The 144,179-nt window shown below is 43.4% G+C and overlaps 4 protein-coding genes across 5 annotated transcripts; 2 read left to right on the top strand and 2 right to left on the bottom strand.

Moving 5' to 3' along the window:
- Positions 1 to 25,193: 25,193 nt before the first annotated feature.
- Ak3 (adenylate kinase 3) lies at positions 25,194 to 50,283 on the top strand. Its single transcript, XM_038344003.2, has 5 exons — positions 25,194 to 25,480; positions 34,278 to 34,397; positions 45,407 to 45,579; positions 46,601 to 46,719; positions 49,976 to 50,283. The coding sequence occupies exons 1-5, from the start codon at positions 25,330 to 25,332 to the stop codon at positions 50,094 to 50,096; spliced, it is 684 nt and encodes a 227-aa protein (XP_038199931.1). The 5' UTR covers positions 25,194 to 25,329; the 3' UTR covers positions 50,097 to 50,283.
- A 5,192-nt stretch (positions 50,284 to 55,475) lies between these two features.
- On the bottom strand, positions 55,476 to 86,452 carry Cdc37l1 (cell division cycle 37 like 1). Of its 2 annotated transcripts, XM_042055796.1 has the most exons (8): positions 86,138 to 86,452; positions 81,426 to 81,707; positions 72,881 to 72,971; positions 65,304 to 65,419; positions 64,613 to 64,735; positions 60,059 to 60,223; positions 59,128 to 59,250; positions 55,476 to 57,040 (listed from the first exon to the last, which is right to left on the bottom strand). In XM_042055796.1, exons 1-7 carry the CDS (start codon positions 86,267 to 86,269, stop codon positions 59,236 to 59,238), a joined length of 924 nt encoding a protein of 307 aa, XP_041911730.1. In that variant the 5' UTR covers positions 86,270 to 86,452; the 3' UTR covers positions 55,476 to 57,040; positions 59,128 to 59,235. The 2 variants fall into 2 exon arrangements, with proteins under 2 accessions (XP_041911730.1, XP_038199917.1); XM_038343989.1 differs by lacking the exon at positions 59,128 to 59,250 and having other exon boundaries at positions 86,138 to 86,449.
- Positions 86,453 to 97,298: 10,846 nt separating this feature from the next.
- On the top strand, positions 97,299 to 140,188 carry Spata6l (spermatogenesis associated 6 like). The gene is made up of 13 exons (XM_038330814.1): positions 97,299 to 97,378; positions 97,559 to 97,603; positions 101,641 to 101,778; positions 104,767 to 104,815; positions 111,195 to 111,236; positions 120,484 to 120,608; positions 123,007 to 123,084; positions 124,155 to 124,394; positions 127,267 to 127,369; positions 132,841 to 132,875; positions 133,757 to 133,944; positions 139,126 to 139,210; positions 140,099 to 140,188. The coding sequence occupies exons 2-13, from the start codon at positions 97,565 to 97,567 to the stop codon at positions 140,186 to 140,188; spliced, it is 1,212 nt and encodes a 403-aa protein (XP_038186742.1). The 5' UTR covers positions 97,299 to 97,378; positions 97,559 to 97,564.
- On the bottom strand, positions 98,365 to 101,399 carry Plpp6 (phospholipid phosphatase 6). Its single transcript, XM_038330825.2, has one exon. The coding sequence runs from the start codon at positions 101,327 to 101,329 to the stop codon at positions 100,457 to 100,459; it is 873 nt and encodes a 290-aa protein (XP_038186753.1). The 5' UTR covers positions 101,330 to 101,399; the 3' UTR covers positions 98,365 to 100,456.
- Positions 140,189 to 144,179: the final 3,991 nt, after the last annotated feature.

The raw sequence follows: 144,179 nt of genomic DNA, 5'->3' as shown, positions 1-144,179 counted from the left end.
CAAAAACAATGTAACACACCTTTACACAGTTAAAGTCATTAATATTCCACAGCATAAAAAATATAGCATGTCTTTGCATGGTTAAATATTTCACAACAAAGACCCACCATAAATCTGGGGTGGCAACATTCATACCTTCTGATCGCAATTTCCACGAAAGGACACAGATGAGGAAACCCTGACTTTACGCCTGCTTGCCCTCCCCATGCCGGCAAGTTCATCTGTGCTGCTGCTGAGGCATTCCTTTGCCGGTATTAGAACCTACTTTTAGGGATTCCAACCTATACTAAAGGCCAGTGGAGAATCTGGTCTTGTGGACTGGACAGGTATCACACTGCTTGACTCTCTGTCGGACAGCAGTCATGGTCGAATTAGCTGGACCACACCCTACAGGTCACCCTAACAAATCCCATTTTATTATATATAATTTTTCTCCATCAGTTCTGTTCTAAAGATCCTTGGCTAACTCAGTAACCACACATTGTTTTGACCTGTGAAATGTGAGCAGAAGTTTTCCCTGTCACTTGCAGGCAGAAAAACTTCCTTTTGGTCACAGTGATCGGTATTTTTCTGCCTAGAAGCTGTCCCATTAGCTTAGATCCTGGAGTAAAAACCACCACAGCGCAGCAACCAATTCACCACAGACATAGAGCCGGAGAGAGAAATGAATCTTGGCTGTTTCAGACTGCTGACATGTAGGGGTTGCAACACAGCACAGCTTAGCCCAATAGAGTCCTTGATGTAGCTCTGTAGTATAAGAGAGACCTGAGGTGTCAGTGTGGTTGAAGACACTGGAAGATTGCTAACTGTGAAGTAGCCAGGGGGCACAAACCAGGCCATCACTCTGTAACAGAAGAATGGCATGCAACTTGGAATCTCAGCCTTGAAGAGGCTGAGGCATGAGAATCAAGAATTCAAGGCCAACTTGGACTTCATAATAAGACCCTGTTTTAAAAAAAAAAATAAAGGAAAGAAGCTGAGGAAGGAGGGAGTGTTGCATCCCTGTGACCTGGGGCCCGAAACCCTGGCTAGGGTGGTGAAGGAATGAAGAAAAGACAGACACACAGACACACATTTAGTGAAGATGGGATCATGTGGAGTTCTTTAAGGTTACCGCTACAGCTGAACCTGGAACATTCTGGGTCTTTATTAGGTACAGCACAGGGGAGGGGCTAGCTAGTCTCTGTCAGAGGTCTCTGTAGGTGAGCTATAAACACCCAGGAAGCTGCAGCTGCTAGTCTTTGCACACACTGACCAGTCATTCATAAACTCATACTTGACCTCCTAAGGAAAGCTTTGCCATTCCTCAAGCCTTGCCCATATGGGCAATGGTTTTGCCAATTTCATGGGGCAATTGGCCTTGACGTTCTTAATAGGCCATGCCCGTCTCACCGTACACATTCCCTCAGGACTTCACCCTCTCGGGATCTCTTCCACTCCCTCCAGCATTGATACCAGTCTAGAGTTTTATTAATAATTATAAATGGAATCCCACTTACTCAGAATTGCAGATTTTAGGGTAGACTGATTTTCATATTCTATCCAACATTAAGCATCGCTGTGTACATCCCCACTATGGTCCTCCACGTTCCTCGCATAGCCTCAGTGGATAGGGAGCTCGTGTTAGAGAAGCCAGTGTGTTCCATCATTATATATCATGTAAATATGTGTGTTGCTTCATTATATATCAAGTTTACATATTCCCTGCTCTTATTACTACAGTAGGTATTTGGGTAAATTTAATCTCTCATTCTGCAAAATCCTGACCTGCCACCTTCTTTCCTAGGTGAAATATTTTCTATAATCCCTCAGAGAAAGTATTTCTAGACCACTCTCTTTCCCCAGGCATCCTCTCTGGTCCTCTAATAACCAAAAAGCTGGCATGAGGCATTCCTTATTCTCCACCACCTATTCCCAACTCCACTGCCTTCCAAGATGGGATTTGGTGGGAGGGAACCCCTGACAAAGTAATGCAGAGATTGTAAAAGGCATTTCGAGGTGACAGTCCTCCATGTCAAATGAGAACCCAGAAGAAAGAATAGTAGTTAAGCCTGGATCTGAAACAATAACCAAAGGAAAAATCACCAACATTTGCCTTTAGGGAGTATTAGAAAAATGGGCTGGTTTATTGTAAGATTTCCAGCTGGGTGATTTTGGAGCCAACCAAGACAGTCTGAAGGGCAAACAGCTGTAGTGAATTCCAGGAAATGTTAAAACACATGTTTGTTGGGGGGCTGTGTAAGGTTTCTGAGAACAGTGGTAATTTCTGTGCTTATATATGTTTACTGTATATAAAGCAACATATTTGTCCCAAAGGTATTCACTCAGAACTACACAACAAAATGAGTTTAGTTTTTGAAGTGTTCCAATGACGTATGGTATCATAGAAAATTACTTAGAATTGGTATGGTGTGGCACACCTGCAATCCTGACGCTCAAGAGGCTGGGGAATTACCACAAATTCAAGGATACTTTGAGGTATATAGCGAGTCCCAAGCTAACTAGAGTCACATAGCAAGAGCCTGTTTTAAAAACGTAAAAAGAACTGGGCAATGGTGCCGCACACCTTTAATCCCAGCCCTCAGGACGACACAAAGACAGGTGGATCTTTGTGAGTTCGAGGCCAGCCTGGTCTATAGTATGAATTCCAGGACAGCCAGGGCTATGCAGAGAAACCCTATCTTGGAAAAACTAAAAAGAAAAAGAGAAGCCTAAAAAGGGGAAAAGAAAAAAAAAAGAAAGAAAAGTAGTTGGGAAACACAAGCCAGAAGGATCTCTGTGAGTACAAGATCCCCCTGCTCCTGAAACAGAGACAGACCTGTTTCAAGGGGAAAAACAACAACATCCAACAACTTTTTGGGGAAAAAAAAAAACACATCTGTATGCATGGCCTTAAAGCGGTCCCTCTCTCCCCCACTTAGACTGTAAAACCTCACATGAAACTGTTTCTCTGTGGGGACACCCTTATCCCACCTGGCTCTGATGCTAAGACCAGACTCCCCCACAATGTATGCCTCCCTACGAATCAGTTTGGACAGTCACACTGGCTCCTGGCTGAACTGCCTGTCTTGCTTGACCCCTGCCTAACTACATCAGATTATTCAAGGGAGGAAAAGAGTAACTGCAGCTACTCTCCTGTTATTTAAAATTATTTATTTTTAAAATTAGCATACAAGGTAGTAGTCATTATGGATTTCTTTTTGTTTTTTTGTTTTTTTTGGGGGGGGGGTTTGTTCTTGTTTTGTTTTTTTTTTTTTAGACAGGGTTTCTCTGTGTAATAATCCTGGCATCCTGAAACTCACTTTGTAGACCAGGCTGGCTTCCAACTCACAGAGATCTGCCTGCTTCAGCCTCTTGAGTGCTGGGATTAAAGGCGTGCACCACCACCGCCCTATCATTACAGCATTTTTTTAAAAAAACAAAGTGTGTTTTAGTAGCTTCTTTTATCCCTTCCCTTCCCCTATCTTCCCCTCCCCTCCCCTTTCCTTTTTTCCTCTCCTCTCCCCCAACAAAATGCTAGTCCTGGTCCTCCCTTGTAAGTCCCTTACTAGTCTCTTCTAAACTCCCCTGTCCGTTTATTCCTGACCATCCCGAAGTTGATAGTTATTTCTGCCACTTGTGACCCATGAACTGTTGACCCCCTTGAACTGTGCCCTACGCTGGCTCTGTGCTTTAGACTCCTGGCTTCCACCTTAAAGTCATCGCTATTTCTGCCTTTGGCTTGGAGCCTGGGAAGACCGCAAGTGCCTCAGGATGGTTCCTCCTTCTGGGCCCGGGCTGAAGGTTTGCTTGCAGAAGAAAACGTTCAGCTGCGGCCATGGCCTTGCCTGATAGTCGGCTGTTGGCCCAGAGCGGCCCTATCAGTCCATTGCACGCAGATGCCCTTTGGGGGAAGGGAAGGAGGCGTTGGCTTGAGGCCCCAGCCCTTCACTCTGCGGTGACTTACAACATCTCCAAAGAGAGCGCTCAGCCAAGACAGGCCTTCAGAAGCTTTGTGACGAAAATGATTTTTTAAAGGGTAGTCAAATTTAACGCCCTTAAAAGAAACAGTAGATGACTAACAGAAATTACAGGCTAGCTGCCCTCTCTTGTTGAAATGGCAGATTCATTTGTGTCTTTGAGTAATTTCACAACAGGCAGTGTTTGCTCACAGACGATGGAAGCGGGGACAATTAGGAATGTCTGTCAGCCCCTTCCTTACCTGCTCAGGCCTCTCAGAAACCAATTTTATTCATACGAGTGAGAGTCGTATTCAAAATAAGTACGAAAAAAATAGAATTCTATCGTGCTGCGTTTGAGACTTAAATTCCAGCAAAGCGGTTCCTGGGAAAGCATTTACATCTACTCAGCGCCATCTGCCGGCCATCGGAATCCTAGCAACTGAATGTTCCTTGGCCTGGCGCCGCCACCAGGATGGGGTGGGGTGGGGTGGGGGCGGGGCAGCTCATTTCACCCATTCATTCTGAATGCGTTGATCAAGTGCCAGGCACTGTCCTCGGTGCCGTAGAAGAAATATCACTACCCTGTCTACTGCGGTACTTTTTAGACTCGGCACAAGTTGGGGCCATCTCGGGATGAAATTCAGACTTCCAGGCTCTGCTCTGCAAAGCCTGTAGTTAATGGATTAGAGTAGGGTCCTGGGAGCTAGGTGATTCCGGGAAACAGAAAGTCCACGAGGGACAGCTTGAGGGGGAAAGTAAAAGCGAAGAAAAGCAGGAAAAGCTGCAAAGGCGACGGGGACTGGGCCAGCATTGCATCTGCCGCTAGCGTGAGGACGCAGGGGTACCCACTCTCGAATTTTCTTGTCAGAAGACAGAGGGCCCGGAATACTAAGATACTAAGATTAGTACTCTGTCTCCAAAGCACCGGTGATCATAGAAACTTTTTTTTTTTTTTTTTTTTTTTTTGGTTTTTCGAGACAGGGTTTCCCTGTAGTTTCTAGAGCCTGTTCTGGAACTAGCTCTTGTAGACCAGGCTGGCCTCGAACTCAGAGATCCGCCTGCCTCTGCCTCCCGAGTGCTGGGATTAAAGGCGTGCGCCACCACCGCCCGGCCCATAGAAACTTTTTACACAAGAGAGTGACTTAACCAAGATTCCATGGGCAGCAAGGCTGACAGCAGATATCGGAGAAAGAAGGGTCAGAGTCCTGAGTGGAGTGAGGGCGACCTGTGAGAGAAGCAAGCAGAGCTGAGAGAAGGAGCCACTGACAGAAGTCAGTGATGGGTAAATGGGTCAGAGACAGGGACCTCGGCAGGGCTACAGGTGACCTGGCTTGTGCGGTTAGAGGACAGTGGGAGGGGACAGGACAGGAGGAGGAGGAACAAAAAGGAAAAGTGAAAGCCCATAATGCGTCTTTATAATTGCCACTGCTGTCCTGGGTCATTTACTGTGTGATCTGGATTTTTCCTTTCACCTGCTGTGTCTTGGTTATCATCAAATTGTAATATTATCCCCCTCACAGTATTGCTCTGAGAATTAAATGAGTTCATTTATTCCAAGTACGTTTTTAAAGAGCCTAGCACATAAATATTAGTTACCATTTCATTACTTCGTTATATTATTTACAATAAATTAGAAATATAAACTCTGAATAATTAGGCATAATGTAATGATTATATAACCGCACACTATATATTACATGATCTATAATTATAGGACCTACCATTATAATACATTATTTATAAAGCTATTAATTGACGTTTCTTTCATTAGCCATATATGTCACAATCCAACTCTTTCACCCCCTATGTGTTTTGGACTGTTGCTCCCACGGCCCTCTCCCAAGCCTTGCCCTAGTACAGCCAGAATACCTTCCTTAACATAGGAACAGTCCATGGCTGCTGTTGGCCAGTATCATGTTAGTGGAGGTGACGTGAAATGAGACCTTGAGCGTGCCAAGAAAGCTTGGCTAACTTGCTTTTGTGCGTGACGTTCATCAGTGATGCCCTTGTCTAGGCCTAGACTGAACAGGTCTGCAAAGCAAGCCTAGCTGGATGGACCTGCGGCCTGGGTGCAGAGAGGCCCCTCCGACGGCTAGGCTCGGCCGCCGGGGAAACAAACGTTCGGTTGTGTGCTGCTGAGATAAGGGTTCGGCTGCACTGCGCTCACGCCAATTGCTGGAGTCCGGTGTTCAGGCCCAGAAACACCAACGGGAGCCTAGCCCCAGGGCCAAACGAGGTGTTCTTATTAGGGCATCTAGGTGGGAGACACAGCCCTCCCCAAGTCAGGGAGTGGCTTCCTGAAGAACAGCAGCTAAAGCGCGAAGAGATCTCCAGAAGGTTCCCACTTAGGTCCTCTGTGCGCCCAGGGCAGTGGTTCTCTACCTCCCTCCTGAGCAGGGATTTGCTTTCTGCTGTTGGTTTGCTTTGTGTATTTGGGATAGGGTCTCACTTTGTAGCCTCGGCTCATTCAGAACTCTTTATGTACTCTAGGCTAGCCTGAAACTGGCCCCTCTTCTGTCTCATTTCATTCCGAACTCCCTATTTATTACTCCAAGTGTTCAGATTTTGCTGCTGGAGCTAATTAGACTAACCAACCCTACCAGGTTATCTCGAGGTGTTAATCTCTGAAAGTGCTGACAGAGAGTTCTCTAAATGATCACCTTCAACCCCTGATTCAAAGGTTGAGAGCGGGATGGAGGGCGGAGGGGGAAGAATTCTCAGTGGATTGCACCATTTGCCTAAGGTGACTATCCGTCTGAGCAGTCCCCCAGTCACAGAGCGGCAGAAGTGTGATGCGGCTGGACAGCCATGGTCTCTGACTTACTGTTGAGAGAAGGGAGGCGCAGATGTGGTCAGTGCTTGCCCCGCCGGACAAACAAGTTATTTATTGAACCAGGACTTGCCAGACTCAGCCTTTCCATTTTGCACTGTGTCTTTGCACCTCGTGTAGCTTGAGGGAATCTTGGATGCAGTGGAGGCTGGAGTTATGGGGCTTAAAAGAGTTGCTGGTATTTGAAATACCTGTCCACAGAGTTTATTTTCCATCTCACCTCCCATTTCCTTTTTCATAGCCCTTATTATTTCACTGAAGGAGAAAGAAGTAGGTAAGGAAAGGGAGGGAAGAGAAGGACTCCAGGAAATAGGACAGAAGGGATGCCTGGTATATGTTTAACATTTTACATATGAAATCTGTGCAAGTCCCCAATGGCCCCATCAGGCGTTACCCCACATCACTGCATAGACCTGAAGACTGAAGCTCAAAGAGCGGCATTGTCCTGCTCCAGGCCTCCCGGCTTGTTCTCAATGATCTAGGAACGAGAATTTCAGAGAACATTCCCTCAGAGGAATACATGGGATCCCCTCTTGGGAATCAGGACCTTGAGGTTATGTTTGGAACATTTTAAGATATAAAAAACTGTACGATTAACCAAACTAACTTAAAGATAAAAACACGGGGCTGGCAAGATGATTCCGTCAATCAGTGTAAAGACCCTAGTTCTATCCCCACAACCCATGTAAGAAATTGTCCATGGTGGTGTGTGGTTGCAATCCCAGTGCCAGTGCTGGGAAAGTGGAGATGGGTGGATCCCTGGGGTCTGCTGGCTGCCAACTTAGGGATTTCAGACCAGCGAGAGACCCTGCCCCTCCCTCCAAAACCTGGGTAGTTCCTGAAGAACACCTGAGGTTGTCTTCTGGCCTTCATGTAAACATACTCTTCCTCAGAAACACACACACACACATACACACGCACACGCATACGCACACATGCACGCACGCATGCATGCACACACACTCAGGCAAAGAGATCAAGGAAGTTAGGTTCAAACCTGTGTCTCATCTCCATTCTCTCCTCTCCTGTCCTAAGCCATGTTTCGGGGGTGACTTCTGTCATGGTCCAGCCACGACAGGTTCATACGTTCCAGGGTAGGAGCATGAGGATTAGAAACGTTAGTTAGGAGAAACAGAGACATGAAAGAAACGCAGAGACAAAGGATAGCACCAGGAGGGCAACTCAGTGTATACTGAATACTGAATTCACCTGTGTTTAATTTCCATACGCTTCTATACCCCAATACAAAAGGGGGTCAGAAGGCAAAAGGCTGCTTTAACGTGACACAAAGGACAATCAGAACAGTTCCTTGCTTCAGTACTTGAGACACCAAGCCATCGTTTCCTGAGTAAAGGTATTTGATGTTGGGGGTAGCAATATGCAGCGAACACACCCTAGACCAAGTGCCCTGTAGGCAGCCACTCCCTATGTCAAACCTATCTTAAAAGAAGGCGCAGGAATAGAGTGGATCCACCTCTGTGGCCATCTTAATGTCCAAATCACCAAGTCACCACACCCTAGGTCAGGGTTTCTAGTTTTAGCCACACCCCTATTGTCAGCAACTTCCAGAGAGCAAAAACAAGCTCAAAGTCTCTGACCTCCAGTCAAGGTGGAACAGGCTCACATCTGTGGGTCCCCACACTCTCCCAGGCAGCAAGCTCTAATTTTGTCCTATTTTTATTTTGAAAGATTTGTTTATTTTTATCTTATGTGTATAAGTGCTTTGCATGCATGTATGTCTGTATTCTACTTGTGTGCCCGGGGGCCAAAGACCCCTGGAACTGGAGTTACATTTGTCTTTGAGCCACCATTTGGGTGCTGGGAATTGAACCCAAGAGAGCAGCCGGTGCTCTCTGTTCTGTCCCCTATCTATCCAGCCCCTATTGCACTTTAATTTTTGGTTCCAGGGATTGAACCTAGGGCCTCACACATGCTAGGCATTTGCTCTGTTCTTGAGCTCTGTCCCCACCAGCTAGCCCTACTTTTAAAATGATAATTTACAGACGTTGAAGGGATAGCTCAGTTTATTAAGTGCTGCTGTTGGGGCATGAAGACCTGAGTTCACACCCAGAACCCACATTTTAAAAAGCAGGGTGTGGTGGCAAGCACTGTAATCCGAGCACCAGACAGGTTGAGCCCAGCCGACTAACCCTCCAGGTTAGCTCCAGGCCATTGAGAACCCTGTTTCAAAGAACAAAGTGGATGGATTCCAAAGAACCCTCGAGTAATTCTGGCCTCCACACACAAGTGCATGTGCTCCCTCTTGGACATGCACCATATGCACATCTCACACACACACACACACACACACACACACACCCACACCAAAACACAAAACAAACCAACAACCCCCAGATGTAGCTTATCTGCAGAGAGTTTCCCAGCCAAGCAGGCAGGCATACCTGCTCCACCCCACGTGATTCGTGCTTCACCCTGTTTCACCCACCTTGGGGACCAGATGTAAAGGATTTCAATAAAGTAGTCCCACACTAGCTCAGAATGGAGTATAATAAAGGGTTCTTTATTTAGGGGTAGACTCACAGATCAACAGTCCTCTACATGACCAGGGAACAGGAACAGAATCCAGCAGCCAAGAAAGGGTGCTCATGTTTCTACATCTGTTTTTATAGTACCCAAGACCACACCCAACGTGGTCCAGCATCTCAAAAGTCATTGGCTGAAGGAGTTCCCACAGCAACCCCCCACCCAAATAACCCAAAAACCACTTTCCTTTTTTGATACAAGGTCTCATTCTGTATTCCAGGATGACCTAAAATTCATAATGATGCTCCTTTCTCAGTTTCCCAAGTGCCAGGATCCTAGGAATATGATCCCATCCCTCTAAATATTCTTCTTTTTTTTTTCTGTTTTTGGTTTTTCGAGACAGGGTTTCTCTGTAGTTTCTTTAGAGCCTGTCCTGGAACTAGCTCTTGTAGACCAGGCTGGCCTCGAACCCTCTAAATATTCTTATAAAGTAATAGCAGATACCTAGGTTATGAAAATGCGTTAAAGTGTGATTGTGCACCTAATCATGTTTATAAATAAGCTAACTGCAATGAGAACCAAAGGGTAAACCCAAACGCAAATTATCCCAAACTTCTGTGCTACACGGAGCATCAATTCAAGCAATCGCTAACTGCTTTTAATACTTTTTAAAATTACATTTGCCTATTTACTTATTGGGGTGGAGAGTACCATAGCCTGTGTGTAGTCAGTTCTCTCCTACCAGTGGGTCCTGGGGATTGAGCCCAGGTCACCAGTGCTGGCCTCAAGCTCCTTAGTCCACTCGTCACGTCTCTGGCCCTCTAAGTCCTTTCCTTTTGTATTTGGTTTTGTACTGCTGGGAATGCACCTACACTAAGCAAGAGCTCTCCCACTGAGCCCCAGCCCCAGCCTTTCTTTGTGGGACCTTACTCTGCCCACATCTGATCTGGAATTGCTTTTCCTTCTGTGTGATGGTCTCCACAGATGTATGTCCCTGGCTACTGTTTGGGGTAATGAACAGACTTCTTCTGGATGTCCGCTGTTAGTTCCGAAGCAGCATGGAGAAACTTCCCTCCTCACGCTCCTGTTGTTATAAAACACAGTTCTTGTTACATACAGAATATATAGTTTATTCTGGAGCCAAATGGGAGTAACCACAGTCCAGGAACATGGGTCCAGGTTGCCCAGAAAGAAACATTGCGTTGCAAAGGGTTACATAAGATTCATTAGCTATGGAACAAAGTCATATGTTGAGACAATAGCCAAACACACTGGTGGGAACAACAGGTAGGCAGGCTACAGCAAAGCAGGGAAGCCTCTATTATAGGTCTCAGATGGGGTCTGATACAAAGTCTTAACTTCTGCATTAGTAGCAACTAGTGGTCCATTAAGTAGCACATACTGCAGTCAGACACAGGGGTGGGCAGGAAATGACTTTCAAAGGGACTAAAAATAGCCTAAGATATTTTGCTCTGGTCTGTAAAGTTCTCTGCGTGTGAGGATGTGTACATGGGTGTGCATGGATACATATGTGTGGGGCAGGCATGCGTGTATGTGTGCTTGGAGGCCAGCTGGGGATCTCAGGTATCTTCCTCTATTGCTCTCTGCCTTATTCTCTTGAGACAAAGGAACATGAACCTGAAACTCACTGGTTTTTACTAGGCTGGCTGAGCCTGTCTCCACACCCCACTCCCACCTCCTCAATGCTGGTGTTATAGGCACCTGTGGTCATGCCTGGCTTTTCACATGGGTGCTGGGGATCCGAACTCAGATCCTCATGTGTGGACATCAAGTGCTCTTACTCACTGAGACATCTCTCCCGTGCCTGGTCTTCAACAGTCTCACTCTCCAAAGTCATGGAGTTCAGTCAGTAGCCGTCTAGAATCTTTTTTCTTTTTCCTTATCTTTTTGTTGTTTTGTTTGGTTTTTGGTTTTTCAAGACAGGGTTTCCCTGTAGTTTGGAGGCTATCCTTGAACTCATTCTGTAGACCAGGCTGGCCTTGAACACACAGAGATCCACCTGTCTCTGCCTCCCGAGTGCTGGGATTAAAAGCGTACGTCACCACCACCCAGCTTTTTGGTTTTTGAGACAAGGGTTTCATTGTATAGTTCTAGGTGTCCTGACCCTTGCTTTGTAGACCAGGCTGTCCTCCTGCTCTTGTTTCCCAAACGAGGGGATTAAAGGTGCACCACCACCACCTAGCTGCCTTCTAGAATCCTTAACATAGGTATGGCCCTCAGTTTCTCTGGGAACTTCAGTTTCCCTACTTTAAATATATAAGATACACATAGCTGTGTACAGAGATGTTTCTCACTTTGTTTTCACAAGTGCATAATATTCCAGTCTATGAATGGACCATTCACAGCCATCGATGATGAAGAGATTTGGGGATTCCAAGTCTCCTATTATTTCAATCAATGTTCATTGAATGGCTTTAAGGATGCTTTGTGTGTGTGTGTGTGTTTTTGCCACGACTCTTCTTTTCCTTTGGAGACGGGGCTCTCTATGTAGCCCAGTGATGTGGGATTCCCCTGTGTATGCTGTGATTACCATTAATGAATAAAGAAACTGCTTTGGACCTATATAGCAGGGCAGAACTTAGTTAGGTGGGGAAAGCTAGGCTGAATGCTGGGAGAAAGAGGGCAGAGTGAGAGAGAGCCATGGAGCCGCAAGAGGAGAAAGACACAAGCTGCCAGTTGGAACCTCGCCGGTAGGCCACAAGCTTTGTGGTAAAATATAAAATAATGAAAATGGGTTAAATTAAAATGTAAGAGTTAGCCAATAAGAAGCTAGAGCTAATGGGCCAAGCAGTGATTTAAATAATATAGTTTCTGTGTGATTATTTCAGGTCTGAGCTGCCGGGCAGCCAGGAAACAAACAAGCAGCTCCTCTTACAACAGCCCAGGCTAGCCTTGATGTCTCAGTCTCCTTGCGTTAAGTCACCTAAGTGCTAGGATTACAAACCTGTACCAACATGCCCAGTGTGCTAGAATATCTTTGAGATGAGAGCCCTCAGAGGGGGGTTTGGGAATTAACAGGTTAAGAATCTATGAAATTTTGCTAAATATCATCAAATTTCTCTCTTGCCATATTGTACCATTTTTCATTTCTGTTAATAAAATATAAGTGCCTGTTCTCCAATGATGTCGCTGCACACAGTGTGCTTCACTTTCAGGTCTGTGCTGGCCTGACAGCTGAGACAGTAACTTAAGGTCCGCCGTGGCAGGTCTTAAACTGAGACACAGCACCACACTGCTACTTGTGGTGGCCTGAGCAACTGTTTTCAGGCCCCCCCCCCCCCGCCTTCCTCCCAGGTACAGCTGAGCTGTGACTTCGCTGCGGGGAACAATATCAGGATGAGCCTGTTCCTAAGAGCTGCCTGCGGTTTATTAAAAGAGCCTCCCCCGTCCAAGCATCCTGGAGAGTAAACCTCAGGCCTCACACATGCCAGGCGATCATTCCACTACTGACCTACATCCTCGGACCTAAAAGAGATTTTCAGTATAGATTAAAAATGTGCAGAGGGGCAACAGAGAAGAGCTCAGGGAAAGAAAGACCAAGAGTGTGGGTGTTCCCTTCTCAAAGGAGTCGTTGTCTTTGTAACAGCTATATATGTGTAGGAGTTTGATGATTAAAAAGTAAGTTACATTATTTATTGTGGGGGGTTGGCGTGGGCTGTATGTCACCACAGTATGTATGGAAAACAGGGTACAACTAGAATGATTCAGTTCTCTCCTTCCACCATGTGGATTTTTGGGGCTCAAACTGAACCCCTTCACCTGTAGAGTCATCTCACTAGCCAGGTTTGGGTGACTTTTAACGTTATTATATACTGAAAGTGTTGCAGGGAATTTGAATGTGATCACAGGGTGGGTCCCCAGATGCTCCAGTCAAGACTGCAGCTGTTAAGATAAAAGCCTGGATCAAAAGAGTTGCTTGGGAAGTTCACTGTAATGCAATGAATTGTCTTATTTGTGAGATTTCCAGAAAGCATGGGAAAGGATTAGGTCAGTTTTGCAGTTCACAAAGGCTCATACCCTACATGAGTTCATTACTATTTTAACAGTCTTATTTAAAAATACCTCTGTATACAAGGAATAGTCCATTTGCATGGCAGCCTTCACACAAATGTTAATGGTGCTGGAATTATTGATTCTTAGCTGGTAGGAGACTTCAACCAGACTCCACAATGGGGGGTTTATTTTTTCCCATGTCTCCTTCATTTCCCCTGTTTTTCTATCCGTATTCAGCCACAGTTTTTATTAGCATTTATTCCATTATGAACATAACTGAGCATCTTTTAAAAATACTACTACTATTTTTACTTACGCATGTATATGTGTATGTGCACAATGAGTGCAGGTACCCTTGGAGGCCAGAAGAGGGTATCATATCCCTTAAAGCTGGAATTGAGGCCATTAATGTATGTGCTAGGAAACAAACTCAGGCTCTCTGAAAGAGTAGCCAGTGCTCTTAACCACTGAACCATCTGTCCAGGTCCATATCTAAATCTACATATCTATATAAGTTTATTTTTAATATTCCCTTATTTTTTCTTTCCCTCCCTTCTTTCCTTCATTTCTTTCTTTCTTTGTAGTTGAAGATTATTGTTTACAGTTTTTCCTTTTTATTCCTATTTTATGTATATGGGTCTTTCGCCTGTGTACCTTCTGCTCGCAGTGCTGAGGAGCCCAGAAGAGGGATTGGGGTTCCCTGGGACTGGAATTAGATGGTTGTAAGCCACCATGTGGGTGCTGGGAACCTAGATCCTCTTTCTCTGGAAGAACAGGGAGTGCTCTTAACCACAGAGCCTTCCTCTTTCTAGCTGCAACCCTTGAATTTTTGACCCCCTTTACTTCCGTGTGCTACCATGTCCAGTTTTTATGTGGCACAGGGCATTGAACCCAGGGCTTCAGGTACACTAGGAAAGCACTGTGACAGTCGAGCTACAGCCTAGCCCCACAAACTCATTCTTTTACTCTTCCTTCTTCCTTCCTTCCTTCCCTCCTTCCTTCCTTCTTCCTTCCTTCCTTCCCTCCTTCCTTCCTTCTTCCTTCCTTCCTTCCTCCTTCCTTCCTTCCCTCCTTCCTTCCTCCTTCCTTCCTTCCTTCCTTCCCTCCTTCCTTCCTTGCTTCCCTCCTTCCTTCCTTCCCTCCTTCCTTCCCTCCTTCTTCCTTCCTTCCTTCCCTCCTTCCTTCCTTGCTTCCCTCCTTCCTTCCTTCCCTCCTTCCTTCCTTCCTTCCTTCCCTCCTTCCTTCCCTCCTTCCTTCCTTCTTCCTTCCTTCCCTCCTTCCTTCCTTGCTTCCCTCCTTCCTTCCTTCCCTCCCTCCTTCCTTCCTTCCCTCCTTCCTTCCCTCCTTCCTTCCTTCTTCCTTCCTTCCCTCCTTCCTTCCTTGCTTCCCTCCTTCCTTCCTTCCCTCCCTCCTTCCTTCCTTCCCTCCTTCCTTCCCTCCTTCCTTCCTTCTTCCTTCCTTCCCTCCCTCCTTCCTTCCTTCCTTCCTTCCTTCCTTCCCTCCTTCCTTCCTTCCCTCCTTCCCTCCTTCCTTCCTTCCTTCTTCCTTCCTTCCCTCCTTCCTTCCTTCCTTCCTTCCTTCCCTCCCTCCTTCCTTCCTTCCTTCCCTCCTTCCTTCCTTCCTTCTTCCTTCCTTCCCTCCTTCCTTCCTTCCTTCCTTCCTTCCTTTCTTCCCTCCTTCCTTCCTTCCTTCCTTCTTCCTTCCTTTCTTCCTTCCCTCCCTCCCTCCCTCCTTCCCTCCCTCCTTCTTCCTTCCTTCCTTCCTTCCTTCCTTCCTTCCTTCCCCTTCTCCTCCCCCATTCTCTTCCTCCCCACTTCACCTCCTCCTCCTTTTCTTCTTCTAGACTGTGAACTCCGCATCTCTGGCCTGTGTCCACAGCTGCTTTCCCTTCTCTTTTGGTCTTAAAGGCCCTCTTTCAGAGACATTAGCAGCAGCCTGATGAACCTGCCCCTGTCAGCGCACAGGGGCTGCTTATTACCTTTTCAGTAATTTTACTCTTGCTCATACAGTGCCGATATCTCGGTGGAAACCTCCAATTGCCGAGCACCGTGTCCTCCACCCCCACCCCCGTGTCTGTGCTCTGTGCGCTGGCACCCAGTTCACGAGCTTCGGGGCTGGAGGTTAAAATACACAGACACACACAGACAGAGAGACAGAGACACGGGTCATCCTTGAATTCCCCAAGAATGTCCCCTTTATTGTGTTCAGGGGCAGATTATGTAGAGATAGCCACGCCCCAGCCAAACCCACCAGAAACCACTCTGCCATCAGGAACTCCTGAAGGTCTCCTGCTCAGAGCAGCTGTTGGCACTCAGATCAGGGGATTACAAGAAATTCAGGATCTGGGGTCTCACTGCTCCCAACAATACAGCACTAGTGTAGTTATGCCATTACGGTTGGCTGCGGGAGAACTATTTCCTCCACAGAAGTTGGGAAGCTATGAACTGCCCTTACCAGGAACTCATGACTGGATATTTAACACCCCCCCCCACACACACTATCTATCTATCTATCTATCTATCTATCTATCTATCTATCTATCTATCTATTGCTTTGTATTTTGAGGCAGGGTTTCTCTGTGTAACAGTTAGTTGTCCTGGAATTAAGTCTTATAGACCAGGCTGGCCTGGAACTCACAGAGATCTACCTGCCTCTGCCACCCGAGTGCTGTGATTAAAGGCGTGCACCACCACCATCCACCTAACCCCTTTTCTACAACAGAAACTGGAAAAGTCGCCTCCAATTTTTGTTTGTTTATGGTGTGCTTTGCTATACAGAACTATATTGTTCTGTTGGGTTTCATACTTCAAATTTTGACTTTTTCCCCATTTCCCCCCATCCCTTACAAATTTCTTTGGAATTTTATCCCATTTTCTTCTATTACTTATGTAATTTCATTTCTTAAAAAAAATTTTAAGGGGCCTCAGGATATGGCTCAGTTAGCAAACACACTCATTGTGCGAGCTTCAGGACGTGAGTTCTAATTTCTGGCGCACACATAAAGAACGGGGCACACGGAAAGGAGCAGCAGCCCCAGAGCCGGAGTGGCTGGAGATGACTGTTGTCAGAGCACGGAGGGGGCCAGCCTAGCTCCAAGTCCAGTGAGTGATCCTTGCCCAGAGGAACATGTAAAAGTATAGAGCATGACACCCCATGTTCCCCTCCTTACACATTCCTGTGCACAGCACATTCACACACACACACACACACACACACGGCTAAGGAACAGAGGATTTAACTCAGCAGTAGAGCACTTACCTAATGTGCAAATGCCTGGGTCCCACCAGGTACACAGATACACACCCCACCCAACTCTCCAACCACATCAATTAAGAGATTCCAGAATCGGATGTTGGCCAAGCATGTAAACAGCACTGGGTTTGGTACCCAGCACAGCAAACCGACAAACGGAAGAAAGAAAGAACGAATGTGTGGTGTTTGATTCATTGGGTCCCAGCACTCTGAATTGAGGCCAGCCTGGTCTATAAAGCAAATTCTGGGACAGCTAGGGCTACACAGTGAAACCCTGTCTGGAAAACACCTTCCTCCCCTCAAAATAAGATTGCTCTTTCTCTGTTAGCTACCCCTTCACACTGAGGATCTTTATTAAGGCCTTTTATCCTATTGATATGAGATGTCACCACTGTTATTACGTTTTAAATTTCTAGATTAAATTAAGTTTACTTTATTTAAAAAGATTTTCCTATGCTTTTAAACATGTGCTTTGAATGTTTGGCCTAGAAAAAAAAACTCTATGTGAACATTTTCTTTTTGTTTGACAGTCTCTCTACATAGTCCTAGCTGTCCTGGAACTTACTCTGTAGACCAGGCTGACCTTGAACTCACAGAGATCCATCTGCCTCTGCCTCTACCTCCTGAGTATTGGGATTAAACTTATAATTATCTTTATTTAATTTTATTTTGAGGCAGAGTCTTGCCACGTAGCACAGGCTGCCCTGTGATCATCCTACATCAGCCCCTCTGTGCTAAGATTAGACTTTGGGAAAGGAGACATCTGGCAAGCTGCTGAGCCTTGGACATTCGGCCCTCCCTCCTGGGTGGCCTTACAGCCTGTTTGAGTGCCGGGGGAGGGGGCTGTGTTCTCTCCTCTCCCTTTGCACAGCACAGCTTCTACCTTGTCCCTCTGCTATCTGTAATATCACTATGTCTACTTTGATCTTGGATTTTGCTGCCCCTCTAATACTGGGATTAAAGGTGTGTACCACCATCACCCTACCGAACTTATCTTCTAGAAAGAGACAGGCCATAAAGATGTGGAAAACCACCAGCCTAGTCAAATGAAGAATGGAAAAGGAAGCTGAAGAACAAAGAGGGGCTGGCTGAAGTATGTTGTGCGATATTCACCAGTGACGACGATGGCACGGACACAGGTGTAAGCCAATAGAAAGGTTTTGTTAGTCAGCTGGCAACTACACCAGGTGCCTGGGACCCCACTGTAGCCCCAAGCCTTTTTCAGGATGAGCTTTTAAGCACCAAACCCATGTTCTGAGTTGACATACACCAATGAACAAGAACAGTTAGCCAGAAAGGGAGCTACAGAATCTAAAAGGTAAGGGTAGCCCATTAGAAACTTTCCCAGAATGATATGGACTTTGATGGATTAGGCGTTTGTTTTAGTTTTGGCAGGTGGTGCTGTCTACATGCTGAGTTTTACAGCCTACATGGCAGTTCCATCATGGAGTCAGTTGTGCTAAGGTCCAAGGGCCTACTAAAATCTGGGGCCCTGTTACAAGGGTGACCGAGAGCTCTACCAAGGCTAGAAGGAAGCCGGGTACTATGCCCCATGCACTGGGAGAATTGACACCTCCAACACGCACACAGTATCTGAGAGATGATCAGCGCCCTATCTTCACTGTGCCCAAGCTCTTGAGGGCAGAATGACCAGTTCTCAGCAGAAGGCAGTGCCAGGATTCTGCTCTGGGTCTCCTGGATCAGCTGGGCTCATGTAGCCCTAGCCACAACTGAGGAAGGTGCACATGACAAACTTCTGTGGCCACTTGGCGCCACTCCTGCAAACTCACAGGTTTCAAAAGCTGTGAAGGCTTTCTCCCATTTCCCACAGCAGAGGTTCAAGAGTGGAACTTGTTTCTCGCCTTCCACCACGTGGGTCTCAGGGACTGAACTCAGCTTGTCAACCTTGGCAGTAAGAACCTTTACCTGCTGAGCCACCTTGCTGCCCGACCTCCCCCCCCCCCAAAAAAAGAAGAATTTCAAAATGAGTCAGCATGAAGCAGAGTTGGATTTCTTAAGCAATGATCGTATACCCTTTAAAGTATCGGGATTTAGTGAGAAACGTCTAGGTGTCTTAACAAGTATGTGTATGTATAGTGTATGTATAGATGCACATGAATATGATCTTGTGGCTCTTGAAGTGACATTGCTCAAAGGATGCAATTTATAAACAGTTTACAACAAGGTTCAAAGATTTAGCTGTATTGAAATTTAGTGCAGCTTTAAAATTAAGGTAGGAAATGAACTGGCTTATGCATTTCTTTTATTTTTAAAGAATCCCTCATTTACATACACTCCTAAGGTGATTTACGGGGTGAACTCTCAGGTTTAAGGATCAGAGAGGAGTGCTGATAAAGTTAAACTTCAAGGTCACAGACAGTCTAGGCTTTAGACAATGATGAGGCGTTTGTTTTTCTGACCGGTCTTGGAGATTTCGCTGAGAAAAAGCCTGGATGTCTCTGTAGGCAATCTTCCCTGATTTTGTCAGCTGTGTGGATGTTCTTGACTCTTAGCCCGTGAGAAAAGTAGATCAGATTCTAGAAGGAGGCGCTTTGGATCCTTCTCATAGCCCCAAAATTCCTTTTTTGTTTTTCCTTCTTGCCTCAGCTTCTTTGACTGGAGCCTCGATTAGGAGAACTCTTAGTGGGATCATGGAATTAGACTACCTCGGAGACCCCAGAACTACAGAACCACCAACGGGCAAGGACTGCTTAAAAGAGTCAAATCGGGACTCCATCTGTTTGAGGTGAGCTGTACCCCAAACAGCACTGTCCCATGGTGGGACAGTGGGCCTAGAGTCAAAGTTTATTCTTAGGCTTTGAGATCTCATGTGGCTTGCCCTGGGGGGCTTTGGGTTTGCTTGGGACCTGTTACCCCTTTCTTGTTTTCTGTTTTTTCTTCTGAAATGAGAATATCTAACTCACCCCCGTCTCAACACATCACTTTGAAAGCATGTAACTTGTCTGATTTCACAGGTTTGACGATGGAGGAAAGTCAAAGTGGAAATGAATTAAGACTTTTGAAGCTACTTAGGTGGGATGAATGTGTTTTGCATTTAAGAAAGACAGGAATTTTCAAAAGGGCGCAGGGGCAGAGTTCTACGGTTTGAACGGTTCTCCCAAACTCATGTTGAAATTTAATTTCCACTGTGATGGTGCTGGGAATTGATTCGGCTGTGGGACTCCCCTCTCTAGGCGAATTTAAAGCCTTACAAAAGAGCAGGTGGTGTGTGGGCCAGCAGTCCTCTACCAGAGCAAGGCATAAAAGGAAGGCACTTGCCAGACGCTAACAGCCTGCTTTTAAAGCTCCCAAACTTCAGAACTGTGAGACAACAACACCTTCTCATTATAAACAACCTAGTTTCAAGCAGTATGTTATAGCAGCACAAAATGGAGCCAGATGTGTCAATATTGCCTCATTTTATAGAATTTCTAATGTTCATAACTCCCTTTTACATTTTTATAGTTTAGGATTGCCTATATATTTTTCCTTATTTATCCGTGTTCCCTTCCTACTTTTATGTCTTCTTTAAAAAAACAAAATAACCTAATAAGTCTCATCAGTGCTGCCAAAATGTACCTGGGTGTTGGGTCATCCACTAGAGTATAGACAACCTACTAGAATACCCTTCACCCTTGCCCAGTACACTCCTCCTTCCCTCAGATGCCACTAACTTTCCATAGCTTCTTAGTTGTGTTGGAGATTTATGATCCCTCCTCCCAGCTCATGCTCATTGACTGGCTTATTCTTGCGTAGGTCTTGTGCAAATCACCATAGCTTCTATGAGTTCTTGAATACAGTGGTCATTTCATGTCCAGAGGACACTTCATAGCACCCCTCCCCATCCTCCAGCTTGATATTTTTTCTTCCCCCTCTTCCACCATGTTTCTTGAGACTTGGGGAGGCTGGTAGAGACGTCCCATTTAGAGCTGAACACACGACTCACCTTTCCTCAAGCACTGTTAAGTAGTTGTGAGTCTCAGCATGAACTGTTGCTCACGGCACAAAGAAGCCTCTTTGATCAAGGTCGAGAGCACCATTGATCTGTGAGGGCAAACATACTTAGAAGGCAGTTTGAGGACATGTCCATTTATCAGCACAACAGCAGTAGCTTCCTCTCCAATAGGGCCTATAACCTCCCCAGCCAGAGGCTTTTCACTGGGTTTATAGTACCATGCATGAATCACTTCTTTTTTTTTTGTTTTTTTTTTGTTTTTTTTTTTTGTTGTTGTTGTTGTTTTTTTCGAGACAGGGTTTCTCTGCAGCTTTTTTAGAGCCTGTCCTGGAACTAGCTCTTGTAGACCAGGCTGGCCTCGAACTCACAGAGATCCGCCTGCCTCTGCCTCCCGAGTGCTGGGATTAAAGGCGTGTGCCACCACCGCCCGGCTGCATGAATCACTTCTTATGGAGTTGGTCTCAAACCCAAGCAGGAAGTAGTTGGTTACTCCCATAACAATCATTCCATTATTGTCCCATGAGTGCATCTTGTCTGGCAGGATCTCATTGTGTAGTCCTGGCTGGGCTGGAACTCACAGAGATCTGCCAGCCTCTGTCTCCCAACAACTGGGATTAAAGGCATGTGCCACAGCTGCCCAGCCCTGTTCTCTTTATATAGCAGCTGCAGCTCTATCCTAACTCCACTCTCCCTTTCCTTCTATATTCTTCTTTGTGGCATCTTAAAACACCTGCCACTGTATATATTTTGGGGTTTGGGTCCATCTGCTCTCCCAAGTGGAATGTTAGCTCAAGAGAACAAGGAAATGTACTTCCCTTCCTCAGGTTTGTATGTTTGTTTGTCGCGTTGCTGGGAGCCATGGCCAGGTCCTTATCCTCACTGGGGAAGCTCTCTATCACTGAGCTATATCCCCACCCCCTTTTACAGCATGGAAACTCCTCTCTCTGGCCATTGGTCACCCAGAACCTGAGATTTACCAATAGCAACATCAGGGGGCTTGGAGGCTAGGTTGTGATTGAAGAAGATGGTAGCCCCAGTCAATATCTTTGTTCTAGCATTTTATGAGACCCTGAGCCAGAGGCGCCTGAGCAGTGTTAGCATTCCTGATGTGTGGCAACTATAAGACAATCGTTATCATTGTTTTTTTGTTGATATTTATTTGTTTTCTGTTTTGTTTTGTTTAGTTTTTCCGAGACAGAGTTTCTCTGTATAGTCCTGGCTGTCATGGAACTCGCTCAGTAGACCAGGCTGGCCTCAAACTTAGAGATCTCCTGACTCTACCTCCCAAGTGCTGGGATTATAGGCATGTACCACAACTACCCAGCCAGCTATTATTGTTTTAAGATACTAAGTTTTAAGTTACTGAATTTTGGGATAATTGGTTAAGTTGTAATAGATAATTAAAGAGTCTCTGAGCCAGATTATTTTCTCATGCACTGTTCTGCACATGCGCACTCACTCACACACACACACACACACACACACACACAGAGACACAGAGACACACACACACAAACTGACTTGGCCATGGGACTTACTTTGGCCAATGAGGTATCCCAAGACTGAGGCAGCAAGAGATTTAAGAAGATTTCACACTCCCCTGCCAGGAACCCAGACTCCATAGGCTCTGCAGACCAGGAAACCAATCAGCAGATGGACAAACACCCATCTCTTCAGGCTTTTCCAGTCCAGTGGGAAAGTCACGAGGAGCCACGCTGTGCTAAGCCTGCGAAGGCTGGGGTGGGTTCCGCCACAATAGGTGCCAGACACACCCGTCTCTTCCAGCTTCTTTTCCATCTCAGTTGTGGCTTCCCAGACACTGAACCTGTCTTCCCTCCATTGTCCCTCACCTAACTCATGCTGGGACAATGCGCTCATATTTCTGGAACAAGCAGATCCATTTCCTAGGTCTGCCGTAGCAAATTGCCGGGAACTGTGGAGTTTAAAGGAAAGCGATGCTTTCTCTCACAGTTTGGGAGGTTTTTTTTGAGCCAAAAGCAAAGTATTGCAGGGGTTGGGAGTTCTCGCAAGGCCTAAGAAAACAGTTCCACGTCTTCCTCTAGACACCCACGTCGCCAGTGCTCTTTGGCGTTCCTTGGCTTGCAGCTCTTAACTCTAGTCTCCTGCCTGTTACCCCATGCTGTCTGGTAAAGGAAATGACTGAGCACCCGATGTGATCTCCCTAGCTAGTCCCTTACAGCTCTTATCCAAACAGGTCACATTCTAAGGTACTGGGACTCAGTACCAACCACACTTCCACATTTGGGGGCATGGAGTTGAGCCTATGACACATACCTGTAGTCCCTGCTCCACTCTGTACATTCTAGAGCTTTAAAAATCTCCCAGTCCTTGATGGGACAAAGCAATCATCCTTAGCATTTCATCAGCAGACATGTATTGAATGCCTACGACACACAAGGCGTTCACCTGAGCTTTCTTCGATACAAACGAATCTGTATAATCATTTGGCCACTTGTGGTTTGGGCACCCTTGCTAGATTTAAAATTTAAATTAGGACCCATATTAATTCTTAATTCCTTCATTACCAGTGGTACGAGTTAGACAGGGAGACAAAGCCTCACATAAATAAATACCTGTGTGTGGCGAAATGACTACCCTGTGCCTGGTTGCCAGGAGACTTCCCAGTTTGGCAGCCTCTTACTCCCCTGTAATCAACAGCCTTGAGCGAAGCCCAAACTGGCAGGCTTCTGTGGGCCTGTTAATGTGAGCGCAGACTCTGTTCTACACCTCCAAACACCTGACATTTTATATCGTCCCGTGTTTGCTTCCGTCTTATACCCCCAGTAGAATGCTAGCTCCAAGAGAAGAAGTAACATATGACTTTTGTTCAGGTTTGTGTGTTCGCTGTGCTGGGTGACCCTTGGCTGTTCCACCCCCTGTTTGTTTGAATATTTTCCCCCTTATAACCCAAATTTCCAAAGATTAATTTTCAAGTGTCTCCAGGGGCTGAAACCACAAATGTTCCCAACTTTGGAGATTTAGAAACGCTTTTCTCCATCATCAGGTTTCCTGGGTCTGGTGTTGCATAACCTGCTCTTGCCCAGACCTTTCTGTTCTTGTTATTCCCCACTCCCTTTGCTTTCCTTGGGCTGCGCACAAGCTCCTTTCCTAACCCCACCCACAGGCATTGGCTGTTTGTTTATCTTTGTTCTTTCTCTGCAGTAATAACTGGGGAAGAGCTACTCATTCTCTTTTAAAGTACAGGGCTGACTGCCTCCCCTTGCCCCCAGACCCTGTCCTCTCTCTGAGCAAGTAAACCTTCCTTGCCACTTTTTTCCTCCCCAGAAGTAATTTCTACTTGGAAACTGCAAGTAGTTCTGAACCAGTCCTTTGGCAGCCTCTGAGGGGGACACACAGTTTCCTTTTAGAGACTCCTTTTTGTCTGCCTTGTGCCCAGCAGGAAGAAACCATACCACATGGACAGTGGGCAACCTTCACTGAGCACTTGCTGGGTACCGGGCATAGCACAGGCAACTCAGACACATTTTAACCACTCCACACTAATCTGTGTCCATTTTACAGATGGAATACTACTCAGTTCCTTCTCTTCTGCCTCTGCCTGGAGCATGCCAGACTGAGCCGTTGGGCCTTTCCAGGCCTGTGTCACTCTCCCCGTGCAATTGAATCTGGTTTTGTATATTCAGCCAAGGCTAGTGCCTCACAGCATTGCAGCAACTTGTTCAGAAACAGCTCCCTCCCCTCTCCTGCCCACCTACACCTTCTGCTCATTTTTTGTTGTTGTTCTTTGTTTTTTTTTTTTTTTTTTTTTTTTTTTTTTTTGCTGTTGGTTTCATGACAGGGTTTCATTGTGTTGTTCTGGCTGTCCCGGACCGCTGTAGACCAAGCTGGCCTTGAACTCACAGAGATCTGCCTGCCTCTGCATCTGCCTCCCTAGGGATTAAAGACGAATGCCACCACCACCTGCTGGCGTGTGTGTGTGTGTGTGTGTGTGTGTGTGTGTGTGATTTGTTTTGCCTCCACAACCCTGTTTTCAATGGTCTCACTCATTTGCTTGGCCACTGGGGTATTAAAAACACCAGCAGCAGAAACTCAGTTTTGTTCAGCACAGCTTTCTGGGAGGCCCTTAAGAGCGGTGGCAAACAATAGGTACTGGGTAAATACTCCACTTCTGAAGGAACTAGGACTTTTGACCTCTGCGAAGTAACCAGCGTAGCAGTTACTTTTGGTTCTGAAAGTGGTTCTGGAAGATAAGACACACCTTTCACCACCCGTTCTTTGCTTGCTGAGGACAAAGGTTCAAGGTCACCTCTGGGAGGAGGAAGAAGTAGGGTGAAGAGAGGGAGGAGGTGAGGGAGGACTGTCATGAAAAAGGGGGGGGGGTGGTCCTTGGAAGCCAGGGGAGCCGAGGAGATACAAAACGGGACACCTTGCTTCCTGTTGGGACTGAGCAGGGCACGGCCTGACTAAGGGTTAAAAAAATGCACACAGAGAAAATGAAATCCAGCCACCCAGAGGTGCCAAGGGGAGACTAGAATTAGAAGTGGAGCGGGCGGGGAAGGGCGCTCAGAAGTTGCCCATTGGGGAAAATGCAGTCAGGCGCAGCCTACAAGTTGGGACCAGGCAGCACAAGGCAAGAGGGGTCTGGCCCGAGAGGCGTGGGGTGGAGTCGAGGGGAGTGGGGTGCAGGGGCGTAAGGGGCGGTGCAGCGGCAGGCGGGGCGGCCCCGGTGGCCAGCGCTCACTTCCGGGAGAGCCGGGCGCCCTGGTCACCGCCCGCTTGCAGCTGCCAGCTCGCTGGGGCCGCTGAGCCTGTGAGCGCGCAGGCTAGGCCGCTGCTCGGCGTCTGCGCAGCTCGGTCCACCGTCCGTCACCATGGGGGCATCGGGGAGGCTGCTGCGCGCCGTGATCATGGGGGCCCCGGGCTCCGGCAAGGGCACCGTGTCGTCGCGCATTACCAAACACTTCGAGCTGAAGCACCTCTCCAGCGGGGACCTGCTCCGCCAGAACATGCTGCAGGGCACAGGTGGGAGCTGAGACCGAGGGCTGGCAGCGTGCGATCGTCCCGGAGGGCTTTGCGGGCGGGGGTCGAGGGTCCTGCGATGCGGGTGCAGCGCCCCCGACCTCGCCTGGGGAAAGAGCCTCTGGCCTCAAGGGAGAGCTTCGAGTACATTGCGGGGGTGGGGGGTGGGACTAGGAAGTTCAAAGACCTAAGGAAAGCCCTTGGCTTTGTTCGAGGCACACTCCGACCCGGCAGGCAGCAACTGCAGGGGTCCAGCCTGAGGAACTGTACCCCGCTCTCCACGTGTCCCTGTACACGGAAGACAGGCTTCGCCTCCCTCTGTCAGCGTTAGCTTTCTTTTCTACCCTCCCGCCCTTGGTAAACTCCGTGGGATCTTGTAGTTCTGACCTTTCTCTCTTCAAGGTCAAGTATTACTTATTCTCTTGGCAGTCACAAAATTGGCTTAGATTTTGATGCCCCCAGACATTTCTTAGGCACGAAAGTTATCCCGGTGTACGATTACATAAACAATTGTTGTGTTTCTCTTGCCAAATTCTTCTAACTCAGCACAAATCTAGTCAACAAACCACTCTTTACAATGGATGGCTTTGTGGTAAATTCTATTTTAAGAACGCATTTTAAATTTTTGAGACGTCATTTGACGTAGCCAAGGTCAATTTTAGCTTAAATTTGAGATCCTTCTGCCTCAGCCTCTCTAGTGAGTGCTGGGATTACAAATTCCAGCCAACTAACTGCTGCAGGCTGTTTTTAAAAGTTAACTCCAGACTTTCAGCGCTGACCTTCAATTCCAAACTAGTGCCTATTTTGAAATTCATTTGAATTTATTTACATAGAAATAGTACTTGTTCAAGGTGAAAGAAAAAGAAAATGGAAGAAGTAAGTAAAGCTTCTGGAGAGAAGGGGGAGACAGAAAGGAAGAAAGTAAAAAATTTTCTTAGTCCTGCCCCTACCCTATTCTTCAGAGAGAAACAATGCATTTCCTTCTGGAAGTGTCTCTTTCTGCACAAGCGCATGTGTGTACCCTCTGTGTATCATGTTACCATAGTTTTAATCAGCCTCCGTGGCTTCACACTCTGATCTAGTCTAACGCCCCATATGTCCATGACCCTGTTTGTTTCTCCACATTTGTTAGCCATGGTAGATTTGCTGAATCTACCACGATTTACTTAAGCTCACCCCTCCCCCCTGATGGGTCTATAATTTCCTGGAAAGGCGGCTTTTTGTTGTTGTTGTTTAAAAGACTCTGACATTCAACGAGGGGAGAGAAAAAAAAATCACCCCACTGTTTCGGTTTCTTTGGTTGACTCCCCAGCACCCCCGGAGCGTGATTTCACTCTCTTCTCATGTTGACCTTAAGAAATAATAAAGGTTGCAGTGAATTAAACTTTATCAAATGGTTGTTTGACTCTTGCTAAATGTTCTTAGTGCTACAGATTGCAGTTTTATTTAGGGCAAACCGTCCTGAGTTCTTTGGTTTGCTGCTATCCAGAGTACAGCCGAAGGCTTTGGGAATGATCTGCGGGCTGACTCGGCGCTCACCTGACTGGGTGGCAAAGAGAGCTCACCGACTAGGAAAACACAGACCATTTTAAGGGTAAATGGAAGGAAATTGAGGGTTGGAGAGATGGCTCAGCAGTTAAGAACACTGGATGTTCTCCCAGTGGACCTGGGTTTAGTTCCCAGCACCTACATTGATAGAGGACTCTCATTGGTTAATAAAGAAACTGCCTTGGCTTTTTGATAGGGCAGGATTTAGATAGGTGGAGTAGACAGAACAGAATGCTGGGAAGTTAGTCAATTGCCATGCCTCTCCTCTCTGAGACAGACGTGATAGAGCTAGCCGCCAGGTCAGACATGCTGAATCTTTCCCGGTAAGACACCACTCGTGATGTTACACAGATTATTAAATATGGGTTAAAGCAAGATGTGAGAATTAGCCAATAAGAGGCTGAAACTAATGAGCCAGACAGTGTTTAAAAGAATACAGTTTGTGTGTTGTTATTTCTGGGGCTAAGCTAGCTGTGTGGGAGCCGGGCAGGATGAAAAGCAGGCCTGCCCGCAGCTCCATACTACACCCACATGACAGCCCACAACTGTCTAACTCCAAGATCTGACACCGTCACAGAGACATACATGCAGGCAGAACACCAATGCACATAAAATAAAAATAAGTAAAAATATATACATACATTATAATAATATATAATATACGTATATAATGCATATCTATTTTTGTAGTATATATATCTATACACACACAGACACACACACATATAATATGAAAGGGTATTTGAATAAAGAAACAACACTCCTTGCTTCACTTTGATACCTGTAAGAGTCAGGCATCAAAACTCTGTACCATGGGAGGAGGGCACAGAGATGTTCAGCAACTCATTCTGTAGTTTTAATGGGCACTTTTTTTTTTCTTTTTAAAGACACAGAAGGACAAATACTTTCTTAAAACCTTGAAGATTCATTATCAGAAGTAGGGTTTTTTTGGTTGGTTTTTTTGTTTTGTTTTGTTTTGTTTTTTGACAGGGTCCCATACAGTAGCTCTGGCTGGTCTTGAACTTGTAGCAATCCTCCTGCTTCAATTTCATGAGTGTGGGGATTGCGGACTCACCAGACTCAGCTGGAAGAACTAAGGTTTGTGAGAGAAGTCTTTGCAGGTCAAAGTTCAAGGTACACACAGGGTTGGTCTCTGTTCAGCTGGGAAAAGTTACAGATCTCAGAGGGAAGCCCGGGCCAGGCCCCTCGGATGGTTTCCCGGAGTCTGACTCATCTAGCTGATTCCTGAAATCCAGAACTCGCAGGTTCTGAGATGGCTGGGTCATGCTCTTCAAAGAAGTATGGGTAACTCCATAGCAAGAATAGAAGATGGAGCTCGGGAGGTGTCATGAGATTGTTCTCACAGATGTTAATAGTTAATACTTGGTTATACAGAGCATTTTTCACCGAATGGTGTCCAGCAGGTTCCGTAGGTCAGGACTATGAAAGGATTGAACATTTCCCACAGAAACAACCAAAGGAGAAGTAATCTTTAAAAGAATAAGTGTAAGAAAGGGCCTGAGAATTCAGAAGAGGAACCTGACATCCTGTGAGTTGGCCTCCCCAGGAGATGTGATTGATGAGCCCTGTGGTGTGTTCTTGTGTTCTCCTTCTTTTCTTGTTGCATTTGTGTGCAGCTGGACAGTTGTTATCGGATGCTTCATAGTCTCATTTGTTGTGAGCATGTTTATACAGTATCAAGTCTCAGACTTAATTTCAGGAAGATTGCACAATTAATTTAACCTTTGCCCTGTTATTAGCTATTGATTTTTTTCGGTGCCAGAAACTTTTATCTGCATGCTAAGCGCGCACTGTGCCCTGGAGCGGGGTCTCCAGACCCCTGTTGACTGGACATCTGTGTTGTTAGCCCATTTCTGATGTCACAAATATCGCTGGGTACCTGAACAGCTGGCTGCAGCTTTGCTTACTTTCCTTTGAGTAAATTCCCAGGGTGGCATTTCTAGGAACTCGCCATCATTTCACGGAAGTGCTGCTTTGTAACATCTGACTATATACTCTGAAATGCGCTTGGTGGCGGTGGGAGGATCTGGTTCGTCCAGCAGTAATCGCTTCACCCTTCCCCATTTTCGGACCTAGACACCTTCCTTGGCTCTGTTTGATTTAAATGCATGCTGGGGATAGCATTCCTTAAAACAAAAGGTGCATGTGAGGAAAAAACAGCTCAAGAAAGACAGTAATGGCTCTGGAAACACGAGGTGACCTGGTGAGACCCTAGTGCACCAGCCAGGACAGCGAACTCGGAAGGTTTGAGGCTGAGACTTACACCATTGCTGTAATCCTCTCATTCTTTTCCTGAGAAAACTGAGTGCCACAGAGGTTGGAGAATTCCCTCAGTGATAAACAGCCTTTCTGTACTCACCTGGGCAACACCACGTATCCAGGTTGCTAGGATACAGAATCCATTAGTACAGGGCCAAGACAAGGGTGAGATTCCCATTCATGAACTAACCTCAAATGAAAATAAGCAGCCTTTTCTGGGGTTCCAGGGTGGAAATCCAGACCCACAATGCAGTCCTTTCCAAATTGAGGTTCATGAAGTCATTTTAGACAGGCTTATTTATTTATTTATGTATGTATGTATGTATGCATGTATGTATGTATGTATGTATATATTTCAAGGTGTATTTGCAAAAAAGAACTTATTACTGTGAATATTTCAGCTGATTTAAAATGTGTGTGGCTTAAAGGAAACAGTAATGATTCAGATGTGGCAGGCATTGTAAGGTAAGACATTGAGTATGTGAGTGGCAGAGTCTGGCCTGGCTCAGTGATGGGTCCTTCATCTGTGGTGCCAGGCTAGAGGGCTTACCCTTGAAACCTCATCTGCTATCATCTGTATGTTGGGAGACTCTAACTCAGTAGATAATCTCAGGCCCCCAAGTGTCTACATGGCCAAGCATTATTGTGTAGACCCATGAAGCATACTGTGTATAACGAGACTTAGATTGATGGTAGAACAGGCTACCTTTATAATGGTAATTTGGAATAGTCAATACATTTACATGGTTTGGCATTCCAAAACAAAACAAAAAACATCTGAACGAATATTTTGTGATGAGAGCCTTGTAAGGTATTTCATGCATACATGACTTGACGTTAACTTGTCTTCGTTAGTGTTTTTGTTTTCTGTGAGTGGGAGCACGGGTCCATAACGTATAGGGCCTTCATCAGTCAACAGTGAGCTTTCCAGGAGTGTTTCATTACCCCTCCCCAGCATTGCCTCATTGAGCTGATTTACTGCCACCCAACTTCAGCATTTAAAGTGTATGTATGTACCACTGCCATGTAACTTCAACATTTAAAACGTGTGCATGTAAAATCCAGTGCCCTTAGTATGTCATAGAGTTGGCTGTCACCACAACAGGTTTCAGAACATTTTTATTACCCACAAAAAAACACCCTTATACCTATGAGTCACTCCCATCCGCACCCACCCCACCCAAGCTTCTGGCAACACGACTATATCTTTCAAATCTCATGTTTGGGACACGTCCCAGAAGTGAAATGGTGTCTGTGGGCTTTTCTTTATGGCTTCTTTCACTTAGCGTATTATTTTTCTCAATTGTATTTATTTTACTTAGAGTGTAGTGTACTTGTGTATATGTGTGACATGGTGTGTATGTGGAGGTCAGAGGACAACAGGGGAGTGGGTGGACTGTCACTCGCTGGCATGTGGGTCCAGGAATCCAGCTCAGGGTGTAAGGCTCAGTGGCAAGCTTCTTTGACCTCTTAGCTGTGCCTGCTGTTTTGAGATTCTCACTGTGTTGCCCAGGCTAGATGTATGAACTCTGTGCTCAAGTGACCTTCTTATCTCAGCCTCCTGGGTAGCTGAAACTCTGGGTACACTGTACCTAGCTTGACCTGGGCTTTTTTTTCCTCTGTGTAGCTTTGGAGCCTGTCCTGGAACTAGCTCTTGTAGTCCAAGCTCCAGGCTGGCCTTGAACTCACAGAGATCTGCTTGCCTCTGCCTCCCGAGTGCTGGGATCAAAGGTATGCGCCACCACTGCTCAGCTTGACTTGGGCTTTTAAAGATCCCCTCATAATATTAGGACTTGGTTACTTTTTATTGTATTATATGGATGTTTTACGTTTTGTTTAGTTGATATTTGAATTAGCTTCCTTTTCCCCATTATTTTGTATCTAAGTAATTCAGATCAATCTTAAAAAAGAGACATTGGTTAGGATTATAAACTGCTCAATTGTTTTTTTTCATTTTTTGTATACAAAACAAAGGGTTTTCTGTTGATGCTCTCATGCATATGTGTTGTATTTTGTTCTCATTCGTTCTTCTGCCTGAATTCATAGATATTATTTAATAAAACACCATAGCTAGGAACTAGGAAGAATCCTCACCCTCGTCTGTGCCCACATGCCAATCCATCTACCCAGTGAGCTGCAGGTCCATTAGGCATGTGTACGGAGTGTGGGGATTTATGTCACTGAAGGTGCTCACAGCCAGGGTGTGGGTTTGGGGTCAGGCGGGCACACAGATGTGTGTATTAGTCACAGAGGCTGCCGTAATAGCACACCACAGACTGGTGGCTCGGATGGCAGAACTGTTCTTGGAGCATAGAGGTCCAAAATCAAGACTCTAAAAGAGTTGGTTTCCGGTGAGGCTTGACTTTCTGGGAGGTAACCAGCCTTCTCGCTTTGTGGCCTTTCTTCTGTGCTCAGGCACTCCCACTGTCTCCCCATCAGTGTTTACAGTTCCTGTCAGATTGAGGCCAACCCCTATGACCTCATTCAACCTCAGTTCAACCACAATTACCATCTTAAAGGTAAATACAGTGTAAATATCGTCACAGTAGGGTTTAGGTTGGGGTTTCAGTATATGGACTTGGGACTGCTCAGTCCATAGCAGGATTAGACAGGTGGCTTCAGTTACTGGATCGGAGGTGCCAAGATCCGGCGGCTGCAGCTGGCAAGGGCTGTGCTGGGTTATCCCATGCAGGTGAGTGGAAGAGCGAGCGGGTGCCTGAAGAAGAGGGGAACCACAGTGAGCACTTGCCCAGGACCCACTCCAAGAGAACTCAGCACTGCCATCTCTTCATGAGGGTGGACTCCGGACCCAAGTGCCTCTCAGGGATTCTGTGTCCTCTCAACAGTGTTTCTCTGGGCAGACTTGATAACGAGTTCTGGCTCATGAATGTCTGGCCACCCTAACACGCATCTGTATCTTCTGATTTGCTTATTTTGGATAAGCCACATCTAAAACCTGGTGGTGTGTCTGACGATCTATCAAAAGAAGGAGAGAGAAGCTTCTGCCGAAGCGAGGAGGGCTAGGATTTGTTACTCTCCTGGTAGGGGTGTGCCCGGAGGGAAAAGGGCAAGTGAGGAAGGGAAGAGGAAGGGTGAAGGCAGGCCACAAAGATGTGCCACTGCCAGACCTGTGGAACTGGACTGAAATTCCGTCCCACGATGAGGAGGGAGCAGGAGACAGGTCTGGAAGAGGAAGCCTTTCAAGCTGTTTCGCTGGAGAGGGGCGAGGGCACAGAGTAGCTGCAGGGAGGAACGATGGCTGAGGGAGATTTTGGTGTTCAATGTTTTGTTTTAAAATGTCGTTCTTGTGAAATATTCAGTACCTGAAAGTTTTAACTCTGTAGGGTAAAAGAAGAATGAAAAGACCGTTCAGGGGCTGGAGAGACAGCTCAGTCGGTAAGAGGACTGCAGTGTACCAGAGGACCAGGTTTGATTCCCAGCACCCACGTGGCAACTCACAACCATCTTTAACTCCACTCCTAGGGGATCTGATGCCTTCTTCTGGCCTCTTTGTGAACCAGACATACATATAGACAAACACACCCTCACACATCGTTTTTTAAAAAGTGATCAAAAGAAACAAATGAAGTCTACATATATTAAGTACATGGGACTTTCCAACGGCTATTTTATTTAGGTACTTTTAAACATTCTTTTTTATTAGAGTGAGAGAGAGAGAGTGTGTGTGTGTGTGTGTGTACATGTACATGCTCTTGCAGTGCCAGTGGAGGCCAGAAGAGGGCGTTGGATCCCCTGGAGCTGGAGTTAGAGGGGTTTTTTTTTTGCCACTCAGTGTGGGTGCTGGGAACTAAACTCAGGTACTCTGAAAGAGCAGTAGGTGCTCTGAACAGCAGATCCACACCTCCAGCCCCTCTAAAAACTACTTTAATGTGTTTGGCAAACACTCTCGCAGAACCCAGGTCTTCTCCTGGATATTGTAAACTTGGTGGTTTGTAGTGAGGAGCTGCGGGCTGTGTTCCCGCCACCCAGCTTTCGGCCGCCTGGCTATCTTATGCCCCAAAATAATTACACGGAAACTGTATTCTTTTAAATCCTGCCTGGCCCATAAGTTTCAGCCTCTTACTCACATCTTGACTAACCCATATCGAATAATCTGTGTAACACCACGAGTGGTGTCTTACCGGGAAAGATTCAGCACGTCTGGCCTGGTGGCTGGCTTCATGGCATCTCTCTCTCTGAGGAGAGGCATGGCGGTCTGTCTAACTTAGGAGAGGCGTGGCATCTGACTGAGCCATCTACCTCACTTCCTTCTTCCTGTTCTGTCTACTCCACCCACCTAAGGGCTGGCCAAGGCAGTTTCTTTATTAAAACAGAAGACCCTCCCACATCAGTGGTTTGCTTGTCTGATGGCAGCTTGTTTAGTATCGATAATCTCTTGGTCAGAATTCATGGTTAGGCATCATCCATCTTTTCCTGTGGGACAAGGACTCACTAGCCTGGAACTGTCAAGTACCATAGGCTCTCTGGCTGGCAGACCCAGGGAGCCACCTGTTTCTGCCGCCTCCCTGCCATATTCCAAGCCCACAGCAGCTTTGTGTTTTATGCACATTCTGGTGACTGAACCGAGGTCCTCACGCTTCCAAGGGAACATTTACTGACTGAGCTACCATTCTCTTTGGCCGACTGTGTTGGGGCTGAACTTGGGGCAATCCCAATGTCTTCGCTTCCCTTTGGTTTGCTTGTTTTGAGACAGGGCACTCTGTAGCACAAACTGGCTTTAAGCCCACATACGTACCTGGGGCTGGCCTTGAACTTGGCATCCTCCTTCCTGTTGGCACTACAGGTGTGTGCCAATGTAAAGCATAACCTCTGCTTGTAGCAGAGAAGGTGTTGATAACGCACTGTCTCACGGGCCTGACATCTGGAAGTATCCTGTAGAACGAATTTCTGAGATCTGGAATAGGAATAGGAATAAAGCAAATATACTTACCGGCTTTTCCCTCTGCTGTAGAAATTGGTGTGTTGGCCAAGACTTTCATTGACCAAGGGAAGCTCATCCCAGATGATGTCATGACGCGGCTGGCCCTCCACGAGCTGAAAAACCTCACCCAGTGTAGCTGGCTGTTGGATGGTAAGTGCAAATACGCAGGGCCCAGAGTATCTCTGCCTCCTGAAGTAATGAGTTCCGGCAGAATGAGCATCTGGGACTAGGGACCATCATCAGGAGGGCAGCCAGTCACCTTTGAGTCTAATTTTAAAATTTAATTAGTGAACTGATTAACTTGTTTTGAGACAAGGTCTTATGTATTCCTTTTACTGGCCTCCAGTTTTCTTTTTTTCTTTTTTTGGTTTTTCGAGACAGGGTTTCCCTGTAGTTTCTAGAGCCTGTCCTGGAACTAGCTCTTGTAGACCAGGCTGGCCTCGAACTCAGAGATCCGCTTGCCTCTGCCTCCTGAGTGCTGGCATTAAAGGCGTGCGCCACCACCGCCCGGCTTGGCCTCCAATTTTCTATGTAGCTAAGGATGAACTACAACTTTTGATCTTCTTGTCTTTGCCTCCCAGTTGCTAGGGTTATAGGAATGGGTGGTCAAGGGTGATCAAACTCAGGGCTGCCAGCATGCTAGGCAGGCATGCTACCAGCTGAGCTATATCCCAAGCCCGGGGGTCTAGTTCTTTATTTGAAAGGAAAGCGGGTGTGGGCAGCATGGTTTCTAGTCTGCTTTTGATGCAACTTTAGTTCCTTCCCCACGCTAAAGAATATCCTTTGACTTTTTAAACTTCTGTTGTTTGGCTTTTTGAGACAAGGTCTTATGATGTACCCTAGGCTGGCCTTGAACTTGTGAACCTCTTGCCTCACAATTCCAGGCATGCAGCACCATACCCAGCTGAGAATATTTTGTGATAAGGATCTGTGTGAAAGCTAGTTAGACTGAAGAGCGACTTCTATGATACCATAGACTTCTCCCAGCCAGAGCCCTGGCAGAGTCTCAGGGCAGGGTGGCTTGTATACTCTGCTTACGGGACACGACACACAAGACAGGCCTTTAAACCTTGCCTTCAAGATCCAAGTTCTAGTGCCATCTTGGAAAGGATATGCTAACTTCTCGTCTACTTAGCCCCGTGCTCCACCTTTGCACCCAGGTCCTCAGTGCTGCTCACTGAGCCCTGCAGCCCAGCTTGCTGTCATCCAGCTTGCTGTTTCCTGGCTTGCTGTCGCCCAGGTTGCTAGCAGCCAGAGAAAGTGTCCTAATCCCTAACTGTAAAAAGGTTCTAGAAGACTCAGACGGTGAGGTAGAGAATGAACAAAGGGAGAGGCGGGGTAGAATTCCTTACTCTGTTTTATCAGAGCTAGTATCAAGAAAAAAAAAAAAAAACAACTTATGCTTGCCTATAAGTCTGTCAATGTGGGCACAGAATCTTGAGGACTTAAAATTTTTTTGAAACATGTATAGAAGGGCTTTGGTGTGTAGCTACCATGCTGAAGACCAGTGGCTGCGTATATCAGGCTGCGTATATTTATTAATGACATAAATGTTGACTGAGTGCCTCCTAGGTACACAAAGCTGTTCTAGGCACCGAACCTAAAGAAGAACAGAATCCTTGCCTTCTCGTAGAAAAGTTTGGATGAGCCCAGATTCTGTGCTGCTGTGAGTAGAGAGCCATGTGAAGAGCAGGCAGATGCTTCCTTTTCTGACAGAAAATATGGACACTTGAGTCGACGTCTTATTCCCAGGTTTCACGACGTCTTGCTTCTGTGAGATGCTGGGATTTAGAAGTCCTGTCGACAGGCAGCCTATGCAGGTCTCTTTAGCTGACAGAATGGGGTACATGAAGGTTGTGTGTAGATGCTGCCCCGCACAGGGAAGTGGCACATTTCTCAAGAGACCTGCCCGTGGTTGTCAGTGGAGTACATTTTGGGATTAGGCTCAAGACAGGGCAACAGCAGAAGGGCCTGGGATGTGGAATGTTTGTTTTCTATTTCTTTACTGTTGTCCTGTAGCAATGCCTTTTCCTTTAGAAAAACTAAAGCAGATAAAAATGTATAAGAGGAACAGAATCCTCAGTGATCACCCCACCACACACACACAGCAACTACATTTAATTGCCTCTCTTTAATTCAAACAGGCATTCCATTCTGTCCAATAATAATAAAATAATAATAATAATAATAATCCACATTTATTTGGGCTTCTGGTTTTGGAGGTCTCAGTCCATGCTGCTGGCCACGCTGTTTTGGGGCCGTGTGGAAAGCGTGACTGAATTGAGGCTGTGCTCTTCATGGCGTCATTGGCTGTACTTATGGATTCATTCATCAATGGAGCACAGCCATCTCCCAGTGATTGCACCTGCCAACTGGGGACCAAGACTTCAACACATAGGCTTTTGGGGCATACAACTTATTATCAAACTGTAGCATCCGCACAGGGATACGCATTGTGGTAGCTGTTCTTGGTTGTCAGCTTGACTACATTTGGCATTAGCTGAAACCCAAGCAGCTGTGTACACCTGGGAGGGATTTTTTTTTCCTTAAGTCATTTAATGTGGGAAGACCCACCAGATCTTTCGTGGTTGGAAGATCCACCTTTAGTCTGGGCCGTGTCTTCTGCTGGCAGCCCGTGTAAAAGACATGGAAGAAGGAAGCTTTGGCTCCTCGCCTGCTTGCTCTCACTCTCCTGCCGGCAAGTCCGCTCCGTCCCTAGCATTAGAGCCGATTTCATTGCAATTCTGGTGTATGCTGAAAACGAGCTGAGGCCTCCAGCCTCATCAACTGAGCAATAGCAGATTCTTGGACCTTCTGCTGGTAGACAGCCATTGTCGGACTAGCTGGACCACAGCCTATAAACCATCCTAATAAATCCCATAAATATATTTTCTGTAAGTTCCGTTCCTTTAGAGGACCTTGACTAATACAGATATAGACAGTGGTACTAGAAGTGGTTTGAGAGCAATAGAAATATAAGGATGATTTTTCTTAAATATCTTGAATAGCCTTTCCAATTTGCCACTGAAGCCTTTCCAGTTCCTGAAAATTCTCCTAGAAGTTCTCAGAGCACTGAAAGCCCATATTTTACAAACTAGCTTGGTGGTGATGGTGCACGCCTTTAATCCCAGCACTTAGGAGGCAGAAGCAGGCAGATCTCCATGAGTTTGGGACCAGCCTGGTCTACAAAGCGAGTTCCAGGGCAACCAGGGCTACACAAAGAAACCCTGTCTCAAAACAAACCAAACCAAACAAATTGAAGGAGACAAATGCATTCGATTATCCTGGTTCACCACCTGCGAGAGACAATGGATTTGGCGACTCTGTATTAATCTTACGACAATTTGTGGAAGACTAAGGAAAATGATGAGGCTGGTTGGTTGTTCCTGGAATCTCTGGATAAACTGACAAAGGAGAAGGATGAGCTCCATGATTAAATTAGCCAACTTCTAGCAGCCCAGAATATGGTGAAGGACAAGGAACTCAGCGATAAAATCAGCTCAAGATGCGTATAAACAGCCCGAAGGTGTCTACGCTTCCTGGAAGAGAATCTCCTCTCTTGAGCCACAGAGCTCAAGTTTTAGAAAATCAAACCAAGCCCTCATAAGGCTGAATTACTGCAAAAATTCATGTCTCAGCCATGGAGGGGGTCAGCAGTTAAAGAAAGGGCATTACTTGGCAAAGAATGGGATCCTGTAACTTGGCATGGGGATGTGTGGGAGGACCATTGGGGCTGAGAACTTTGGACCCGCAGATTCTCAAGGGTTTAATGTTACCTGAGGGAGTAGTCTCTATTTTGACTCAGCAGAAGAAGTGCCCCTCACCCCCTGAAATACTGCTTTTTCTGCTGTTCACTGAGGAAATTAATCTTTCACTGTCTGTTAAAGCAGCAGCGACTTTCTCTGAAGGAAATGCCAGGAAAGACAATAGTACCTCAGGGCCTGCCAATAGTTGCTTCTAGACGGATAGCCAGACTCAAGGCTAAGCAGGCTCCTGGAGATAGAAAGTGGAGCCCATGAGGAGGTACACTACACTACTAAGGAGCTTAATGAGCCTGCTCGTTTGTTCAAGCAGAAGTCTGGGGAATATGTGTGGGAATGGATTTTAAGGGATAATGGCGGAAGGAACTGACTGCTTTTATTGATATAGGCCCTCTGTGTGGAGATTCTAGGTTAAATATGGACGGTCACACAGTTGAAAAGGGTCCCAAAAGTTTGTTTAAATGGTTGGCCGAAGTGTATGAAAAGATGGCCTACTAAAAGGAGTTAGAGATGCTTGGTGTCCCTTGGCTTAGTGTTGATGAATGGATTTTAGGGCTCAGGGAAGTTGCAGTGTTAAGAGTGGGTACACTGTGTAAAACCTAATCCACAATGGGAAGGCCCGGAATACGTCATTATTAATCCTCTAGGACACAAAATGGTGAGGGGGCACCAGCACATTTGAAGATCCTTGTTGTCACCCTTTCCTTGTGTCAGACCTTAGGGCTGGAGACGCTGCTTTTCACTTGGATGGATTAATGTAGTGGGTTTAATTGGGCCCAGGTGGCAGTACTGAATTACCAAAGGCACGGCGACAGCAGTTATTGTAATGGGAAGCATAGGCAAAGCAATGCCCATGATGACCTGACCTTCGTGGGCAGCACAGGCAAAGTGATTTTTCTGGTGGCACAACTCATACGGACCTTTGGTACTGGCTAATCAGTCACAGTGTTTCCAGGCATGAAATAGATAAGAAGCCTACTGCCTTTTTGTTTGACCTGCATAAGTGGAAAAATCCTCAAGCAAATGAAAGAAAGGCTACATTAGATTGTGGGAAAAGGGAATCTTGGCCCATGAACCAATTTCCAGACCTTAGGCAGTTTGCAGACTCAGAACCACTTAAATGAAAGGATGGGCCAGGCTCCCCTGAGGAAGGACCTTGATAAAACACATAAGAGTATTATTGTTAGCCTTTCTCCAGTTCTTTCCCCCCCCAAGGGACCTGAGGCCTGTTACAAGGTTAACTGTATACTGGGAGAAAAGAAACAGTCAGGCTTTCCCGGGTTATTGGATACTGGTTCTGAATTAATGCTGGATCCCAAATAACATGTGGCCCTCCAGTTAAAGTAGGGGCTTATGGAGGTGAGGTGATTAATGGAGTTGATGTCCAACTCACAGTAGGTCCAGTGTGTTCCTGAATTCACCGTGTGGTTATTTTCCCCGGTTCCAGGATATATAATTGGGACACGCGTACTTAGAAGGTAACAGAATTCTCACACTGGTTCCCACCTGTGGACTGAGGAATATTCTGGTTGGAAAGGGTAAACGAAGTCTTTCGAGTTGCCTCTGCCAGGGGAAATAGTGAACCAAAAACAGCATCACATCCCTGGAGGAACTGCAGACATTAGTGCCACCACCAGGGACTTGAAGGATGCAGGGGTGGAGGCTCCTACCACATCTCCCTTTAAGCCTTCTGTCTGGCCAGTGCGGAAGAAGATGGACATGGAGAATTACAGTGGACTATCAAAAACTCAGCCAAACAGTGACTCCAGATGTGGTGTGCTTACCTAAGCAGATCAACACATCTTTTGGTACACGGTATGCATCTATTGATCTAGCAAATGCCTTTTCCCTGGTACCTGTTCCTAGAGGCTCCTAGAAGGAATTTACTGAGGCCAGCAGTACGCCTTTACAGTTTTACCTCAAGGGTGTGTTAACTCTCCAGCCCTGTAATATAACGTAGAAGGTATCTTGATCATATGACTCTTCCATAAAATATCACACTGGTACAATATAGTGATGACATTATGCGGATTGGACCAAGTGAGCAGAAGGTAGCAACCACTTTGAACTCATTGGTAACATGTGTATGCCAGGGGATGGGAAATAAATCCAATAAAGATTCAGGGTCTTCTACCTCAGTGAAATTCTTATGAGTCCAGTGGTGTGAGGCACGCAGAGATATTCCTTCTAAGGTGAAGGATAAGTTATTGCACCTGGCCCCTCCCACCACCAAGAATGAAGCACAACATTTAGTGGGCCCATTTGGATTCAGGAGACAGAACATTCCCTACTTGGGTGTGTTACTCTGGCCCATATCCCAAGTGACTCAGAAAGCTGCTAGATTTATGTGGGCCCTAGAGCCGGAGAAGGCTCTTCAACAAGTCCAGGCTGCTGTGCAGGCTGGTTTATCATATGATCCAGCAGACCTGATGGTACTTGAGGTATCAGTGGCAGATAAGGATGCTTTTTGGAGCCTTTGGCAGGTGCCCCTATAGGTGAATCACAGAAGATACCTTCGGGATTTTGAAGCAAGGTTCTACCATCATTTGCAGACAACTCTTCTCCCTTTAAGAGACAGCTCTTGGCCTGCTATTGGGCTTTAGTGGAAATTAAACATTTGATACTGGGCTACCAAGTTACCATTTGACCTGAGCTGCCCAACATGAGCTGGGTGTTATCTGATCCAGCAAGTCAGAAAGTAAGGGGTGCATAGCAGCGATCCTTTATCTGATGGAAGTGGTATATACGTGACCAGGCCTGAGTAGGTCCCGAAGGCACAAGCAAGTTATGTGGAGAAGTTGCCTATGGTTTCTACTCCCATTACAATGCCATCTGCCGCCAAGCATGCACCTGCAGCCTCATGTGGTGCTCCCTGTGATTGGTTGGGTAAGGAAGGAAGAGAAGACTAGGGCCTGGTTTCCTGATGGTTCTGCACAGTATGCCCGGCACCACTTCTTTCAACCCCTTTCTGGGACAACCCTGGGCAGTGCACATGGTCATAACATTTATTTGGAAGGTGTAGCCAAACATGTGACCATTCACTGATTTATGGGCTGTAGCCAATGGGTTGGCTGGATGGTCAGGGACCCGGAAAGAGCATGATTGGAAGATTGATGAGAAAGATGTCTGGGGGAAGATGTATATAGAGAGATCTCTGCCAGTGGCGGAAGGATGTGAAGATACTGGTGTCTCATGTAAATGTTCATCAGAGGAGGAGCTCAGTAACCTAATGTGTAGGATGACCCATTCTGTGGACACTCAGCCTCTTTGCCACACCTTCCCTGTCATTGCCCAATGACACATAAAGTGGCCATGGTGGCAGAGATGAAGGTTATGCTTGGGTTCCACACATGGACTGCTACTCACCAAGACTGCCCTGGCTACAACTGGTACTGAGGGCCAGATCTGCCAGCAGCAGAGACCGACAGAGTCCCAGATATGGCACCATTCCCAGGGGTGACCAGACCTGGTGACAGGTTGACTACATTGAACCACTTCCTTGTAGAAAGGACAACATTTTGTTCTTACTGGAGCAGGTACTTGTTCTGGTTATAGACTTGCCTTTCCTGCATGTGATGCTTCTGTCAAAACACCATCCATGGACTTCCAGAATGCCTGATCCACTGTCATGGTATTGCACACAGTGTTGCTTCTGACCAAGGAACTCATTCACAGAAAAGTGTGACAGCAGGCCCACAATCATGGAATCCACTGGCCTTCCCATGTTCCCCACCATATTGAATCAGCTGGCCTGACAGAAAGATGGAATAGCCTTTTGCAGACATAGTTACTGCACCAGTTAGGTGACAGCAGCCTGGAGGGCTGGGGCAGGGTTCTCCAGAAGGCAGTGTATGCTTTGAATCAGTGCCCAATCTATGGTACTGTTTCTCCCATAGCCAGGATCCACGGGCCCAGGAATCAAGGGGTGAAAAAATATGGCCCCCAAAGGGAGTGGTACTATTAGGTGTGGCCTTGCTGGAGAAAGTGTGTCACTGTGGAGGTGGGCTCTGAGGTTTCATATATGCTCAAGCCATGCCCAATGAGACAGATCACTTCCTGTTATCTTTAGATCACGATATAAAATTCTCAGCTCCTTCTCCAGCACCATGTTTGCCTGTATGCTGCCATGTCCCACCATGATAATGGACTAAAGCTTTGAACCGTAAACCACGCCATTAACTGCTTTCCTTTATAAGAGTTGCTGTGGTCATGGTGTCTCCTCACAGCAATAGAAACTAAGACAGGAACAGGGAATAGTTCCACTTACTGTCACCCCTGTGACCCACTAGGAAAATTTTGCTTCCTGTTCCCATGACCTTAAGTTCTGATGACCTAGAAGTTTTGGATCCAGAGGGGGTTGGGGGTACTTCTGCGAGGAGATACAACAAACTTTCCATTGTGCTGGAAGCTCAGGCTTCCCTGTGGCCACTCTGGGCTTCTGATGCCCTTAAGCCAACAGATTAAGAAAGGAATAACAGTGTTAGGAAGAGTGATTGATCCAGATTACTGAGGAGAAATTGGATTGTCTCTGAACAATGAAAGTGAGAAGGATTATGTGTAGGTGCAGGAGATCCTTTAGGGCGTCTCTTGGTGCTACCATGTCTTGTGATAAAAGGCACAGACACTTCAGCAAGGAAGGTATGGGTCACTCCTGTAGGGAAAGAACCAAGACCCACTGAAGTGCATGCTGAGGGCAGAGGAAATGCAGAATGGGTGGTAGAGAAAGGTAGTTATGAATACCAACTAAGTTGCAGACATGAGAATTATAATGGACATAAATGTTTCTGTCATATTTTATTAAGAATGCGATTGTACAGAGACTTGTGTTCTCGTCCCTCCATTTCTTTCTCATGTCATATCAATTAAGAGAGTATCAGTGGTTATCATATTTAAGTTTTGAGATACTAAAAGAGTGTGTCCCCTCTTGCCACCTATAGTACATGTATAATACATTTGCAGTTGTACAAGGGAGAGTTATGTTAGGCGTGGTTATGCCCTCGTTAAATATATAATGTGTTTGTGACTGTACATGGGATAGGTAGGCATTATTATGACTGGTTGTTTTCATTTGGAAATCAAGCATGAAATAGAGATAACAATTTTGTGTCACGTTGACAAGGGGTAGCCTTGTGATGGTTGTTCTTGGTTGTCAACTTGATGACACCTGGAATGAACTACAACCCAAGTGGCTGGGTACACCTGTGAGGAATTTTTTTTTCTTAATTCATTTGAAGTGTGAGTTACAGATGGCTGTGGGCGCCGTGTGGGTGATGGGACGCGATCCTGGGCCCTTCACCAGAGCAGCAGCGTGGACACTGAAATAAAAGTCAGGTCCATGGAGGGTATTCTTGTTGAGACTCTCTTCAGTGTCTGCTCCTTGGTTAGAGGTACAGGTGGTACCTCAGATAGACTGCTTGTGTTCACACATGACTGCCACTGCCTAACAGCTTCCTCCTCTGTAAAGTGGAGATAACAACAGCATCTCTCTTAGGGGCATTAGGGCAGCTGAGAGAAATGGTCCCTATAAAACCTTTAACATACTGGATGTCGGATGTCGGCATCTGAAAGCCTGTGGAACGAGCTGTTATACTCTATTTGTCTCATTAAAGATATTACAATTGCTTCTCTCAGGATGACTTTCTTCATTATAAATTTTATAGTAAATTCTTGTTATTTTTTTTTTTCAGCTTGGGGCTTTACAAAGTGTTACGGGTTGAACTTTTTGCCATTCGCTTTCTTTGGAGGCTGTTTTCCCTCGCTCCAGGTTCCTCAATAGTTACTTTATCACAGTGTAAGGAAGGACTAAGTCATAGGCAAAATTTTCCATATCTCAGCATTAGCAAGCTGTGTTTTTAGCTCTAGCAAATCATTGCATATGCATTTTAGCCTTTGTCACCTTTGGGAAATTTATTATTTCCATCAATTTTAGCTTCCCCATGTGTTCTGGACAAAATGTTCCTCGTCGTAATATTGTAAAGTAAAACACTTGGGATCAGAATACTATTTCAAATTCCCCAGCGTGTTCTTGTCTGTTCTGGGACTCAATAATCAGTTCTAGTTGCTTTCTCCGTATTTTTGGACCACATTGTTTAAACTATTTTAGCTGCACTGGCTGCATAGCCCATTTTTCAAATGCCTGAGGCCACATGTTTCCTATTTCAGAGTTGTGTGCTTTCAGCTGAGTAGACTACAGCGGAGCATTCCTAACACCCTAAGTCCCAACCTGGACACGTTCTGACGTCACTGGATCTAGAGTTCTGCAACAGGGAGGGTCAGACTACAAAAATGTTTTTTTATGTCAGGTTTGCTCCTCTGTTTTGCTTTCTGTCATATTCCAAACACAGCTTTCTGGGATTTTGAGTGAAGATGATGATATCCTCCAGATAAATCCTCTCTCTCTCTCTCTCAAGATAGAGTCTCTCACAGTGTAGCCCTGGTTAGCTTGGAGTTCATTATGTAGACCAGGCTAGCCCTGAATTCAGAATTCAGCTCTCTGCCTTCCTCTCTCCATTTCTGTCTTATTTTTAAAAGTAAGTGTGTGTGTGTGTGTGTGTGTGTGTGTGTGTGGTGTTAGCCTGAAGCGGTCAGATTCTTTGGAGCTGGAGTTATAAGGTGGTGTGAGCCACTGGATGAGAGTACTTTGTGTTTGGCTGGGTTTTGTTTTTTGTTTTGTTTTGTTTTTTATTTTGGAGGTCTTTTGCTTTGGTGTCTTTTTTTTAAAAATTTCTGTTCTGTCTTGTTTAGTTTAGAGAACCATGGTGACTTACACTTGTTCCATTTAAGATCATTTGAGAGTGTTCTGCTCGCATGTTATGTTTGTGTACCATGTGCATGCCGGGTGCCCATGGAGGCCAGAAACTAAAATCCGAACCCCTACGGCTGGAGTCATGGATGGTTTTGAGCTGCCATGTGGGTGCTGGGGACTGAACCTGGGTCCTGCACAACAGCAGCAAGTGCTTTAAACCACTGAGCCACCTCTCCAGTCCCTTGTTTGCTTTAAGACAGAGTCCATATAGCCAAGACTTTGATCTCCAGATCCTCTTGCCTCCGCTCCCCAAGAGCTGGGATCACAGGCATGCCGTCACACCTAACGGGTCCAGGATCACTGGTGAGCACAGTGGCAGGCAGCCAGTTCTCCATTACTTTTCTCTGCACCGGCTTCCAGCTGTTTCACTGAGGCTTACCCACCCCGGAAGGGCAATGCGCTGTGTGTTACACAGAAACACCCTCACAGGCACACTCAGAACGTGCACGCTACAGTCAAGCAGACACAACAAAATTCAATCACAGTTGTGTTACAGTTCTGGTCCACCCGCCTGGTTTCCTTGCTTGGATTCAATTTGCCTAAAACTAATGCTTTTTCTTTCTTGTCTTCCCCTCCTCCCTTCTCATCTAAAGGTTTTCCAAGGACGCTTCCACAGGCAGAAGCCCTGGATAAAGCTTACCAGATAGACACAGTGATCAACCTCAACGTGCCCTTTGAGGTCATTAAACAACGCCTCACTGCTCGCTGGATTCATCCTGCCAGTGGCCGAGTGTACAACATTGAATTCAACCCTCCCAAAACTGTGGTGAGTAACTGCAGCGGGGGCTGACGCACAGCAGACTGTCCCCGAGTTCTCCTACCCTAGCAGGCATAGCTCTGTAAACCTGGACTGACCAGGACTACTGCAGGGTATTACCAGATGAGTCTAGTCCACTCAAGCCTGGTAGTAAAGCCGCCTTCCTCAGCAGCAGGTCGGCATAGCCTTACTGTGTTGACTGCTTGGTCCCCAACTGGTGGTGTAAGTTTTGAGTTGGAGCACACCCGGAAGAAGTAGGTCACTGGGGCAGTGCCTCGCAGATCATGCCTGATCCATGTCCCTTCCCCCTCTCTGCTTCTTGTGCATCCTATGAAGGAAGCCCCCCACATATGGACATAGAGAGACACAGACACATGCACACATGTAAATGCAGACACACACACATAGACACACAGAGACATAGACACACACACAGACACATACACACACATATATGCAGACACATAGACACACACACATGCACACACTTATATGCAGACATATACACATATAGTCACAAAGACACAGACACACACACACATACACACACACACACACACACACACCGTGATGTTCTGAAGTCCAAGCAGCCCAGATCTGAACCCTGTGAAACTATGTGCCCAAATAAACAGTCCATCCCTTCTGCTTGTTTTTCCCAGGTGTTAGTTACAGCAATGAGAAACCTGACACTGAAAAAAACTATGGATTTTCTTACTCCGTGCCAGGGTGTGAGTGAAGGGCAGAGGCAGTGGGGATTTGCAATGCTGGCTTACAGCTGGAATTTCTCCCACCTCTGAGTAGCCCACACCAGGGAACCAACACTTGAGGACCTGGGCCTAAGGATAGAGAAGGGCTTCCAAACCCAAACTGTACTGCACCCTAGGCTTCTCACAGCTGTGACCATTTGCCTCTAGTTTGAATCCTGTTTACTAAAGCGTTAGCCCATTTTTGTGATTGGTGCTAGAATACAGAGGCTGTCTGCTCACAGATACCGTATTGCTGAGCTGACGTCCTTCCAACGCTGTCTTAGGGCATCGATGACCTGACGGGAGAGCCTCTGATTCAGCGCGAGGATGACAAACCAGAGACGGTGATCAAGAGACTAAAGGCGTATGAAGCCCAGACAGAGCCAGTCCTGCAGTATTACCAGTGAGTTCTTGCTCTTCTCAACTTCTCTCAGTCAGTTTTGATTTTCCATATGTTACAGCTGAAGCCCCAATCCCAGCTGGTTTAAGCAATAAAGAGATTTCTAGGCGGCTGTCACAGAGTGGGCAGGGCCTCAGCTTCCAGCTTTCCTCTGTTTTGCCTTTCTCTTAGTTACACTGGCTTCTGTGTACTGATTTTGCTTTGTCCCTCCTGCATGGTTGCTGGTATTTACCAGAAAGGCCACGCCTTCCTCTTTCCTGAAGGGCTGAGGAGTAAACCTTTATTTAGTGAACAAAAGCTCCACGGATCACTCAGATGAAACACCACAGCCACTGGTCAGGAAACCTCATCCTTACTGTGGTATGCCTAGGTTACTGCCAGCTCCAGAATCAGTAATGGGGCTTCTGAGGATTGACACAGGCTAGTCCACACCCAAGGTTTGGAGGCTCATTTCAGTTCACATTCTGACGTGTAGTGGAGGGCTGGAACCCGTGCTGGGGCAATGAGCCCAGCAGAACCCACCAAGTGTGCCAAGAGAGGCCACTTAAGCATAGCATATCAAATGGCCGCCAACTGTCAGAATCATATGTGGTCAACAGTATTTGAAAGCTCTTGCTCAGACGTTTTTATCTGTTCTTCGAGGAAATCTGTATCATACACGGAATATGAGAATTACCCGTCGCAGGCCAAGAAGCAGTCTGGCTTCCTTCCCCAGCCCTTCCTTCCTTCTTCCGGGGATGAGTGCTGCTCTTTGCTTTCACTGCATCCTGCTAATGATCCGGGGCTAAAGCAGTACATGCTGTTGCAGTAAGAGCATAGACCCCAGAGTCAGAAGGCCCAAGTTCAAAGCCCAGCTCGCTATTCACCCTCACCTCTTGCTTAAGTTCTGTCTGGTTTCTCTTCCGCAAAATGTGGATAAGGTTAGAGGCTTGAAAATGAGTTAACATGTAGACCTCATCACACTGTCCCGGATGCACAGGAAGCGCCGGACATACATTAGCTGCTACTGTGGTGGCCACTGCTGTTACGTTAGTGCCACAGAAGTATGCAGGGAAACCGGAACCAGTCTCAGGATTTCTGATAGCTAATTTCCGGAGGGCGAAATTACGAGAGTTGGTGATTCCCTTTTTACAGCAGCCATTACTTTAAGCTTGTGTTTGTATACTGAGCCTGGCTCTATAACCCTGGTAAGGCGTTTCTCCTCTGTGCCACTGACTCCATGTTTACCGTCAGCCAGTATTAAATACCCGCTTTATAGAACTCTTATAAAGGGGCCTGGAACAAGAGAACTGTTTCAGAGGCTTAGAGCGGTCCTCAGCTATGGAATCAGTCACTGTTGATGACTCTGCTGGCACTGTGCCCGGCCCTTGTCTAAGCAGACAATTAGACTCAGTTCCTACAAGCCTCCTAGAAAGTCACCTTGTATGGAAAGACAGGAAAAGTGTGCAAACACCATGTATTGTGCAATGAAATACAACACGGCTTATCATCAGAAATTACCCTGTCTTAAGCAAACCAGGGTGGGGGTGGGGTGTTAGTCCTATACCCAAGAAGTCCCGATACAGATGGCCGGCCCAGGGGCTTAAGGAATGTCATCAAAACTTGGCCCTTCCAGCTTCATTCCCTGTGCTGGCTTTAGTCCAGGTGGCTGCAGTGTCTTCTGACTTTAGCTCAGTTCCTGCCAGCTCTGCTAACTCAGTAAAAAGAACCATCTCCCCCCCCCCCCACCCCAGCTAAAGTCATATGATTGATGGTGATTAGCTTCAGCCATGCATTGTTGAAGAGAGGGTGGGGCAGTCTCACGTGAGCCTCGCGTACTGAGTGTGCGCCACTTGAGTGTCCATAGGACTCACAACAGAGAAAGAAGGCCTTGTGCCTGGGCAGACAGTAATACTCCCAGAGGCCGGGTGGAGGAATGCCTAGAAGGATTAGTTCTGATACAAGGTGGAGGTTGGGGAACACTACAGAAATTAGCGACTTGGGGGTCTTTCTTTCTGGGCTGCTAATGCTTCTTGACATAAATTCACGCTTTTCTGCCTAAGATCAAAGCGCAGACTTATGGCTTACACTCTCCTTATTTCCGGGGAATGCTCATCTGTCTAGAAACGCAGTGTTCTTACTCCTCGGAAGACTGATTTTTGTAGCTGGAACCATCTTATTACAGAGAATTACAATGGCAAATGTTCACACACAGTACAGCGTAGGAGGGATGGGTGCCTGTAGTTCTGCCCCAGTAATACGTCACTCCTGGTCACCGTAGCTGATACTGATGTGTCTCCAGGAAGCTTTCCCGTTCAAAGCTTGCTCTCCTGAGTGCTCTACCTGCCTGAGGATATAGACTCTTAAGGGCTTCTCCTGTACAGATACTCCCTTTGCATCAGTTTCTCCGTAGCAGACGCTTTCACCCAGAAAACAACTGCCATTATTTAAGTTAACCACGACAAATGTGAGTTGTCAACAAAGGGTCCTTTCGTCCCAGTGACAGCCTAGTGAGATCAGCTGCAGAGCTATGGCAGCCTGTTTCTGGAAAGTAACAGACAAAGTTATTTATCTGCTCTTGGGTAACCTGCAAACCAGTGTGCACACCCAAGAAACGTGTGTGGGTCAGGGAGTTCAGAAGCTTACGGTGGTCCGTGTGGTGTGAAAAGCAAACCCCAGGATTCTGAGCCCGCACTTCATCCTCTCTGTCCCCTACTCAACACTGGAGTAAAGTCACTCTGATGGCCGGCGTGTCATCATGACAAGCCAGACAACCTGCAGGGATAAACAGGGATCTCTGCCAAGAGGAAGATTCAGGAAGGGAGAAAGAAGGGAAAGGAACTTGGTAGAAAGGAGGGAGAAGGACTGTTGGGAAAGTTTCAGACTTCAGTGGGCAAAGTGGTACTGAACGCTGGGATGGTGTCCTGGTGGCCGATGGGCCGTTTCTAACCTGCCTACCCGAGGACTGAGGCTGAGTCCCTTCCCAGAAGGCATCTGTAAGTAGCGTAGTCTGGGCTTCACAACAGTGGAGCACAAGTATAGACTTAGCCAGCCATCCAGGCTCAGTCTGACGGCTGACATCTCTTTAAAGAGCCCCTTCTCTTATGCCAGAGGACAAAACCCAAACTAGAATCTAGATTTTGCTATGCCCAGCCAAGTTCCTTCCCCCGGGTCAGAGACCTAACCTCACAAACTTCTAAACTCACATGAATTTTACAAATTCCTCTGAAAAAGCTCATTACCTATCTACCTGCCTATTTATTTTGTTTTTCATCTTTAGGAAAAAGGGGGTCCTGGAAACATTCTCTGGAACGGAAACCAACAAGATATGGCCCCATGTATATTCTTTCCTACGGACGAAAGTTCCAGAAACTACCCAGAAGGCCTCCGTTACTCCCTGAGGAGGGCAGTTAATTAGCAGGGTGAAGCGGAGCTTCCTGGCCTCGCCTGTTTTTCGAAGCCCTTTTCCTAAGACTTCTCTGAAAATTATGACTTACTCCTAATGGCTTTCTTTTGGATGTTACTAAGGCCGTGCCAAATGAGTCAGACACTAAGGCTGATCTGTTAAAAATAACCTCGTGTGTTTAATCTAGTTGTCTTCTGTGGATGTGCAATTAGAAAACATCAGAGATGCTGAAACTCAAAAGAGAAAATCAAAAAAAGAGCAACTGGTAATTGCCCACCCCCCGTTAAGTCAGTGGCTGATCATTTTCATGTTTTTCTGGAAAAGTTAAAAAAATTACACATCACTTGAGGCAGATAAATATCTCATTAAAGGCTTTTGCATAAGTCAACCCCCCAAAATACCTTCTAGCCCCATGGGATGTGGTATTTGGGGGTGAGGGGCTGTTTATAGATTCCAGAAATAAAGCAACTGGCTTTATTTACAGATGTTGCCAGATGCAAACTCTGCTGCCTTTGCAGGAAAAGCAAAGGCATAGGCTACCCTGCAATGTCCTCCAATTTGCTGTAAAGCAGCAGCCATGACAGTTAAGAACATGCGACCTTGATATGGCTTGTTTTCTTTTCCAAACTTGCATGTACCGAGGGATATGATATGTGTTGACGAAGTTCTCAAAGGAGCACTGGCAAGCGACAATCTCGCACATCACTCAGGCTGTTTTAGGGCCTACCTGTCGGTTTCTTTCTTTCATACAAATGGACTGTCTACCTGGATGAGCAGTGATATAAAGAGAGGGGTAAGAGAACACCCAGGGCAGTTTGCCACTTAAGTAAATGTGGTATGCAGGGGACAGCCCCTTGACAGAAAGACCAATCAATCAACTAAGTAGCCAACACGTACAGCAACAAAAGGCATTGGCAGCAGGGGTTAAAAGGCACCGGAACTGAGTTCCCTCAAGGACGTGTATATTGCTATCAAAGCCCTTGATTTCAAGAGCCTCTTGCCTCAGCCTCTCAAGTGCTACCAGTTGTCACCCGACTTCACTGGGAACAACTCTTCTGGTTCCATCTAAGCAGCCTCCTCTTCCACCTGAAGCACTGTGGCTCCAACAGCCTTGTGTGCTGGGTGAGCACCCCACCACTGCCGCATCCCTAGCTCTTAGTCTTCTTTTTTTTCTGAGACAGGATCTCATTATGTAGTTCTGGCTGTCGCAGAACTATGTAGACAAGACTGGCTTCAAACTCACAGAGATCCGCCTGCTTCTGCCTTCCAAGTGTTGGGATTAAAGGTATGGACACCTGGCCCCAGCCCTTACTTTTTGAGATAGGGTCTCACTATGTAGCACAGGCTAGCTTGAAATGATGTAGTCCAAGCTGGCCTCATGTTCATGATCCTCTTGTTTCAACCTCCTGAGTGCTTAAATTACAGGTATATACCACTAAACCAAGCCTGGGAAACCATTTTAAAACTTCAGCCACTTTCGATTCCTTAGTGGAGCAAGGACATATCCTTACATATCGTGGCCAAATGTAAGAAAGTATGAGAAATGGAAGAGAAAACAACTCTACCTTCGAGGACGATGGACTCTGTATTTTACTTGGTGCTAAATCAAAGAATCAAGCCCTTGTACAAGCCTTTGAAACTTTGGCCTATCTTATTTCAGAAACTTAAGTACAAATGCCAGCAAGTGGTTCTTATATATCTGGGAGCAGGGAAGGAATCTTTTGATTTCTAAATTTCATTGTTGAACTTTCAAAATGGACACGCCTTTAAATAGGATTACAACGAACATCTTTTGTGTTTCTATATGCCTTATCTGAATGGTGGTTAACTGTGTTCTAACAATGTTGTGAACTTCTGTAACTTAGGAATGATCAGCAGGTTCTGTTACACGTGGTGATTTCAGCACTGTGATGTTGCCCTTGGCTGCTCGACCCCCAAACCCTTCCTGTCTGCTGCTGTGGCTTCTCACTGGCTTCTTTCTAATAAACTGGTCTTCACATAATGCATTTTATGACATCATCTCCTGCTGTATCAATGCAGTCACACTAGCTTCCATGACACTGGAGATGCTGAGGTCAAGAGGTTGGAGAACATGAAGTGACGAACTTTTTCTTCTTTTGACCAGAACAACCAAGATTTTGTATGTACATCCATTTGGGAACTGCGTGTCTTCTATTAGAACAGGCAAAGATCAGTTTTCTGCTGGATAGGTTGATGTCAGACAACTGATAAAGCTATCATTGCTGGGACTGGACAAATGGCTCAGCAGTTAGGTGCAACGGCTACTCTACCAGAGGACCTGAGTTTGATTCCCAGCATCCACATGGCAGATCATAACATCTGTAACTCCAGTTCCAGGGCATCCAATGCCCTCTTCTGGCCTGCAAGGGCATCATGCACACACGTTACACAAACATACATACAGGTAAACATCCATACACATAAAAAATCATTACTGAATGCATCCCGCTGAAAATGCTGTGATTACCAGTGCAAGAGCCTTTATTTTATTTTTGTGCCACATGGAACAGGCATGGAGCACTGTGTCTTCTCATTTTCAAAATCTCTTCATTAACTACAGCTAGCACCTAAAGATTTTCAATCTGTAAGTTAGGATTAATTTTTTTTTTTTTTTTTTTAACAGAATAGCCTAACTGGGCTCAAAAGCGCTGGTAAAAGCCAGTAAGGAGCCGGGCGGTGGTGGCGCACGCCTTTAATCCCAGCACTCGGGAGGCAGAGGCAGGCGGATCTCTGTGAGTTCGAGGCCAGCCTGGTCTACAAGAGCTAGTTCCAGGACAGGCTCTAAAAAAAGCTGCAGAGAAACCCTGTCTCGAAAAACCAAAAAAAAAAAAAAAAAAAAAAAAAAAAAAACCAGTAAGGTTTCTGAATCTGTGGCATTCCCCTGCAATATTTTCTTAAAGGTTTCATTTAGTGTGTGTGTGCACATGTGTGCGGGTACCTGCGGAGGCTACAAGAGGACGTCAGATCTCGAGCTGGAGTCACAGGAGCTTGTGGGCCACCAGACATGGGTGTTGGAAGTCAAACTGGCCCTCTGCAAAGCAAGTGCTCATAACCAAAAACTCATCCCTATAGCCCTAGTTTTTAAAGGTCTCTAAAAACCGTAAGTTTTCTATATACAGCACCAAATAGTGTCGTGTCATGCCAAGTATAGACTGGCCCAGCAGCTTCCTATTTCCCAAGGGATTCCAAGTGTCACAAACCCATACCAGGTGAATCGGCTTCCTGGACAACCTATGAAACAGTACAAACATACCCACACACTTTAACTAAGGATCTAAGGGTCTTCTGGCTAAATGAATGGTATGCCGGAAAATGGAAATGGGAAACCCAACCCCAACCCAGACAAGTACCACCTTTCCCCACATCAATTTAAGAACTGAAATCTGAGAATAGTAAGGTGTTTTTTTTTTCTCTGAAATACCCCAGGATTAACTTGAGAATCACCTTGCCTATACTTTTTTTTAAATTTATTTATTATGTATACAATATTCTGTCTGTGTGTATGTCTGCAGGCCAGAAGAGGGCAGCAGACCTCATTACAGATGGTTGTGAGCCACCATGTGGTTGCTGGGAATTGAACTCAGGACTTCTGGCAGAGCAGACAATGCTCTTAACCTCTGAGCCGTCTCTCCAGCCCCTTGCCTATACTTCTATACTGTCATGAAAACCACTTAGTAACAGAGATATGTGTGCTCATTGGGAAGCATGTTGATTCACTTAAAAATTTAAAAAAATGTTTTAAAAATAAACTTAAAATTTACAATATTTGTGTGCGTATGTGTTCTCCTGTGTATGTATGACGGTCTGATGAAACTAAGGAGTTGGTTCTCCTGCCACCATTTAGTCTCAGATACTCAGGTACTCAGGCTTGGCAGCAAAAACCTTTACTCAAGTGAGCCATTTCAACAGGCCTCACTCACTTTAAAATGATAATATGAATGCTCGTCTGAAAAAAGCCTAATATTTCTGAAGAGAAATTGTAGGATATTATAAGCTCCTTGGGCAAAATTTTGAAAGAACCACAGATGGTATAATTAAGAGACTCTCAAGAGCAGTAATGCCAACCAGTGTTTGCTCCATTACCAGCAATGGGATGACAGTTCACAGGGTAAAGGGAGTTACAGCTGTTTCTTCCTCGCTCTCCTAAGACAGAGTCTCATGTAGCACAGGCAGGCCTTGAACTTGCAATACAGCTGAGGAAGAGCAGTAAGCCCTCCTGTCCTCACCTCCCAGCACAAGGGCGGAGGGCCACAGGTATGTGACACCATGCCCAGTTTATGTGGTGCTGGGGATACAATCGAGGGCTTCGTGCACCCTGGGCAAGAACTCTACCAACTGAATTGTATCTTAAGTCCCAGCTGTTTCATTTTTTAAAAAAAGTATTTTATTAAATAACACATAAAATTTACCAAGTAAAACAACAGTTTTTGTTGAATATTTTGATGTCAAGTATTTTTCACTGCTCAGTTTGAACTCCCATAGATTAGGGAAAATTTTTTTAACCTAAATATGAATTATCTATTTGCTAAATATTACATTCTTTACTACTTCTTAAGGAAACGAGAGGGATTTGTATTTTTTGTACAAATTTGTACCAATTATTTTGGTAGGAGATAGCCAGCTCTCAATACTAAGGACATTTTCAAAATGAAGGAAATAAAAGGACTCAAATATACTGTCATTTTTTTTTTGTTTTGTTTTTTTGGGATAGGGACTCTCTATGTAGACTAGACTGTCCTCTAACTCAGAGATCCACTCCCCTCTGCCCCCCAAGTGCTGGGATTAAAGACATGTGTTACCACACGCAGCCCAATATACTGCTGTAATACTAAAGACCTGCCAATGATTAAGTTACCATCCTTAAGTGAAAATTAATGAAATTCATTAGTGGTTCCCTCAAACAAATCAATCACACTTTTTTCCTTTGGGGGAAAAAAAAATTCTAGTCATATGTCAAAAGTTTTTTTTTCCTTAATCAATTTTTGTCTTAGAAAACAAATCCAAAATAAACTTTATGTACTCACTTTGCTACTACTTTTTGTCACTAGTTTTTGGGCATTAAGAGTTTAAATCATAGAAGGCAAAAATGAAAGTCACAACCATTTGACTGAACACAGAGAGGCAGACAAGTGTGGGCAGAAGTGAAGTTGGCGTGGAAACCTGTCAGCCCAGTAGCACTTGGATTTGTTCTGTCTGTCTGTCCATTTGGTGTGAAGAGGGTAACCGAGACCATGCTCAGACAAGAAGAAAAAAGAAGAGAATACAACAACAAAATACAACAGAAACAAACAAAAAATCTTCAATGATTAGGTCACTGATTAAAAAAAATTACAAGCCAGTGAGCACTACCATATAAATTAGTCAAACATTTTATTATAGAGTATATATTTTTATATCAAAAGCACAAAAAGACTTTTATTCTGGGAACCAGGAAGATTGACATTACAGGAATATGATTCAACGATTCCAGTCCATTTCCATAAAACTGGGCGCCCCATCACCTAAGTCAGCCCCACTGGCTGAAAAGACAGATGGAGCTGAGGTCACATCTGTGAACCATGCAGCAGCTCAGCATGATTTCCTTACTCAAACTGAGACCTGCATTCTCAACCCCAAACACCCACTTTCCAAATATTTGCTACGATTGAAGTGGGTACTGAGCCAAAGATTACACTCAACTATAATGCTCCTGTAAGTCGGAAGATTAATCCTCAAATAATAAGGATATCATAATTGGCACTGTCATCTAATTCTAAATAAAAAGAATCATCAAACATCCTGGTGGATCTGCAGTGTTACATAGGAAGAACTAAAGCTCAGAAGCATCGGAACTGAGCTAGAAGCGAGTAACAGCTGGAGTGAAACCCGTCACCACCGAGGGTGACTGTTACCAAATTCTTAGACATGGTTGGCAGCTCTACATTTCTCGAGGCTTCACCAGAGGGAAACATACAATAACGGTGACTTAACAATGATCTTACTCCTCCTGTTTGTTCTCACAGGCCGTTACTATTCTTCAAAACTTACTCCCTGAGAGGTCCCAGACTATGTCAAGTGAAGAAGTCAGAGTAAGCCTGCAGTTCATCTTATTGGAAAACAGAAAACTGTATCGCTCTCTACACGTGCTACACTCCTTAATATTTAACAGTCATCAGGACAAAGTCAACTCACTTCTGACCAGTTTTGAAACTACTTGAGGGATAAATGTCATGTTTTTAATATCAAATTTATAGTCAAGGAGTTAACTGGTGGTGTCGAAAATACAAATGTAAATATTACCTTAAAACAATAATTTGTGTCATCCAGTTTACTGATTAGTAAAGTAGGTTACCACTACCGATTTATTGCTTTTAATGTGATGAACACCAGATGTGACAGCTGAACTTTGCAGTGGAACACAAGCACACTTTTCTCTTTAATTCTCTCCGTGAAGCGGGACATGTACGTATCCACATTACAACTCTGTAGCAGATGCCTCCTCAGTCAACCAGTCTTGTAAACATTGCATTGTGCAGATTTTCATACTTTGATTCCAAAATTAAGAACAGTTAAAGGCAAATTTAGTAACTGAGGGGTGGGGGAAGAGTCCAGTTTGACTTCCTGCAACATATAGTACCGCTCCTCCCTTCAGAAACAAAACAAAACAACAAAAACCCTAGCAGCACATAAAAAAAGTTGCAAAACACTTCAGTACTCTTTTCCCTCCCATCAAAAATCGAACAAAAATAAAGTGCAGCACCCATAAAAGTGTCAAGAAAATAGCCAAGCTCTTCCTTTCTTGTAACAAAATAGTCCTTGGCCTCAGCAGTCTTAACTGAGTCACACAGTGTCCATCATTTTGTCCTCGTCTTCTTTCTGTGCCTCTGAGTTTAAACTGCAGAGGGCTGTGCTGACAGAACACTGAAGATAGTCTGGATTCTGGGGAGAGAGGGGAGAAGGAAGACGCCTGGTAAGCAACTCCACACCAGCGCATCCCCTGTGCATTTGGGTTCATATTTTCTAGTCTGCTGTAGCTCAGCAGATAGGAAAGAAAATGGATATTTTTAGTCTACTTGGGCTGAAACCCAAAGAACTAAGGGTAGGATAATATCATTTAATCCAAAGAGATGTGATAAAGACAGAGTGGACATGTGAGCAAAATGTAATACTACCTTTTTAGTCCTTTCAACAAAACTAAGCGTAATTCTTTAACCATACAAGGACAAATTTCCCCATAAGTATATATTTTCATAAATATGGCTTCTGGGGGTCTTAACTCAACAGTTAAGAGCGCCTGTTCTTCCACAGGACCAGGGTTTGGTTCCCAGCACCTACATGGTAGCTCACAACCACTTGAAGCTCTAGTTCCAGAGGCTCCAATGCCCTTTTCTGACTCTGTGGACTGCACACACATGGTGCACACACGTGTATTTAGGGAAAACATCCATATATATAAAATAATAAAAAAATTTATTCTGTTAAAATAAAGTTAAGTCAGGAAGTGGTGGCACATGCCTTTAATATAAGTCGATATTCTTGTTATATTACCGTATTTCCACAAAGTAGTGCTAGGTTTTTGCAGACATCCACTTCAGATTCCAGAGCCCTTCAAGACCAAACTTACAGTAACTCTAGGTTGATACTCAGAACTAAAAGCCATCCATCAATCTCCCTAACCTAAGCGACACTGAAATCCCGCTGGTGGCCCATGGGTCGGCCTGTCAGCACTGCCACTTGTTGCAGTACACCTTCTCCCCACGAGCACAGGACTCCGTGTACTGTAGGACTCCTAACTGGGGAAGGACGCATCAGCCCCACCACTTACTCTGCTGACTTTAGGCAAACTAATTAACCTCTGTAATTTTCAATTTACTTATGTGCAAAATGGTTTTAAATAATCACAGCGTTTTTAAGATTAAATAATACATTTGAACACATTGTACAACCCATGAAGTGATATTAAAAATGGTATACCATTATTACAGTAAGATTCTTTTCAGACTTCAAGACTGTCAGCCTGGTCCCTTGGGTGCCTCCTCCTTCCATTTCCTTCTTCTAGCCACTACTCTTAGGCGACCAACAGCAATCTGGACAGTACTCCTCTCCCGGAGGCTGTCTAGGTCAGGGTGCCTAAATTCTCACCCTGTAAGGAGCAACTAGTCCATTAACCCAGAGTACTTAAGTATGAAGGCTCCTGTAACAATTCAAATGATAAAATTACATGGCTGCAGCCTTTTCTACACAAGTGACAGTGGAGGCCTAACCACTGGTGTCAGCTGTAACTGCTGTGTATGAGAATGACTTTTCTCCACCTGGACACGTCTTCTTGATAATGCAGGTTGCTTAGATTTTAGTGTGTAAAGAACTGACGACATCCTTTAAGTCTCTTTTTCCTCTGCATGCATTAGGTGACTAAGTCTATCTACTGCCTTTGACATCATCATAAAACTCCTTGGAAAAAAACTGCTTTCTTACATGCTACTTCTCAATATTGTAAATAACATTAAAGAAGTGATCTGGGGCTAGAGATGGCTCAGCAGTTTAGAGCACTTGCTCCCTTGCAGAGGTTCAGGGTTCACTTCCCAGTACCCACAAAGTGGCCCACAACCATGTGTAACAAACAGTTCAAAGAGAGTCAAAGCCCTCTTTGGCCTCCCTCTTCGGACACCAGGCACACGTGTTGTACACATATGAACAAGCAGGTAAAATATTTTCATACAGATAAAGCAAATCTTAAAAAATTAAAAATAAAGAAATGATCTGGAGGCATCCTTTAGGGGCCTATTCCTGACATGTTTAATTAAAGGAGAACACTAGTGATTATTCAAAGTCAGAATGCGAATATTTACATCTTTGAAAATGGTTTTGGTTGAGATAAGTATGAGCAACTGCTTTCCTTACTATTTTAGATCCTACATTAGGCTGAAGTGCTAATGTGAGATTTAACAGCTGTTTTAAATACATGGTACTAAAATGGTAAAATTATAGTGCCATAAGGTCAAGAAACGGAAAATCTCAATTTTTACCATTTTATGAGGCTTAAAGATAAATACAGGACTCTCCTCATATTGTCTTCTGAATGACACTTTCCATCTCCCAATGTAGACAACAGAATAAACTGGCTAAAGCTGGTCTTAAAATCTTGGAGCCTGGAAATGAGAGACAACTGGGCTCTATTAAGCTGCTAACTCTAAAATCACAATGGGTAGGGACTGTCTGACAATATCTTAAGGCTCTATCAACTAGTGATCTGCTCTCCCTTTCCACTGATGACATTTTGTCATGTTGATAGCATAGCTTTTATTTTTATCTAACATCAGACTCTGAGAAGGGTCAAACAGTTCGTATACTATTACTGAATATTTAACATACAAAAAGTGCTACTCAACAAGGTATTAATTACATAAAGCCATGCAAAAGATCGCTGTAGCTACCACTCACATGTCTGCTTTCAAGCTAATTTCATCCTTTAAAAAATTGCTAACAGCGTATTTTACTCAGAAGACGTTGTGAGGAGCTACCTGAGTTTATGACTGAGATAACCAATAGGCAGTGACAATTGGCATTAAAATGTTTAGCTACAGCTCATCTTTTCCACATTAAAATGAGACAGAAATTGGTATCTCTAAGAGGTAGAAGAAACTCAATGCCAAAGCATGGAATGAAATAAGAATAGGGGTTGTCATTCATTCATTCATTTATTTCGGAGACAAGGTCTCTCAACATACCCCTCATTGGCCTTGTGCTCAACATGACCATCAGGCCTCACACTCACAGAGAGATACATCTGCCTCTGCTTCCTGAGGGCTTCCATTAAAGGCAGGAGCTACTACATCAACACTAAGGGTTAGTTTTTGAGGCAAGAAAAATTTAAGTGGTCATACATACATATGCATGAGTGTGCTAAAGAACAAAATTATTGACATTATGAAATGAGTGTTTCCTTACCCCGCTTACCTGTGATAAGGAGTCTAAGGAGCCTACGCATCCAACACTAGAATGGGGAACATGATTCTGAACTGTCGCAGGCTGAAAGCTCTGTGATTGGGCATAAAGTCTTACTCTTGACTTGAAAGCTTCAAGTTCATTTTTGAATGCTTCAAAATAACCTTCTTCCTCTGCCTAGAACATAAACACAAACAAACAAAAAGACAGAGTAGATTTCAAAAGCACGTAATAGTTAGAGTAGAGGCAGTAAAGGAAAATGTAAGGTCAAAATGCAGAAACCAGCAGTCTCCTGGCAGATTTTGAGCAGCTTCTTTTACAGGCACATTTACAAATAGTTGGTCTGCTTTATGTTTAATTCTGCATCAGCAAAATTAACTAATAGCAGACAACACTCCCACACATATACACGGAGTAGGAGTGGCCTGGTGGTATAGCTTTTAACACCAGCTCCTCAGGAGGCTAAGGCAGAAGGATGGCAAGTTCAAGGTCTGGTAGGCAAAAGAGTGAATTTACCATGAACAGGGCAACGTAGTAAGAACCTCAGGCGGATCTCTGTGAGTTCAAGGCCAGCCTGGTCTACAGCCAGAGCTACACAGAGAAACCCTGTCTCGAAAAAAAGAGCAAAAACAAGTTATTTTTTATCACTTTTATTTTGAGATAGGGAGGGGCACTTGCTTGGCATGCACAAAGCCCTAGGCTCAATCCTTACAACTGCAAACTGTATTAACCTCTCGTGTTCGCTTTATCCCCACTTCACTGGGGAGACCGTAACCTCTCCAGTCCATCTCTAACCTGGTAAGTCTCTATCTGTAAAAGTTACAGAAGACAGGCCGGGCGGTGGTGGCGCACGCCTTTAATCCCAGCATTCGGGAGGCAGAGGCAGGCGGATCTCTGAGTTCGAGGCCAGCCTGGTCTACAAGAGCTAGCTCCAGGACAGGCTCTAGAAACTACAGGGAAACCCTGTCTCGAAAAAAAAGAAAAGAAAAGAAAAGAAAAAAAAAAGTTACAGAAGACAGACTCAGCATTCAACTTAATTATTATAAGAATATTTTAAGTGTTCTAGCTTAGCAAGCGTCTGTTTGGCATCTGGAAATAAACAAGCATGGTAACTTAGGCTGAGGGAAGGGATTCACTGTGGCATCCAATGATACAAGCGTTCTCCATGAAAAGCCCCTCTCTACTGACAGACGCCTCTTTTTAAACATTTCTTCTATGTGTACCTGGCAGGGTGTGTGCCCCAGGTTAACAACATGCTGCCTGTAAGTTCAAGGGGTAGAAAGACTTTGTCAATGGAATTTAGATTGCAGAATTTGGTTGAGATTGTACATTAGTTCTGGGTTAAATAATGGAAATAATGTTCTGGGAGGATATCCTGTCTTTTTAAATAATTTCCTTAGTTAAGCTTAACATCTTACTGTAGTAACAGCTAGACAGAACTTGAGCAGACCTATGCGCTACTGTCCAATGCTTGAATCCAAAGGTAATTGCTATCAGAGGCAAATGGAATGACTGCTGACTCTCCTGTAATCCTAAGGCTAAGAGCTTAAATCAAGAAACCCAACTCTGTTTAATGAAGTAAGCTACAAGACATTTTTTATTTTCTTATGCCAGTTTCCTCCCTTACAAAATATGAGTAAGAATCTTCATGAAATGCAGAAGGATATAAGTTAACACAGACAAAATGCTTAAAACAGTGCCTGTCATGACTGTCATGACTCACTTTGTAAGTACTTACTGCCTAATTTTTAATATTAAAACTGTTAAGGCTGAAGATTTTATTGAGTTTTCAGTTCTGTTTTATCAAAGAAGAAAATTTATAAGTAGTGTGGTAATGTCCCATGACGAAATTAGGTATCGGTTGGAACACATTAAAGTATCACCAAAAAGTATGGCTTTTATTGCTTCTTCTATGAGTCAAGTAAAAATTTATTTACCAGCCGGGCGGTGGTGGTGCACGCCTTTAATCCCAGTACTCGGGAGGCAGAGGCAGGCGGATCTCTGTGAGTTCGAGACCAGCCTGGTCTACAAGAGCTAGTTCCAGGACAGGCTCCAAAACCACAGAGAAACCCTGTCTCGAAAAATCAAAAAAAAAAAAAAATTATTTACCATAAGCCTAGCTAAATTCCAACCTAGCTGTCATCTGTTCAGTAAGTCACTGTGAACGCCTGAAGGTCACAGGAAACTGCAGGCGTACACTGCACTTCAGTCTACAGCACTTAAGCTAGGACCACTGTCATTTGGTAGGTTTTTTTTTCACATTTAAAAATACAATTAGTTTTGTTGTTTGTTTCTAACAGGAAGTGTTCATAGCAGTAGATCATAAAGAAAATGAAAATAATAGTTCTATCTCTTAAGCATAATCAAAGTTAAACTTCTGGTATATTTCCTTTTAACTTCTAATTACAGATGATGAAATATGCAAAAAACCATATAAACATACATGTGGTGCTCACAAAACACGTATGTGCAGTTTACTGGGCAAAAATCCCACATGTACCCACAGAAATTCGGAACCAGATCATCAGCAGTACCTCAGAAAGCAGTTCCCAAGGCTTTTCTCCTCCCCCGTCATTCCTTTGCTTTACTTTTCCTGCTCATACATATGGCTCTCAAAAACATACTGTTTAGTTCTACCTTTATAAATGCTGTATAAAATACTTAAAACTACCAGCTTTACAAAATATATCTTCAAAACTGATACTGGCTACACAACTAGCTTGTTTCATTCATCCCTATTGTTTGTGTGTCTTTTCCATCTATACTGATAATGAATTATATTAATCAATACACGCAGTTTATTCTTAGGGTTATTATAAGCAGATCTAGAAGCAGCACAGCACCGGGTGCAGAGATGAAGAGCTGCCTGGGACAGTCATTCTCAACCTCACAGCTCTCCTACACTAAAAACGCAGGACTTCTCCTTGTGTTTACACCAGTCAGTATTTCCTGTGTTCACACTTAGAAGACCCAGGAACAAACTTATCGCAGCTGCCACTAGCAGTGCGCTTTTATTTTATACAACTGTGTTTTCCAGAGCTAAATGTATGATGATGACCATGTATTTCTACTTGAGACTAGGAAAGGGTGACAAGTTTAGACAGCGGTGACATCTAATCTAAAGCATGGGAACTAAAGTTTGGATCCTCAACTCCCATGCAAAATCCCGGCATGATGGTACACATTTGGAACCCCAGCACTGAGGAGGGGGAAGGGGAGCTGACAAAGGCAAGCAGATCCTGGGGATTTGCTGGCCTAGCCAAAATGGCAAACTTCGAGTTAACCGAGAGTCCCTTTCTTAGAAAATGGGATGGAACTGACAGAGGAAGACAACATATTGTGACTCCGGCCCCGACACACACCCAACATGTGATAGCTAAAGACAAAAACTGTCTGCAAAGCACCCTCCTCTCACAGTGAGAACAGTAAAATCTGCTTTTCATCTTCTCAAGTCGCTCATGTCTGGCTTAACACGATAACAGGCTCTATCATCTGCTTCAGCACCAAGTACACACTCATGAGTGAACGAGAGTGAAAGCAGTCACTAACACCACAGCAGCATTTATGGAAACCACTGATCCCTGGGGCCTCCTGACCTTCAGGGCCCCTGAGCACATGCTGAGAGCCTGCTCTCGATGGTGCACTCCTCAAAATGGCTTTGCTATTCAGATGTGCCCCTGCTCAGTTCCACCAGACGTACTTCCAAAGGGGCTGTTCTAATGTATACTTCCTATTGCTACTAGCAGTGAATTCAGTCCTTACTGCTTTGCTTCTTAGGAGACTTTTAATTACCGATCCAGTAAACACAAACCAGTAATCTTTCTGTAAAGGCCTATTTTCTTTAGTAGGGCCAACATTCTGTTTCCATAAACCAACTCTTTAAACATTTTCTTAGATTATTAACAATGTTCCATAAATATGTAATAACTGCCTAATATTCTACGTACACCATACTTTCTGAAAGTTATTCTTAAATGTGACGTGCTTAGGTGGCTTGCCTGCTTTCTTCTTCCTCCCTTTCCTGTCTCCTCTACTCTTTCTCAACAGGATCTAACTAGTGCAGCCTGTGCTGACTGCGAACTCTTGCCTCAGCTTCCCAAGTGTAGATTTTTTTCATTATAAATTTGGTTTCTTAAACAGTGAGTTCTACATGTGGAGGATGCTGTATCTTTTTTGCTTAACACTGCATTTGAAAAGGCTTTGCTTCCCATTAGTAAATACTCTATATACTAAATGGGTAAATGCTGTGAAGAGAGTCACATTAATTTGCATGGGTTTCAAAAATGAGTTTTAAATATACGGTCTAGTGCAGCCTCTTACTTTTTAAGTCTCAATCAGCACAAAAACTGAAATACTGTATTGTACTATAAACGCTAACTTATACTATATAATCACTATACTAGTTTATATATACTAAGTACAGATACCGTACATTTCTTTCCACTAGAAAACCTACAGCACTTAGCAGCTGTATCTACTGCCTAGATAGCTTCCTGATCTGCACAGAACAAAGAGAGCTCAGCTACAGTCCAATCTACTTATTTAACAATACCAATAACTACTTACTTTGGCTTTCTGGAAAAACAAACGAAAACAGCCTCTTGGATCCACATTACAGTTTTTGGCCATTTCCATGATAAATTGCATTACCACAGCTTGATGTGCTATTTGTTCCATTAAAGCACCTTTCTGAAAAAGACATACACCTGGGTTAAAGAAAATACTTCTGGAAAGAGACTGAACTGGTACGAGGCAAATTTTGAATTTGAGAGTACTTTTGATTTTACTCCTTATGGTTAAATAAAGCACTACTTAAACATAAACTGAACGTCTTCCTGCTGTTATGTGGGCCAGAATAACTACATGCGTCTGCCCAGGTCCCATGAAGAGGACTTTCCACTCAGCAGAAAAGGAGGAGCGACTGCAGTGCACGGGATGAGCAGAAGGCAGCAGAGCCACGCACTGGGAACAACGGCAACAACACTTTACAATCCCTTTGAATAACCTTCCTGCTTTCTTTTCTTCTTCCAGATAGGGTTTCTCTGTACAGCCCTGGCTGTTCTGGAACTCACTTTGTAGACCAGGCTGGCCTTGAACTCAGAGATCTACCGGCCTTTGCCTCTGGAGTGCTAGGATTAAAGGTGTGAGCCTACCACTGCCCAATCCCCTGCTTTCATTTAAAGTAAATAATGAAAAAAAGAAAAGTAAAAACTTATAATTCTAGTAAGGTTTCTAGCCACTGAAGGTTCATAAATACCTGTTCAGCTTCCAGGTGAAAACACCATAAAATAAGATATTTAGCAGTTTCTTCGCATACAAGGTATGGGTGGTCAGACAGAAATCTCTGACTATCGTCCCACCGACTCAACATCCCTGTAAAAGAGAATTGAACCACAGATGTCAATGATCTCCTTTCTTCCTGTGAGGCGAGAAGTGGATTTTAAATGTTTCTCTTTAAAGACAGTTCCCAGTACCAGAGCAATGTGTTATGTGATAGGGCAAGCCAAGAGCCCCAATACCCCTCAATAATATCTAATAGGCTGGAATCTCAGCAAGTTTCATTTCAGATTTATGAAGAGTGACCAGACCAGTTGAAGGCCCCTGCTTATGGGAATGCCTGAAATCCCACATACACTCGCAACACTTGGTCTTCCCTTAAGGTTAAAGAGAGAGCAAATGATTGAGATACTCAGTATCATTTACTAAGAGAACAGAATACTTTTTCTTAGAAAGATGGCTAAAAATTTGTTACTGAGTAGCTGCGACAAATGGTCACAGAACCTGTTCAAGGACAGCCTGAGCAACTTTGCAAGACCTTGTCTCAAAAAAGAGAGGTGGGGTGGCATGGTTCAATGACGAAAGTATTTGACTATTATGATGCATGAGGCCCGAGGCTCAATTTCTAGTCCAAAAATTTTTCAAAAACCAAGACTTCAAAAAAAGCTATACTTAGCAAATTTAAGGACTTACTAAAAATTCAGAATACTCTATTATCTCTAATTTATTTTTAGAGTGTCCAAGATATAGTAAAATGTAGACATTTATCAATTTAGGAAACTTTATCAACTGGTTAACAAATAAGTCAGTATAGCAGTAACTAATATATTACAATTATTTTAGTCACATTAGGCAATTACTAAAGCTGTCTGTTCAGTGTATACAGAAAACAATTATTTTTTAAATAATTGTTAAAAAACTAACATAAAAGGCTAACATTTCATTTCAATATATTAAACGAATCCAAAGTAGTACTTAGCATGCACCTGCATCTTTACCTAACTTAACAAAGTCACTATGACCAAATAACACGGAACCTGGAATGTGCTAGTTAGGGTTACACTTGAACGAACTGAGTATCACAATGTCAGAAACCGTAGACTTGAGATCCACACACAGCAGCAAAAACAGTGTGGCTATTACTAAGCTATCATCGAAGTTTCATAGGATTGTCTTGAGAGTATGACAACGAACCTTTGCTCTCAACAGAATGAATTCCTACATACTAAATTTCACATGAGAACGTAAGATTGAAACCAAAAGGCAAACACCTTACACAGCAACATGTGGAGAACCAACTGAACTACACTATCTTTAGAACCAAGTTAGGGTGGTTTCAGTATTTTGTTTGGTTGGCTGAAGGAAAAGGGGGGGAGGAAGATCAGGGTCTTCTACATAACCCAAGAATCCCTCAACCTCTAAGCTTTCTGCCTCTGCCCCCAGTGCCAGGATTACTGACAATAGGGTCATTTACAATTCTTAGACACAGAATGAATCTGCAAATTTACTTAAAACCACTTCCCCAGGAAATAATGCTGAGCTGGCGAAAGCACAATCCTTATTTCTTATACCCAAAGACATAATGGGATCCTATGGCAGTGTCTGCCCCTTCCCTTTCCCCATACTCTCTCGAGAGCCTCATGGGACCCAGCTGACTCTGAACTTGCCACCGTGCTTCTCTTCCTCTCTCCAGTGCTGGGATTGTAGGACTTTGCTCCACCATGCCTGATTTTTGCAGTTTTAGAGGTGAAACCTAGGGCTCCAGACATATCAGTCATGCACTCTACCAAATGAGCAAATTCCCAGTCCCTCTACTAGCCTGCTTATACTGCTACAGAAGTAATACTTTCTATTTTATCTACAATCAATCACCTTCAATTTCCTCAACATGGCAGCATTATGACTTTATTAACAAAACCCTGTCTGTTTGGATTCTGAAAGACAGTATGAAAAGGACTGGCAACACTTGTTACCAATCTGTTACATGCTTAAGTTTTTATTTTTTTAATACCCAAGACAATTGAGACTGAACAAAGATTTTCTGTATGTAAGTAAATTAGAACTTGAATTAGTATGAAATTGAGATGTTACAAGTAGTCCATATAGGTCTTAAAGAAAAAAGGTGTGGAATTTATAACAATTTAAAGAGAACCCATAGTTACAGGAACAGAACATATCTAAAATTACTGTTATTTGAAATCTGTGAACAGTAACAGAGTCTAGGATGATGAACAAGGAAACAGATGTTAGAGCTAAACAACCTTTGTTTTGAACCTCAGCTTCACCTTGGGCAAGTTCCTTTATACACACACCTCTGTATCTTCCCATGTAGACTGGGGCTAAAATAGTACCTGACATGAAGGAGTTTTATGAATTAAAGCTGTTAATTCATAAAAAGCATTTAGAACAGTGCCTCAGATTGTAAATACTCAATAGGAAGTATTAACACAATAGTGCCTAATTCACTCATATAGGATTAAGACAATCTTTTGGTTAAGGATAAGCTAGCCACTCAAACTAACATCAATTTCTCTGAATTCTTAGAATAGCTTACTTTGGCAAATTAAAACAAGTTAATTACACATTTCAAACCGTATGTCTTCCTGATGAACATCTAAATGTCATCAGTTCTCAACAGTCATTTGATTCTTAAAACTGCTCCCAGTAGAGATACCCTGCATTCTATTTATAGAATACACTTAACACTTTATGCCATTTATCCTAACTGCTTGATAAACTCTCCTAGCTAAGAGGCAAGACCCTTGAGATTATGACTACTTTTACTGCCCGAGCCCTCCCTGTGTTTCCCATCATCCATCACCAGACAACTGTTCTCCACTTCCATGCCTATGCACAGTCATGGCAGTTAAACCAAACCCATCCTTCGCTCTACCACCCTACAATACTCTGAGGCACCAGGTTACCCCTCAGGTATTCTACAAACTCCTCTGACTTTTAATTTCTCTAGCATCAAACTGACCATGAAGATCAACAGTTATACTATTAGATGCTCAATACACTTAAATTTTTAAATATTTATTTATTTATTTATTTATTTATTTATTTATTTATTTATTTATTTATTATGTATACAATGTTCTGTCTGTGTGTGTGCCTTCAGGTCAGAAGAGGGCACCAGACCTCATTACAGATGGTTGTGAGCCACCATTTGGTTGCCAGGAATTGAACTCAGGACCTTTGGAAAAGCAGGCAATGCCCTTAACCGCTGAGCCATCTCTCCAGCCCTCAATACATTTTTTTAAAATATTAAGCCATACCAAAATTTTAGAATAAAACCGTAAAATATTTTTCAGACAATAAAAATGAAGTATATTTGTTGTAAAGTTTGAAAAGTCCCCAAATTAAAAAAATTATATGCAATTGTATTACAGAGACAACTTAAATCCTATAAAAATTATGATTTTAATTCATTTTACTTTATATTTTATTCAAGTACCTCATAGCATGTTTTTCAAAAACAGGATATTAATATTTTTTAAAGTAAATCACAAGTAAATACAATAAAGATATTATAAATGAAAAAAGGTTTTATATAAATATTTATGATTTTTGATAAAAATTTCCAGTGACCACATCCTACACAGATTCAGAAAACGCTGAATTGAAGCTAACTATGCCTGAAAGGGAAATAATGTGCTCTGAAAAAACACTGCACAATCCAAAAAGCGTCTCTGAGGACCACAAAGGCAGTGAAGTTAAAGGTGCAAACTACTGGAAACTGCTGTGAATTTGAAGAGTAGAAGAGCTCTGTATCTATGTCAGCATTTTGTATTTCTAAAGCACAAGCCAACCAATAAAAAAAAATGTAAAGGAAAATCAGATTTCAATAATCTGACACTACAATAATGGTACCATTTACCATTACTTGGTAAATTGTACTTAAGTATAAGGGTAAAAGCAACAGGAGAACCAGAATCATCAAACAGCATAAAGGAGAATCAGGAAGAATTCTGAATAACAGAGCACAAATGAGAAAAGTATTGGTGTGAAGTCCCTGCTGCCCCACATAGACAGCTCCCGGATTCACCAGACCCTCTTTCAAGAGTCTACATTGGAATCCAACTTTGGAAAGTCTTCACTTGGAAGCTTTAATTACAGCTACCATTCCAAATGGCTTTTTTCTTTTTTCTTTTTTGTTCTATCTATCTTTCTTTTTTTAAGGAGTTCATCAATATACTTATCTGTAGCACAAATCTAACTGGTCTTAATAATAAAAACCTGGAGTCAGATATAAGGGGGTGAAAGCTGAAAGATCAGAGAAGCAGAGCAGCCCCTAGTTCTTACCTCTATGAAAACCTCAGAACCAAGGGGGCAAGAACCTGTCTCTACGAATCCTCATACTGAATGCTGTCTCTGCGAAATCAATCTTGAACTCCTGTCTCTTCCCACCTTATATTACTCTGCCTGCCTGGCTATATCACTCCTCATCTCCACCTCCCTAGTGCTGGGATTAAAGGTGTGAGCTGCCACCACTTGGCTGTTTCTCTTTAAACTCCCGGATTCACTGATTCAGTCTTGTGTAGACCAGTGTGCTTTTAATCTCACAGAGATTCATCTACCTTTGTCTTAGCTAACTAGTGTGGCTAGCTCTGAACTCTGATCTTCAGGCAAGTTTATCTATGTTAAAGCACAATCACCACACCTGACTATCAGCCAGGCACATGCTTTTTTCTTTACTAATAAGCATGCACTAGCAGAAGTATCACTTTCTCAGGGTGAACAGCATCAAGCCCTCAAACTCTTGTCTCAGGCCTCTATCAACTGTGCTATCACTTTGTAAATGCAGATTTTGTTATCTCATCACCTTATGTAACTGTAAATTTAATCCACTCTATGTTGATGGAACTTGGTGAGCAGAAGTAGCAGATGCCCAAGATGCCTATTTATATATAAGGATACACAGATGCCAGGGAGTGGACAGTTAAACACATGGAAAGTTTGGGAGCCTACTACCTTAGGAACATTTCTGTGGATCCAATGTGCTGCAGCAAGTAGGATATCTCCTCCAAGTGAAAAGCCAATGTGCATTTCCACTAAGAAACAGGTACAGTGTGAATCTGGGAGTGGCTATCAGTCTGGTTGGATTTGAAGACAGCAAGGGTCTGGTTAGTATTACAAGATAAGATGCTGGAAGCTCACAACATGCAATGGTAAAACAAATGCTTATTAATCATCTGAGGAGGCCAAGCCAGCCTTTTTTCCTGTCCCTCTTATTAAACACACAGTAGTTTCATAAGCTAAGGGGGGTGGGGGTCATGTCTCAGGTGGGCATAGGGCGAGGTAATGCAGAGACTTGAGAGCACGATTCTTCTCATCAAGGATGTTTCAGTAACCCAGCCCAGTAGAATCAATGAACACCAAACTTTTCAGGAGCAAAAACTCATACAAAACCCACAATATGGCACCATATTCTACAGAATTAATTATCCAGTATTAAGTAGGAGCTTGAGTTTTTGATCCAATTTCTTCTTGGAGGGATCAATAATCCCTCATATGAATAAGCCTGTTCTAGAACTGGAAATATCCTCTCTCTTTTTATACTTCAACCAGAATTACATTTTGGAGTGTGCTAGATGGACTGGTTACTGCACCACATTATTTTTTATTCATTTTCTGTCAAAATAAATGATGACCATGGACTCATGAAGTTCACTGGTCTTAGCATGGACTAGTCAGAAACAGCGGTTTTACACAGGAAGGAAAGGGTCTACTGAAGATGGAGTCTCAGTGTCAGGTGATTACAATACCTCGTGAAACTGGTTGTTTTCCCACACAGAACTGCACTGAACTGAGGCACTCAATCTACAACAAAGAAGACACTATCTCTCACTTACTAGGTGACATGGCTTTAAAGCAGCCAGCCATGTGCTTCCCGAAGGAAGCACATATTTTCCTGCAGCAGAGCACACGGGTCCTGGTAGCAAGGACTGTAGGTAGGAATGGCAACAACAACACAGAACTCGTTTGCAAGTTATTGTCTTCTGTCCCTGTGATTCAAGACCCTGTTGGTTTAAAGATGTTAATATTTATCCGAGAGAGGGCTGCTTATTCCTGTTATTTCTATTAAATGAAATGGCACAATAATATATGTAGAAAGTGAACTTGTGTTTAGCTCCTCAGACACTAGCCTTTTCTTTCTTGTTTGTTTGCTTTGGCTATTTGTGACAGTCTCATAGTCTGGGCTAGCCCTGCCCTTGTTATCGCCCCACCCCAGCCTCTTCAGTCTGGGATTACAGGCCTGTGTCACCATGCCCAGCTGTCTTCAGGTACTAACTATTCTTATATTAACGCAGTTTTTTCTTCTGAAGCAAAAGCAATACTTTAAGGGGGTACAAATGAAAAAAGATTTCAACACATGCCAAAACACAAACAAGAACCATGTCTGTTAATTCACACAATACTTAGTGAAAAAATATAGTCTGAAATTCAACTCCTCACATTTCCCAGCCGCATTTTCAGGCTAGCATCATCGCACTGCTCGTAAGTCTCAGAGCACACCACACTTATTTTCTGTATTTCTAACGCCGTGGCCTAATCTCCATGGGAAATCCTTATCTGCCTCTTCCTAAAGAAACCCAAATGATACCTTCCTCCAGGAATCCTTCATTTACTTCAACGTCACCCCCAACTGCAATAGAAAATGCCAGTTCTGGGACCAGAGAAACTTCAACCATTAGGAGTGATTCCTGCTTTTCTAGAACCTGAGTTCAGATGCCAGCACCCATGTTGGTGGCTCACAACCACCCGTAACTTCTGCTCCAGGGGACCCGATGTCCTCTTGCAGTCTCCATCGGCTCCTGACACGTGGTATATACTTACATAGACACAAACACATACACATAATTAAAGATAAAAAAATAAACCTTAAAAAAATGGCAAGAGTTGTATCCTAAATCTGTGTGTGTGTGTATGTGTGTGTGTGCGCGCGCGTGCATACATGAATGCATTTTTATTCTATTATCTGAGCAACATGTCAAGGAACTATGACTTACATAACATCATATCCAAACATGAAGAAAAAAAAAGTGAGTGTTGGAGCTGGTGGGATGACTCAGTGAGGAAGAGTACTTGCCACCAAACCTAATGACCAAAGGTCAATCCCTAGAACTCACACAGTGGAAAAGGAAAGAACTGATTCTGTTAAGTTGGACTCTGACCTCTTCACATGTGCTGTGGCATGCCCTGACCCCTCCCTACTGTCTATGAAAAAAACACATAAAATGTTTAAATGAATGCTAATCTTTTAATGTTAAGAAAAATATCAAAAGAAAAAAGAAGAAGCAAAACATCCTAGCAGTCAAGAAATGCAAAGCAGTGACACACACCATCACAGAGAGCAGCGTTAGCGGACTGAGCTGGGCTTCTCTATAACAGTTTAAGACACAAGCCAGGTGAAGCAGCTCTGATGACCCTGTCATAAGCAACAACACGAATGGACTTGGCCATATGTTTTTCAGACCTTATTTCAGAGGTTCAATTTTATACACACACCAATGATATCAAACACAATAAAGGACACTTAAGTAGTAGACTCACCAAAATGTCGAATTTTTTGTTCATATTTCTGCATAAATGATTGTGATTTATCTTCATCTTCTGTTTTTCTTTTATCTTGATTAATAAAACTCTGAAAAATTAGTAATTAAAATCAGTATTGTAACTGAATCTCTTCAGATGCTAAATGCTTAGCAAACTTTCGTAAAGACATGATGTAATAAAAATATGGCATAGTACTATACATCATTAAACTAATCTGTTAAACTTGTCATTCAAAAGTTAAACATCCTCATATGGTAGTTCCATTTGCTTTGTTTTAAATTATAAATTTATCCAGCGATCACACAGTAGAAAAGTTGAGTGAGTCTTCTCATTATGCAGATTACCCTATCAAAGACAGGAAAGATTCTTTATGTGTGTTATTCATTTCCAATAAATATTTGCAACTCCAGTCCAATCTTTGGGTTTCTTGCTAGAGGCAAACTCAGCAATCCAAAGTGCAAAGAGTCAAAGATACTTACTATAAATTCTCTGAGAGAAGACAGAATAAAAGATAAACCTTGACTGCATTTCTAAACTCTCTCTTGGGAAGCTAAACAGTTTAACTCTTAAAACTAAGTACACACTTCTGCTGAGGAAGCATTTATATTTGTTAATTAAGTCACGGAACAGAACACGTTCCTCATCTTACCAGCAAGACTAGCACAACAGTTTCCCAGAGTATTCTGTGATACACCTTATGCCCTGATATTACCACTGCAAATTGAAAAGCCCAAGTTAGCCCCCTGCCAGCTTGTATTTCAAAATAAAAGCACCTTTTTAATGTTTTGTTATCTAGACCAATACTGTCCTAGTCACAAATACACCTTAAAATTTTCTACTAGCTCCATTAAAAAGCAGAAATAAACAAAGTTCATATCCTAATGTACTCAACATATTATCATTTCAACACGGAAGAAACAACAAAAAATTAAAGTATTTCACTTCTGGTGTTTTGGTATTTAGTAATGGAATCTGGTGTATATTTTACAATTAGAGCACATCCCAATTTGGATGAACCACATTTCAAATGCTCAGAGGCTTGTATAGTATTGATTGGCATGGCCTGAGGATAACATGCAAAATTATGAAGCATCCTACACTTAAATATATTACACACACACACACACACACACACACACACACACACATTAAATTTATGCCCTGGCAGTGCTGAAGCATGCATGGGCAGCCTATAAAGGTGGTTCTACTGAACTTGTCCATATTGGGTTTCATGCTCTATAAGCTGATGAGGACAACTGACCAGATCTCATTACAGATGGCCATAAGTCACCATGTGGTTGCTGGGAATTGAACTCAGGACCTTTAGGAAAAGCAGGCAGTGCAAAAAAAATATATACATATACATATATATATACATACACACACATATATATACACATATATACATATATATAGTATATATTAGTTTTATTTCATGTGATTGAGCATTTTGCCTGTCTGCATGTATGTGTACCATATGCATGCCCAGTGACCAGAAAGGTCAGAAGAGTGTTAGAGTCCCTGAACTGAAGGTACAGTGGGTTGTTAAGTTGCCATCCAGGTGCTGGGAACTGAACATGGGTCCTCTGCAAGAGCAACAAGTGCTCTTAAGTAATGAGTCATCTTGCTAGCCCTGTTCTATATTTCTTAAACTGTGCATAATCATATTAAGCAAATTAAGCCAATCTCAGAAAGGCAAGTATCTCACATTTTCTCTTATATGTGGGTACCACATTTTGTACAGATACATAAAATTATGTATGTATATATGTATGTATACATATGTATGTATATATGGCATGGAAATAAAAGCTAAACTGTCTAAGGAAAAAAAAAGGACTAAGAGGAAGGAGTCAAGGAAGACATGGGAAGGTGTAGGGAAGCATATAACTAAAGTCCATTATATACTTATTTGTTGTGGGATGCCCCTCTGTATGCTATGAATATATTTTATTACCATTGGTTAATAAAGAAGCTGATTTGGCCAATAGCCTGGCAGAACAGAGTCAGGCAGGAAATCCAAGCAAAGATAAAGGGAAAAAGAAAGTGAACTCAGGAAGACAGCAGCAGTTGTTTGAAGAGTAAGATGCCAGAGCATTACTGATAAGCCATGGGATACATGGCAATACACAGATTATTAGCAATGTGTTAATTTATACGTAGAACTAGCCAGTAAGAACCCTGAGCCATTGACCAAACAGTTTTTAATTATATTAAGCCTCAGAATGGTTATTCAGGAACTGGCAGGCACGAGAAAACCTCCAATTACAAATGGCGTACCAACTTGAGGCTCTTGTATTTCCACAGGGTCTGAGAAGGCGTTAAAAAAAAGTTCTAAATGCACAGAAACAGAGTCACACTGGGCTCCCTAGTCTCATGCCAGACACAGTACAGAGACGTGTTTCTGGACAGTCACCCCTCCAGACAGCCGCATGCCAAGACAGAGCCAGCAGCTGACTGCCATAAGCTGAGCAGCAAGGCAGACTCGCATGGTCTCTCACCAACACAGTACAAAGAGGCTTCTCCCAGTCACTGCCTGAGGACTTGAGAGCATGGCTGCAGGCCTAAGAGCCTGGCTTCATGCTACGTGGTACTGCTTCCCAGAGTTGGAGAGGTAAGCAAGACTTGCCTGGGTACCTATGCCATGTTGAAAAGCCGAATGAGGGCTCAGTGGTTAATAGCACTGGCTGCTTTTCCAGATGTCTTGAGTTGAATTCCCAGCAACCACATGGTGGCTAACAACCATCCATAATGAGATCTGGTGCCCTCTTCTGGCCTGCAGGCATACATGCAGGCAGAACACTATGCACAATAAAAACAAATAAAATAAAATAAAAAACAAAGCCCCCACTTTTGTCCTAGTCACACCTGCTTAGCATTTTAAAAACTCTCCTGATCAAAAAATGATTACAGATACACATTAAAGACACATTCAGAAAAAAGGCCTCTAAACGTGTGTTTGATAAATATGCATAGGCTTGGGAGAAAGGAGAAAGAACAGTCATAGATTAAAAGAATAATTTAAAGATAGTAAACTGAGGTTCTTAAAAAGGAAATAGAGTAATAAAAAATATAAGCCACATAAAGATGGAAAATATACAGAGTCTGGATTACATGTACTATTGTATTTTCTTTGAATTTTTTGACTGTTAATTAACTGCAGAGAGACATTTGATTGTGGATGAGGCTAAGCTAAACTAACATAAAGGTATCTTGACTTCAAAATTTGGGTCTAAGGATATTCTGCTATGGAAAAGAGGTTCTGCTTTTGTTTCCACAGAAGATGAAAAGCTATGGACTCCTTCCAGCTATTACGGTTTGATCACGTAAGACCCCCTGACAGATCTCCCATGGGAGTGATGACCCAGGTGATCTAACATCCAGAACAGCTTCAAGGCAACTGGCTGAGATGATGCAGCCTCACAGACTACCACAGCCAATATTTAACCGCCTCGCCGCTCTAAATTCTGTTTAGACGCACAGTACTCTGTCTCAGACTCAGAAGACGCCAACAGGACATACAAAACCTACCTTTGTCATAAAAATAAAGCTTTTAGCATCTAGGAACTGTTTTCCTTAGCCATTCTGACGAAGAGAGAGAATCAAAGTATTTCTACCCATCTGTATATTCACAGTTACATTTCTCCAAGTAATGCTTTATAAGCTACTATTCCTTACTATCTCCTCACATTTTATTCTGTATTAAAACGTGGTCATAAGTTTTTGAGTTAATTCCCTTTCTCCTCCTTTTCATGCACTTTGAAGCCAATCTTCATAAACTCTACTTTCCAAATAGAAAACAAATCTATAAACCAAGAGTACTTTGAGAAGAATGGAATTTTGATAGTTCAAGGCTGGTGGCCTTTGTTAGCACTTGTTAGCAAGTACAGCAGACATCATTATAAGGACATCATTTTCTTTCTTTCCTTGTTATTTTGAGGGTGTGTGTGTGGTTCTAAGAATTGAGCCTCGGTCTTGAGGATGCTAGGCAGGTGTTCTACCCTGTGCTACAGCCTCAGTCCTCTTTCCCCTTCTTTCTGAGAAAGGGTTTCACTAAATTGCCCAGGCTTACCTTATAAAACTTGTAGATTGTCTGCCTCAGCCTCCCCAGTAGGCTGGATTACAAGCTTGTACCATCAGGCCAAGTATGAATTTTTTTCAATCTTAAAGTCATCTTTTTTTTCTTTTTCCATTTTAAATTAAATGTGTATGAGTGTTTGGCCTTACACATATGTGCACCACATGTATGCTTGTGCCAACAGGGGCCAGAAGATGGCATTGGATGCCCTGGAACTAGAGTTACAGACAGTTATGAGCCACCACACGGATGATGGACCGCAAATTTGAGGTCCTCCAGAAGAGCAGACAGTGCTCTTAACTGCTGAGCCATCTCTCTAGCCCCTCATTCTTAAAGACATCCTACAAATTTTTACCTAATCTTTTAATCCCATAGTTTAGCATTTCTTCCATAAATTTAATCCAGTACTTGACTGGGTACTTAATTTTCAGCTTCTTCATTAATAAAATAAGGTAGCTCAATTAAAATTCTCTGAAGCAGTGACTGCATTAGGAAGCACAAAATGAGGGCTGTGAGCAAAGTGTTCTTAACTTTGATTTAGCTGCTCTCATCAGTACATACGCCTCTACCCTTAAAAGCTCTGAACACTTTCCACATATTTGCTCAGTTTTACATGTATGTAAACAATATTTTAGACTGTAAATGAAAAATGCCCACAGAGGTTAAGAATATCGGCTCAGCAGTACAATGCCTGGGTTTGTCTTCTAGCAACATTAAAAAAAAAAACCCTGAAACAAACAAACAAACAAAAAATTGCAGGTAATAGCCGGGCGGTGGTGGCTCACGCCTTTAATCCCAGCACTCGGGAGGCAGAGGCAGGCAGATCTCTGTGAGTTCGAGGCCAGCCTGGTCTACAAGAGCTAGTTCCAGGACAGGCTCTAAAAAAGCTGCAGAGAAACCCTGTCTCGAAAAACCAAAAAAAAAAAAAAAAAAAAAAAAAAAGGAAAAAAAAATTGCAGGTAATCTGTACCTATAAGAGCTTTCAAACTTTTAAATAGAATTTAGATTCTATTTACGTCCTTATATGAATACATATTCCCCAAACATGAATTCTGTAACACAATGGTGACCTTCATTAAGTAGGATGAACTGTGATTTTTTTTTCCCCCCATTTTATTTGAAGTTAAAAATGCTGGGTGGATAGCACAAATGTTTTTACAATCTGCTTAAACTGGATTTTCCACATTCCCCCAACAACAAGCTCTCTGATTCTACAATTTAAACCCATTTCTTCTTCAGACTCACAAGGAAAAGCTAAGGTTTCTACACACTAATGAGAAACAGAATAATGTCCTGAAAAAAACAAGTAACTTAGAGCTGGTGAGGTGGCCAGGCAGGTCAAGGGACTAACTTCACATTATGGAAAGAGAAGATCAACTCCAGTAACTTATCCTCTGACCCTCACACACATCCCCCGGTAAGCCTGCTCCTGTGCACACACCTGTTCTCTCCCCATCCCCCCCCAACACAAAACAAAAAAAAAAAGCAACCTAAAAATGAAACAAAAACTACTAACTTTGCCAGTTAGTGGCCCCATCACTCACAAGCTAAGAAAGAGGGGTTGTTTGTTTTGTTATGCTGTTTTTTTATTTTGCTTTGTTTTTTGAGACAGGATCTCTCTATGTAGACAAAACTATTCTGGAAGCTGTGAACCACACTGGCCGCAAATTATAGACGCCCACCTGCCTCTGGCTGGGGTTTGAAGGCATGTAGCACAATGCCCTGCTGATTGAGTTTGGAGTGAGACACAGATACATGGCAAGATCTAGTCTCAAGACTGGGGGTATAGTGCCACATGTCTTTCTGGAGGGTAGGGAGAAGCCGAGGCAGGCAGATCTCTGAGTTTAAGGCCTGCCTGGGGTACAGAGCAAGTTTCAGACGGGCTAGGGTCTGAAAATGAGTCCCTGCCTAAAAAACAAAGTAATACTAAACAAAACAAACTGATTATGTCTAAAACACAAAACAAAAAACCTAATTTAGCGAAAGTACTATTCTATTTAAGAGACTAAACTGTATTAATTTTAAAGGACTGTTTCAATGTGTCAATACTAATACTTAAGATAAGTCAGCACTGCCACCTAAAACAAGACCAGGGTGCCTAATTCTTCAACTCTTATTCATATGGTGCTGATGACTCACAGTAGTGAGATGAGACCAGGGGAGGAAGAAGTGAATGTGCTCTTATTTGTAAATAATGTACTTCTATTGGTCAGAGACCCTAGTGACTGCATCAGAAATGTCTTTAATTTGATACTTTCAAATGGTAGGATACAAAACTAACATAAAAATCAGTAGTTTATAGACTAATAACATGCTAAGAAATAAATCAGAAAAAAATCGTATTCACAGTTGCATTAGATACTGACCAAAACAAAAGAGCTTGGAATAAATCTAATCCTACCAAGGAAGTAAAAGAAGTCATCTATGATGAAAACCTAAAACACTGAGGAAAGAAATTAAAGAAAAATGGAAAGGTCTCCTATTTTGATGGATTAGAAGATTTAATATTACGAAAATGGCTATCATACCAAAAGCATTTACAGATTCAATGCAATCTCCATCAAAATCTCAATGTGTTTCTTCAGTAAGAGGGGGAAAAAATCCAAAAAAAAAAAATTCAAATGAAAGCATAAAAGACCACAGACAGCCCAAACACTGTGCTAAAGTGTCACTGTGCTTGACTTCAACTGTACTAGAGCCATGGGAACAAATCAGCATGCTACTGTGTAGCCACAGCTGGGGATTTCAAAAATAAATTAACGTATCAGAGAAAAGGCAGACTCTTCAAGTGATAATGGCAAAATGGGATGGATATCCACATGGAAGAATCTAGATCCTTCTCTCTCATCCAAATGGATCAAAGACCTTAATGTGAGACCAGAAAGTTTAAGATAACAGATCAGGCAAGACTCTGAATAGGAATTCAGTCACTCAAGAAATAACACCAGCAATTAACCAGAGACTTATTGAGTCTCTATGAGGAAAAACAAAGCGGGAACTGGAGAAATGGCTCAGCACCAAAGAGGACTGCTGCTCATCCAGAGGTCCTAAGTTCAATTCCCAATGACCACATGGTGCCTCACGACAGAGTATGTAGGGCCATCATAAGACAATTTCCAAGTGTTTCTCCCTTCGCCATGTGGGTTCTAAGGATCAAACTCGGGTCACTAGACTTGGCGGCAAGTATGTTTACCTGCTGGACCATCTCACCGCCTCTACTATCTTTTGCTATAGTAGACAAAGAACCAAAATACTAAATAACAAGAAATCAAACAACCCAACCAATTAATGGGCTAATGAAATGAGTACACAATTCTCAAAAGATAAAACAAAAATGGCTAATATATGAAAAAATTTCGACACCACCAGTCATCCAAGAAATGCCAATCAAAACTATATTGAGAGTCTGTCTCACCCCAACCAAAATAGTAGTCATTACAAAAGCAAGTAACAACAAATGCTGGCAAGGTTATAGACAAAAAGGAGCATTTACACACAATAGGAATGTATGAGAGCCCAGCTACTATGGAAGTTAGAAAGGAGGCTTCTCAAGAAACTAAAAATACATCTGCCATACGACACAGCTATATTACTCTTGTACCTGAAAAACTGTCAACATACCAGAGATACTTGCACATCAAACTTTGCTGCAGCTCTATTTTATTAGTAAGGACAATAGCTAAGGATGGGACTAACATGGGTGTCCAACAGCTGAATAAATGAGATTAAACATACAATAGAACAAACGCACACACACACATATAAACACATTACTTTATAGCCATAGAAAAAGAATGAGGTTATATGATTTGCAGGAAAATATATTGCACCTGGATATAATCATATCGCCTGTTTTCTCTCCTGTGTGGGTCCTACATTTTATATAAATGCACAAAATCCCTAAAGTACAAACAATGTGAAACCATCTAGGGGCACAAAGGCAACTACAGGAATGGGACTGGGTGAGAAAAGGGAGAACGGAAGGGTATAGTGTTGGGTATGCCAAAGTGCATTGTATACCTGCATGAAAATAGCTTTATGTAACTCAGCATAATGAAATTTAATTTAAAAAAAAAAGAGAGAGATTACTCGATCTTACTAAACCTGTGCTGGTAAGCTGAATGGCTTTATTTCTAAGTCCAGGAACTATGTGTGTTACAGAACTGATGGAAGCTGACAGCACAGCAACAGCAGGAGTGCTCACGTTAGCTGCAGTGCACAGGCCCAGCTACCCTACATGTTGAAGAAAGCAAGGCTTGGAGATGTTTGCTGCTTCATGAACTCTGCTGTTTTGCTAACAGTTATTTACAGAACTATCTGCTTTTCCTTCTGCGTTTTTATCTGTGGAGCTGGGAACAGAACCCAGGGCCTCTTACATGCGCTACCTATGAGCCACATACCCAGTTCCTTTTCTTTTTTTTTTTTTTTTTTTTTTTTTTTTTTTGGTCCAACACAAGTCCCTACCTTATTAAAAACGTCTTTGCTAACAGCATCCGTGTTGCGCAGACACGTGCCCTCTCTCCGGACCAGCGCCGCCTCCTTCTGCCGCCACTCTTCCTCCCGCTGCCTCAGCTCCGACACTGCAGTCTGAGCTTTGGCGTGTTCCTGATCCAAGGACTCAGAGTTATGCAGTGCCAAGCTGCCAAGTTTCTGCTGGGCTTCAGCAAGATTCCATTTGCACGCCACAGAGCTCTTCACAAATTCCTTCTGCCTTTGGCAAGCCAGCTCAATCCCATCGCTATACATCTAAATAAAAAGTAACAACAGCAGTATTAGTGAGGAGTGAAGGTGGCAGCAACGACACAGTTCATGATTTTTCAACTCAAAGGATCTCTGTACGGTGTTTCTGGAGCACAGCATATCTGTATGCTTTGTCTACAATTACATTTTACATTCATCAATTAGACTCTGAGCTTCTTTGTTCATCTACGCCCCTCCCCTGACAACTAACAACACAAAGCCTGGCAACTGTCAGTAACTTGCATACAGCTGGCCCACAGCAAGCATCAGATGTGCAGGCTCCAGAATCCTTCACCAGAAGGAAAGCAAAGCTTACATCCAAGTTCATCAGTTACTTATGACTCCTCATCTTGAAAACCAGACCTTTAGAGCTTTAACCTGCAGGTTCTTGCTGCAATGAGCATCCTTCTACTTCAAAGCAATCACTACTTTAGTTCTGTGTTATCACAATTTGTGGTGATGTAAGAGTTTGTAATAGAAAATTCTACTTATAAATGATTATATCATATAGACATACATTAACTTAATCCAAACCAAAAAGGTAAAGAGTATATTAGGAAGTGCAACTAATTTATCCTGCTAACTCTGATCTACTCAGGAATAATTACTTTTAATATTTGCATAATCACTTATGTAAATGCAATAGGTGTTTATATCCCTTATTTCAACAACAAAAGATGAGGGCTCTTTTTTTTTCTTTTAGGATTTCTAGGCTAAAAACAATTTTATATTACTGAAAACCACTGTTCTCAATCTGTTCCCACACTTGTTTCAGTATTCAAGCCTTTATAACTTTACATTTCAACTGTGCAAACATAATCCTACTCTTTAAGTCTTCATTGGCCATTCTCTACTAGAATGATCCTTCAAAGCAGGGGCGGGGGCCCTCAGGTTATTTACCAGAGTCCATTATTTAAGAGCTATTATTATTATTAATTAAAGACTCCTCAGTTCCAGTTACCTTTACCTCCTGGCCTTTTCTTCCCACCCTCAGGACCCTGTTTTCCCTTTCCACTAACAACCCTCTGTCCTCTTTCCAGCACCTGCCCAATCCTTAAGTCATTTCTTAGCCATTCTCTCCAAACCCAAAGTATAAACATTCCCATAGTAGGTTTTTTTGTTTTGGTTTGGCTTTGGCTTTTTTGAGACAGGGTTTCTCTGTGTAGCCCTGACTATGATGAAACTCACCTTGAGGCTGGTCTCAAACTCACAGAGATCCAACAGCCTCTGCCTCCCGAGTGCTGGAATTAAAGGCGTGCGTCACCACTGCCCAGCAGTGGTATTAATTTTATTTTTAAACATGATATATACTTAATTCTTCTCTCTGATTACCAGTTAAGGAGTCAGAATTTAATAACTACTGGATGAATTATCTAATCTTTATTTCTTGGACAAACTGTTCTGAGGCAGGTAGAAACGAGGCTGTCCTACTTTCTGAGTTTTCAGGCACAGTCACGATTTCTAACGTACGTTTATGTGGACTGTGGCTGTTTATGTGGATACTTGTTATCCTGGTTTCTTATTTAGTCATGAGGGCCTAAAGCCCAGATAACAGCATGTCTCTAAACAACCAAGTAAAACACTTATTTTTACTTTTTGATTCACTAGAAAAATTATGGGGTTGGAGAGCTGGCTTGGTGGTTAAGAGCACTTGCTGCTCTTGCACAGGACCTGGGTTCGATTCTCCCACTATTACTTGCAACTATCTAACTCCAGAGCATCCTATACCCTCTTCTGACCTTGGCAGGCATTTGGAATGCATTGGGTACACACACATTCATGCAAGCAAAAACACTTACATACATGAAATAATAAAATGATTTTTTAAAAGAATATATATATATATATATATATATATATATATATATATATATATATATATATATATATAAAACTATACTTTAACATGGAGCCCAAAAAAGGAGGAAAATGAAGCTGTAAAACTTAACTATAAAGACAAAGTTATACAAATAAAAGCAATTATGAATAAATGGGGTATCTTCACTTTCTAATTATACAGAAACAAATATTTCTCAAATCAAACCAAACACAAGAACGATTTATATTTAAATTATCATAGACTACCCATATATCATTTGGTCATACTATCCAACATGCATTGAGATGACTAAGTATAATATAGAGTATTTAAAAGAGAATGCAATTCAGAAAATTTAACCCAAGTTAGGTCAAGAACTCTCTGCTGAGCTACATTCCCAGCCCATATTAGGTCTTATTTTAATCAGTTATCAAATAAAATTTTAGGAGGACATAATTTTAATGAACAAAAACTCTGCAAGAGGACTGTTATTATTAGAGTCTACTGGTGCATCTTTACATCAAAAGTTCTCAGATCGCATGTCAGACAGGGTCCCGGCACTGAGAGGAGTAAAGTGGGCACGGGCTCCACCCTAACCAAGAAGAATGTACAACTGGTAACTACTGGAGAAGAGAAAATCACTATTCTTAAATGGAATGTTACTGGGTACCACCAACCATACTTCAGGGCAGGCCCTATGCTAAGGAGTGGCTAACCTACAAAACAAGCTTAGTGGGGTTTTGTGGACATTTTGTTTCATTTTAGCATTTTCAAATAATTCTATGTATTTATTTATTCTTACTGGTCTTTTGTTTATTTTAATTTTCACTTGGGTGGTGGTTTTGTTTTTGTTCTTAAGAGAAAGAACATAAAGGTGGGTGGATAGTGAGGTGGGGAGGATCTGGGAGAAGTGGAAAAACATGATCAAAACAGTGTATGAATTCAGTAAAAAGATACAATTTTTTTTTTAAAGTTCTCAAATAGGACTTCCAAATTCTGGTTTGCCTTTTCACATAACACTTGTTATATTGAGTTAGCCCGCTCTCTCTCTCATATTTGATAAAAAAAAAAAAAACTAAGCCAGTCATTTCATATGGGTTTTAAAAGCCTGTTGATTAAACATTTTGTTTTTAGATATTCTAACTCCCATATTTAAGTCCTAAAGCTAACAAACAGCATAAGTAGGCTTGTAATTACTATATGTCCTTAGGAATAATGACTTGACAGATTTTGTCACCATTTAAAGGCCTTCTCATACAAATAAAATTTCACAGTATTTCTCCAGACAGGATGTGCAGAAGTAGGTTGGAAAAATACACTGGACTAGGAGTTAGGAGTTCTAATGGGGAGTCTGCCACTAACTAACCAGAAGACCTCAGGGATCTCTTTTAATGAGGGAAATAAAAGCCTCCTTACTTTTAAGCCCCCACCACCTAGACAAATGCACTGGTAAAATGTGTTTTTAAAATATTGCATGTCTTGGGTTACTTCTTTGATCCAACCACAGTGCGCTGAAATTCCTGAGATCATTTTCCCTCGCCACATCTGTTCAAACCGACACTAGCAATTGTTCGCTTTCTCCCTCTGTCATACTATGTATACACAGATGACACCAGCGAGCCATAATTAGTAGGTGACTACTGACCCATCACTCATTTTGCCTCACTTTCCCTGTGGCCAGCTGGATGAACATAGTCTGCGGTTATGAAACAGCATATTGTTGCGCGAGCCCCGTTAACTCAGCTGGCTGACATAACGTCAGTATCCTACACTTGCTGGCAGACAGTTTAAAACCGGTCATCTTTCAAAACCGCTATTAATTCTGTTACGATACTGCATTGCGTTTTTGCAAAAAACGCCTAGGGGGGGAAAAAGACATTCTACAATCAATTTCATTGAACAGATTCGTGTTTTGTCTGTGCTCTCAAAATCTAGTTCAAAACACACCCAGGTGAGGAGAGACGTCAGGGCATGGTGATGGATGTAAGCACTCCCAGAAAAACTATAAATGACATGTTTTCTAAGGCAGAAAAGCAGGGCTGAAAACCACAAGGAACATCAGGAACCTGGGATAGAAGTCTGAAAGAAGAGCCAACTGGCTGTTATGTTTTCACTGGAGACTGAGGAGGAGTGAAACTATTTTTACAGTAGGGGGACCAATGATTGAGCGAAAGGGAGGTGTGTGCCAGCGTCCAAAGTGAGGTTTACAGAATCTGCGGAGATGCCAGCGTGGGAAAGAGCACGTGAGATGTTTATGTCGGGACTCGGTGTACTCTCATAGAAGTACAATCACTCACTGTCCCCATCAACTGCACAAAGTCGCTGGAGCTGGTAATAAAGGCTCGGATGGAAGCACGCACGAGGGGACAAAGGGTCAATGTTCTACAGCCGGAGCCGCCCCCCTATCTCCGCACCGACGTGCGAGCGAGAGGAGGAACTTCTTGCAAAGGTGAGGGGACGAGTGTGCGTGGACTTGGGGGTCGGGGATGAGCGCGTGGCCACCACCTCTCCCGCGGAAGATGCTGCCACAGCTGGGGGTTGCCATCGGGCCCCTCGTGATGCCCGTGGACGGTTCTCCTCCTCCCCTCCCCCCCCCAAGAATGCAGGCTGCTCTCACCTGGGCGCCGCCGCCAGGCACCGGCGGGTAGTGGGTCGAAGAGGGGGACACGTCCAAGTCGCTCTCCTCCTCGGCCTGCCCGTCAGTCCTCGGGAAGCTCCAGGGGCCCGGCGGCGGCCACGGCTGCTCCATGTCCCGCTGCTCCGGGCCCGACAACCGCCACCGCCAACTGCTCCGGCGTGAGTAGAACCTGCTGGGCGGAGCCAGCCGCCCGGCTGGCCACGGTCGTTACCCAGAATTCCTCTGTCGCCGGCAGAGCCGACGCACGCCGGGAGAAGGCCTGGGTCGTGCCGCCGGCCGACTGCGGAAGAAGTAGTAGCCGGCCTGGACGTCATTTCCGGTGGGCGAGACGGGGCGTGGCCTCGCCTGAGCGGAGGGGTGAGCTCTGCTGCCGACGTCCAGGGAGGCTGGGGCTTTTAAGGGTTCGGATCCCGGTTATCAAAGGGCGTTTTGGTTTGCTCCTCCTCTCGTGTTTCAAAACTGCAGCTCTTTCGTGTACAGCAGTCTAAGTAGGCGTCGGAGGGGGAGCGTTTTAGGAGGCAGAGCCAACTTTGCCTTAACTTCGAGTTACCCATGACAAGACAGTTCTGCAAACCCTGGTACCGCGGGAAGGACACTAAAAATAAAACACTGGAGCAAACACGTTTGTGAAGACTTGAGACAAGCAGTAGACATATCGGAGGGCTTCTTGCCCTTCGTATCTTGTAGAATCGTGAAGATCCGTGTGCTGCTTTCTCTCTTCTTTTTAGGGGTGAAATGTTCCCAAATTGCCCAGGAACATAATTTAAGAGAAAGATTCAGAGGCCAGCAGTGGTGGTGCACGCCTTTAACCTTAGCACTCCAGAGATAGAGGCAGAGGCAGGTGGATCTCTGTGAATCTGAGGTCAGCCCGGTCTTCAGTGTGATAGCACAGAGAAACTGTCTTGCAAAGCAAAACACAGAGGGCGGAGGTGGGGGGAGAGGAGGGAAGAGACTGAGACCCAGGGAAAGGCCAGGGAATGTAACTCGGTGGTAAGGTCCTTGCCTAGCACAGGCAAGGCCCTAATCTCAGCTTCTAGGACCAGAGAGAGAAAGAGACAGCTAGGATTCAGGGAGTCTAACTTCACAACCTGCGTGTTTAACAACCAGGCCTGTTGCCTACTCACAGTCAGACTAGACAACAGAACATCAGTAGTTGAGTCTTTGGTTGGCAAACTTTCACAGGAATAGGCCAGGTAAAGTCTCTCACTGAGCTTGGGGAACTCCCAGGCAAGCCCCATGATCCGTGTCACAGGCCTCTTACAGAGGCTTTTTACACGATTGTTGGGGATTCGAACTCAGGTCCTCCTGCTTGCATAGCTAGCGTTCTTACCCACGGAGCCATCTGCACCTCGCAGGGTTGATGGACAAACTCTTAAGGTTGGTTAATTCTAATAGTTGGCCACTGCATGAGAAAAATGCAGTCAGAAATCCTGTGTGATGACCTCTAGGGGAAAAGACTAATATGAGAGGCCTGTGTGCTTCTTTTCTGCTCTTTCGTGACCAGGAAAATACCCAACAATATTCTTACGGCAGTAGCCAAAGATTTATCCACAAAGATGTTTTGGGGTGATAAAAGAGCGCTAAAAATAACTAAAGCAGTGGAGTTGCTCACAAGTGAAGAGTCAAGTAGATCTTGTGTGCTGATATGGAAATATCTCTGCAGTGAACTAATGTGGTGGTGCATGTCTGTAATCCTGGGAAAGGCTGGGGCATGAGGAGTAGCAAGTTCACCACCACCTCAGGCTATGCAGACAGGGTGCTGGGTTAAGGAAATCTATGGAGAATGAGAGCGTACTTATTTTTAAAAGTGTGTGTGTGTGTGTGTGTATAAAATTCTTGGACAGTATAGAAGAAATGTAATGGTTTCCTTGGTGGATGAGGCCAGGAATCAAGTTTCTGGGGATTGTACTTCCACTGTTAGCATTTCTGTATTGTGCTGATTGATCTTCCTACAAGTATATAACTTTATAATCATAAATAAAAGTTGAAAAGCATTTTACTCGACCTCTATTGAGGTCAAGCTTAAAAAGCCACAGGGGAAAGTGTGACAGGCGAGAGAAAAGGAAAAAAAACCTTTTTTCCCTCTTCATTTGAAACTGCAAAGTGCTTTGATTGGTGCCTGGCAAAGAAACCAGCTCTCTGTCGATGCAGAGTCACTAAATTCTAAGTTGCTCTCCTCAATTCCCTTCTCCTCTGCCTGACCTCTAATTTTAGAACTCCTCAGATTTTTATGTGGGGGAGGATCTCAATGACCGTAGCTTTAAATAACGTCTGGGTATCGATCGTTCCCAAACTGGAATCTAAGCCTTGACTTTCGCCTGGCGCTTCAGCCTCATGTTGTGTATCTGCAGTTTGGACATCCCCATTGAAATGGAGTATGCACATTTAAAATTTAACATGTCCAAATATGAGCTCTTTCTTATCATTTAAACATTCCTCTCTCCCCGCAAAATGAGGGCTGTTCTAAGACCCAGAAAGTTACACAATTCACAAGTCCAGGCTTCCAAAGTTATAAAAGCAGGAAACACTGAGAAAAGCCACCCTCTGTTCTCTCCCCCACCCCGCCTCTCTGCTTCTCTTATGAGGCTAGCCTCGTCACTAAGCCTAATCGGGTTCTTACTCCCTTTCTAGCCTGTAACCCTCCATCTTACCACTTCCTATAGTTTTTCTTGCTGTTCATGGCACTATCTTTTCCGGTTCTTATTTGTTATTTCTTCCCTCACTAGAATGTAAGCACCGCATGGTTGCAGGTTGCATCTCATTCACACTTGCAATACTCTGAACTGTGCCACCTGCATAGTGATGCTCACTACATACACGATGACTAGATGAATGGGAAATGACAAAGGATGGATGGAAACGGGATTAAATCAAGGCAAAAGAGGGCAGATGAGGGACATGAAGACGTTTATTTTTTGACAGATGACTTTATTACTTTTCTGATCTGTTATAAGATACTCAACAGAAGCATCTCAAGGAAGAAGGGGTTTATTTTGGCTCACAGTTTCAGAGGCAACAAGCCCATCATGTTGGACCAGCACCGCGGTGGTGGGCACAGGTGGTTTCAGTTGCTCGCATCTTGGCATATCAGGAAGCATATGGCTTGGCCTGGGAACAGACACCCACATAACCTTCAGGGGCTACTCCCAGAAATCCAGTTCTCTTAGCTAGTCCATATGGTCCAAAGGTTCCACAGCCTTTCAAAACACTGGGACCAAATGGTATTTCAGGTGTTTAGACACGTGGACCTGTCAGGGGACATCTCATATTCAAATCATAAATGATAAAGGGAGGTGAATATGACAGTATGAGAAGCCTCAGTGTGAGCCACTGTTAACTTCTGGGCATAAAGCCTGTGCCTAGGCACAGTCATTTTTTTCATTATTACACTGTGGTGTGTGTGTGTGTGTGTGTGTGTGTGTGTGTGTGTGTGTGTGTGTGCTTGCCAAGGTGTGCAAGCATGGTGGTCAAAGGTAGAATGTGTGCTCTCCTTCCACCTTTCCAGGGAGGTTCCATTGATTGAACTCAGGCTGCTAGGTTCACTTAGCAAGAGCCTTGACCAGCGATTCATCTCACTACTCCTAATACTTAAAATAACATCAGTAATAAAACAAATTTTGGAACTTCATCATACCCCTTTATCTTCTTATGTTTTTAGAAATTGATTAATATTGTAATATGCCTACTAATCAGAAAGCTCACCTTTCTCAAGGAAACGACTTTCCAACTGCAGAGTCTACAGGACAAATTCCTAGAAGCCGTCCGTCCCCTAGGAAGGGTTTGTGTGCCATCATTGTCACCATTGAGCCCACAAATGCCAGTGAGTCCAGCTCAAGCCAGGGTGTAGCACTAGTCTGGCTCATACATGCTAATGCCATTATACAAAAATAGATCCCATGTGTAGGCTCAGATCCACGACAACTTCAAGACTGTTACAGGCCTTTTGGTTCTAATTTGCTTTTTATTTGCAAACATTCCCAAAACTAAGGGAAAATTCTGCAGCACAGAGTATTTGTTTTTTCTTTGTTTGTTTGGTTAGTTGGTTTTATTTTGTTTTTTTGAGACAGGTCTCTCTCATAGCCCTGGCTGAGAGCTATGTATTCATTAAGAAATATTAAAACTGCCAGTTTGTGCTTGGTATTAAGGCCACTGCTCTTAAAGTACAGGGCTGCAGTCTTCTTTCCATGGTGTTCCTTCTGAAATAATTGCAAGATATTAATTATACTGTATTGCACTTATCTTGTCTGCATTTTCATTGAATTTACTATCATATTTTCCTTTTATATGCATATGATCTGGCTATGAAAGGAGATGTAAGGCTGATGCCCACAGTCCTTTTAATGGGCTAGCGTAGAACGGGAGGCCCATGTAAGCAGGTGGTAGTTTTTCCTATTTAAGCACATATTACAGATTGAAAGGCATATATTTTAAACACACAAATGTTTAGACTATAGAAAGCTCATGTCACCATCCCACCACTCAGCCATTGTCAGGATTTTGATACATTTGCTTTATTCCTTTTCTTCATTTCCTGGAATACTTGAAAGGAAAACTCTCAGCTTTCCGTAATTTTACCGCTACGTGCCTATGATGATCAGTCTCTGTTGACCCACACTTGAAGATGGGTGACCCCATCCCATGGACTGCTGGGGATGAATCTACAAGTTTCATGCTGGCAAGGCAAGCAGGCTGCCAGTGGAGCTTGACAGGTTCTGGAGCAAGTGGAGAGGCAGCATCTGTCTAACTCACCTCCTTGACTGTGGACCCAAGCGAAGTGAACAGCCGCTTCAGTCTCCTGCGGCCGCACCATACCCACCATGATGGACTGCACTCTCCAGCTCCAAGCCAAAAGAAAGCCTCCCTTGAATTGCTTTGTCAGGCATGTTTGCAGAGTAACAAAACGACAATGCACTCCCTTAATATGTGACTCTAAACCAAGTTAATGCGTCTGTGCAAAGACACAAAGGCTTTACCATACCTATGAAAGTTAATCACTGGGTATTGTATAACTCCAAATATAATCAACATCACCTGGAATTCTCAAACACCGTTTGAGTTGGTTTGTTAAAATTCAGGGTGCAAAAATGGGCCCACATACAATATTTGGTTGTTGAGGGTTTGAAAATCTATACCCCTTACTGCCAACATGTCCTTTGCTCTAACAATGCCATTGACTGTTTCAGTTGTCGAGGAGACAGCTCAGCATTCTACATGTGACTTATAGGATGGCTTCTTTGTGAGGTCATTAATGTGTTTTTTAGTTGGCCATGTTACTCAGTGGTGGAGTACTTGCCTGCTGTGCACAAAGACTTAGGTTTTACCCCTGACACTGTAAAACAAAATAAGAAAATATTTCCCCTCCACATCTCCTTTAAGAGCACTTAAGTCTAGAAGAATGCTGCGCACTAGAACAGTCTTTGATGATGGAAGCAATCTCTTTGCGCCGTCCCTGGAAATGTGACTGGTGCCACTGAGGAACTCGGCGTCATTTTGTTTTAGCTAACTTAGTTATATGTCACCACCATATTGATAATGTGTCACTAGCAGCCTGATTCAACTTAGTGCACATTTTCTCAGTCAAAATGCTTTCTATAGATTCACCCTTTGAATAAAACAGGTAGGTATGTAGTGTTACCATAGTGACAGAATTAGGAACAGCCTGACCCTTCTTGGAGAGTTCCCTAAAGGATGCAGTTCAAATAATTTTTTTACATATAAACTTCTGCTTTACTGTTTGTTAAAACTGGAAAGAGCCAAGTGCAGTCCATTTGTTCATAGTAAAGGAAAGGTAAAATTTCTTCTTGACATGTTGAGAAAGCTAAATTGTTAAAGAACATCTTAAAGAAAGACTTTGGGGGAAGGATGGATATAAGTAAGAGATAGGTTTTTCTATCGGAAGGCTTCGTTCGTGCACAGGAACAAAATTAGTGCCCTGGGAATGTGTTGTTGCTGAGATAATCCGGACTGTCCATGAACTTGGTTATTGTTTTTTCAGCAGGCATTTCTCACAAATAACTCACTTTGGAAATCAATCTTCTGGTGTTATTCATGCCTGCTGAAGGACCGTTCTCTGGCATGGAAGACTGGAGAGCCTAGCAAATCAGCTCACCGAGTGGAGACCTAAATAAATGCATTAGTACAGGACTTTAAAGGCCTTTCAGTCATGTATTATGGAGCACGGCTGCCTTCAGAGAGACACTAGCTGTAATAAGACGGTATAAGGGTGACGAAGAGGCGGCCTCTCTCCTAATGGGCACTGTGTCAGATAACCCAGGTGACCTCTCCACTCCACGAGAGCTCGGCAAGCAATCAGCAGCCATCCTTTGACCTGATGTGACCAGCAGTCCTTTAAAACTCTGTTTCTTCTAGAACAATCTATGTCTAAGCATGCAGGAAATGTCTCCTACTAGTTCAGGGTGTGGGATTCCTGAAACACCTGTGGATTAGAGAATACAATCCCTTTCCCTGGAAGTAAAAGTGGGAAATACCTTCTCATGGGTGGTTTTGTGACACTTGATATGCAGGCTTTGGCTCCCACCATTGAAGAAGAGTGGGCTCTTGCTCTTTCCTATGTTTTTAGGCTTCTCTTTTTTCTGTTGTTTTATGTTTTTTAATTGTTTAATTTTTTCATTTTTGAATTCAGTAATAGAGGTTGTTGGGAATAATATCCTTTAACAGCACCAAAGGGCATTAAATGAAAAGCAAGTTTCCCTTCAATCACTCTATCTGAGGTTCTTTCCTGTTGTGTGAAGCCACTTGTTCATTTCCCAGCTGCCCAGACTCCTGAAATAATCACAGAGAAACTATATTATTTAAATCACTGCTTGGCCAATCACAAGTATTGCTAGCTTACTCTTATATCTTAAATTAACCCATTTCTATTATTTTATATTTTACTACATGGCTCATGGCCTACCAGCAAGGTTCAGGCTGGCAGCTCGTGTCTTTCTCCACTGGAGGCTCCATGGCTTCTCCTGACTCCACTTTCTTTTTCCCAGCATTCAGTTTAGTACAGTTCCCCCCCCCCCCCAACAGCTCTACTCTGCCCTATCACAGGTCAAGGCAGCTTCTTTATTCATTAAACAATAAAAGCAACACAAACAGAAGGGAATCTCACATCACTTTCTGAATGTGTAGCTTTATTAAGTCTGTAGTGATTCCCTGCCCTCCTGCCCCAGAAACACTTTAAGCATAATTATACATTGTATTGCCTTCTATTTGAAATAGCAGTGTACTAGATGTATTTTTTGTGTCGTGCATTTATTTTCCTCTTAGAGATTCTTTACTGTTGAAATTCACAGCTCTGCTTCATTCTTCCCTCATGCTCCTTAATAGCCATCAGCTTTAATGTGACTCTACTTAGTGAACTTTGCTTGATTCTTATTTTTTTAATCTTAATGATGAGGCATATATCTCCATGGTTTCTTTGTGAAAGTATATCCGCAGAATAAATTCCTAGCAGCAGAAATACTGAGCCACATTAAAATTTTTGAGAGACATTATCAAATCATTTTCTAGAGAAGTTGTCTATTGTAAGCAGGATAATTGTCCCCAAAGATGTCCATATCCTAATCATGGAGACTGAAAGTATGTTATGTTATTTTTACATAATAAAGAAGATATTAGGTTTCAGGTGAACATAAGGTTATTAGCCAACCAATTTTAAAGTAGGGGAATTATCTCAGATTCTCTGAGTGGTCCTGATGTAGTCACAAAGATTTTTTTTAAAAGATTATCTGATTTTTAAATTATCTGTATGTCTGTTTGTCTGTCTGTGTGTGGGTATGTGCACATGAGTTCAGGGGCCAGGAGAGGCCAGACTCATCAGATCTTCTGGAGCTTGACTTACTTAGAGTCAAACTTCAAGTGAGTCCTTCAGCATAGGTGGGACCCGAACTTGGGTCTTCTGCAAGAGCAGTAAGTGCTTTTAAACCGTGATTCAGCCCAATCACAAAGACCATAAAGAGTGAAGAATAGAATCAAAATAAAGGCAGCATGAGCAAGACTTGATGTTGCTAGTCTGAAGATGGAAGAAGGGAGCTTTAAGCCGAGGAGTACCAGCAACCTTTAGCAGCTGGAAATTCAAGAGAACTAAAAGGTGATGGGGTACAGCCCTCCTGCCACTTACATTTTTGACCGGTAAGATGCCAAGTTAAACTGTTGTTCCAAAAAACTGGAAGATAATAAAAATTTTAAGATTCTGAGAATACAGAAATTTGTTAGTCAAAGAATACTCATACATTAAATTCTTTTTCATTCCCACCAACAATATGTTTCCTTACACTCTTTCCTTTTGTTCCTTAGAAAAATTGGTTTCTCCCCTCATATGGATGCTGTTTCTGTTATTTGAAAAGAAGTATTGATAATGTTAGGTTAACAATTCCTTGTTTTAAGTTAAAAGGAACATCTTGATCATAAGGGTCCAGTTGTCACGTTCTTCCTCCTGGTTAACTCACTTTTTGGAAGCGGGAAGCTTTCTTTTTCTCTTCTGTGGCCAGAACGTGGCCAGGACGGGGGAGGTGGCATTTCTGCAACGCTGAGGCCATCAAGCTGCACTGCTCTGGGAGTAGAAGCTGCTCACCAGCATCTGTTGATTTCCACAAAACCTGCTGTCTCAAGGTTTCTATTGTAATACAACACCATGAGCACAATCAACACGGGGAGGAAGGTGTTTATTTCCTCTTCCAGCTCTCAGGTCACACTCCATCCCTGAGGCCAGTCAGAGCAGGAACTCAAGGCAGAATCATGGGCAGAACTGAAGCAGGAGCCATGGGGGAACACTGCTTCCTAGCTTGCTCTGTTTGCTTTCTTATGCAACTCAGGACCCAGGGACAGCATCATTCTGTGGGATGGGCTCTTTCACATGAATCATTAATCAAGACAATCTCCACCACTTGCTTACAGGCCGGTCTTATGAAGGCATTTTCTCAATGAAAAGTCCTTCCCAGAAATGTCTAGGCTTGTGTCAAGTTGACAAAAATCAACCCAGTACAGGAGATGAAGCCTTTCCTTTGACTTGATATGGTGACAGTCCAATCCTTGAATGGCTTTACTTGGTCTCCAGCCAAGATGGGCAGCACCACTGATTAAATGGTTTGCAAGAGGGGCTTGAGACATTATATCTGTAGCAACTTCCACATTTCTGTGGTATCTGGGCGTCTTGAGATAACCATGGTGGAGAAAACAAGTAACCTGACTGGGAGGAGCTAAATCGAGATCTGGGTGGCGTATGCAAACTTGTGTGCGTGTTAACCAGTATCTGTACTGAGTGTCGCCTCAGTAAGGGGCAGCGAGTCAAACAAAGAACTCTAAAACTACTAGTTGGCCAGGTAAAGGAGAGAAAACGCAGCCAAAGGAATGGCCAAATAGCCAAAGGGAAATCCATAGAATTCAGGGCTCTACCATCCCATTCAGGTGAGCCTAGTAATATCAAGTGTTAGAAAGTGAAGGGAGTCTAATAACAGCAAGAGGTAGAAAGGCTAGGAAACAAAGAGCACGTGGATAGGACACCGTCTCCAGGGATTAATAAGATCTCTGGGTTGTGGAGGCAGTGAGGGGGTAGGGGCCTGGAATCAAACATGATTGTTGTTATTGGTTATGTAGCCGTGAGAAGAAAGGCCGTTTGGCCCCCAGTCTGAAGCTGTGATACACAGATGACATTGCCCTCGAGGACTTGCTGTGCCGATGAAATGGCGGCATGCAGCATGCCCACCTTTCTGTAGATCTTCGCTAAGAACTGGTCCCCCCTTTTGTTTTACCTCTGGAAACTTAACTGTAAATTTGTTTGGCACAGTGTTAGTGTTATCAGTTGGTGGTACCCCTGTGACATCACAGGTCCTGTGCCAGTTAGCTGTCATGACATATCTGTGCTCTGGGCATCAGAGAGCTGGGCACCCATCTCTATTTGGGGAGAGGAGAGAGGAGAGAGGAGAGAGAGAGAGAGAGAGAGAGAGAGAGAGAGAGAGAGAGAGAGAGAGAGAGGAGAGAGAGAGAGAGAGAGAGAGAGAGAGAGAGAGAGAGAGAGAGAGAGAGAGCGCCCTGGGTATAGACATAAGGCTTCATTCTTCACCACTGAGTTTTTTCCTTTCAGAGATATGAACTACTATAGCTACTGAAGTGAATTATATCTTCAGCGGTATCTTTCTAGGTATATCCTCTTGCACCGCTTCCAACTGCATAGATCTCAATGTAAAGTATTAATAATAAATTACAAGATAATGTCTTTAAATTTTGTCTTATTGAGGCAGGGTCTCATGGAGTCCAGGCTGACCTCACACTCATTAGCTATTCCAGGCTAATTATGAATTTCTGATTCTCTTAACCGTGCTAAAAGTAAAACATCGATTAAAGACAGATTTATGTAGTTCTGGTGAACACTAGACTAGGCAAACACTACTAACCGAACCACATGGCCCAGTCCTAATTTTTAAGGATATTATGTATTTACTTGTTTAACTTTTTGAGACGTTGGCCTTCAGTGAAATTTTGGATCTGCTAAAAACAGCCATATTCTCCTCCTGTCCACTGCTGTTTTAAAAATTACATAAAATGGGAAAAAATGTCATTTCGTTGCTGTTTGAGAAGTCATACTCTGCCTGCCCTTGCCACCTGACGGATCTCCTCTGGGAGATGATGCAAGTCAAAGACTGTCTTACATTACTCGGAAAGGCTGAACTGTGCAGTGAAGAGGGAAGTCACAGTGTTGTTTCTAGACACGAGATTCCTAACTTGCCTCTTTAGAAGTGACCTATTTCCAGTTAGTACATTGTTTGATTTCTTATCGTCAGTGAGCGTGTTTTCTGAGGCAAAAGAAGGACACAAGACATTTAATGAAGGAGTCCCCTAGGGAACAGGCAACTACGCTAAATAGAAATTGTCACAGGGATCTCAGCGTCTGAGGTCTCACAGCCACTAAAAATATGATTACACAACAGAGCTATGATCTCATTCCACTTTTGGGATGGAAACTGGTAAACATTTGAACACAATAACTGGGGTCAAAGAGTGTCCAGGGAAAGACCGCAGAAGTTCCTAGCTTCTGCAGACAGGTTCCCAAGCCCTTAGGCAGTCGCAAGGAGGCTGACAAGAATTCCGGTTCCTTGCAGAGCATTAGCGCGCATGCGCCTAAACCTGCTAGTGTTCCAGGGGAGAAGGTTGAGCGTTAGAGTGTCCATGGCAACCCGACGCTTCAGCCTTCTGGAAGTTTACAATCTATAGCTTGTGAGATACCCGTCCTGGTGGGAGGGACCTGGGCTGGGGGACTGATGGGGGAACAAAGGGGTTGGGGGTGGGGGCTAGGGAAGCTTCTGGGAAACATTTGCCTTGATGTAAACTAAGAAATAATTGGTTCAAGGCTCAGCACAAAAGGATCTTGTCTTTCCGGTGCTTTCGCCCACACAGGGAAGGATGCCTCTGGAGGTGGTGGTGGAACTCCAAATCCGGGCGGTAAGAGATCAGCGAGCCTGCGCTGCTAACCCCAAATTCCCCTCCACTGACTCCACACACATCGCTTTTGGGACACACTGCACTTCGGTCCCTAGGATTCTGCACATTTGTCATCCGTGGACCTCTTAGGCTTTCATTCAGCTCAATCTGTCCCGAGTTTTATTTTTCTTTGCAAGACCAACGTGTTTCTTGGTTTCTTTAAAACGAAGGACTTTTGTTCCAAAGATAAAGGATTTAACTGTTTCTTTAAGTAATCAACATAGAATTTTAAAAGCTCCACTCTTGACCAATGTGCCACCTCCAAGAGGCAAAGCGAGTTCCCTTGGCTTTGGGTTGTTAATTTCAACAGGACACCCGGTCTAACAATAAACACTTGGTAATTACCCACCAACTCCTCAAGCTAGAGCCCGGAGAGGATGTTCCTGTTTTGGAGCCAGTCAGTCCTTTTGTATCATTCTCCCATCTAGAGCAACAAGACTAGCATGGAGCTTGGCCCCCTAATTATAAGAGGCTTCACTACTGGCTATAGTTACAGTGGATGCTAACAGGACCCTGCATGGAAATTCAGCTAGATGCCATACAACGGCAAACTCTAGGGTTTCATGGAGCTTGTTGACCTTAAAGGGCCCTGGTTTGGTTCCATTTTACTGACATCATCAGTTGTGATGTATCAGTTTCAAGTGCTCAGGAAGAGGAAGGAATCCTTCCCTACAAGGCCGAGAGATCTCTCTTACAGCAAGACAAATTAAGATTTCATCCCATGTCATTCAACATTACTGGTTAATTTATTTTGTTTTTAAAAAGTCTTCCTTCAGTGTGCAAGTAATTAACAAAAAAAAAAAATCAGTTTTTTTTTGCTCGAGAGAATTTAGAATGATCCATGAAGTCAGGTAACTTGATCCGTTCTGTGCTTTAGAAAGCTGGCAAATTCAGGCTCCGGCAAACAAAACATGAAATTCCAGAAGTGTAACTAGAAACCAGAAGATAGGCCCTCAGTAATCAAACCTGGGAACACAGTAAGAGAAAACACTGTCCTTCAAATGCCTGGCCTATATGTTACAATTAAGAATGATCTCTGAAGGTGGGTGGTGGTAGCGCACACTTTTAATCCCAGCACTTGGGAGGCAGAGGCAGACAGATCTCTGTGAGTTCAAGGCCAGCCTCGTTGGTCTACAGAGTGAGTTCTAGGACAACCAGAGCCACACAAAAAAACCCTGTCCTGAAAACCAAACCAAACCAAACCAAAATCTGAAAACTTAAACCACACACTCAGACCACTTAGAACCTCACAGCTTGGCAGAGTCAGTAATCAACGAGGTAGTTAGTGTTCAGGGTGTTGTGGAAATGCAATGACTGTTTTATTCAGAGAAAGAGCTGATCCTATTGGTGTGCCTAGCCCCCACTCCCTATGGTCCTGCCTCCTCCCAGTGAGAACTGTTCAGCACAGCCATTCTGCACAGTCTGGTCCATATCCTTGCATGTTGGATCACACCCAACAATCCATTCTATTTATAAATAAATGCCAGAACAATTGGTCACTAAGATTATCTGACGACCCCACTGCCACGGATGACTAAAGGTTCCCTTTCCCGTCAGAGCAGCGTTTACAGATTTATATAGCACATACTCCATTTGGTCTTTCCAGGTCAGACAGGAATCAGAAACCTACCACATTATTTGGTCATCTTTGGTCTAATGATTGGGGGAGGCCCGGGGACAAACAGTTTTCCGTGTAAACAGAAATTTAGGAGTTATACCAGGCGCTCATGTAGGGCAACAGGCTCTCCCGAAGAATTTCAAGTTAAGTACTGTTATCGAAAATGTGCTGGGTACAGCAAAGTGGAACTGATATGAAAATGAATAGCATACAGTCATCTCTGTGATATACACAAGGAAGCTATGCAGCACGCTGAACACCACACCTCTTTTCCTTTTTTCCCCCTTAATAGAGAACCCTATGCTCCATTCCTTAGAGATGATGGGGAACAGAGCTTCATCTCCTGTCCCTGGTCATTGACATCTGTGCTCTGTCTGTTTCCAGATCCCCAGTCTCCCCGGCAGCTCAGCTTCTTGGCCCCCTGATATGCATGGCTACTGATTGTCATCAGAAATGAACAGGAGTCTCATACTTACATTTCTGTGGGACCCTTAGACAAGCCCATTTTTTTTTCAGTATGTCTTCTTTAACATCTTGGCTTGTTCTATGAATGCTAAAAGACACTATTATAGAGCAGTGGAAAGTAAATATCAAAAGACCTTTTGAGAGCAATAGGAAGAAAGACAAGTGCTGTGTGTAACCCCTTCTGATTACCTAATCCACAAAGGTGGGAGAGCTTCTTAAGCAATCAGGATACAGAAAAAGCTCCGATTGTGGCAACAGACGTTCAGAGAATAAACTAGGAAAATCTGCCTTCAACTTAAAAAATACTGCTTAAAATCTACTACAGGGAAAGGGATGGGAATAAGCACATGGTTTATCTGGGAGCTCATGTCTCTTAATGTTCAATTTACAAGTGGTAACATTGGTTTTTGGGGGATTACTAATTAACACTAATCTGTCATCTTTAGATAAATAGCAATTGTATAATCAGCCAGCTTGATTTCTTTGCATCTGTCTTGGAGATAAACAGCTGTTCAATACATACACAATAGACTTTCTTTCTCTAGTATGCCTGTGTTCAGTAATAGCCAGCACGTGCTCCCGCCTAGGAACAGGTCAAGACAGTGTGATCCCAGAATTCCCAAAGGTGTTTGAAATGGCTGAGGGGACAACTGGATGGCTCTGGTTAAGGTCAGATTCTTCGAAGGTGGAAACCTTTGGACTTCCTGGTGCCAACAATTAATGAGATGGTGTCACTGATGATTCCATAGTACGAAGAGAACAGGAACATTGTGGGGTGACAGCCAGCAATAATCAACAATGCTGTACAGCATGTAGCCCAGAAAAAAGCCAAAAGCTACATCAGTGACATTGTGCCGCCCAAGCATGACCCTGGAGAGCCCCAAGACGAAGGCCCAGAGTACCACCAGCACCCGCAGTGGAATGGCCAGTACCAGGTGCTTCAGGATGAATCGCGACACCAGGGCGGCCCTCGTGGCGTGGCCCGAGGGAAAGGAGTACTTGTCCACTGAGACGGTGAAAAACATGTCCATCTGATTGTGCGCTGGTCGGCGCCTGCGGACCAGTCCTTTAATCACAGCCACCAGCAGCAGGTCCAACAGCAGGGCGAAGAACAGGTTCATCAGCACTTCGCGCCCGGCCCAGCTGTCGCTCCTAAGCATGCAGTAAAGGGTGCCCAGCAGCCAGGGGATGCCGTGCCCCGAGATCTCCAGCAGCTTCATCAGGGGCCGCACGCTGCCCCAGGCCGAGCTCTCCCCGGCACACACTCCCAGCTTCTTGGACAGCCACAGGTCGATGGCCAGCAGGGAGCGCAGGGCGATGCCCAGAAAGGACGGGTTCAAGTTGATGCGGTCCTCCTCGGGCGGCAGGGATGGGGCTGCTTGTGCGGGGCCCGCGGAAGCCAGCGGGAAGGAGCCGCGCCGTTGCACCGGGCTATCGGACGCGCGCAGCCGGGCGCAGGCAGGATCCGCGCCCGTGCGGCAGCTCAGCAGCGACTGGAATTCGAATCTGCCACCGCTTGCTCCGTGGGCCGGGCTGCCCGGGACGCTGCTCCCGCCGGAGGAGCCCAGCGGCCGTCCCTCGATGGTTCTCCGGGGGCTCGGCATCGCGGCGGGCGGCTGGTCCCGGGACCCGGCCAGACCAGAGAGAGGCTTCCCGGCCCCGCAGCCTCTTCCGCTTCCGCACTGCCATCCTGGAGGGCGGGCCGAGGAGCAGCAGAGCGCGATTGTGACACCTGGCGGAGACGCGGGAGGGGACCGGGTTATCCAGCTAGAGGAAGAGCCGGGAGGATGCTGAGGCTGGGAGGTACAGGTGAAGGATGCAATGATGGAGTCATTTCAGAGGCTGTGGGAATTTAGGAGATACACGGCGCCGTTGCACAAAAACAAATACTGATTGCCTTCCTCTTCTTTTTAAGATTTCTTGCCCGGGAGTGTTCCTGCCGTACAAGGAAGGTGTGTACCTTGGAGTCTACCTCCTGAATCAGTACCTGGAGACACACTGCTTTCCTTCTGTGTTCCCTATTGCGATTCAACAGAACATGATATTTGAAAAGGTGATCTTGACTTCTCAGTGAGTTTGGCTGTCTGAAGTCAGCTGAATATTTATCATAAAGAATAGTGGTTTTGTACATTTTTTTTTTCCTTTTTAAAAAAGTGACCCTAAGGCAATTCAGTATAGATTAAAAGTACAGGCGGCCTTGGGGCAAAACCATAGGTTTAGAAGATTGCTTTTGCTCTGCAGGCCCGAGCCAAGTTCTATCAATCGAGTGCTGAACACTCTGGTAGATGCTTTCTATTCTTGGCGCTCCCTTGGCATTTTCTAACTGGAGCAGGGAGTGTTTCTGAATGTTCTCTGAGGTGTTAGAGACAGTTGCATCACATTTATGAAAGGGGCTATTAATAAACCACAGACCTTAAGAAAAACTTTCTGAAACCCAGAAAACTAATTTAAAATTCTAACTAAATCAGTTAAATCTTGTGGCTGAAATCTTGTAACTAAATACAAGAAAGCTGTTCATATGTTCTGAGTTACCTTAAGTGTGTTATGTAGCAGTACGTAGTAAGGGCTAGATTCCACTCCAATGAATGCCATCATGATTCAAAAAATACAGCCAAACACTAGTCAGGGCTTCTCATTACACTATGCTGGAGAATATTCATTCCATTTCATTAATCTGTAACCACCAGCTGTCCCCTAAGGTTTTGGATTTGGAGATGAAATTGGAGTTATTTTTAGTAAGCCTAATGATTTTGCCCCAACAGTGTCACTGAGGGGGGAGGGGTTGGGGGCCCAGGGAAGACTGCATCGCGTCACCTTCAAAGGTCTGTAAGATGGTGTTCAGAAACCTGCCTATCTCTTTTGACCCAAAGATGGGAGAAAATATGAAGATTATTTGAGCATTTTTTTTAAAACGTAAAGCCTATTCACTTAAAAATATGTCAAGCTGGTTGGGTAAAAGAGCAAATGGTTATTATCCTGGGAAATGCAGTCGGAACCCAGACAGTCCTTCTGGCCACATGTGGGCAATGGGCATGCTGTAGAAGTAGGTGGTGAGAAGTGTTTTCTTTCCCAACATTTTCTCCACTTACCAGTTTCAGTAGACCCGTAGAAGATTTCTAAGGTATAGCAGTAAGTATCTCATAGATATAAAATTGTGAAAGCACAGAATGATACATCCTTCAATCACCCTGGGGACTCACCTAGTCCAATCTCATTTGTTTTTTAAAAGGAGAATGTCTGAGGCTCAGGCTTTCGATGCTTCTCTGCTGCTGTATAGAAACGCTGTTGTCTTGAGATTACTAGTGAGGCATACCTCAGGACCATTTTTTTTCATTTTCTGAAACCAAGTTGTTTAGGTTCATATTCTAGTTTCTTCTAGTTCCAGGTTTCTTGCAATGTTTCATTCTTTAGCTGAAAATACTTTTATAGCAAGTAGCAAAAGCATTTTCTTTCCCCACAGCCTCTTTGCATGACTCAGATTTGAATATTTAAAAGCATCTGGGTAAACAAATTTTTCATAAAAATTTATAAGCCCCATGATCACACGTGAGAAAACCCTTTCATGAGACATATTAGACCCTTAGAGCTGGCATACTGAAGTAACCTGTGGGCAGCAAACTTACTGTGGCAGTATTGGGGTCTAGAAGTCAGAGCAGAATGTTGGTGGACCCATGGTACTTCCAGAGACATAAGGGAAGGACATTCCCCTGATTTATAGCACCACAGCTTCAGTATATACCATGTAACCATTTCTTCCCTATTGTGCACAGAGTTAAAAAAAAAAACATTCTGAGCATTAGACCAGAGAGACTCCAGTTCTTTAAGTCAAAACAATATATGTGTGAATAGTAAAATAATAGCAGTGTCTTCATGGATGAGAAATGTCAGGTGATCTAGGCTTGGTCTGTCTGTTCTAACCAATCAACTGCATTTGCTTTCTCTGCTTTTGCATGCCCGAGTAGAAAACTTTGTGCCCGTTTGTAATAGTGGCTCCTCTGAGCACTGTCTGGTTCATGAATTTCTCTCTGCTCAAGTACATTCATGAATTTGTTTATTTTTATTTTTAACTTTAAAATAGTGATTTTTTGTGCTCAAATACTTAAATAAAAAAATCATATGTTAGATGCTCAACCTATGCCAATATGACATCATTCAGATTTAAAGTAAGCATATCTATATTGGCTGTCTTTGGAAATAAGGTCATATCCTGAGGTCCTGGAAACAAGGGACACAATTCAACTGACAGCAGTTGAAATGAAAAGATGCAATTATTGAAATAGTTTAGGCAAAAATAATGTTGTCCACATTTACTTAATAAATGCAAGCAGCAAAACAGCATCTTCATTTGCCCTTAAAGAGAACTGACTTTGAAACCTCGGGCAGAATTTTAAACGGGCTTATCTTTAAACATCATTTAAGTCAGAAGTCTAAAGGCTAAATGTACTACTGAAAAGCTACAGAAAACCTCTTGTTTGCAGTCCTTGTTCTGTTCCAGTGATGCTTCCTAACCTTTTATTTCAAGAATGAAATATGCAGATCTGACAGTGTTAAGGTGATATAGTAACATTTTCCTGGGGTTCCCTCACCCCCGATCACTACTTGTCTTTGATGTGATGTATGGTTAAAATTTCTATTTGCCTTCCCGTTTAGTGTAACCAGTTGCATGGGCAGAGGAGTCACCTAGCTAACACTAGATGGGTACCTGCTGCATGCAGGATGCTTTTCTATGCACTCAAGACTCAGGTTTATACAAGATGTGTTTGTTTGTACTGTAGGTCAAACTGATGGCACTCTAAGCATGTGATAGAGTTAGCTAACTCAAATGTCTTTGTATTTGCCATTCAGATAATTTTAATTCTCCTATGCTACAACCATTTGTTGTACTTTTACCACACATCTCCCAAAAATGTTCCTGTTGAAACATAAAATATTATATGGCTTGGATCTCTATATGCTAATTACTTGAAAGAACATAAACTATGGTTTCTAGAAATACCTTTTACTAAAACCTTGAAAATGTCTCTTCCTTGTTTTTCTGTAGGTATTTGAAAATGCAATAGATCCCGGAGCTGTTGCAGAAATTTTAGAAAGTAGGTACTTAAGAGAGAAAAGAAAGACTCATATTAATTCCCAGGTACAGGATTCTGCTGCTTCTGAAGTGTGCTATTTCTGTGTTTCATCAATATTTAAATTTAGGGAAACTCTAGGGTGAAATTTTGTTCATGATTTAGTTGTTGTTTGTTTGGCTTTTAGAGAAATAATCTTGCTATGTAGTCTAGACTGGCCTTGAACTCCCACCTGTCTCCACTATCCAGGGTCCTGGGATTATAGGCCTATGTCATCACAATAACCTTTACATTTTAAATTTTATTATTGTTATTTTGTGTATGTGTGCACACGTAGATGTGAATACGGGGATGAGTGTGCCACGTGTGCCCGAGACAGAGGACTGCGTTGGTGAGCTGGTTCTCTCCTTTCATTGTGAGCTCTTGAGATGGAACTCAGGTCATTGGGCTTCTGTGCCTTCACTCACTGGGCCATCTCCCACCCATCACATCTACCTTGAATCATTTTTTTGTTATAAATATTTTCTCAGTATAGATGTGAAGCCAGATGTGGTGGCACTTGACTTTAACCTTAGTGCTTGAAAGGCAGAGGAAAGAGAATCAGGAGTTCAAGGTTAACTTTGATAATATATCTAGCTTGAGGCTAGCCTGGACCACCTAAGACATTGTCTCTAAAACCACCACCACCACCACCAACAACAACAACAAAATCCTCAAAATTTTATATTATAGACATGGTTTTTCTGAATGATATGATTTTTTTGGTTTTTGTAAACATTAAGTAGATTTTGTTACAGCAATCAATTAGATCATTTGATCAATTAGAACATTTTCAATGCCACAAAAAGAAATTCTACACCTGCTAGCAGTTAACTTCCTATGCCCTTTTTACTGTCCTATCAAATACAAATGTCAGTTTCTCCATCCCAGAGCCCAGACTGTCCTCAAACTCCTTTCTCTGTCTCCGAAGAACTGGGGTTACAGGAATGTGCCACCTTGCCCAGTGAGCAGAGGTCTGCTCATTTTGGATATTTCACATGAAGGAGTGTGTACAGCATGTGGGCCTCTCTGATTGGCTTCTTTCGCTTAACAAAATGTTTTCTTAAAGTTATATTAAATATAACTTTATGTTTTATATAAAGTTTTATAAAATATAAATTATAGAATTTGCCAACTTCATTCTTTCACATTCTGTTATATGAATTTACCACACTTTGTTTTTCTAGTCATCAATTAATGAACATTTGGGTTGCTTATGCTTTTTAGATTATGGTGAAAATATTTGGATATAATACAGTATAATATAATATGTGACTATTTGTGTTTAAGTTTTTATATGGAAATGTGTTCCTAACTCTCTTGGACATGCACATGCATACACAAGTACACATATATACAGACATATACACACTCATATAAGTGGATCACATAGTAACTTACAGTATGTTTAGAAACTTTTAAGCCTCCTATGCTACTTACCAAAGCAGCTGGATCATTTTATAATGAACCAACAGTGTTTGGAAGGTTTGTCCCCTCTCCCCCAAGGTTTTGGCCAATATTTGTATCTTGCTGTCATTTTGATTGGTCGAAGCCTGTGGGTAATAAGGGCTTTCTTACCATTGGTTGCATGCCCCTAATAGCTAATGGTGTTGTGTGTACTTTGGAGAAATGCCTATTTATATTTTCTTCCTAAATTTAATCGGATTGTCTTATTCTAAAACTGAGTTATAAGTATTCTTTATAAAGAATCCCGAGATTTCCAAATGAGAGAAATATCTAATATTTGCTTGTGTCTGACTTTCACATAATATGGTGATCTACGGTTATATCTATTTTTCTACTGCTAGTAACTTACACTTCTTCTTTATGTCTGTATGGTGGTTTGAATGAGAATGGCCCTGAAGGCTTATCTGTTTGAATACTTGTCCCCAGTTGGTAGAACTACCTGGAAAGGATTAAGAGATGTGATGAGATGTGTTAGTGCGAGTAGACGTGATGCCTAGTGTCTCTTCCTCTGCCTCCTGCTTATGGCTCAAGGTGCAAGTTCTCAGTTCTGCTGCTCAGCACCATGTCGTGATGGCTGTAGACTCTTACCCTCTGCAACTGTGAACCACAGATTCAGTGTCTTCTTTTGGAAGTTGCTTTGGTCATGGTGTCTTCTCCCAGCAATAGAAATATAACCAAGATGGTATGAATAAATCTCCACTGTGTATATGCACTGTTTCCTTTATTCATCTTTGATAGGCAGTCAGGTCGATTCCTCAGCTTGGCTGTTGTGAATAGTGCCACAGTAACCATGAGGATCTATTGTGGTGTATGCTGCCTCGAGTTCTCTGGGTATGTACCAAGAAGTGATAGAGCTGGGTCATATAATACTTCAAGTTTTTAGTTTTTTGAGGAATCTCTATCCTGACTGGACTAATTCACATCCCCCCCATCAATGCATAACAGCCTCCCCCCCTTCCCAGATTTTTAATAACATTTGTTATTTTCTTGATAATTAATTTGACTGGAGTGAGGTAGATGCTGCATGTAGTTTTAATTTGTGTTCTCTTTATACCTAAGGATGTTGAATATTTTTTTTGAAACTAGGTCTCATAGGCCAGACTGGTCTCAAACTTGCTATATAATTGAGGCTGTCCTTGATTCCCGATTCCTGTCTCTGCCTCCTAACTACTGGTTTATAGGTGTATCTCACTTGCCCTTCCTCATATGTTCATTGTTCATTTGTGTTTCATTGCTTGACTATTGTGTATCCCTTTCATTATCCTGTTGTTGATTGTTGGATTTTGGTGTTAAGGTTTTGGAGTTCCTTATACGCTCTAGACTTTAATCCTTCGCCAGATATCGAGCTAGTGAAGAGTCTCCTCAGTTGTGCAGGTTTTTTCACTGAGTTGCTATGGAGAAGGCTTGATTTCAGGCAGTCCCATCATCTGTCAGTTCTTGGTATGACTTCTTGAGTCGGTGGAGTCGTTTTCACAGAGTTCTTGCCTTTACCTTAGAGTGTTTTCCCCTCACACTCTCAGTAAGATCTCCGGTCTCTTTCTAATATTTTTTATACAGGTTGAGATGTAAGAGTCCAGCTCCATTCTCTGTGTGGGGTTCCAGCAGCATTTACTGAAGAGGTTGTCTTCTCCAGTATAGATTCTTTTTTTTTTTTTTAAAGATTTGTTTATTTATGTACACAGTGTTCAGCCTCCATGTATGCCAGAAGAGGGCACTAGGTCTCATTACAGATGGTTGTGAGCCACCATGTGGTTGCTGGGAATTGAACTCAGGACCTCCAGAAGAGCAGTCAGTGCTCTTAACCTCTGAGCCTCCTCTCCAGCCCCTCCAGTATAGATTCTTGACATCTTTCCAAACAATCAGACGGCTCTAACTGTGAGGTCCTGTCCTGAGAGGCTCCATTGGATTCTATTGCTTGCCTTGACTTTTCCTGTCCTGATGCTTTTGTTACTGTATCTCTGTTGTATAGACTTGAATCAGGCATTGTGATATCCCCACCAGTGTTCTCTTAGCTCAGGATTGCTTTCGCTCTCTTTTTTTGCAAAACTTTTCATTTTTTTCTTTGTGTTTTCCACGTATTGATCCCATGTACCTCCCTGTCTCTTCATATCCACCCTCTGCCTTTGCAACCTCCCTCAACAAGATAAAATAAAATTTAAGAGAAAATAAAAAAGATAAAAAGAAGGAAAAAATGTAGTCGTTGAAGCTGTAGTGTGACACAATGAGTCATGCAGTAGACCTGTTTGTCAATATATCCTTATAAGGGTTCATGGCAGAGAGTCATTTGTCTGGTTCTAGGCCTCTGGCTTCGGCTACACCATTGATACTGGACCCTCAGTGGGACTCCTCTTGACTATCCTGTTGTTGCCCTGTGTCATGGAGATCCTGCAGCTTTGGATCTGTAAGACCAACTCCTTCGTGTGTCCAGCAGATCATAGATGAGGTGGATATTGGGATGGGGTCAACTCATAGCCCTGGTTCTGGGTTTGGATGGCTGCAGGGTTGGTCAGCCTGCCAGCTCTCCTCCATTTTTACCACCAGGTTGTGCTCTCAAGTGTTGCCCCAGCTAGTTATGCAGCCAGGAGAAAGGGGCAGGGCTGGCTGGTTTTGTTCTCACACCCTAAGGGCCACCTCACTCACCTGCACCTCCAGGGCCAGCTCTACTGTGCTGTCCAGGTGAGGTGTGGGGGGGTCTCATTACTACTTGGTAGATGAGGGGGATGGGGCTAGCTCTCCTACCTGTCACAGGCGGCAAGGAGGGAAGGGTATCTCTCCCGGGCCTACACTAACTATGGCAGATGAGGGGCAGGGCCTGATTCCCCATTTTCATGCCCCCAGAGCAAGCTCGCCCAAGCCCCTGCAAACAGGGTCCATTCTATTGTGTTGCCAGAATTAGGTGTAGGACCCATTCTTCTGAGTGCTGTAGCTGATGAGGGTCAGGGCCAGTTCTTCCTAGTGATGCAGCCAGGGAGGGGTGGGGCCAACTCTGAGTAGCTCTATCCTCTTGGCCTTTGGTGGTAACAGGAGCCATGAACCACAGGGTAGCAGGGCCACAGACCCAAACATGGCTCTTGGCAGCAGCCCAGGCCTGTACATCACCATGGTCCTGGGTGGTAAGGAAGCCACCCACCTCAGCTTGCTCCTTACTGCCTTCACCTCTTTAGATCTGCCTCTCTCCACAGGACATGCTCTCATACCTACAATGTGTTTGCTCACCATACTAGATCCTGACCCAGCAATTTGCTTCCCCAGGCAGGCCGCCCAGAGAGGTGTGTGGGTCTCCTTCTGATCAGTTGTAATGTGCTTTAGTTATCTTGTGTCTGTGTGGCTTCCATTTGAATAGTTCTGTGAAGAATGTCACTGAAATTTTGATGGCAATTCAGCTGAATCGGTAGATCACATTTTGTTACAGTAATTTTTATTATATTCTGCCAGTCCATGTGAGCATGGGTGGTTTTTTCATCTTCCGGTTTCTTCTTCAGTTTTTCCCAGTATTTAAAACTATTATTACTATCTATTATTACTGGTATATGTGTGTGATACATGTGCAAGTATGTGCATATCACAGTGTGTGTGCATGCGTGTGTGCGTGTGTACATGCATGTGCTATGTAAGTGTGGCTATGTATGTAAAACTCTAAGGATAACTTTAGGAGTTTTTTATCTGCTGCTTCTGTGGGTTCTGGGGATTTAACTCAAATCACCAGGTTTGAGTGACACATGCCCTCCTGGCCCGGGATTTAAATTTTAGTCATGTCTTTATTGATAGTATAGATAGCCTCTTTAAAAATATTTAAATCTCAATTTCATAGAAGAGAAAGTAGGACGTACACTTGAACGCATTGGCACAGAAGACCACTTCTTAAATATAACCCAGTAGCACAGACACTGAGAGAAACAATTAATAAATGGGACCTCCTGAAACTGAAAAGTTTCTATAAAAATATTTAAATTTCATAGGAGCATAGTAAGATAGATTTTTATGACACATCTGTATGGTCAGACAGCATGGTTTTTAGGCATGCTGAACTTTTTCATTAATGGGCAACATTGCCTTTTCAAGGTTAAAATAAAAGTCTGTTGCTATTTTATTACTCTGTGAATATAAATGCTTTTATTTATGTTTGTCTGTGTGCCATGTGTGTGCATAGGTGCTCACAAAGGCCAGAGAGGGGATTTGGTCTTGTGGAGCTGGCATTACAGGCAGTCGTTAGCTACCTAACATTGGTGCTGGAAATGGAACTTGGGTCCCCTGCAAGAGCTCTGTACTCTCTTGACACTGAGCCTTCTTTCCAGCTCTGAATACACCTTCAAGAGACAAGATATACTATACTTTCCAGGAAGTAAAAAGCTAATTTTGTAGCATGCTTATCTTTGCTCCACCCCCTCATTTTATGAAAATCTGCTTCATTGTTGCCATGGCACTTAATTTAAATTATAATTGTTCTTTGGTGCCCTTGGGACAATGGTTCCAGGACCTCCCACACATACCAAAGTACATTAGTGTCCAAGGACAATAAGTAAAATGATGTAGAATTTGCTTGTAATCTATGCATGAATATGTGTGTGTGTATGTGTGCATTCCACATAATTTGGATTATCTCTGTATTGTATACTGTAAATGTCATATGAAGGTGGTATTCTGCATTGTTCAGAGAATAAAGAGAAAAAAGTGTGCGTTAGTACAGATGCGAGCACTTTGTAAATGTTTTCTGTTTATAGTTGGTTAAAAGATAACTATAGGTACTGTACATAAGGAGCCTGTGCATATAGAGGGTCAATACTGTTATCAGTAGTGTAAATGAGATACAATAGTTTTAGTTTAGCATATATTAAGAAACACACAATTTTCTGAAGTATTAAAATCTCATGCTTTTTTCCCTTTTTTTCTTTTTTAGGCTTCCTAACCAGGTTTGAATTGATACAGCTAGTGTCTCCAGGTAATATGCCTGTAAACATAGGAGTAAACATATTCCTAAACTAACAATTCACTTTGAAGGATTTTAACATGAAAGAATTTCACGTTTTTTTATGACTGAGTCATTTCTAATGATCTGCTCTATACCATCATCGTTGATAGGTATTAAGAGTTTCAGTAATTTTTTTTTGTGTGTGTGTATGTGTGTGTGTGTGTGTTTCTGAGGACTGAATCCAGGGCTTCATACACGTTAGGGGTAAACATTGTATCACTGAGCTACACTCTTAGTCTTTTAGAAAGTGGTTTTAATTTTGAGGCAAAGACTCATTGAATCACTTAGGCTAACTACAAGCTCATAACCTTCCTGCGTCGGTCTCCTGAGTAGCTGGGATTACAAGCATGCGCTCCCATCCAGCTACTTGTGTGTCTTCACAGACTATGAAGAATGTGATTATATTGTATTTTGGGCTTTTTTTTCTTAACCGTGTTACCAGAATTGATGTATTTATCATTTTTAATAGCTATCTATTTCCATAGTATTATTATCCTTAATTGTTATATTTTCTTTGTCATTCATATAACCATGAAAATTCTTTTTCTTTCCTCGCTTAATATATTCACAGAGCAGATTTCCCAGACTGAACTGTGCCTTGTGAGCCTGGGACAAACTGGTCCCCAGTGGAGCATGCCTGCTCCTTATATCTTGGCTAAGCTGAGCATTATCGTTTGAATTTATTACTTTTGAATTGTACATTAGTTTATATATATTATACCATTTTTATGATCCCCTTTTTAGATATGATGTGTAATCCTAAATTTAAATTTTCCTTCTTAAAAGTTTCAATTTTTCCCGTAGAATGATTTGATTTGCTTTTTTCCTTCTGGTCACTGTTCTTGATTACCTACAGAATGAAGCCTGGATGTATAGTGATGTTTCATTTGCATTTTAATAAATAAAGCTTGCCTGAAGATCAGAAAGTAAAGCACCACTTTAGTCAGCCTGAATACACCAGCAGTGGTGGCACACTCCTTTAATCCCAGTAGCCACACTAGTTAGCTGGAGAGGCCAGGCAGTGGTGGTGCACACCTTTAATCCCAGCACCAGAGCGGAATATAAAATGGGAGGAGCCAGCTCCCCGTCTCAATCTCATTCTCAGGATTCGGAGGCAGGGTCGCCATTTTGATCTGAGGTAGAAGTAAGAACCAGTGGCTGGCTGCTTTCCTTTTCTGATGTTCAGATTGAACCCCAATATTTGTCTCTGGGTTTTTATTATTTGTGCTACATGATGTAAGCACTTCCTTTTTCTATCAATTTATATTTTTATTGAAGTCTTTCATCAGTTAAGATCAGTATGAATGCATTTCTCATTTTCAGAGAATTGTGCCATTTCGATATTTTCTCAAGTGATGGTACTCTTTTCCTGTGAGAATTACTGAGAAAAGAGTACTGACCTGGATAGAAGATATCTCAGCTAAAGCTGGGGGAGGGGACTGAGTAGAGGATTATTATGAAGGTTATGGATCTACCCATAATTGGATACCTGGGGCAGGTAAGGGGCCCAAGAGAGGGGTGTAGCTAGGCACGTGCTCCTTGGTTCTTAGCAAAAGTAGCCCTGGAAACAGATAAGAACTCTATGCTCTGAGAATATAGGGGTAGGCCCTGGAATTATTGCAGTGTGAATTTAGTGATAGACAATTGGCTATTATGGTATGATCTAGGGATAGGCACTCAAATATTTTGGTCTGAATCTATAGATAGGTGCTTGACTATTACAGTGTGAGTGTAGGGATAGATGCTCTGAATGTGGACACAGATGTTGTAGTCTGAATCTAGTTAGTCATTAAGATACTACTGTGAATCCAAAGAAAAATTCTTAAATTTGTTGTGTAAATACATTGATGGGCACTCAAATGTTACCTTCTAAATCTAGGGACAAATATCTGAATGTTACAGTGTCAACCTAGGGATAAACAAGACACTCAGATGATACAGTGTTGATCTTCAGACTATGGTGTGAATCTAGGGATAGATTCTTGAATATTGTAGTATGTATGAGTCTATCCATTCAGGAATTACTTGTTTTGGTAGACAATACAGAGAAATGCCTCCTATCTGCTATTCAGAAATTCTCACTGAATGAAAAAAAACATGACAAGCTAAAACCAGGCCATTGAGTTTTTTTCCATAACTTTTTTTCTTGTTTGACCCAATTTTATGTTTAAACATACAACCCTGTGAACTGGCAAGTTAGATTTTATGTTAACAGAATAGGAGCATGTTTATTTTGGTCTTACTTAATTTCGTACTATTTAAAATAAAAACACTCAATATAAAACCACCCAATGCAAAAACTTCAACTAAGACATGATTATATAGACTAAAAATAAAAGAACCCATTCATTAGCAATTTTTGACAGATACTTTAATTGGCAATTTACTGTGGATTCTTTTAGACTTTAAAAAATGTACTTAAGATATGATGTATTGGCATGTATACCTAACTTTAAAGTAACACACACACAGCACCTATATCTAATTATCTGTCCTATACATAGAATACTGTGTGTAAATATATTGAATATAAATGTTTGTAAAGTACTTTTTAGAATTTATGTGTTAAACATTATTGCATTTTTTTATTTTAGTCAAGCCCATGGTGGCTTTGAACCTGTGATCCTTCTGTCTCACCCTGCTGAGCACTAAGATTTACAAGTCTTTCATGTAACCACATATCTGTCTGTGAGGTTATAAGAATAGTTGCTTGGACATGAAGCCTGGGGATATTCAAACTGACAGCATGCGTACTGTTTATAACTCACAAGTTAATCGTATGCAAAATGGGAGTCTTGTTGTGCGTGCTCACTTTTCGTCCACAGCCCTCCAATTTCAGACTGTGATTTCAGTGGCACGCAATTTAAATTACTGAAAACAGCAATTTCACTCAGTGTCAGGTACTGTGCATATTAATCAGTTAATTACTTGAGCACGGTATATGCCAGCAGCTGTGGTTCTTGGTACTGACTAGGTAAAAGAAATTTGCTTAAAGTCTCATGTAGGGTCATATGAGCCACAGAGACTAGTTTTTTTTTACTAGTCAATCAGCCAATCCATTACCTCTTTGTTTTGCTGTAGACACTGTATTTTTTTGTTGTGTTTTTGTTTTGCTTTGTTTTTGTTTTTGGAGATAGGATTTCTCTTGTGGCTGTTCTGGAACTAGCTATGTAGGCCGGGCTGGTCTCGACCTCACAGAGTTGCCTGCCTCTGCCTCCCAAGTGCTGGGATTAAAGGTGTGCACCAACCACAGCCCCGCTTAGACAGCGTATTCTTGTGTGATAGTTTTGCAGCATCTTCAGACACACAGGCAGAGGGCGTTTGACCATCAGATCAGGGATACACTAGTGATGCTCAGATCTGTTTGTAATTTACTGGAGTGACTAAAGAGACACAGTGACTTTGCTCCCAATCAATGGAGACCAGCTCTGGCTGTCATTTACAAAGGTGTGAGAAAGTGACGGACACAGGGGGGCAGTGTAATACTGTCTGACTGTGAGCTTGGTGCTTGCTTTTTATTAAGCTCCTAAACTAATGTGTTCTCTTTGGAAAATTATACCTAGTCAGTATAATTGTAAATGCCTCTTTCCTGGGCACCTGTGTGCTTAGTCAGAGCTCAGTTTTCCACTGCGGTTAGTAATGGTCACTAGAAGGCAGCAAGGGAAGATGACCTGCAGACATGGCTTTGAGTTCCTACTTTGCCATGTGGAATAATGACAATAGCTTTTATTAAACCCTCCATCTCTAAGAGAGCACAGTGAGCTTCCCTGCCTGGAAGCATGGTGTTCACTGTCGTATGCTCTAGATACGCGAGATGGTTTTCAAGCTGGTGCTGTTACTATATTTCTTTTCTTACAGTCTCATTCGTTTCCTTCTGAGGAAGAAGTCACTCACTGATGGCATCGACGGCGTCACTGTCTGTGTCACCAGCTGATTGAGAACACCGAGGGCTTTCAGCCACTTTACCTGGCCTATGAGATTAGGCAGTCGGAGCCCTGACATTATTTATTGCCTCAGCTCCGAAACGTCTCAGTATGGGGCTGCCGTTTCCATGTTGGCTATGGTTTGGGTCACTGAAAAATGATCAAACTCGGGAGACGGCTTTAAGACACTTGCTAGCTTTCTCTCTAGTTTTTCTAACCCCCCTTCAGTCTTACCTTAGCTACTTTTCTGTTGTAATAAAATCTCTAACAAAAGCAACCCAGGAAGGAATGACTGTTATAGTCCATCACTGAAGGGAAGTCACGGGGTCAGCTGGTCACATTGCATCTATAGTCAAGAAGCAGAGGGTGATAAATGTTTGTGTTCAACTTGATTTCCTCTGTTTATATAGTTCAGTATCCCAGCCCAGGGAATGGTGCCACCCAGTGGCCTCTCAAGACCTCCTTGCAAGGGACTCTGATCCCAGAACACATTTATTGGTCTCAGTTACTCTCAGAAACTATGGAACAAAATGTCAGGACACCTTCAGCCTTGCATCTTTCATGACTCTAAAACCAGTGTCATGTGGATGACTTTTCCAAGTATTAAAGCTAGCTCAAGATGAAACCTGGCTCCCTTGGACTATAGTTGTATCAACTTAAATATAGTAACCCTGGGAAACATTCCTCCAAGTAGAAGCCTTCAAGGAGTAAGGAACCTTTTCAGTTTAGGCTTTCTTCCCTTGATTATGTTTGAATCTTCATAAGACAAATCTTCTAGTGTGTGGGGTTTTGTCTCAGTGAAGTGATCATCTCTTTAATGATTACAAGTGCTTTCTCACCGCCAACCTGAATCTTCCCATCTTGACATTTCCTCCACAAATTTAACTAGTCACTTACCTTTAAATACAACTTCACTTCAAGTTCTCAGGATAAGGGGAGAATGAAACTAGGTTCTTGTCCAAAATGTCACATGAGTGACCGTCTTCCAGTTCCAACAGAGTGAGTGCTTCATGAATTGGGCCTCTACTGTTTGCATTTCTTTCAGCATTTTTGGCATCAAGGCTTGCACTATAATGGTCCATTAGGCTATGCGTAAGTATTGGAGGACTTTCTAGCCCAAAGTTCCAAACTCTTCTGCTTTCATACTGCAAATTAGCTTCAAATACCCAGGAACCAGAGATCAGGTTTATGATATAACAGTCCCACTTCCAGTACCAATGCTCTGTCTTACTTTTTTTGTTTCTTGGATAAAATATCCTAAGAAAAGCAGCCTAAGGAAGGAAGGCAGGAGCCTGTGGCAACTGGTCATGTTACTTCACAGTCAGGAAACAAAAGGTGTGTGGTGATTTGGATGAAAATGACCTCCATAGTTCATAGGAAGTGGCACTAGTTGGAGATGTGACCTTGCTGGAGGAGGTGTGGCCCTGCTGGAGGAGGTGTGGCCTTGCTGGAGGAGGTGTGGCTTTGCTGGAGGAGGTGTGGCCTTGCTGGAGGAGGTGTGGCCCTGCTGGAGGAGGTGTGGCCTTGCTGGAGGAGGTGTGGCCCTGCTGGAGGAGGTGTGGCCCTGCTGGAGGAGGTGTGGCCCTGCTGGAGGAGGTGTGGCCCTGCTGGAGGAGGTGTGGCCCTGCTGGAGGAGGTGTGGCCCTGCTGGAGGAGGGGTGGCCCTGCTGGAGGAGGTGTGGCCTTGCTGGAGGAGGTGTGGCCTTGCTGGAGGAGGGGTGGCCCTGCTGGAGGAGGTGTGGCCTTGCTGGAGGAGGTGTGTCTCTGGGGGTGGGCTTTGAGATTTCAAATGCTCCTTAGGCCTAGCAGCTCTTTTCCTGCTACCTGCTGAGATGTAGCACTCATAGCTACCTCTCCAGTACTATGTCTACCTGCATGACCCCATGCTTCTCGCTATGATGATAATGGACTAAGCCTTTCGATGTAAACCAGCCCCAATGCTTCATTAACGAGTTGCCTTGGTCATGGTGTCTCTTCACAGCAATGGAACTTTGACTAAGACAGGGTGATTTATTCATGCTCTTGCTCAGTTCCCGTTTTTTTTACTTATATAACCCGGCATCCCATCTAGGGAACAGAGTCATCCATAGAAGATGGATCTTTCTTCCTCAATTAAGGAAACTAAAATAATTCTACCCATGAAGAGATGCCTATTTTTCAGGTGATTCTGATATCTGCGAATTGGTAATTAGTGTAATCATCTGTTCTTGTTATTCTAAAGACAGCGAATTAGTTTGTCTATACTTCTCTGGCTTCTTGTTTTTGTTTATTTAAATTCTTTTTATAATTTAAATTCTTAGTAAATAAATGAATAATAATTGAGTAGCTATAATTTTTACATGCAGTGACAAGAACCCAAAACCAGTGAAAGGAAAGGGAACATAGGAGAAGCCTAATGTGCAGTGAGTGCGATATGCCACGGGCCTGGCATGTGTTCCTGCAGGAATGTACCGATGCTAACATAGACCATTGTTAGAATGGTATCATGGAACAACCATGATGATGGCAGAAAATGACTTATATTCTCTTAGCAATTTTTCATGCAATAGCCCAAGGGGCTATGTCTTAATTTGGGTTTCTATTGCTATGATAAAATGCCACGCCCAAAAGCAATTTGGGGAGGAAGTGGCTTATTTTATTTTACACTTCCAGGTAACAGGCCATCATGAAGGGAAGTCAGGGCAGGAACTCAAGGCAGGAACCTGGAAGCAGTAACTGATGCAGAGGCCATGAAAATGTCCTATTTACTGGCTTGTTCCTCATGTCTTGCTCAACCTGCTTTCTTATAGCCCCCAGGACCACCAGCCCAGGGCACTGTCTACAGTGATCTGGGCCCTCTAACTTCAATCATCAATCAAGAAAATGCACACAGGCTTCCCCACAGGCCAATGTAGCCCTCTGGGCATGCAGAAAGTTCTCAATGGTTGTTTCTTGAATGCATGAATGCAAAGCAATCATTGAAGGGTGAATAGCCAGCAAGAGTTAAAAAGATTTTAGAGAACATTTGGTCTTTGTAACTTGTTTTAATGTTGTGAAAAATGAATTTCAAAAAGAGTGATTGTTTTAAGAGTGACTGATACAAGTAGGTACTTAAGTTATCTCAATTTCACATACATATTTCTTCATGAGTGGAGATAAGGATTGTGTTTAGAGTCTCCATTATATGCATACTTCCATGGGTTTGAGAGCAGCATCTAGGTAGGACATTTAAATCAAGGCTATGAGTTGATGAGAGGGAGCCAATAATTCAAGGATTTGAGGGAGGAATGTTAAGGGAGAATGTGAATAACAGAGAGATGGGTGTGGGGCGTATGCCTGTAATCCTAACACAGGAGGTAGAAGCATCAGGTCAGAAGTTCAAGGCTATCCTTGACTGTGTAGCCAATTCAAGGCCTGTCTGGACTTCATAAGGCCCTGTCTCAAGAAATGCAACCAACTAAACAAAGAAATAAACCCCAAAACTCTAGAGGTGACTTTGATATATCTACAGTCTGACAAAAATGGCATCAGGGATGAAATAAAGTAACTAAGAGGTAGGTTATTAACGAAGTAGCAGCAGTGATTAAAGGCATGATTTATATAAAATCTTGAAGGCCAATTGAAGCAATAGGTTGTACCTTACTAGTGTTTTGTTTTGTTTTGAGAGTAGGTCTCAGTGTAGCCCTGTTAGTCCTGGAATTTGCTATGTAGATCAGGCTGTCTTGAACTCATAGAGATCTGCCTGACTCGGCCTCTGGAGTGCTGGGATTAAAACTGTTCATCAGTGGTACATGGGTTTTAGTCTGATATGCAAAGAATTCTAATGGAAGATTTTAAGTTAATTGTAGAGGGAAACTTGAAAGAACAGGATCTCAACCAAGAGAAAAGCCCAGTTCAAGCCGTGGAAGTACTGTGTGGAGAAGGGAAGACATCCTCTTCGGTCTACTGTGGTGAAGCTTGTCTGCTAAGGCAGGAGTGTAAAGAAATGACATAGGAACAAAAACAGAGAATACCGTATTTTGTATGTTTTGCAATACACTGACTTTTCTAGAAGTATGGGTATTGCATAAATAAAAGAACAATTTTCCTTTTTCGTTGTTTGGCCCTCTACTGAGACCTATTTAGCAGTCTGAAAATCCCAGTGCATCAAAACACATCATTATTGCCAGTATTTACATTCTAAAATGAATCCTGTTTCATTATAAGCCACTTCCTTTTTGTGTTGTAAAATCATACGGCTGTTCTTTGTAACATAATTTTAGGCTCAGATAACCATTAGGTTATTTTTAGCCTAAAGAAATGTCTAGTAGGACATTAGAAAATCATGCATGATAGAGAAAAAGTATGCAAGGGGTGTCTTGAGCTCCCCGGGACACTGTAGCATTACTGGCCCCTTCTCATAAATGATCTTAGCAAATGTCTAGAGCATCTCTGGGTTGATAACATTCTCGCCAAGAACTTCAAGTCTACTTGCTCTCTGGGCCATTGGCACCCTTGTACCCAACCATACAGAGCCCACTCAAACTATAAACTTTGTGTGAGCAGGATTGTGTCTGTCTCATTTCTGTCTGCCTTCAGGGTCTGGCTCAAAATTTGTCTTTGGTAAATATTTGGTGAAGCAAAGGATGGATGGGTGCGTAGATGAGGGAAAGATGGATAGATTTATTTTATTTTTCAATTTTGTGTAACAACCTTCCTTTTTTTTTCAAGAAGACTATCCATGAGCTAAATTATTCACAAGATAAAAAGTAATAGAAATTAATTTATTTTGAATAACAAATGCTAGGTTCAAAATGTTTACTTTGACCTAAGTGCCCTCCCTGATACCATCGGTCTTAGGTAGGGTTACTGTGGCTATGATGAAACTCCATGACCAAAGCAACTTGCAGAAGAAAGGGTTTATTTGGCTTACATTTCCACATCATTGTTCATCATAAAGGGAAGTCAGAACAGGAACCTGGTGGAGGCAGGAGCTGATAGAGGCCATGGAGAAGTGATGTTTATTGGCTTTCTCTCCGTAGCTTGCTCAGCCTCTTTTCTTATACTTGTATAACCCAGGACCACTAATCCAGGAGTGGTACAACCCACAGTGAGCTAGGTCCTCCCACATCAACATCCCCTACAGGCTTACCTATAGCAATATACCTTGACAATCTCAAGGAGGAATTTTCTCAGTTGATATTCCCTCCTCTCAGATGACTAAAGATTGTGTCAAGTTGACATAAAACTAACCAGCACATCATCTGAGCATCTATTTTGTTAAAGTTGAGGCATGTAGAATACATTTGTTTATGATTTTTCTTCTTTCCTTCTAGCATGGGAAGAGCTGGCCTACTATGAAGAAAATACACGAGATTTTCTGTTCCCTGAGCCCAAGCTGACATCTTCACACCTTGGCATGCATAGGGAGGTGCTTATGAAGACAGCAAGAGGTTTTCCAGTAAGTGATCCTCCCCACATGGGCTTCTACAGGGAAAGAAATTTTTGGGCCCTGAATATTTTAGTGTTGACAGGGTTGGTCTTGGGCAGGTAGCTTTGTCTTGCTTAGTTACCTCAGTTCTGTTTTTATCCATGGTTGGATGCCCAGCTCATGACACCAAACTATCCCGATTTCCACTATTGATCCAAAAGCTGAAAGTTTTATTATCTAAATTGTATCATTGCAATAGTCAGTTGTCATACAATGTCCCAAATGGTTCCTCTTTCAACTTATCGCAGATTGTCAGAAGATCTGTTCGATCATAGCATTTTTTCACTAAATAGGTTAATGATAGATATATTATCTTACATTTGTTTTATGCCCTTCAATGTTCTACATTTTTAGTCATTCTCTAACCTAATAATTTACAACTTATTCAAGGCTGGGGTTGTTGATCAGGTTTCCTTTGGCAGAGGGGCACTGATAGAGGTTGATGTAATTGAGGAGCCATGCATGGTATGGCAGATAGGCAGTCTGGAAGCATTTGTCTGAAACCAAATTCAAGACATTCATTTTGATATTATGGTCCATGATTTCTGTCTCTGAAATTACTTCTCTTTCTTTCTTTCTCTCTTTCTTTCTTCCTTCCTTCCTTCCTTCCTTCCTTTCTTTCTTGTGGATTTTTATGTTTTTTGGATGACCTCTTCTTTAAGGGCCAAGTGCTTGTGAATTATTAAAAGCATTTCTGCACTGGTTTTTCTTTTCTTTCCTTTTCTTTTCTTTTTTGCTGTTTTATTGTGTAGTGAAGTTACTGTCCCCGCCCTGCTGAGAATCCTCTTCAGAGGGTGTGATTGTTCCTTCAATGCCGCTGATGACTGATACACCAAACACAAACATTCATCCACAGTAGTCCTAATCAGAATTCTGAATGCCTATAACTTTAAGCCCTCCCTATTATCTTTCAGGGTCTGACAAATATTCCTAAAATCACTTATTTTCTTTTTTCCAATATTGCCTTCATGTATTTAAGTTCATGGCACCTGTGAGATGCTCCCCTTTATTACTTCAAGTTATTGGCATATTGCCCTTCAGAATTGAAAAGGGAATTAAAGTGGCTGGGAAACGGCCTGAGGAAACGTTCAGATTAACTTCATTTTCCTCAAGTTCCCAGTTAAATAGGAGCCATCTTCCAAATCAAAACAAGGAGAAACACTTAATTCTTCCTCCAGTGTCACTTGCCTGTTGAATGTTCTGGGCATGAACAGAAAGACTAACCTATATAAAGTTGTATTTAGAGTTGTTTATAAATGCAGGGGATTGCCAGGAAAAAAGCTTTAAAAGGCATTGAAATACCTTCAGGACTCAGCATCATTTCTTGTAATTCAGTTTATCAGACTCTATGAACAATTTGATAGATAGGCAAAAAGATAAGAGTGGTTTAATTCCTCTGGAACATTTCACAAATCAAAATCAAACCACTTGCCAGGGCTTCAGGTGCAGCTGATGCCCGTGGTGTGTGCTGAGCTACGTGGCTGGTGTGTGCCGAGGTCACAGCATGGAGCCTCTTGTTCTGTCATCCTGGGGAGGGACTGTGATTCCTTTCTCCATCGTATTGCATCAGGCACATACTTGGACCGACAGGGTTTACAGTCTTAGACCCAAACACTATGCTAATTCTCTTGCATTTATTTCAGTTCTCTCTTCTCGGTGTTCATTGCTACTGTGGAAAATGAGAAGGAATGACCTGAATGGCACAGGCACACCAGTCACCTCCTAGCGGTGTCTTACCAGTTCCTTAGCAATTAGGTTGATTTTCTCCACGGTAGTGGGATTTTTCTTTGTATTCCCATACTTTGTGGTTTTACTTCACTTTATACCTCAGCAGTCATTTGGATGATAAAATACCACACCGAATAAAACAGTTTGAGAATAGGCCTGATGAGTATAAATGTTTGAAGTTTTCCAAGGCAAATGGGCAGGGAAGGAGACCTGCCCCTCCCCCTTACTAATCTCGTTTTCCTGTCCCTGTATTTCAGATAAAGTAGTTAGCAGCATGGGCACTGGAGTGCAGATGCCTAGGTCCAATTACCAGCCCTGCCACTGCCAGCCTGACAAGCTATATAAACTGTCTGAGCTCATTCAGGTCCAAATGAAAATTTTATTAGGACCCACTTCACAAGGTTGTGTTAGGAGTATGAGTGTGTATTCCAAGTTGACTTAGGCCTCGACTTAGTATAGCAGACACATGATATATGTGTACAGCTCTTCTTACTCTTTACATTTTAAAAAAGGTATTCTGATTATGCTGACTACAGAAGGACATTTGGGTTCTTAGTGGATTTCCAATGAAGAAGAGATGGGGAAGAGAATTGTTTCCAGTAATTTTATTTGCTTCTCTTTATGTTGCCTTAATTTTTAGGGCATTGCTCCCAAACTAGAGTTTTCTACAAGGACAGCCATCCGAGAATGTGTGTTCCCACACAGAAACAGATTTTCTGTAAGTATAATTAAAAGGGCAATGACAGAGATGACAAGAGCCCTCGCCCCCAGTTTAAAGACTCTTGGCCTGAACTCAGTTTGCTGAGTTTACATGAAACTGAACATACTGTAACCTGGGCAGTTTTTTGCTAGATTTAATTTCTGTATTCAAACCATTTGCTCAGGCTGTCCCATTAGAGTGCATTTGCTGTGTATTCAGTGGTGCTGTTCAAGTGAATGATGGTTAGTGATGGTGTCAGTCAGAATGGGAGACAGTTAGCTCCTCCTCACCCCCACCCCCAACCCGTCACAGACACACCAAACAGAATGGGAGACCATTAGCTCCTGCCCTCCACACCCCCCACCCATCACAGACACACCAAACAGAACAGCTGGAAGAACACAAAGGAGCCCGACAAAGTCTTTGCTATAGTGTCATAATGCTGAGGTAGGATTTCAGCTAAGATGGTTGTTTATTCACAGAGATATTTTTAAAACCATTTTAAACTGGCCATGGTGACACATATCTGTAATCATAGTCCTTGGGATGCTGATGTGGAAGCTTGCTCCTGTTGAAGGGCAGTCTAGGCTACATGGTGAAACTCTGACTCTAAGACACACTGCCTTCATTTCTGTACACATAGCAACACTAACTACTTTTAGTACACTCCTTGAAGTGAAACAGTTGGGTCCACCTGTACATGCCATTCATGCTTCTCGGTGTCTGTGGTCTGCCTGTGCTTGGAGTGTGCCTGTGTGTGTCTGCCTTCTCAAACTTTCCCCAGTACAAATAAACCTCACTGTTATTACTTAAAATGTGTGATTTTAGTGAGTTACACATAGTGATTATGTTAAATGGTAGATTAGGTAAATAAATGACTTTCTTTAAAAATTTCTTCTAAAAATCCGAGGCATTCTTCTTAGTTTTTAAATGTTCAATTAATTATTATAGTCGTGACTGAATTATCTTTATTTTTCCAATAATATTTTTGGCTCGAAGTATAGCTCACGGGCAGAGGGCCTTCCAAGCATGGTCAAGGCCTAACGAGAAGAAGCAGTGTAACAAAACTGTTTGTTTTCTGCTCTCAGGAGGAGAACTGTAAATCCCAAAAGCCTTTATCGAAACCACATGGACAGAGAACTCCCACAAATAACAGAAAAACGAAGCTGAAGGAGAAGAGTCCTGACCGACTTCCCAAAGGCACACAGACCCGGGTCCCCTCCCCGTTTTCCCCTAGACGTCTCACCCAGCACCAGCCGACTCCGCAGAACCTCGGAAAAAGCTTCAGGCTCCCTGGAGCCAAAAAGCCTCCGTTTGTGGTTAGACATGTGAGCTTGAAGCAATTTCTCAGAGCAACTTGCTGCAGTGAGGATGTGCATAGGAGAGGGAGAAAGAAGCGTTGAGCCATGCCAACACGTGGCGGTAGTGACTACAGAGGGAATTCAAATGAATAATAGCTGCCATTCAATGATGTTCATTTCCCAGAGTCATTGTTAGGCAATGTCTATAAAGGCATCTCGGAGGGAATTTGCTCAATCGTCCCATTTTTAATTTTAGAACAGTATTAATTGAGTATGATGCCCATAGATAACTCACCGTTACTCAGAGGCGCCTGTGTACTGCCAGGAACTGAAGATGTCAATCAAAGGCTGGCTGATAAGGTGCCTCAATTCAAAGTGAAGGTCCAGCCCTTTATAAGAAACAGTTTTTGCCTTCTCGATGAGATTGATGCTTAGTAGCCCAATGCTGAGCAGGGACAGGATGTTAGTGGGGAAAAAGCAAGGATGGGCCTCACTCAAAGAACCTTCTGAATCTTAGTCACCAGAAGCAGTGGGCATGGTTAGTCACTGTAGTCCTTGTGGCTATCTTCAAAATTTGTTTTTAGTTACTGTATTATAAAATAGACATTCAAGGTAGGTTTATACATTAGCTTATCAGTGTAATAAAAGGAATATTTCAAGTCAGGTGTTGCGATATACCCTTGCAATCCCAGCCCTTGGGAGGCTAAGGCAGGAGGATAAACATGAGTTTGAGGCTAGCCTGGGCTGCATAGCCTGTTTCAGGAAAATTTGGGCTACTGAGTTACACAAACACACACACACACACACACACACACACAGCCACAAATCATTAATTTGATTATTTCAGTTTTTTTATTCATAGCCTTTATGTTTTCCATGAAACTGTCTGTAATTATAGTAAACAGAGGTTTATCTGTCCTGCCTTGTCCCATAGCTACTTCTAAATAACCATTCAAAGATTATTTATATTAATACAGAATGTTTGGCTTATAGTTTAGGCTTATTACTAACTAGCTCTTACATTTAAATTAACCCGTTTCTATCAATTCATGTATTACCACATTTCTGTGGCTTTTACCAGTCTGCTGGCATCTTGTTTCTTGGGCAACTGGCTCCAGTCTCTCTCGACTTTGCTCTTCCTTCTCTGTGTATTCAATTTGGTTTTCCCACCTAGATATATTCTGCCTTGCTATAGGTCAAATTAACTTTTATTATCAACCAATGAGAGCAACATATATTCATAGCATACAGAAGGGTTATCCCATAGCAATATATAGAGACATTCAAATTAATGATTTTGTTATTTCATACCCTCTGTGAACTCTATCACACCTTCCAGTTAGTGACTATCTTTAGAATGTAAATGATGGATAAATTGTTGACATTTTCACTTAAAGTCACTAGAAATTATGATCGTGCATTTGACACAGGCTGTGAGGTGAGGTAAATCTCAGTCTAGGCACTGCTGAGATTGTTGTGTGTAATTTGTTTCTAAGTAGAATTGAGCTTTCTGGTTAGAAAACACCAACTAGCTAATCTCCAAATAAGGACTATTCATAGACACAGAATATTAAATGGCTGTTTTCTTTTTGTTGGTCTTGGTAAAGATGCCTGGCAAAAAATGTAGTAACCTATCATTAAATATGGCTCCATAAAGTGTTGATAGCTTGCATTTATGTTGGACAGTGTGACTTATTCTGTTCCATACTCATGCTTATCAAATGCAGTCCCTGCCACTGTGGAGTAATTCGTCTTGTAAAAAAAATGGCTAGATTTCTTATGGAGTGAAAATTTCCATTTCTCTTGTTTAGCAAATCATTACAGTTTTGACTATATGCTAAGCTCTTTTATAGGTCATCTTACATATTTGATTAGCCAGATTTTCTGTTCATGTTTGAGGCATCGTTAATAGAAGCATTAAAATTTAGAGAACTTGTATCTGGAGAGGTGGCTCAGCAGTTAAGAGCATTGGCTGTTCTTCCAGAGGACCCAGGTTCAATTTCCAGCACCCACACAGCAGTTCCTGTTGATAACTCCAGATCCAAGGGATCTGATGCCCCCTTCTGGCCTCTGTGGACACCAGCACACATGTAGTACATGGACATACATGCAAACAAAACACTCATACACATTAAAAAGTTTAAATTAAATGTTTTAAGTTAGGAAACATAATCAAGCTGTTTCTTGACATTCAATAAACACTAGCATTGTAGTCTGCTTTGCTGAAAAAATAAAAATTTCAAAGTCCATTTCAAAAATTTAAAATTTACGCTGTAGAAGAATCTCTTTTTCAAGCATTTGACCTGCTTCTGCAGGTCATGTTGACCAATTTTGTCTTAGGAAGCATGGCCTGTAACTTTAAGAGAGTAGTCACTGCTATTGTGGGCTTTCTTGGTTCGTTTTGGTTTTGAGACAGGGATTCTCTGTGTAGCCCTGGCTATCCTGGAATTTGTTCTGTAGACCAGGCTGGCCTTGAAACTCAATCTGCCTGCTTCTGCTGAGATCAAAGGTGTGCGCCACAACTGCCCAGCTCTATTGTGTTTTAAAAGAATCTCGATGGTTAGATTGGAGGAGAATCTGAATTGGAATTGGAATACTCTGTGCAGTCCAAAGGATTCTGGGCCAGGTGTGGCTGCTCACACCTTTATCCCAGCTCTCAGGAGGTGAAAACTCTATGCTGCCTTATATCAACCTTCAGTTCTTTGTGCTCACATTTGACACCCACCCTCAGATCTAGCCTCGCTGGAGATGGTGGGCATAAAATGTACCATACTCCGCAACGTGATTTAGGCTGTTTTCCAAGTATCTCTCTGAATGGGGGTAGGGGAGCCATTGTGGGTAATGGGAAGGTAGTCCCAGCTACTGCAGGAAGAATCTTACATGTCTCCTTTACTTTCAGGTGGACAGTGAAAACCCCTTTGGTGAAAGCAATTTGGAACATCACTTACAGAAGTCCAAAAGGAAATCGAAGTTTTTAGACTTCGCTTTTCCAATGAGAAGAGGTACTCGAGTTTCTTGTTACTAACATCCCTTTAATGATCTGTAGTGTGAAGCGGCGGGGCTGTGTCCCGCCGCCCAGTTCCCAGCAACCGGCTAACTTTATCCGAAATAATTACACGGAAACTGTATTCTTTTAAACACTGCCTGGCCCATTATCTGTAGCCTCTTATTAGTTAATTCTCACATCTTCCTTTAACCCATATTTAGTAATTTGGGTAGCACCACGAGTTGTGGCTTACCAGGAGAGATCTTAACCTGCATCCATCTCGGAGAACAGCAGCATGGAGACTCACCACGCGACTGCCTGAAGCGTCTCTCCCTAACTCTACTTCCTTGTTCCACAATTCTGTTCTGTCTACTCCACCTACCTAATTTTCTGTTCTTAAAGGGCCAAGGCAGTTTTCTTTATTAATTAACCAATGAAAGAAACATAGACAGATAACTCTCCTCCATCATTTCCCCTTTTTCTGTTTAAACAAAAAAGAAAGGCTTCAACTTTAACATAGCAAAATTACATATAACAAAACAGTTATCAAGCAAGTATTACAGTTACAATATTTAAATCTATTTTATCTTTTATCATAACTAAGGAAAGCTATAACTATCTATTTATTCTTCAACTCCATCAAAGACTCCAGAAGGATATAATGCTACCTAAGTAAACAAGAAATAAGTAACTTATAAAACTCTAGAAATGACAGAGACAACTCGCTGCCTGGACAGTCACCCAAAGTTCCTCTGTACCGTTGGGGCATCCATCTTCAGGCTTCAGGCCCACAGTATCCAGCAGACAATTCCATGAAGCAGAAAAATTCCAAAGACAGTTCAGTCACTTTCTGCTGTGTCCTGCAGAACGTCTCGCAGACTCTTTCACGAATCAGGAACCCTGAGAGACCATCTCACCTTTAGGCAAGTTTAGCAGTCCTCTTTCTGTGGGTTCCTTGTGTCCAGTTTATGCAACAGTCCAGGCAAGAGCAGTTTCTTGCCCAAATGGCTAACAAACTCCATAAGTAGCCTCTTCGATGCCCATCTTCCTCTTGAAGTAGATTGGTGCTGCCAGGAGCAGACGTGTCTCATTGTCATGAAAAACCCTAAGTTATTAAAAACATTAAATGCCATATTCTGCAGTCTTTGAAAGATATGAAGAATGTCTATCTAACTGAAATATATCTCTACATATCTAGAAAATCTAATAACATGACTACAAGCTTAACTATTATCAATGATTATCCATTAACAACCTATATTTCCTAATTATACATTACAGTTTTTAAAATGAACTACAATCACAATAGCTTAATCAAGATCAGAAATACATATACATATAACAAAATTGACCTTAAAATCTATACCAATGCAAATTCATATCTATATCATCTCCCCCTTTAAATGTAAAAGAACATTTATAAGCAATATTTGGGAAAAGGGGCGCAGTTTTTTCTCTCCAAACTGCTTCCTGCTGAATGGGGGCGTTGTTATTTAGGTCTTTCATGGTATAACCTGTGTGCTAGGTTCCTCTCAGTTGGCAGTTGAGTGAAGTAATTTTTTGAAGATATTCACAGCAACCTTTCAGGAGGGCGTGGTCTATCATACCATATTGGGATAGAAGCAATCCACAGAGTCTCGTCCTCTGTGAAAACAAAAGAAGAAACTCTTTTCCAAAGCATCATGTTCTTAGATCCAAATCCTGAAGTCATACCGTTAAGATGTCCATTCTGGTCTAGACTGGCAGCCCATATAATGAAATGTCTCTCTGTACTTAGCTCCTTTACAGTCAAAAAAATCAAAGAAAACACAACAAAATACATAATCCAGACTCTCTGTGAATTTTCCATTTTTATGCGGCTTATTTTCATTCTATCACTTTACTTTATTCTGTCTCTTTAAAGACTTTAGCCTTTTTTTAGGCATTAACTTTATTTTTTATATTTTCTTCTCTCTCTCTCAAGCCTACATACATTCATCCAACACTGTGACTCATTTAAAAGTCTTTTATGTCTGAATCTGTCCTATTGTGAATCTGTAATTTTTTACTATCCAGGAGCATTTCTTAAAAGGTTAACCACTTCTTAAAATAATATGGTACTGCCTGTTTATAGCCAAGTCTAAACCTTAACTGCGCTGTTATCATGGTAATTACGATAGTTCCTGCCTGAGGTCAGCACAATTCAGCGTGGCGGAGCAGAGCCGGAGCCACTCCTGCCTCAGAGCATGGTCTCAGAGAACCTTCTTTCCGATCCCCAGTGGGCACACAAACATCCAGTCCATAAAAGCCACTGAAATGCTTTATAGCCAGAGTTTGCACTGGCTGCACAGCGCAGGAAGCTGCATTTTAAAATGACTCAGCTTTTTTTTTTTTTTTTTTTTTTTTGTGCCGCTATTGCGGAAACAGGAGATCTCTCTACAGCATGTCCAGGCAAACAGCAAAAAGCCGTGTTAAACACTCTCTCTCCTTTATTTGAAGCTTTTACAGGTTTTTACGTGGATTTAGTCACCACGTTGGAGCGCCAATCTGTAGTGTGAAGCGGCGGGGCTGTGTCCCGCCGCCCAGTTCCCAGCAACCGGCTAACTTTATCCGAAATAATTACACGGAAACTGTATTCTTTTAAACACTGCCTGGCCCATTATCTGTAGCCTCTTATTAGTTAATTCTCACATCTTCCTTTAACCCATATTTAGTAATTTGGGTAGCACCACGAGTTGTGGCTTACCAGGAGAGATCTTAACCTGCATCCATCTCGGAGAACAGCAGCATGGAGACTCACCACGCGACTGCCTGAAGCGTCTCTCCCTAACTCTACTTCCTTGTTCCACAATTCTGTTCTGTCTACTCCACCTACCTAATTTTCTGTTCTTAAAGGGCCAAGGCAGTTTTCTTTATTAATTAACCAATGAAAGAAACATAGACAGATAACTCTCCTCCATCAATGAGCATGAGTGCATTCCACTTAGCATCCTTCGTTCTGAGGAACTACAGGTTACATTGGAAACTGTGGACCTGTCTCTCTAGGTCTCTCCAGCCAAGACATTCCCATGGGCTGAGGTCACTAAGAAGCAGCTTATTTTCAAGATGCCCTCAGTACTTGCAGGGGACTGAGCTGAGTAGTGTGACTGATCACACGGCTAGGCTGGCAAACAGGCAGCACCTCCTCCTGGTGTGAACTCTTTGTGAAGGCATGGCTGACTGTTAGCAAATACGTTGTTTGGTTCTGCCATTTTTCCGAAGGCGAAGGAGCAAGACACTGATGGTGGTCATGACACTTGCTGACTGGATTCCAGTTAGTGAGGTAGGAGCCAGCTCTCCCAGCAGTTGGGATCCACTGGGAGCCAGCTCTCAGCAGCAGTTGGGATCCACTTGCAAACGATGTTGAGGACTTGAAAGAGCTTTGATTGACATGGGTGATGGCTAGCCACATTTAGCGTGCTAGAAATTGAAACTGAATGATTGTAAAATGTAACACACCAGTGAGAAAGTCACTGGCCATTAGGATAATACTGTTAGATGCGCTGTGGTGGTGTTTGTTACACTGTGGGAGAATGGGAGGAATGAATCATGTCTTAGTGTAATTATGAACGCAGGTTTTAATCTGGAGGTTTCATCAGGACCCCCACCCCCATTAAGGTTCCTGGACTGTACATTACTAATTGACAGTCTCTGGGTTAAGGCACTCCTGGGGGGATTTTTACCTCAGGACTGAAATGTGTGAGTCTGTCCTCAGTGAAGGTCATGGCAGCTTGCCTGGAGTTCTTAGTCTGGACAGGGCTGGTGATGATTCCTTCTGTTACCCCGTGGTGGGACTAGACATGGGATAGCCTTACAGTGGAGTTCCCTGTGTTCGGCTTGACAGTTTGTACTTTGAAAGGACTGCAGAGTGTTGTGGAGGTAACTCAGACCAGACAGAGTGACTGCTAACCACTGACCTGGACAGTGTGGGGCTGGGAGGAGGAAGCGCTTCATAACCTCTGACATTTAATTTAAGCGCTGCGATTGAAAATCACTGGTGCACCCTGCAAACGCAGGGCTTTTACTTCTTCCCTGGCACAGCAAAAGCAAGCAACAGCAAATGTCCTGGGAAGGACAGTGGAACTTGCTTGATGCTCGTTTGCCTCCAAGGGCGGCATACACCATGTTTCTCTTGCTCCTGGTGAGTGAGGACGTTTCCCGAGGTTATGGGTATGAGTCTTACGCCGAGGTGTTAGCAGAGCTACAACCTCCAGATGTTCAGCTCTCTGGAGTGAGGTCCTGGAATCCCTGGGGCTCCAGGCTATCTCTATGCTTACGTCACCTCCAGATCTATGGGAGAATAAAGCCACCCCTCTAAGATCCCATGTGCCTCTGAGCCAGCTGGGGCTCTTGTTGAACTGCACATCTCAATAAAGTGCTGGGATGGGGCCTGGGTCCTTTTCTCACAAGCTTCCATGAGGTCCTTGTGCTGCTGGGCCCTGGATTGCCCCTTGAGAAACAAGGGCCAGCAGCAGAACAGATGTTAATGCAGTGCTGATCTCCTCGCAGGGGAGTGCCCAGGGAGTCCCTAGGTCTGGATCGGTTTGCAGCTACTTGGCATCGCTAATTCCCTGTCCAGTTTAGTGTGGTGGTGGTTGTGGCTTTTCCAGAACCATGTTACACACACAGATAAATGTGCCCAGATAAGGATGGTCTCAGGCTGTAAAAATCTCTGTTCTTCCTTATTGCATCTGGTAGTGTAAGGGGACGATAAATCTGGAGAGCGTTTTGTTGTTAAACTTAAGGAAAAAAATCCACTTGCTTTGCAGTTTTTTAATGTGTATTTGTTACTTTTGGAGTTTTTTTTTTTTTGGTACTGCAATATTTTGTTTTGTTTTGGAGTTAGGGCCTTGTATGTGTTAGGCTATTGCCTTGCTTTCTGGTCATCCTTGCCACTCACTAGTATGGGATCTACTTACCTCTCATAGACATTTAGGGCGATGATTTGTGGTTTAGATGCACTGGGTTTCTCTATGTTCTTCGGTATTACTGGCTCGATGTCACAGCCATGTTCCCCTCAGACAAGTATCCTCAAGAGCTTCTATGTTAACTGATCTCCAGAAGCCAACCAGGACTCATACAGTAGAGCATAGGAACTTTATATTAGATCCACAGGGTCTTCTTCCAGGCTCTGGGCATCTGGACAGATATGTTTCCTCCGTTTAAGGCTGTAAGGGTGCTGACCTTCTGCTCCATGGCGTGTTTGTTGCCCCCAGCCCCTTTCCAACTGGGCTGTCATTGAAAATACAACCTGACTGTGGACCCCAAGAAGACAGGAAGTTCCCTAGAATTGCAGTGCCCCAAGAGAGACTCAGTTGCGAACTTGTATTTTTACAAGGGAACATTTAGTACCTTTGTCATTCATTTATTGTTTAAAATCTTGGTTCTTCTGTGGGGTAAATGTGCCAGCAGTTATATGGCTAACTGGTAACAACGAGCTCCTCACACTCCTCCTCCTCTCTCTTCTAGCATCTTCTCTTGAAAGCCTTGAAGCAAACGTAAAGGTAATTGTAGCAGTAACGTCTGTAAAATGGTTTATTTTCAGTGTCTAGGTCAAGCCCTGTGCAGTTAGTGGGGAGACTATGTTCCTAGCTGTGCTGCTCATGGGCCAGTGGAGGTTCGGTAGGGTTTCTGCAGACCGGTGCTCAGGCTCCACTGTCTGCTTCACCGTGGGGTTCATTGACTTGCTCCCCTTCTTTTGTTGCCAAGGGAGAGTTTATATAGACTGATTATTACCTTATCACCAGTGACCTATGTTGCCTGTCTCCAATCAGATCCCTCTCTACAGTGAGGTGCTAATCGTGTCCTCAAACTTGACCAGTTTGCCAAACTGAGAGCCGCAGCTTTTATGCTACAAACTGAGGTGTATGGGAAGGAAGTGAACTGTATACTGCATGCCTAGGTACAGGACAGTCACACTTTGTTGAAAAATTACATCTTCCCCAGAACCAAAAAGCCAGTGTCCTCAGAAATCAAAGCTCTAGTTGGGCAGAGGTGGCACACACTGTTAATTCTAGCACCTTGGAGACAGAGGCCGGCCGATCTCAATGAGTTTGAGGCCAGCTTGGTCTATAAAGTGTGTTCTAGAACAGCCAGGACTGTTAGAGAAACCCTATCTTGAAAAACCAGAAAAAAAAGAAAGAAAGCAAAGTTCTAAGTGTGAGTTTACCTTGGCTTATTAATGTTGCCAAACACAGAGCCTTACGAGCCCTTATTCCTGAGGCTTCTGTACCATGGTCCCCTCTTTTATTTGTGGGTGATCCCTGGCCATATGTTCTGTTATCTTACTTCAATTTTGCTTCCTTGTCCTAGCCTGCCCCTACCTCTGTATTAGGCAAATCAAAACCCAAACTACAAGTCAAGAGTAATTCACCTTGTCACTCAGGTCACCAGAGAGCCTGACGAGCGCATTCTCTTAAGGAGTCAGACACCACCACCATTAGATCCGAGGAAGTCCGGACAACCCTCGCCCATTCACCGAGGGGATGCAGAGCTCCCGCTGGAAACTTCGCTTTCTACCTCCCAGCATTCCAGGTCTCCCAGCACCCTGGATGAGCCTCTCCTGGGAGAAAGGTCAGCAGCTGGTGCCTATCCCTCGCCGGATGAGCCCTGCGCTCTGTCAGGAGGAAAGTCCGGATGCCCTGTCTGTCTGTTTTGCTGGGCTATTCAGACTGACCATGACCGTTCCTTTTCAAGCCTATACAAAACGTACCGTTAACTTCTTCTCTTTCCTCGGGAAAGTGTTTGAGGGTACCTGGTGTAGGTTTAGTGTGTAACTCAATGGTATAGCACTTGTCTAGCATGCCTGAGGCCCTAGTACCGCCCAAAAGAAAAACCAAACCAAACCATCACGGCAAACAACAGAAAAACAGGCGGGAGATGGACCCAGTGAGTGAAATTGCATGCACCCTTGCTGCACTGGCCTGAAGTGCATGCACCCTTGCTGCACTGGCCTGAAGTGCATGCACCCTTGCTGCACTGGCCAAAGGCCTGAGCCCAGGATCCCAGCACCCACATAAAACAGCCGGGTGTGGTCCTGCTGGCAGGGTGAGTTGGGTGGTGTTGGGTTGAAGACAGAGCTTCCGTGATAGAACCCGTCTCAAGGGAATCTAGATTGAGTGACGGGAGCACCCTACATCTCCCGTCTTTCGCTGCATACACACACATGAATGCACACATGTACACATACATGAATACACACATACATACACATACATGTGTGCACACATGTACACATACCCATTTTTTTCTTCTGTCATAAAGTTTAAGACTCAAATTTTTGGTTTTACACTATGAAGAGGTTCACTAGACATTTTAGAAGCTATATATCAATAAAAAGGAGTTGAGGGAAAAATCACCCGTGGCCCACCAATCAACAATAAACACCATTAATGTGCATATATCTTTTTTGCATAGACATAGTTTCTTGGTTTGTTTACATTATTGCAAGTAGTGAAAAACATTTGTATAAGACTCTGTCCAAAAAGTGAAGTGGGGATTCTATATTCACCAGTCAGCATCTCAAGTAAGTTGAATAGCCATTTGGTTTGCTTAAGTCTGCCAGGGTTAGCCAAAGCCCTATGTTTTGGGGGACTCTGTTACTCAGGCACACCAGCAGAAGGGGTTGGTCACTTACTCCATGGAAAGACCATGAAAATAATCAGAAAGCAGTTTTGAAAGAGAGACATGCCAGTCAGCTTTTCTCTTCATTGTTAATGATGAGAGTCAGACATTCCCTGCCCCAGAAATGCTGCGCCCAGAAGGACCCACTTTAAACAGTCCCAGAACCTACATGGCCCTGGAAATTTAGCAAGAATTATACTTGAGTTTGAGGTAGTATAAGTAAATAGCAATCTATTTTTTAGTATTTTTCAGAAATGATAAAATTTAAAATTTATTAAAATGTTAAATATTTGAGAAAATTACATAAAATATATTAATGTAATGCCAATTCTTGATTATTCACTGTATTGGAAATAGTGTAACAGATTAAAAAAAACCCCAGGTTTGCCAGGGTCAGATGATCAGAGTCACAGTTGTTCTTGCCATGGGCCTAGTTTCCCCCGGCTTGTGCTTTCCCCGAGTTGGCGAGGAGAGTGTTATTCAGTATTCAAAGACCTGGAGCCTGGGAACTGGTGCTGAGCTAGAGATGCAGGCTTGTGATCGCAGCAGTATTCCTGTTTTATTTTGACGATGACCGCGATGGTCAAAGGCCCATCTGTAGTTTTTTTTCTTCTTTTTCACTGCTGTTTGGGAGGTCCTGTCACCCAGCTCCTAAATAATCACACGGAGACTTATTCTTTGTTAAGAACACCCAGCCTCATTTTGGCTTATTTCTAGCCAGTTTTTCTTAAACTAGCCTGTCTACCTTTTGTCTCTGCGCTTTTACCTCTTTCTATTTCTGTGTATTCTTTCTTTCCTTCTTATTCTGTGGGACTGGGTGACTGGCCCCTGACATCCTCTTCTCGTTTTTTTTTTCTTGCTCTTCCTTTTTCTTTTTTCTCCTTCTATTTATTCTCTCTGCCTGGCAGCCCTGCCTGTCCCTCTCCTGCCTTGCTATTGGCCATTCAGCTTTTTATTAGATCAACCAGGTGTTTTAGATAGACAAAGTAACACAGCTTCACAGAGTTAAAGAAACACAACATAAAAGAATGCAACATTGAGCCGGGCGGTGGTGGCGCACGCCTTTAATCCCAGCACTCGGGAGGCAGAGGCAGGCGGATCTCTGAGTTCAAGGCCAGCCTGGTCTACAAGAGCTAGCTCCAGGACAGGCTCTAGAAACTACAGGGAAACCCTGTCTCGAAAAACCAAAAAAAAAAAAAAAAAAAAAAAAGAATGCAACATTGGCCATGGGGTAGTGGCCCACACCTTTAATCCCAGCACTTGGGAGCCAGAGGCAGGCAGATCTTTGTGAATTCAGGGCCATCCTGGCTTACAAGAGCTATTTCCAGGATAGGCACCAAAGAAACACTGAGAAAACTTGTCTCGAAATTTTTTTTTTTTTAAAAAGAAGGCAACACATCTTTGCATCATTAAGCAAATGTTCCACAACATAAACAAATGTAACACATCTTCCACTAATATTCCACAACACCCATCTGCTTCCAGCCACAGTGCTTTTCTGCAGCAGACACTTGGTAGCCTAAGGCTTTTGTCTGTGCTGTGTTTAGAGATACCATCCTAGCTCCCAGAATTAGCATAGCATGCTTTTCTGACACCAAAGCGCATGTGAAATTCTCAGACAACTATTTGTAATGTACCTGTTCTCACACGTCTCTACTTTCCAGGGGCTCACAAACTAGACAAAAAGATAGACATAACCTCATCCCACTTAACATGACGCAGATCATGATCTTTCCTAGTTCCATCCACTTACCTGAACATTTCATGATTTCGTTGTTCTTGACAACAGACTACTATTCCATAGTGCATATGTAGCACATTTTCCCTATCTATTCACCAGCTGAAGGATATGTAGGTTGTTTCCGTTCATAGCTATTACAAATAGGGTGTAAATAAACATGGCCGAGCAAGTGTCTGTGGAGTAGGATACGGAGTGCTTTGAGCCTTGCCAAGGAGTGGGGTTGCTGGGTCATGTGGTAGACTTAATCTTAGGCTTTTCAGTCCAAGATTTTAATGGAAGATGGACAAAGTCTTTTGAATACCAGAGTGAAGAATGTAGTCCCAAAGGAAGGAGCCTCCGCTTCCATCCTCCACATCTGCAGCATGCTCTTGTGTGTGCGGATAAGGAGAATCACAGAGAATGCTGGCATGAGACAGCTCTATTCCTTATATGCAGCTGTAGCATCTTCAAGGCCTATGCGTCCCGTTGGTGGCTAGTTTTAAAGACTTGCTGTATTTCTCATGAGATTCTTAGGGAGAGCAGTAATTATGTGTATAATGTTTTCTGAAACACAGTAGAGCATTGAGGTTGCAGCCATTTGCTGCCTATTGTTTTCCTAGGTTGGTAATTGTACGAGGAGGGGGCCGCTTGTTAGTCCCGGCCACCCAGAACCAAAATAACCACACAGAAACTGTATTAATTAAATCACTGCTTGGCCCATTAGCTCTAACTTCTTATTGGCTACCTCTTACATCTTAGTTTAACCCATGTCTAGTAATCTGTATATCACCAGGAGGTCGTGGCTTACCAGCAAAGATTCAGCACATCTGTCTCTGGCTGTGGATCTATGGCGTCTCCCGACTCTGCCCTTCTTTCTCCCAGCATTCAGTCCAGTCCCCTCCGTCTACCTCAGTTCTGCCCTATCAACAGGCCAAGGCAGTTTCTTTATTCATTCATGGCAATCATAGCACACAGAGGGGACTCCCACATCAGGTAATAGATGTGTAGACTCAGTCCTACTCCTGGCCTTATGTTCTTGCTCCAGAGAAGGGTGTGATGGGAGGTCAATGGGCACGAACCACCGACAGGGGGAGCTGCAGGGGGTCATCGGCATAGTGACCCTAACAACCACTCCAGACTTCTATCATCTGCTAATGAGCAGTTCTCTATATATCCTTGATGCCATCCTTGTTGACATCTCAAATACGTGTGCCACTCTAGTGTTCCTCACACATTAACAGAATGACTTACCTGGATTGCTAAAACTCTTTGAACATTTCAAGGAATCAGGATCTGTACTTTTCATCATCACATTTCTGTGTACACCCTTAGCTTCGTGACACCTCAGAATTTAGGACTTGATATCCAGATACAGAATGAATGAATTCACTGCTCAGTATTGTTTTTTAATGATTTATCTTGTGGACTGAGTGTATATCCAGGTGTTATGCATGTGCTCGTTCCCGTGGAGACTGGAAGCAGATGCCCTGGCACTGGACTTACAGGTGGTTGTGAGGCAGAAGATGGAGTGTTGGGAACTGAACGTAGGTCCCCAGTCAGAGCCACAAATGCTCTTAATTACGAGTCACCCCTCCAAGCCCTCAAACAATACTCTCCAGCCCCCACTGTGATAGTCATTGCCTACTGTGAGCTGTCTTTTGTATAACCAAGCTACCCTCAACTCAAGATCCTTCCACCTCAGTCTCCTTAGGGCGAGGACTACAGGTGTATGTGCCTCCACACTGAAGTTTGGGGTGAGATATTAACCAGAGCCTCCATCTGGGGCTCAGTCTAGGGGACACATTAACCAGTCGGGGCCAGTGTCCACTGTCAGAAGCATTGTGAAATGAACAACTCGTGGGTCAGTTGACCTCTGGGGGTGGGGGGAGAGGGGCAGACTTGGAAAGGACTCCCAAGAAATCGGCAATGGAGTTAATCCCAGAAGAGTGGTTGGGAGTTAGTGAGGGCAGGGGCTTGGGTGGGAAGGCAGCAGTATTCTGCACAGAGGCGTCTGCGGAAGAGAGAAAGCACAGCGTGTGGGTGGCCTAAACTGGATGAGATATAAAATAAAGCCCTTGTGGCAGAAAACAATTGAGGTTAAGTTTTTAAAATACAATTTGGGATTGAAAAAACAGGATTTTTCTCATTAGCAAATTCCCCGAAAACCAGAACATCCAAAGAAGAACTGCTCATAGGTGGACACCAAGCATAGCTTGTTTTAACCATGCTGGTGGTATGTATTCCCGTGATCCTGGCATGTAGATTTGATGCCAGCATTAAGATCATAGGTGTACCATTTTGCATCCTGACACTTTAGCTTATGGTTAAGTTTCAATCCATGTTTAAGTACTCTAAGTCAGCATCATTTTTAGCAGCTGCATAACGCTTCCTCCATTTCCTCTGTCGGGCAGGTTCCAACCTCGCTCCCAGTCTACGTGGAAGAAGTTCCATGAGAGGGTGTGCAGCCTCCTGACATCCCACAGAGCTCACTCGAAGGTCAGGGCTTCTGGCGAAACTAGGCCCTTGCTGGTAAATGTGGGACCTGGAACTTGAAGTCCCGTGAGGGAAGCAGGCATTAGTGAAGTGACCATAGAAACCATGTGACATTGTGACCCTCACCCGGGAGAGGACACGGGTCCTGAGCCTGACTGTGCAGGTACCTGCATGGTTGGGAGTCAGGGCAGGCTTCCAGAGGAAGAGACGTGGAGGAGGTTAATGCGGGCAGTTCATGGGCACAACATTCACCAGGCAGAGGTCCTGGCGTGCTCCAGTGGACCGCGCAGGCTCTCTCACCCTCTGCTCACAGAAGTTCCAGCACAGAAGAAAACATTTATGTGAGGGTCTCTGTAGGGCCACAGTTGGAAAGAAATGGCTTCTATAGTTTAATAAGCTGTTTTGGCTGCTTGATGTTTTCTGTAGGCTTAGGGAGGGTTTCTGACCTATGGTAGATACACCCAGTTCTTGATGTTTCCTGCAAACACGCAGCTTGGTGATCTGGATCTGAATTTAAAGGTATTCCAGTGAAGAGTCAAAAGAGTCCTCAGTTTTTAGAGCTGATCAAGCCACACAGTCTAGCTTATGCCAGGCTGGTAGGATGACATTTGTCATTGGGTATTGGTTATGGTACCCATGGGAATAGTCATTTTCTTTGCTTCCTCTTTGACTTAATCTTATTTCTCAATCTAAAGGAAATGAACTCCATAAGATGGAGAGAGGGAAGAACATACATACACACACACACACACACATACATATACACATGACCCCATTTATATGACACATATGGGGGACACAGATCTCTTCACACCGAAAGCCACATGTCTGGGTGTTACCAGTCTTTATTACATCCTGGGTGATGCAATGGCTGGATGTGTTTTGTTATAGGAAGATTTTATCCCTGAAACAAATTGTATCCGTGAAAGACCAAGCTACCCCCTGAAGAAACTCCCACTGCATGGGCAGAGATATTTTTAACTACTATCTCCTGTAAGTAAGCAGCTTAAGTACTGTTCGTTATTGTGACTTGCTAAAAACAGTTTCCGCCTGTCTCCTGCTGGCACCGAAGTAGCTAGGAAATGTGGAGGAAGTGGGGAGGAGCTCTGAGAGCACCCCAGTCCCCCAACTCGCCCCCCTCAGGGGCCTGCCAGTTCTCACATCCCCTCCTCAGGCACCTCCCTCCCTCTTTATGCAGGGGACACTTGAGTTGCTTTTCAGTTCCTTGACCACAGCCTCTGTCCCATGTGGGAGCCTCTACATGTTAGCTGGGCTACTATTTCCTGACTTGAACGGAGTACCTTCCGTTGATCCTTTGGTCTGTGACCCTCCGTTTTGACCTCTCCTTTAGCACCCTGCCTATTTCTTTCCAAAGCAGAAACAATGTATTATTGCTGTTTAAAATCCATCTTTTATCCAAGACAGAAACAGAAACCCAGCATTTAGCTCAGTACAAAGAAACCCAATCATGCACCCTGGGCTGGGGTCCTGAGCAGCGTCCTTCCTTCCCACACTCATCCTCCTACTGTCCTTCCATCTGTCGGCCCTCCAGAGTGGTCCTTAGCAAGTGCGCTTCTGCATGGATGCTGAGGGAGGTGCTGAGGTGGGTCTAGAATGCTGATGTGTGGTCAGGTACATGGCCAGAGGGTGGCAGGTCACCATTTCTTCGTTTTCCTCCTTAATCCATGCCCCAAATAATAATTGCATTTTCTTCAAAAGTGGCATGGTGGACAGTTGCAGGTTGGATTTCTGTGAATGGGAGTGAGGCTGGGGAACGTGGGTTCTGCCATCATGATGACAACTCTCTTCTCTTCCTTATGTTATTTCCAACATAGGGTCAAGAGCTGGCCGAGTTCGTCCCACGAACTAAATGAATTAATGTCTAATTCTTACAGCCCTATGAGAGGGGTGCTCCTGCTAAGTTGAAGGTAGAGAGACTGGGGTACAGAGAGCTCAAAGTGACGTGGCTAGTCAGCGGCAGGGCCGAGACGATGATTGACGGGACTCCTTGACACACAGTTAGCCTCAGAGACCAGGCTCTGAGTTGCCATATTCTTTCCAAAGCTAGAGGGTGACAACAGAATGTTGAGGGGAAGATGCGTGTGTAAATGGCAGCCCTTTGCCCCCGGCAGTCGGGGGGGGGGGGGACTGGCTTTGAATGTTCCCCCCCAGGAGTAATCGTGTTCTATCTTATGGTCATCAGAAAGGAGCAGGGCTTTTTAAGTAACGAAAGAGAATGGGGCGACCTGCTGGAGTTCCCCAGTCAGGCACCCAAAAGTCTGGCTTGAGGGTAATTTATGCTTCACCCTTGCCCAGGGGGCTGGCAGGGCTCTCTGCCTCCAGCACAAAGGAAGGAGGACATCTTGATAATTGCCCATTCCGCAGGCTTTACTTCAGAACGTTCTGCTTGATAGGTTAGAGGGTGGATTCTAGGACGCACTTAATCTCTTGTTGCAAGAGTCTCTCTGCTTTCATTGGGCTGTTACACGGATCACAGCACACAGAGTTAGCAAACGCCAAATTACATTCAGTTTCTACGTGGGTAAAATCAAGTTGCATCAAGCTGATATCTGGGCACTGGTGTGAGGGGGCTAGGAAGGAAGTAAATTAGACTCCCACCCCATTACCAGTTCTGTCTTGGAAAATGGGTTTCTTTCACAACAGGATGGTGACAGACCTTTCCCAGGTGTGCTCTTTCTTCCTTTGATTAATGTTACTTTTTGAGTCCTGGATCCCTAGTAAGTCAAGAATCCCAAAGGACAGAGCTAAAGGAAGGATCTCTGGGTTGAAAGAAACCAATCCAAACAAGACGGACTAGGTGACTCTGAAGGTAACCCAGTAGAGCTGGGGAGAAGCAAGGTCCAGGAGAGCTGGAGCTTCCCCCACCCCGCTGCCTGGGAAGACAGATTCCAGAGCGGAGGACTCCATGACGCACAGCGGAGCATCCTCAGTTTGCACTCTGTGTCCCTCCCTGCCCTACTTTACCAAGGGCTCCATTGACAGATCCCATCCTCTTTCCCCCAATGCTCCTCATCAGCTCCTTCACTATGGTCAACTTTCCCTCTCCTGGATCCCCTGTGGTCTCAGCCTCACGGAAAAATAAAAAAGATCCTTAGTCACAAAATTACCAAGAAACTTTGAACCCAAGACAGGGAGTCCCATTGTCTGTCCTGGTAGACGTGAAGTAGGGAGGAGGTGGGCAGAGGAAGTGTAAGACATTGATATAGCTTTATTCTGGTCGGGACATGGGACTTGGGGTATAGGTGAATTATTTCTGGTATAATTTAAAATGAGAAGTTTCCTACCAAATAAGCATAGTCACATCCCCCCCCAACAAACAGGAAAATTCCATGACCCCCCCCAAACTCCACAGGTACCCTGAGATCTCTTGAAGACATGATTATTCCTGTGATATGACCGTTAGTGAGTTGATGCCCATGTCTAGTGTCATGACTGAGAATCCTCTATGGGAGGGACTTGTCCTCTGATGGTCCCCAGTCCCCCAGGGAATGTCAGGCCCTCATTCTCTGTATATTGCATGACCACCTATACTAACTCTAGCCCACTAAATGCTTACAGTCTCCCCATCTGCTCCCAGATTTTATCTGGAGCCAGCCCTCAGTGGGAGGGAGCAGGAGCCAACACCACTGTCATGCTTCTAAGTAGACAGTAGACAAGGAACTCAAGTCAGAATTTCTTTAGACAGGGGAAATTGTATCCTCCTGGGTTTTTTTGTTTTTTTTTTTTTGTTTGTTTGTTTTTTTTTTTTTTTGTAAAACTCAAGGAAAACAGCAAGAAAGTACAACAAGAAAAAAGAAAAGTTAAATTGCTAGTTTAAAGCGCTGGGTTCTTATCCTGGCATAGCCCGTAGTCCCAGCTCCTGATACAGTAGTGGCCATGGGTTTTAATCTCACCTGTCTTAGAGGATCCTTTATACCTGTTACCACCACCACAGCTGAAAGCAAACCAACCCCATCTGGCAGAGCCCAAGCTCCTTCAGTCAGTGTTTTCCATTTAGATTTGGGCTCCAGCATCTGAGGGACTTGTCATTTAGTGGCGTGTGGGATACTGGTGTAATGGATAATGCCAGCATCCAACAGACCACACCGGTGGTCAGCAGATGCTCAGGCCTACAGGCCTCAGAAAGCCTTCGGATCATCTGGGGAGCTCTGAAAACATAGAGGGTGCTCTCTATTCCACGCCAGTTTATTAAATGCACTCTTAAGATTGTGCTCTCTATAGTAGCCCTCGGTTTTGTGAGGATGGAAAAGTCACAAGACCCAGCCATCATCCAGTTCCAAACTCGACCCCCTTCCACACTCAGCAATTGCTCTACTGAACAGCAGATTGGAACTTGCGTAACACTCCCACATTATACCATCCAGTAGGCATGGGCACGTTTGCCATGAACCAAGGGCTTCCTTAAGTCTGCACATAGCCCTGGGAGGAAGATGCTCTGAGTGCCATCACTCTGCTCTCATATGAAGAGATCAAATCCTTTGCCTTATTCTGAACCAGAGACATATAAGGGACTCAGAGAATAGGCAGTTCTGAGGCTGAGCTGGATCTAAGGCTAGGATAGTTCACGTTTTTCTCCTTGGTCATGTCAAATATTCACCCTTTTCTCGATACCACATGTAGATGTGATCTTTAAATTTTACAGGGGAACATGAATGAAAACCAAAGAAGGATGAAGGGCCCCGTCATCGAGACACTGATGCATCCTTGGAGAAATGAACTTTTTTTTTGTTGGCTGGGTTGAGTTACTGGTGCCTGGCCCCCATTAAATCAAAGTTTATACTCAGTCTTTTGTGCCCAAGGTAAGATTTGTTGATTAAAATCTGTTTGGGGCTCCCATTCAGACTCATCACATGGAGAATTTGTGTTTATTTTGAGCATGAAAAATAGGAAACATAATAGAAGTATGTCAGATGAAAGTGAGATATTTGTATGCTGTGTGAAGATACATTAC

Source organism: Arvicola amphibius, chromosome 1 (genome assembly GCF_903992535.2).
Source record: "Arvicola amphibius chromosome 1, mArvAmp1.2, whole genome shotgun sequence".
In the NCBI taxonomy this organism is placed as follows: domain Eukaryota; kingdom Metazoa; phylum Chordata; class Mammalia; order Rodentia; family Cricetidae; genus Arvicola; species Arvicola amphibius.
This window is presented reverse-complemented; position numbering and strand designations above follow the sequence as displayed.

What these genes read in the sequence shown, in the direction of transcription:
- Ak3 (XM_038344003.2), top strand. Translation starts at nt 25,330, where the DNA reads ATGGGGGCATCGGGGAGGCTGCTGCGCGCCGTGATCATGGGGGCCCCG. An exon ending in GTGTAGCTGGCTGTTGGATG is followed by an intron (nt 34,398 to 45,406) that starts GTAAGTGCAAAT and finishes TCTCATCTAAAG; the next exon opens with GTTTTCCAAGGACGCTTCCA. An exon ending in CCAGTCCTGCAGTATTACCA is followed by an intron (nt 46,720 to 49,975) that starts GTGAGTTCTTGC and finishes TTTCATCTTTAG; the next exon opens with GAAAAAGGGGGTCCTGGAAA.
- Cdc37l1 (XM_038343989.1), bottom strand. Translation starts at nt 86,269, where the DNA reads ATGGAGCAGCCGTGGCCGCCGCCGGGCCCCTGGAGCTTCCCGAGGACT. An exon ending in TTCACCTGGAAGCTGAACAG is followed by an intron (nt 64,736 to 65,303) that starts GTATTTATGAAC and finishes TGTCTTTTTCAG; the next exon opens with AAAGGTGCTTTAATGGAACA. An exon ending in TGTTTTTCCAGAAAGCCAAA is followed by an intron (nt 60,224 to 64,612) that starts GTAAGTAGTTAT and finishes TTTATGTTCTAG; the next exon opens with GCAGAGGAAGAAGGTTATTT.
- Spata6l (XM_038330814.1), top strand. Translation starts at nt 97,565, where the DNA reads ATGCCTCTGGAGGTGGTGGTGGAACTCCAAATCCGGGCG. An exon ending in GATACAGCTAGTGTCTCCAG is followed by an intron (nt 111,237 to 120,483) that starts GTAATATGCCTG and finishes CTTTCCTTCTAG; the next exon opens with CATGGGAAGAGCTGGCCTAC. An exon ending in GCCTTGAAGCAAACGTAAAG is followed by an intron (nt 132,876 to 133,756) that starts GTAATTGTAGCA and finishes CTTGTCACTCAG; the next exon opens with GTCACCAGAGAGCCTGACGA.
- Plpp6 (XM_038330825.2), bottom strand. Translation starts at nt 101,329, where the DNA reads ATGCCGAGCCCCCGGAGAACCATCGAGGGACGGCCGCTGGGCTCCTCC.